The sequence below is a fragment of the Bos taurus genome, chromosome 29 (genome assembly GCF_002263795.3).
Source record: "Bos taurus isolate L1 Dominette 01449 registration number 42190680 breed Hereford chromosome 29, ARS-UCD2.0, whole genome shotgun sequence".
Classification (NCBI taxonomy): Eukaryota; Metazoa; Chordata; class Mammalia; order Artiodactyla; family Bovidae; genus Bos; species Bos taurus.
The window spans coordinates 27,207,956-27,352,134 of record NC_037356.1 but is presented as its reverse complement, the minus strand read 5'-3'; the positions used below and the strand labels follow the sequence as shown (position 1 = coordinate 27,352,134).

Here is a 144,179-nt window from a genome sequence, read left to right as displayed (position 1 = left end):
TAGTCCTGAAAATTTTATGGGGCATATCAGGCATTAAGTGTAGGCTGCATCCTCTTAGAAACAAAGGAAATAAAGCCTCAGAGCCTGAAGTTGCTCTTCCAATCATGGGGGCAAAAAATCAGGTTAAGGAAATAGCAAGGTTGATGGCCTAAGAAAGGTGAGTATCTGATCCCACTGATATTAATGCCCTCCTTTTGTGATGGATGTTCAGGGAGCTAAGATAGATGACTTTTATTTTTGTAGCTCTGGGATTCAGTGAAACTGGCAGAAGAATATGTTAAAGGAAGGGTGTCGGGAAAGTTTAAAGACATTATTTCATTCAGAGAATGTGTTATCTCAATTAGTTCCATCAAAGGACATCTCACTCTTCTATATTTGTGTTTTTTTATTTTGTGACATGGACCAGTAATTTAATCCCTCCTAGATTCTGGTCCCTTAGTTTTGGTTTAGAAAATCTACTTGATTCTTACTCCACCAAGTCTAATCTGTGTTGGTCAGTACCAGGTTGGTGGGGTTGCTGCCTCCAATTTTACTGTGAAGAAAAGAGTGATGTGAAAGAAGAATTGATGAAAGACAGAAGGGTGACTATGTCCTGGTCCAAACTTCTCCACAATCCTGTGGATTTTACAGCAGTCATGTTTGCATATGGAACCAAAGTGCTTCATGCTACAGGCTAAGTTCTGATAGTTCTTACTCATACAGTTTATAAAGACTAATGAAAGAATGCCCAAGTCACTCAGTTTCATGATAATGGTAAAATAGACTATGGTCCACATTGGTCAGGTCTCAGATCTTGCCAATGCATACACCATTCTTTGGAGAACAGATGTTGTGGGGAAGTTGAATTTTTCTCTGTATAATTCTTTCTCTTCTGTCCACAGATTCTCTTAGAGAAGAATGGCTTCTGGAAATGGTTCATTTGTGACTGAATTCCTTCTGTTGGGATTAACAGACTGACCAGATCTCCAACTCCCCTTGTTCTTCCTGTTTCTAGTAATATATACAGTCACTGTATTGGGAAACTTGGGCATGGCAACTTTAATTGGGATGAATTCACATCTACACACCCCCATGTACTTTTTCCTCTTTAACTTATCCTTTATAGATTTCTATTATTCTTCTGTGTTTACACCAAAAATGCTGGTTACCTTTATATCAAAGAGTAATATTATTTCTTACGTGGGGTGCATGACCCAGCTTTACTTTTTGTGCTTTTTTGCTATTTCTGAAATCTATGTGCTGACATCAATGGCCTATGATCACTATGTGGCCATCTGTAACCCACTTTTGTATAATGTTGTCATATCCCCTAAAGTGTGTTCTAGCCTTGTCCTTGGTTCTTACTTGATGGCATTTTCTGGTGCCATGGCTCACACTGGAAACATGTTGACACTGACTTTCTGTGATGCAAACATCATCAACCATTTTTTCTGTGACATGCTCCCTCTTCTCCAACTCTCTTGCACAAGTACCCACGTCAATGAACTGGTAATTTTCATGGTGGTGGGCATCAATATCATTGTGCCCAGTCTCACCATCTTTGTCTCTTATGGTCTCATCTTTTCCAGCATCCTTCACATCAAGTCAATGGAAGGAAGATCCAAAGCCCTTAGCACCTGCAGTTCCCACATAATTGCTGTTTCCTTGTTCTTTGGGTTAGGTGCATTTGTGTATCTCAAACCATCTTCTGCTGGGTCCAAGGATGAGGGGAAAATTTCTTCTGTCTTTTATACTAATACCGTTCCCTTGCTGAACCCTTTAATTTATAGCTTGAGGAACAATGATGTTAAGCTTGCTCTGAAAAAAACCCTGAATAAGAGATAGTTTTGATCAAGAGTATCTGTCCGTGCAGTGGGTTATATGACAATGAGATTCTGTGCTTCAATTATATATAATTTGTTGCACCTTTCTGATCCTATTTTTTCCTTAACCTGATAAAGGAAATTTGAGTCTTTCAGTTCAGTTCAGTTCATTCACTCAGTCGTATCTGACTCTTTGTGACCCCATGAATTGCAGCATGCCAGACATCCCTGTCCGTCACCAACTCCCGGAGTTCACCCAAACCAACATCCATCAAGTCGGTGATGCCATCCAGCCGTCTTATCCTCTGTCGTCCCCTTTTCCTCCTGTCCTCAATCCCTCCCAGCATCAGAGTCTTTTCCAATGAGTCTACTCTTCGCATGAGGTGGCCAAAGTACTGGAGTTTCAGCTTTAGCATCATTCCTTCGAAAGAAATCCCAGGGCTGATTTCTTTCAGAATGGACTGGTTGGATATCCTTGCAGTCCAAGGGACTCTCAAGAGTCTTCTCCAACACCACAGTTCAAAAGCATCAATTCTTTGGCACTCAGCTTTCTTCACAGTCCAACTCTCACATCCATACATAACCACAGGAAAAACCATAGCCTTGACTAGACGGACCTTTGTTGGCAAAGTAATACCTCTGCTTTTGAACATGCTATCTAGGTTGGTCATAACTTTCCTTTCAAGGAGTAAGCGTCTTTTAATTTCATGGCTGCAGTCACCATTTGCAGTGATTTTGGAGCCAAAAAAATAAATAAATTCTGACACTGTTTCCACTGTTTCCCCATAATTTCCCATGAAGTGATGGGACCAGATCCATGATCTTTGTTTTCTGAATGTTGAGCTTTAAGCCAACTTTTTCACTCTCCTCTTTCACTTTCATCAAGAGGCTTTTGAGTTCCTCTTCATTTTCTGCCATAAGTGTGGTGTCATCTGCGTATCTGAAATTATTGATATTTCTCCCGGCAATCTTGATTCCAGCTTGTGCTTCTTCCAGTCCAGCATTTCTCATGATGTATTCTGCATATAAGTTAAATATGCAGGGTGACAGTATACAGCCTTGACGTACTCCTTTTTCTATTTGGAACCAGTCTGTTGTTCCATGTTCAGTTCTAACTGTTGCTTCCTGGCTTGCATATAGGTTTCTCAAGAGGCAGGTCCGGTGGTCTGATATTCCCATCTCTTTCAGAATTTTCCAGTTTCTTGTGATCCACACAGTCAAAGGCTTTGGCATAGTCAATAAAGCAGAAATAGATGTTTTTCTGGAACTCTCTTGCTTTTTCCATGATCCAGTGGATGTTGGCAATTTGATCTCTGGTTCCTCTGCCTTTTCTAAAACCAGCTTGAACATCTGGAACTTCGCAGTTCACATATTGCTGAAGCCTGGCTTGGAGAATTTTGAGCATTACTTTACTAGCGTCTGAGATGAGTGCAATTGTGTGGTAGTTTGAGCATTCTTTGGCATTGCCTTTCTTTGGGATTGGAATGAAAACTGACCTTTTCCAGTCCGGTGGCCACTGCTGAGTTTTCCAAATTTGCTGGCATATTGAGTGCAGCCAATTTACAGCATCATCTTTCAGGATTTGAAATAGATCAACTGGATTTCCATCACCTCCACTAGCTTTGTTTGTAGTGATGCTTTCTAAGGCCCACTGGACTTCACATTCCAGGATGTCTGGCTCTAGGTGAGTGAGCATACCATAGTGATTATCTTGGTGGTGAAGTTCTTTTTTGTACAGTTCTTCTGTGTATTCTTGCCATCTCTTCTTAATATCTTCTGCTTCTGTTAGGTCCATACTATTTCTGTCCTTTATTGAGCCCTTCTTTGCATGAAATGTCCCCTTGGTATCTCTAATTTTCTTGAAGAGATCTCTAGTCTTTCCCATTCTGTTGTTTTCCTCTATTTCTTTGCATTGATCGCTGAGGAAGGCTGTCTTATCTCTTTTTGTTATTCTTTGGAACACTGCATTCAGATGCTCATATCTTTCCTTTTCTCCTTTTCTTTTTGCTTCTCTTCTTTTCACAGCTATTTGTAAGGCCTCCCCAGACAGCCATTTTGCTTTTTCGTATTTCTTTTCCATGGGGATGGTCTTGATCCCTGTCTCCTGTACAATGTCACAAACCTCAGTCCATAGTTCATCAGGCACTCTATCTATCAGATCTAGTCCCTTAAATCTATTTCTCACCTCCACTGTATAATCATAAAGGATTTGATTTAGGTCGTACCTGAATGGTCTAGTGGTTTTCCCTACTTTCTTCAATTTAAGTCTGAATTTGGCAATAAGGAACTCATGATCTGAGCCACAGTCAGCTCCCGGTCTGTATAGAGCTTCTCCATCTTTGGCTGCAAAGAATATAATCAATCTGATTTCGGTGTTAACCATTGGTGATTTCCATGTGTAGAATCTTCTCTTGTGCATTATATTACACTAAGTCTTCTGTGACTTACCAAGTGACGAAAATAATAATAATGAAGAATGTTTGTTTTTCTCTGCTGCTTGAGTGGACTGAAAGGCATAAAAAGAAATTGTGATCTGTATTTCTAAAAGATTTTGAAGTCAAATCAAATAATACATGTTGGCTGCATTCTCTTAGAATCAATGGAACCAAACTTCAGAACCTGTAATTGCCCTACTAAGACCAGAAGGTAAAACCAATGATAAGAAAGCCCTGAGGTTTTCTAGAGAAAGGAAGGTGAGTTTCTGAATTCTGTTTATTCGTGTCCTTCTTGTTTCAAATGGAAGTCCAAGGATCTAAGATATGACAATTTATTTCCCAATTTTCCTTCCTGAGGCTCACACAAAACTTATTCAATGCACGAATCAGTGAATGCTCAGAGATACTAGGGGCCTAAAAGTATTCATTAGACAGTCAGTAAGTCCCCTCTCCATGGATGGAAATCTCACTCATCTATAGTTACAACTTTTACTCCGTGATGTGGGGTGAAGAGTTAACCTCTCATAGACTCTGGCCATTTAGTGTTAGTGGAGCAATTTTCTTTGTTCTCACCCCACCAGGTCTAATATGCTTTAGAGACCAGCACCTAAGTGTTAGGTCTTTGCCTACAGTCTTACTGGTGAGGGGAGACTTCAAGTGACTAGAAAAAATTGAGATATGGGAAGAGTGAGTCAATCCTGGTCCAAAACCCTCTTTTATCCATTCCTTGTTTTTTTTTTCCCTATGCAGTCAAGTCTGCATTGGGCAGTGGTTTCCTTCCTTCTGTAAGCTAAGTTTTGATACTCTTTCTACTTAGTTTACAAAGACCCAGTTCAGTTCATTTCAGTCATTCTTTGTGACCCGATGGACTGCAGCATACCAGGCCTCCCTGTCCATCACCAACTCCCAGAGTTTACTCAAACTCATATCCATTGAGTCCATGATGCCATCCAGCCATCTCATCCTCTGTCGTTCCCTTCTCCTCCTGCCTTCAATCTTTCCCAGCATCAGGGTCTTTTCCAGTGAGTCGCTTCTTGGCATCAGGTGGCCAAAGTATTGGAGTATCAGCTTCAGCATCAATCCTTCCAATGAATATTCAGAACTGATCTCCTTTAGAATGGACTGGTTGGATCTCCTTGCAGTCCAAAGGACTCTCAAGAGTCTTCTCCAACACCACAGTTCAAAAGCATCAATTCTTCAGCGCTCAACTTTCTTTATAGTCCAACTCTCACATCCATACATGACTACTGGAAAAACGATAGCTTTGATTAGACAGACCTTTGTCAGTGATGTAATGTCTCTGCTTTTTAATATGTTGTCTAAGTAGGTCATAACTTTTCTTCCAAGGAGCAAGTGTCTTTTAATTTCATTACTGCGATCACCACCTGCAGTGATTTTGGAGAGTGAAGTAAGCCAGAAGGAAAAACATAAATACAGTATACTAACGCATATATATGGAATTTAGAAAGATGGTAACAATAACCCGGTGTACGAGACAGCAAAAGAGACACTGATGTATAGAACAGTCTTATGGACTCTGTGGGAGAGGGAGAGGGTGGGAAGATTTGGGAGAATGGCATTGAAACATGTAAAATATCATGTAAGAAACGAGTTGCCAGTCCAGGTTCGAGGCACGATACTGGATGCTTGGGGCTGGTGCACTGGGACGACCCAGGGGGATGGTATGGGGAGGGAGGAGGGGGGCGGGGTTCGGGATGGGGAACACATGTATACCTGTGGTGGATTCATTTTGATGTTTGGCAAAACTAATACAATTATGTAAAGTTTAAAAATAAAATAAAATTAGAAAAAAAAAAAGTCTCTCACTGTTTCCACTGTATCCCCATCTGTTTGCTGTGAAGTGATGGGACCAGATGCCATGATCTTAGTTTTCTGAATGTTGAGCCTCAAGCCAACTTTTTCACTCTCATCTTTCACTTTCATCAAGAGGCTCTTTAGCTCTTCTTCGCTTTCTGTCATAAGGATGGTGTCATGTGCATATCTGAAGGTTATTGAGATTTCTCCCAGCAATCTTGATTCCAGCTTGTGCTTCATCCATCCCAGCGTTTCTCATGATGTACTCTGCATATAAGTTAAATAAGCAGGGTGACAATATATAGCCTTGGTATACTTCTTTCTCTATTTAAAACCAGCCTGTCATCCCATGTCTAGTTCTAACTGTTGCTTCTGGACCTGCATACAGATTTCTTAAGAGGCAGGGCAAGTGGTGTGGTAGTACCGTCTTTTTCAGTATTTTTCCATGTTTGTTGTGATCCACCCAGTCAAAAGATTTGGCTTAGTCAATAAAGGAAAGTAGATGTTTTTCTGGAACTGTCTTGCTTTTATGATGATCCAGCAGATGTCGGCAATTTGATCTCTGCATCCTCTGACTTTTCTAAATTCAACTTGGACATCTGTAAGTTTGTGGTTCACGTACTGTTGAAGCCTGGCTTGGAGAATTTTAAGCATTACTTTGCTAACCTGTGAGATGAGTGCAATTGCACGGTAGTTTGAACATTGTTTGGCTTTGCCTTTCTTTGGGATTGGAATGAAAACTGACCTTTTCCAGTCCTGTGACCACTGCTGAGTTTTCCAAATTTGCTGGCATATTGAGTGCAGCACTTTCACAGCATCATCTTTTGGGATTTGAAATAGCTCAACTGGAATTCAATCACCTCTACTAGCTTTGTTCATAGTGATGCTTCCTAAGGCCCGCTTGACTTTGCATTTCAGGATGTCTTTCTCTAGGTTGGTGATCACATCAGAAGTGAAAAAAGCAAAAATTCCATTTCATGATAATGGTAACACAGTTCCATGAGATAGTAGGTAAGACAATTCTGTGAGTCCAGGGTGGGCTACTCTCAGATATTTCCAGCCCAAACACTACACTTGTGAGAGGAGATACTGTGTGAAAATTGAGTCATTGTTCTCTATGTAACCTTTTTCTTCTGTGCTCACAGACCACCTTAGAGAGGAATGGCTCCTAGAAATGGCTCTTTTGTGACCAAATTCATTCTGTTGGGATTAACAAACCAATCAGATCTCCAGCTCCCTCTATTCTTCCTGTTCCTAGGAATGTACATGGTCACTCTGCTGGGAAATTTGGGATTGATAATGCTAATTGCACTGAATTCACACCTACACGCCCTCATGTACATTTTCCTACTTAATTTGTCTTTCATAGACCTCTGTTATTCTTCTGTATTTATACCAAAAATGCTGATTAACTTTTTTTTTATCAAAGAAGAATATTATTTCTTATACGGGGTGCATGACACAGCTCTACTTCTTTGTTTTCTTGTCATCTCTGAATGTTATGTGGTGACATCAGTGGCCTATGACCACTATGTGGCCATCTGTAAGTCACTTTTGCATAATGTTGTTATGTCCCCTAAAGTATGTTCCAGCCTTATGCTTGGTTCCTACTTGATGGCATTCTCTGGTGCCATGGCTCACACTGGATGCATGCTGAGACTGACCTTCTATGATTGCAAACACCATCTACCATTATTTCTGTGAGATCCTCTCTGCTCAGGATCTCCTGTACAAGTACCTATGTCAGTGAGCTGGAAGTGTTCATTATGGGAGGCATCAATATCATTGTGCTGGGTCTCACCATCTTTGTTTCTTATGGTCTCATCCTCACCAACATCTTCTACATTGTCTCCACAGAGGGCAGGTCCAAAGCCTTCAGCACCTGCAGTTCGCACGTCTTTGCTGTTTCTCGCTTCTTTGGATCAGGGGTATTTATGTATCTCAAACCACCTTCTGCTGTGTCTGTGGATGAAGGGAAAATCTCTTCTGTCTTTTATACCAATATGATTCCCATGATGAACCCATTAATCGATAGCCTGAGGAACAAATATGTTAAAACTTACTCTGAGAAAAACCCTAAGTAGGAGACAGTTTTGATTAGAACTGTCTGTGTGCATGAATTATAGGACAGTGAGATGTTGAGTGTTTAATATTAGTGACAACCTTCTCGCCATATTTTTTATTATCTTTTTATATCTAGTATCTTAGAGAAATTTGAGCCAGGAGATGGAAACAATCTAGATGTCCATCAGCAGATCAATGGATAAGAAAGCTCTGGTACATATACACAATGGAGTATTACTCAGCCATTAAAAAGAATGCATTTGAATCAGTTCTAATGAGGTGGTGAAACTGGAGCTGATTATACAGAGTGAAGTAAGCCAGAAAGAAAAACACCAATACTGTATACTAAAACATATATATGGAATTTAGAAAGATGGTAACAATAACCCTGTATGTGAGACAGCAAAAGAGACACAGATGTATAGAACAGTCTTTTGGACTCTGTGGGAGAGGGAGAGGGTGGGATGATTTGGGAGAATGGCATTGAAACATGTATAATATATATGAAACAAATTGCCAATCCAGGTTAGATGAATGATACTGGATGTTTGGGGCTGGTGCACTGGGATGACCCAGAGGGATGGTACGGGGAGGGAGAAAGGAGGGGGGTTCAGGATGGGGAACACGTGTATACCTGTGGTGGATTCATGTTGATGTATGGCAAAACCAATACAATACTGTAAAGTAATTAACCTCCAGTTAAAATAATAAATTTATATTTAGAAAAAAAGAAATTTGAGTCCTGTTTGAATAATTTATTTCCATTTTTATATATTTCTCTCACTGTTTTCAAAATACATATCATCTCTTTTTCTTGAATAGTAATAATATTAAATAATGAATATATTATCTCTTTTCATTATCATTTTGAATTTATTTTTACACTGGGAAAAGATGAATATTCTCCACATAAGGAATTGCATAACACTAGGTTGAAAACATATCACTAGGGTTGTTTTTATTTATCAACTTGCAATAAGAATGATAAATAAGATACTCTCTCTACTCTTATCTTCCATATTTCACATGGCAATAATATACCCTCTTTAAATACCTTCTTTAGATTGTTGGTTCTAAGAGTCTCAAAGATATCCATTTCCCATCTGTAAACATTTAGTGTTAAGCTTCTTGTGGCAAAGAGTTTATTTTTCACCTTTGTAAGTCAAATTGACACATAGCCAATCATCAAAATTCATGTTTTGCATGGGTGGGAAAGTGAAGCCAAGACTGGATAATGATTTACTTAAAGTCACACAACTTTATTTTTTTTTTTAGGTGGGTTTTTTTTTTATTTTATTATTATTATTATTATTTTTTTTTTACTTTACAATATTGTATTGGTTTTGCCATACATCAACATGCATCCACCACGGGTGTAGGAAAAAAAATTGTAAACTAACTTGTTATCATTCTGACTTCAAGTGTATTATTCTTCAGTATACTCTACATACTCTTGATTATGTTATTCTATTTCAGTGAGCATGAAATATAAGAAAGCATTCCTGATTTAAAGTTGACTCTCCTCTGTCTCAGAATGACATATGAATCTTTCTCAAACTCGGTATTACTTTCTTTTCTTTTTAGCAAAACAGTTTGATTGTCTTTTGCCATTGTTGTCAGAAAGCCTTTTAAGCTCATATATTATAGAGATGATTTGCTCAAAAAGGGAAATTACTATTTTTGCAAAATTAAAAACATGAATTTGGAATGCTTGCAAGTGTTTGTACTTCAGAGAGCAGGACATGAGTAGTAAGGATGCTCAGAAACATGTAATTATGTCAGGACTCAAGGAGGCATATGGTCGATAAATAAGATGTCCCAGTGTGGGATGTGGTCATGAGATTTAGACACTCAGGCTTCTCTTGTGGCTGAGTTGGTAAAGAATCTGCCTGCAATGCAGGAGATCTGGGTTGATCCCTGGGTTGGGAAGATACCCTGGAGTAGGGAACCCACTCCACAGTTCTGGCCTGGAGAATTCCATGCATTGTATAGTCCCTGGGGTCACAAAGAATCAGACATGACTGAGTAACTTTCACTTTCACTCTGAAACTGTTTCCTGTTTTGCATATTTCACTATTCATAAATCTTTGATAAAACTATTTGCATAATGAGCACACTTGGTTAGTGTTTTGGAGAATGAAAGTGGAAGAGCTGCGATTTCATTTGGGGAAGTGAATAGAGAGAAGGCATCAGTTACAGGAGATAAATCGTGAGGAGTAATTGCATTAAGAAAGGAAGAAGTAATTTACCCAAAAAACTGTTGGATAATGAAAACCTTTACCTACAGACTCACTCCTTGTTCAAGAACCTAGATACTATTGAGATCATAGAATTTCTCTATATCAGATGAAAGCTTAAGTTATTTATGATTTAAAACGTTAAACCAACAGGACTAGATGACCTTTGAACAAGTAGATTATTTCTGTTTTTTTTGGCTTCTGTGTGCTACATTCATGTGGAATTTTAGGTACAGAAACATCAAATTACAGCTGGGAGAATAATGACAATGTGGAAGAAATATTTGGAGAATAAAGCAAGTTACAACAAGAATGTTAGATTATTTTTTGAAAGCAAAGATGTGCTACCTTAAAAATCTTCAATATGCTGTTATCAGTGATGCTGTAATCATTTCCTAAGATATTGTTAATAATATTCATCACTTCTTTTAAGTAGAGGGGGAATCAAGCCAGAATATCTAAATGCTCAGTTCAGTCACTCAGTAGTGTCTGACTCTTTGCAATCCCATGGGCTGCAGCACACCAAGCTTCCCTGCCCATCACCAACTCTGGGAGCTTGTTCAAAATCATGTGCATCTGTTCAGTGATGCCATCCAACCTCACATCCTCTGTCATCCCCTTCTGCTCCTGCCTTCAGTCTTTCCCAGAATCAGCGTCTTTTCTAATGACTAATTTCTTCTGATCAGGTGGCCAAAGTGTTGGTGCTTCAGCTTCAGCATCAGTCCTCCCAGTGAAAATTCAGGACTGAGTTCCTTTAGGATTGACTGGTTTGATATCCTTGTATTTCTTCCTTTCTTGAGTTATGTGATTTGCACCGACAGGTTTTGAGGAAAGTTACAGTTCTGCCGAAGGTGTTCAATCTTGGAGTCAAACTTGTAAGCCCTGGGTTTCTCCTATGCCCATCAACCAGGACAGAGCTCTTTCTAAATTGGTATGAAATTGGATTCTTTTCCAAAAGGTTACATCCTGAATATACATTTTCTTAAATAATTAGCCAGACTAGTGATTTTAAATATTATACAATATATTGGGAAGATTCTAAACAAGAGTTAGAGAGCTACGAAGATGTTTCAAAGAAGCCTACATTTTAAATTTCACATGGCACTATTTTAATTTTCATTCATCAGAAATTCAGTGTTTAGCAGTTTCTCCCATCTCCATTTTAAGTTTTACCCCACTACAAACAAACAAACAAATTATATAATTGTGGAAGCTGCACAAGTCATTATTTTGTTTGTGGATGACCTCTTTTTGGGGGGCATTTTGAAGGCATATTTTTGAGTATCTGATGCTTTTCTATCAATAAGAGAACACTCTATTATCATAGAATGATATTCTTCTCCCTCCTTCAACTCAATATAAGTAGTGTGTTTAAAGATAGACCCATGTAGGTTGATTTTTCACACAAAAACACAAATATTTCTAAAATGGGTTGAATCTCCCAAGACAATTGAGTGGTCTTTGAAAAGTAAACATTCTCTTACTTTCTTTTATATGTTTTTGAGAAAGTTAAAGTTTTGTACCATATATGAAACGAGTCACCAGTCCAGGTTTGATGCATGATACTGGATGCTTGGGGCTGGTGCACTGGGACGACCCAGAGGGATAGTACGGGGAGAGAGGTGGGAGGAGGGTTCAGGATGGGGAACACATGTATACCTGTGTTCAGGTATTGTAAACCAATACAATATTGTAAAGTTAAAAAAAAATTAAAACAACAAACAACAACAACAAAAGTGTGCCAGATACTTCAATCAATCAGAATGGTACTTTCATGGCTTCTCATCAAAGTTAACTCTGACTCAATTCCTTCTTTAATTTTAACTAAGCCTTAATCATAGCTTTGAGAATTATGTTTTTACTACATTGCTTCAATTTCCAAGTGGGTAATGGAGAAGCACTGAAAGTTCTTGAACTAGGGAGGGAGACAGCTGCAATTTCAGACTTTATTCTAGCACCATTATTCATGACCAAATAAGAGTGAATATGTGGCAAAATGTGAACATAATCGTTAGGAGCCTCAATAGCTCACCATTACACTGGTTCAGTTTAATCATAAAGCCAGAAGTTGTGTGGTGGCTGGGGACAGGTGGGTGCAGGTCATTGTGGTTGCAGATGTTGTGGTTTAGCACAAGAGAAGTTTTGAATGTATTCCAGAAGCTCTTAGATAGAAATGAGTTTCAGAAGTATTCTTTGAATTCTTTCTGTGTACTTGGCATTGTTTTTAGTTCCAGGATCCAAATAGTTAACAAGATAGAATAAATGTGTATCCTTATAGAATATACAGTTTATAGAAAAGCACAAAATAAAGAGGAAAAGTCTAATGAGTATTATGAAAGAGAATCTACTGAAATTTATGAGAAAGTAGTAATAACAGCTGACATTTATTGACTCTCATATGCCAATACTGGTCCAACCATTTTACTTAGTTTTTTTTTTTTTTCATTTGATTAACACAGCATCTTAATGAAAGAGAAGCTATTTTTACATTCCTTATTTTACATAGGAGAACCAAGAGATTCAATAACTTGTCCAAAGTGTTATAGTGTGTAAAAGTGGAAGAAGGAAGGTAGGATTCACAGCACTCTAACTCTATAACTATACACTTTTCTATGATGAGAAAAATTGACAATTTCAGTTACTGCAATGTTACAGAAAATTAGGCAGCAGGAGAGTCTGGTAGAAATTTCAGGAATATGTTAAAAGTATAAACTATAGAAGAGATATACTATATTGCATATTTTTTCACAGACATCTCAGAAAGAGAACAACTGTAATGAGTTGCTGCAACATTTGATGTATTCAAATAAAGAAATAAACCTGAAAGTAGGTCTTTTCTGGAAATATGTCCATTTAGTAAATGTGAATAAAGAGGGAATTTGACAATGTAGTAGCTTTCCCCTCAGAGGTGTAGATAATGAGGAGATGGGAATTCACTTTGATCTACCTGAGGGATGTACAGTCCCCAGAGTAAAGCAAAAATGACTAAGAATGAGTGCTTAAGGAGCTAAAGACAGATCAAGAACCAGGATCCATAATTTCATATTTTCATAATTTCCTTATTTCATATTGTACATATAATCTACACCCTGGGGAGAAGACCAAGCAAGCTTCTAACCTGTTTTTCACCAAGTGCATTACATCATTACACTCACATTAAATCTGTGTCTAATCAAGTAGCAGGGATGATAATAAAAGGATTATCTTTCTTCTGTCACATGAGAACACTGAAAATATCAGAAATTATAGAAGCTCAGAATGCTTCCAGGGCATAGGTGAATTAATGTCTAGCCCCTCTCCCCTGAAATCAATGGGATCGAGCCTGGAGAATGTGAAATAACATTTTCAGAATCAACAAGGTAAAGACATAGGGTAAGGGAGACAGTCCTGCAGTTTTAAGATAAGGTTGGGTGAGTTTCTGAATTTAATTTACAATACTTATTCCTTGTTTTGTGATCAAAGTCCAGGGACCTATATTATATGTCCATTCTTTCTCATTTTGTGCAGCTGAGACTCAAGTAAAACTATTGGAAGCATCTATTGGAGAGGGATCAGAGAATATTAGAGGGGCTCAGAGACATATCAGTCAGGAAGTTTCCTCTCTAAATAGGTAGATCTCTCAATCTTCTTCCTTTATGATTTTTACTCTGTGACAAGGTTGGTAACAATTCTCCTAGACTTGGGTCCCCTCATCTTGGTTTAGAAACAGTGTTCTTGGTTCCTGCCACATAAGGTCTATCTGCATTATAAGCCAGTGCTAGGTTGCTAGGGTCACTGCCTCCAGTTGTACTGGTGAGAGAAGAGTTCACAGGAATGAGGGAATGTTGAGAAGAGAGTAGAAGGGTTGCATCCTTGTCCATCCTTCTTTTCCCTGGGTTTTTCCAGAAGGTATATTTGCATATGGCAGCTCTTGCCTTCCCTCTCTAGTATGATTGGGGTATCCTTTGCTATATTTATCCTTTGTTTATAAAAACTCTAATTAGGAGTCCACATCACTCTATATCTTGATTATGGAAAAGGCAGATTGTATGGGACCAGGTCAGGATAGTGTCAGGCGTTCACAGTGTGTATTCTGTTTTGTAGAATGGGACGCTGAATGGACTGAGTTGTTCTCTAATGGACCCTTTCTTCTATCCACAGATTCCTTTAGAGAAGAATGGCTCCTGGAAATGGGTCTTTTGTGACTCAATTCATTTTGATGGGATTAACAGACCAACCAGGTCTCCAGCTCCCCTTGTTCTTCCTGTTCCTAGGAATGTATACAGTCACTGTGATGGGGAATTTGGGTTTGATAATCTTAATTTTGCTAAATTCACATCTATACACCCCCATGTACTTTTTCCTGTTTAACTTGTCCTTCATAGACCTCTATTATTCTTCTGTGTTTACACCCAAAATGCTGATTAACTTCTTATCAAATAAGAATATTATTTCTTACATGGGGTGCATGGCTCAGCTGTACTTTTTCTGTTTTTTTGTCATTTCTGAAATCTATGTGCTGACATCAATGGCCTATGACCACTATGTGGCCATCTGTAGCCCACTCTTGTATAATGTTGTCATGTCCCCTAAAGTTTGTTCCAGCCTTATGCTTGGTTCCTACTTGATGCCATGGCTGGTGCCATGGCTCACACTGGATCATGCTGAGACTGACCTTCTGTGATGCAAACACCATCAACCATTATTTCTGTGACATCCTCCCTCTGCTCCAGCTCTCCTGCACAAGTACCTTCATCAATGAGCTTGTAGTTTTCTTCATGGCAGGCATCAATATAATTGTGCCCAGTATTGCCATCTTTGTCTCTTATGGTCTCATTTTCTCCAACATCTTTCATATCAGCTCCACGGAAGGCAGGTCCAAAGCCCTAAGCACCTGCAGTTCTCACATAATTGCTGTTTCTCTGTTCTTTGGGTCAATGTCATTTATGTCTCTCAAACCATCTTCTGCTGGGTCTGTGGATGATAGAAGAATCTCTTCTGTATTTTACACCAATGTGGTTGCTATGATGAACCCCTTAATCTACAGCTTTAGAAATAAAGATGTGAAAACAGCTCTGAGAAAAACTGTAAGTGGAATTCAGTTTTGATTAGAAACAGTGTCTTTTTGTGCAGATATTCAATGTATAGGAAGATTCTCTTTTCAATTATAATCATTTTATTAGCATCTTTATGCTATTTCATTTTTATCATATTGAAGAAATTTGAGACTTAACTTATTTATACTTATCATACAGGAGCACTTCTCTCCTTATTCATCATTTGCATAATTTCCTTTTCTCACACATTTTGATTTATTAGTACTATTATAAAGAAATTTACTATCTTATTTGCTATTTATAACTGTGGTATTGGAGAAGACTCTTGAGAGTCCCTTGGACTGGCAAGGAGATCCAACCAGTCCATCCTAAAGGAGATCAGTCCTGAGTTTTCATTGGAAGGACTAATGTTGAAGCTGAAACTCCAATACTTTGGCCACCTGATGCAAAGAGCTGACTCATTCAAAAAGACCCTGATGTTGGGAAAGATTGAAAGCGGGAGAAGACGGGGACGACAGAGGATGAGATGGTTGGGTGGCATCACCGACTTAATGGACATGAGTTTGAGTAAACTCCAGGACTTGGTGATGGACAAGGAAGCCTGGTATGCTGCAGTCCCTGGGGTCGCAAAGAGTCCGACATGACTGAGTAACTAAACTGAACTGAACTTACTATTTATGGGCTTCCCAGTTGGCTCATTGGTAAAGAATATGCCTGAGATTGCAGGAGATGCATTTTCAATCCCTGGGTCAGGAAGATCCTCTGGAGGAGGAAACAGCAACCCACTCCTGCATTCCTGCTTGGGACATCCCATGGACAAAGGACCTTGGAGGGCTACTGTCTATGAGGTCACAAACACATATGACTTAGTGAATGAGCTTGCACATGTTACTATTTGTTATAATACATTTTATTTGTTTATTATATTGTTTTCTAGAAAACATTCTTCTCCATTAGTTTGAACTTCCCTTTCCCTCTGAAAATATAAGACTGGCCATCAAATGATCAAATCAGGGAACATTAATGTGATGTAATGTCACTGGGGATGTCTTATCTGCCAATTGCCATTGGAAGCATAAATCTCAGAATTTCTCCTCTTTCCATCTTTCCAGGCTTCATTTAGCAAGACTCAGTTCAGTTCGGGTCAGTCACTCAGTCTTGTCTGTTGCTTTGGGACCCCAGATTATAACACCTTTAATTCCTGAAGTAGAAGATCTCAGGAGACTGTTAAGTATAACACACTTTGCATCTTTAAACACTGCATTATACTTCCTTTGACAAAGTATTTTTTTTACCTGCACACAACAGTTTGTCAAAATATATTTATTATATGGACAGTGCAATAAAGCTCAGAGTAGTCAATGATTTATTTACATTCATATATGTTTTTAATGAAAAAGTCTAGAATAAATTTAGGGTTCAGATTTCAAGTTTCTAATCTCCTTAGTATCCTTTGCTTCTATTTTATTTCATTAATTTTGTTTAAATAAACATGGCACAGAAAAAACTATCTAGCTTGTAAGCTGACTGTGCTTTGTTTCACAGTGGTACATGAATTTCTCTCAGGGTGAGTATTGCTCTTTTATTTTATTTTTTTTAAGAAGAGTTTGTCAGGGTTTTTTCTTGTAGTTATTTATTGAAAGATAATACCTCTTGGGCCAGTATACTGGGGAGATGATTGGTCAAGTAAGAACGTTCTTTCTTTTACAAAATTTAAAAAAAACAAAATAGATTTGGAATGCTTGCAAGTGTTTGCAATTCAGAGAACAGGGCATGAGAGAGAAAGGAGCCCAGAAGCCTCTCCTGAGGCTGGGCATCAACAAACACAATAAATAAGACGTTCCCTGTGGAGCGTGGTTGTGGGGCTTGGGTCCTGCATTTTAGTTTGGAAGTTTATTCTCTTCCATTTGGTGAAATAAATATATCCAGTCCATAAAGTTTTTTCTAAACTTATAGTACACAGTGGCCATACAGTAGTAGAATTAGGTGAACAAAGTTGAATAAGCTATGATCAGAACTGGGGAAAAACAGGTACAAGTAAGACTATTTTTCATGACATAAAATGGTGAGTAGTAATTAAAGCTCAAATTAGAAGGAATCTAGAAAATATGATAGAAAACTAAATCTATATTTATTAGTCTCCTAACAATTAGTATTATTTAGTATATAGTATATAGACTAATAAAAATTAGTCTCCTTTTTCTGGACAGCCCTAGAAATATTATAGAGATCATGGGATTTATCTGGATAGGATAAAAACAGAAACTTTTGATATTAAAAAAAGCTAAACTCACAAATCTCCATTCCTTTGGTGTAAACTTGGCACAATAAAATCACTCCTGCTTTTGTTGGCTTCTATATGCTACTTCCTTATGAATTTTAAGGTATAAAACCATAAATCAATTTGCAGTTAGAACTATGATAATTTGAAAGAAATATTTGGTGGATAACTCAAGTTGTAATAATGTGTTTTCTAGAATAGGTTATTGTATTTCTTTTTTTTTTTTTTGAGGAAATATGGAAAATAGTATAAAATTCATAAACCTTAATTGTGACAATTTCAACACTTTTAAAGGTAATTTTAATAATCTTTTTGATTTTACACGCTTTCTAATCTTATTTCAAGAGTTAGATATTGTGAATTTAACAACACTGGTATGTTTGCTTGTTTGCATTTTTAGATGTTCAGCATTGACTTACATTTTTTTCCCTCCTTGCTATATTCTTGATTTATGGTTTTAAATGACCACTCATACCACAGCCCCTGATCTCAATACAAACATATATAATTTTCACATGCCAAGGTCTATAGGTATGCAAAATAGTTGGCCTAGTTAGATATTTTTCTCTTTTACATATTATCCCTTTTTATAAGCTTGTCTTCCTTATCGATAAAGAAGTGTATCTAAAGAAGTAAATAATAATTACACTATTTGGGAACTGTTACACGCACTGCAGAAGTGCATGCAATCTGTTCTGCATTTTACCACTATTTGAGGTGCCAAAATTGTGTTACAGCTGCTCACAAGTCTTCCATTTGAGAAACCTCAAAATAGAAGTTAAATTTATTTCAGTTTTTAGAAAAAGTAAATGCTCTTTCATATTAGATGTCATTCTGTCAGAATATTGCAGAAAAAATGACTGAGCAACTAAATAACACTAGTGTTATAGTTTGTAATGGTGGAATAAGGAAAGCAAGATTCACAACAGTCTTGCTCAATAGCTCCTACTATTTTCTATGATAAGAAAACTTCAGTTACTGAAATTTTCCAGAAATTGACCCAACAGGAGACACAGAAATTTCAGGTGTTTATTAAAGATATAAAATATAGAAGGGACATCTGTGCTGTAGGCTTAGTCGTGTCCGACTCTTGCAACGTTATAGACTGTAGCCCATGGCATTCTCCAGGCAAGAATACGGAAGTGAGTTGCCATTCCCTTCTCCAGAGTCTTCTGCATTGCAGGCAGACTCTTTACCGACTGAGCTATGAGGGAAGTCCCCATAGAAGGGACATAGAGTATTGGAAATTATTTCAGAGATACCCTACAGAGAGAACTGAAATGAGTTATTTCAACATTTGAAAAAAAATTAGATAAAGAAATAAGGAAACTTGAAAGCAGGACCTTGGAGAAAACACATTCACTTAAGAAATGGACAAAACAGGGAATGAGGAAATGTAGTAGCTTTCCCTTCGGATGTGAAGATAATGAGGGAGATGGGGTTTTACTTTGATCCACCTGAGGGATGTTCAGTCCCTAGAGTAAAGTGAAAATGGTTAGAAGAATGAGTCCCTAAGGAGCTAAAGGCAGATAATGAACCATGTATATACATTCCTTCTTTTTTTTTTTTCATACGATCTGCTCCCTGGGGAATTGTTGGAGCAAACCTCTAGTCTGTTTTAAACCATGTGCATTACATCACCACACTCATATTAAATCTTCTGTGTTTAATCAAGTTGTGAGTGTGATAACAAAATGCTTTATTTTCCTCTACTTGTTGAGGGGACTGAAAATAAACAGAAATTATGGTAGTTCATAAAGTTTTTGAGGGTATACGTCAATGCTGTCTCATTTTAGAGTCAAAGGAATCAAGCCTCAAGAACCTGACATTACATTTCCAGGACCAACAAGGTGAGGACTAATGACAAGGGAGCCAGCCCCGAGGTTTTCTGCCCTAAGGAGGCTGGGTTTCTGAATTCATCTTCCATGCCGAATTCCATTTACAATACTTATTGCTTGTTCTGAGATGAAAATCCAGGGTCCATTCTTTCTCCTTCTGTGTAGTTCTGGGAGCCAAGTGAAACTAGTGAATGAGTCTATTGGAGAGGGGTCAGAGACTGTTCAGAGACACGAGGGGGCTCAAAGGACATATCAGTCAGGAAGTTTCTTTTAAATAGGTGCAACTCTCACTCTTCTACCTTTATGGCTTTTTACTCTGTGACAAGTGGAGTAACTTAACTCATAGATTCTGGGCCCTTCATTTTGGATTAGAAAGCATGTTTTTGATTGGGATCACATCACAGCTAACTTGCATTAGAAGCCAGTGCCAGGTTGCTAGGATCACTGCCTCCAGTTATAGTGCTGAGGGAAGAGTTCAAATGAGGAAATGTAGAGATGACAATAGGACAATTGTATCCTACTCCATCTCTCTTCCCCTTGGATTTTCCAGCAGGAATGCTTGCATATGACAGGACTGGCTTTCCCTCTGTAGACTGTTTGTGATGTACTTTTCTATATTTAGCTTATAACAGCTCTAAGAAAGGGCACGCTCACATCACTCTGTATCGTGATAATGGTAAAGTCAGATTCTATGTGACAAGGCTGGTACAGTCTCAGACATTCCCAGTGTGTATATTCTTGTGCTGGGCTTCCCTGGGGCTCAGTGGTAAAGAACACTCCTGCTAATGCAGATGTGGTTCTATCCCTGGGTTGGGAAGAACATCTGGTAAATGAAATGGCAATCCACTCCAGTATTCTTGCCTGGGAAATTCCATGGACAGAGGAAACTTGTGGGCTACAGTCCATGGGTCCCAAAAGAGCTGGACACAACTTAGTGACTAAACAAGAAAAACAACTGAGCTCTTTTATAGGTGAGACACTGTGGAAGGGCTGGGTTGTTCTCTAATGGAACCCTTTTCTCTTCTATCCATAGATTCCCTTAGAGAAGAATGGCTCCTGGAAATAACTCTTTTGTGACTGAATTCATTCTGTTGGGATTAACAGACCGACCTGATCTCCAACTCCCTCTGTTCTTCCTGTTTCTAGGAATATATATGGTCACTGTGCTAGGAAATTTGGGATTGATAATCCTAATTGCACTGAATTCACATCTGCATACTCCCATGTACTTTTTCCTGTTTAACTTGTCCTTCATAGATCTATGTTATTCTTCTGTGTTTACACCCAAAATGCTGATTAACTTCACATCAAAGAAGAATATTATTTCTTACATGGGGTGCATGGCTCAGCTCTACTTCTTCTGTTTCTTTGTCATTTCTGAAATCTATGTGCTGACATCAATGGCCTATGACCGCTATGTGGCCATCTGTAAGCCACTCTTATATAATGCTACCATGTCCCCTAAAGTGTGTTCCAGCCTTATGCTTGGTTCCTACTTGATGGCATTTTCTGGTGCCATGGCTCACACTGGATGCATGCTGAGACTGACCTTCTGTGATGCAAACACCATCAACCATTATTTCTGTGATGTCCACCCTTTGCTCCAGCTCTCCTGCACAAGTACCTATGTCAATGAGCTTGTAGTTTTCATTGTGGTGGGCATCAACATCATTGTGCCCAGTTTCACAATCTTTGTCTCTTATTGTCTCATCCTTACCAACATCCTCCACATCAAGTCCACAGAAGGCAGGTCCAAAGCCCTCAGCACCTGCAGTTCCCACATCATTGCTATTTCTCTGTTCTTTGGATCAAGTGCATTTATGTATCTCAAACCATCTGCTGCTGGGTCTATGGATGAGGAAAAAATCTCTTCTGTCTTTTACACCAATGTGGTTTCTGTGATGAACCCTTTAATCTATAGTTTAAGAAACAAAGATGTGAAAACTGCTCTGAGAAAAACCCTGAGTAGGAGATAATTTTGAATAGATAGAGTATCTGCCCGTGCAGTTGGGCACAGGAAAGTTTCTGTGTTTAATCATAGTAACTTTATTGACAATCTTCTTATTTCTTTTTCACCATGTGGAAGGGTATCTGAATCATCTCACAATTTATTTCCACTTTTTAAGAATCGGTCTCTCAGTGCACCAGCCCCAAGCATCCAGTATCGTGCATCGAACCTGGACTGGAAAAAAAAAAAAAAGAACCCGTCTCTCTTTTCTTACCACTAGCACAATTTCCTTTCCTCACTTTCTCCCATTTATTAATACTCTTCAGAAAAATGTATTAAATCTGTTTTTTTTTTATCATCTTGAACTTTTTTCCCTGTTGAAATAGAAGACTGGTCTACTGATGATCAAATTGGGGAACAATAGGTTGATGTGGTGTCTTTACGGTTGTCTTATCTGACATCTGCCATTGGAAGCAGGAATCAGACAATGTTTTCTCTTCTCTTCCTTCCAGTCTTCCTTGGGCAAGAATATATTTCATTTAATCCCTGACATATAAGGTTACATAATGATTGTTCAATATAAACAATTTTGCTTTTGTTAGTAACGCACATTTTGCTTTCTTGACAAAGATTTTTCTTACTTTTTCACAGCTAGTCCTGCACATAACAGATTATAAACATACACTGCCTGGATGGGAAAGTATAACTCAGAGTAGTTGTTGCTTTATTTACAGTTGCATATCTTTTAATGAAAACTTCTAGACTAAATTCAGTATTATGATTTAAAGTCTGCTATTCTCGGTATACTTGCTTCTACTTTATCTCATTATTTTTGTTTCAGTAAACATGGAAAAGAAGAAAATATTCTAATATAAAATTTGACTGTGCTTTGTACCTGGGTGGTACATGAATTTTTCTCAGAGTGGGTATTTATTTTTAGTGTTGTTTTTAGTTTATGAAAATAATTATTTTGTTCTTGTCATTGTTGGGAAATCAGAGGCCTTATGGACCTGGATGCTAGGGAGATGACTGGCTTAAGTAAGGATATTATTTCTTCCAAAAAATTAAGAAAAAAAATTGAACATTTGCAGGTATTTTCACTTCAAGGAAAAGAGCTTGTCAGATTAGAGTCCAGAATCCTGGCATGAGGCCAAAGTTCAACAAGCCACATTGTCAATAAATAAGAGGTTTTTGTGGTGATTTCTCATGAGGCTTAGGAACTGCCTTTAAATATATTTTATTTTAACCTATTCCATCTAGAACATTAAATATTTAGTCCATAAAGTTTTCATAAACTTATGATACAAAGTGACTATACAATAGTACTGTTGTTTGAAATGAAGGTAGAGAAGTGGCTACATGTGAGGAGAAAATTAGAGAACTCTTTTTTTTTTTTTCTGAAGATAAAATAACTGTTAGTGATTAAAACAAATAGGGATAAAGAATCTAGGAAATAAATTTTTTAAAAATAAAAGCCTCTTTTTTTTTATGATTCTCCTCTTTTTTCTGGAAGACCTAGAACTATGAAGATCACAAGATTTCTATGGGTAGGATGAAAACTTATTTGATAATTAAAAAAAAAATGAACCAACCTCCAACACTGTGTTTAACCTGGACAAGACTAAATCACTTCTCCTTTTGTTGGCTACTTCCTCTTGGATTTTAAGGTATAAAATCTTCAAATTGCTGTTAGAGAACGATAGTTTGAAAAATATATTTGGTGACTAACTCAAGTTATGACTTTTCTCAAACAGGACATTGGATTACTTTCTTTTTGACAAAATATGGGGAAACGGATACTCTAAAATGCTTAAATGACTCCTTGTACACAGTCACTCAGTTGTGTCCTACTCTTTGTGACCCCATGGACTGTAGCCAACTAGACTCCTTTGCCCATGGAATTTTCCAGGCAAGGATACTGGAGTGGGTTGCCATAGGTTTGTTGTCAGTTCAGTTCAGTCACTCAGTCATGTCCTACTCTTTGAGACCCCATGAATCCCAGCACGCCAGGCTCCCTGTCCATCACCAACTCCCGGAGTTCACCCAGACTCACATCCATCGAGTCAGTGATGCCATCCAGCCATCTCATCCTCTGTCGTCCCCTTCTCCTCCTGCCCCCAATCCCTCCCAGCATCAGGGTCTTTTCCAATGAGTCAACTCTTCGCATGAGGTGGCCAAAGTACTGGAGTTTCAGCTTTAGCATCATTCCTTCCAAAGATATCCCAGGGCTGATCTCCTTCAGAATGGACTGGCTGGATCTCCTTGCAGTCCAAGGGACTCTCAAGAGTCTTCTCCAACACCACAGTTCAAAAGCATCAATTCTTCGGTGCTCAGCCTTCTTCACAGTCCAACTCTCACATCCATGCATGACCACAGGAAAAACCATAGCCTTGACTAGAAGAACCTTTGTTGGCAAAGTAATGTCTCTGCTTTTGAATATGCTATCTAGGTTGGTCATAACTTTCCTTCCAAGGAGTGAACGTCTTTTAATTTCATGGCTGAAGTCACCATCTGCAGTGATTTTGGAGCCCCAAAAAATAAAGTCTGACACTGTTTCCACTGTTTCCCCATCTATTTCCCATGAACTGATGAGACCAGATGCCATTATCTTCGTTTTCTGAGTGTTGAGCTTTAAGCCAACTTTTTCACTCTCCACTTTCACTTTCATGAAGAGGCTTTTTAGTTCCTCTTCACTTTCTGCCATAAGGGCGGTGTCATCTGCATATCTGAGGTGATTGATATTTTTCCCAGCAATCTTGATTCCAGCTTGTGTTTCTTCCAGTCCAGCATTTCTCATGATGTACTCTGCATATAAGTTAAATAAGCAGGGTGACAACATACAGCCTTGATATACTCCTTTTCCTATATGGATCCAGTCTGTTTTTCCATGTCCAGTTCTAACTGTTGCTTCCTGACCTGCATACAGATTTCTCAAGAGGCAGGTCAGGTGGTCTGGTATTCCCATCTCTTTCAGAATTTTCCACAGTTTCTTGTGATCCATACAGTCAAAGGCTTTGGCATAGTCAATAAAGCAGAAATAGATGTTTTTCTGGAATTCTCTTGCTTTTTCCGTGATCCAGCGGATGTTGGCAATTTGATCTCTGGTTCCTCTGCCTTTTCTAAAACCAGCTTGAACATGCCCTTTATTATATTGAGATATACTCTCTAGCCCTTGTTTCTATAGTGTAGTAGTTATCACTTTCGCCTCACATGCCAAAGGTCCCTGGTTCAAAACCAGGCATAAACAGACTTTCAGAAGCCTAAGGGTCTCTGTTAGTCGCTAATTACTATGTGCTTCCCTGGTGGCACAGTGGTAAAGAATCTGTCTGCAATGCAGGAAACCCAATTTTGACCCTTGGGTTGGGAATATCCCCTGGGGAAGGAAATGGCAGCCCACTCCAGGATTCTTGCCTGGAGAATCACCTGGACCAAGAAGCCCGGTGGGCTACAGTTCATAGTGTCACAAAGAGTTGGACGTGCCTGGAGACTTAGCACACATGCACATACACCCTCTATGCTCACTTTCTAGAGAGTTATTATCATAAATTGGTGCTGAATTTTGTCAAAAGTTTATTGTACATCTATTTAGATGATCATATTGTTTTTAGTCTTCAGTTTTATGTGGTGTATCATATTTACTGATTTGCAACTATTGAAAAATCCTTGCATTTCTGGGGTTAATCCCACTTGATCATGGTGTATGATCTTCTTAAAGTATTGTTGGATTCAGATTGCTAGGATTTTGTTGAGGATTTTTGCATCAGTTTTTCATCAATGCTATTGGTCTATAATTTTCTTTTTTGTGCTATCTTTGTCTGGCTTTGGTATCAGGTCCTGGTGGCCTCATAGAATAAGTTTGAACGTTTTCCTTCCTCTGCAATTTTTGGAACAGTCTCAGGAGGACATGTATTAACTCTTCTCTAAATGTTTGATAGAATTTGCCTGTGAAGTCATCAGGTCCTGGGCTTTTGTTTATTGGGAGTTTTAAAATCACAACTTCAATTTCAGTGCTTGTGATTTGTCTGATCATACTTATATTTTTTCCTGGCTCAGTATTGGAAGACTGTGCCTTTCTAAGAATTTATCCACTTCTTCAGGTTGTCCATTCTGTTGGCATACAGTTGCTCATAGTAGTCTCTTTTGATCCTTTGTATTTCTGTGGAGTCTTTTGTAACTTTTTATTTTTTGTTTTTAATTTTTAATTTGAGTCCCCTCCCTTTTTTCTAGATAAGTTTGGCTAAAGGTTTATCAATTTTGTTTACCTTTTCAAAGAACAATCTTTTTCTTTCATTGATTTTGCAATTGTTTTATTTGTCTACTGCATTTATTTTTGCTCTGATCTTTATGATTTCTTTACTTCTACTCACTTTAGGTTGAGTATTACTTCACACCTGCCAGAATGGCTATCATCAAAAATTCCACTAAGAATAAATTCTGGAGAGGGTGTTGAGAGAAGGGAAACCTCCTACACTGCTGGTGGGAATGTAAATTTATAAATCTACTATGGAGAACAGTATGGTGGTTCTTTAAAAGACTAAAAATAGAAGTACCTTATGACCCTGCAATCCCACCCCAGAGCATATATCTGGAGAAAAACATGATTCAAAAGGATAAACAAGCATCCCAATGTTCATTGCAGAACTGTAGCCAGCATAGTAGCCAAGACATGGAAGCAATCTAAATGTCCATTGACAGAGGAATGGATGAAGAAGTTGTGGTGCCTATGTACAGTGGAATATTACTCAGCCACTAAAAAGAATGAAATAATATGATTTACAGCAATACAGATGGACCTAGAGATTGTCATACTGAGTGAAATATGTCAGACAGAGAAGGGAAGATATCTTTTGACATCCCTTATATTTGGATTCTAAAAGGTAATAATACAAATGAACTTACTTACAAAATATAAAGAGACTCACAGAGTTAGAGAATGAACTTATGGTTGCCAGGGGGAAGGATGGGAAGAAGAAATTATTAGGGAGTTTGGGAATGGACATAAACACACTGCTATATTTATTTTTCTATTTATTTATTTATTTTAGTTGGAGGCTAATTACTTTACAATATTGTAGTGGCTTTTGCCATACATGGAGATGAATCACCCATGGGTGCACATGCATTCCCCATCCTGAACCCCCCTCCCACCTCCCTCCCCACTCCATCCCTCAGGGTCATCCCAGTGCACCAGCCCTGAGCACCCTGTCTCATGCATCAAACCTGGATTGACAATCTATTTCACATATGGTAATATACATGTTTCAACGCTATTCTCTCAAATCATCCCACCCTCGCCTTCTCCCACAGAGTCCAAAATCTGATCTTTATTTCTGTGTCTCTTTTGCTGTCTCATATATACGGTTAAAAATGGATAACCAACAAGGTTGTATGGTATACCACAGGGAACTCTACTTAATGTTATGTGACAGCTTGGATGGGTGAGGAGTTTGGGGATGGATATGTGTATGTATGTGGCCGAGTCATTTCACATTTCATATGTATGTGGCCGTGTCAACTGAAACTATCACACTATTGTTAATGAGCTATACCCCCATAGAAAATAAAAAGTTTAAAATTTAAAAAAGAACTGCTTTCCTTACCTATTAAAATTCCTCCAAAGGACTCAAAGTCTCAGAGCAAGAAAAGAGGAGGTAAAAGTATATTGCAAAATAATTACCAATTTGTTCTCCCATAGGATTATAAAGTTTTCTGCAATTAAAAATATTAGACATATATTTCAAGGATCTTAATCTGATTTTTAAAGTTTTTCATAATAGCCATAATTTGGGAAATTCCCTAAAGCATCTTTTTGCTTTTAATTATTTCAAATCTTACCCAAGACTTAAAATTCCCACCAATGGGAGCTGATTACTCAGATTATCTTGAAAACATTTTAAAGTGTTTCCTAAACATTACCAAATGATAAAATCCACATTATCTGACAAAGACCTACTCAGAGACAAATAGCATTCTTCCTTAATAACAGGGAGAGTTATCAGAGATTGATTTTTCACACTGTGGTAGTTTTGATTCAGAAGAATATTATTACTTTCAGGATGAAATTTCAGATGGAATTTATAAGAAGGCTTTCTTTTCCCCTTTAGGAAAAAGACCTTTAGACCCAATGTTCTTTTTTCTCATCTATCATCTATTATGTTGTAGACTGTATGGAAAATTTATGAACTAATAAATCTCAGAGGCAAGAATTTTTTCCTATAAGTAGTTCATTGATAGGATAGCTGGTACCATAAATAGAGTAAACCACAGATTACTGCACATCTCTTCAAATAACGCATGAAATGTTACACTGTGGGATTTGTTAAGACACATTTCTGCATCCTACTTTTCATTCTTTCATTTTTATGAAATTTCTGGTTAAGGAAGTTTTTGAGGAAATGAAAGCACACTCAAATATGGCCACTTGATTCTGAAGAGGACATGAAAACTGAGTACTGATCACATGAATCATGGATTGGCAGCTCCTCTTTCTGCTTCATTGTCTTTACTTAGGGACTTTACTTTTCATTATCTTTAATTAGGTCTTAGGAAGAATAACTATCAACAAAGTTAGTGGAGGTGATGGAATTCCAGTTGAGCTATTTCAAATCCTAAAAGATGATGCTGTGAAAGAGCTGCACTCAATATGCCAGCAAATTTGGAAAACTCGTCAGTGGCCACAGGGCTGGAAAAGGTCAGGTTTCATTACAATCCCAAAGAAAGGCAATGCCAAAGAATGTTCAAACTACTGCACAATTGCACTCATTTCACACACTAGCAAAGTAATTCTCAAAGTTCTCCAAGCCAGGCTTCAACAGTACATGAACTGTGAACTTCCAGATGTTTATCTGGATTTAGAAAAGGCAGAGGAACCAGAGATCAAATTGCTGACATCCATTCGATCATTGAAAAAGCAAGAGAGTTCCAGAAAAACATCTGCTTCTGCTTTATTGACAATGCCAAAGCCTTTGACTGTATGGATCAAAACAAACTGTGGAAAATTCTGAAAGAGATGGAAGTATCAGACCTGCCTCTTGAGAAACGTGTATGCAGGTCAGGAAGCAACAGTTAGAACTGGACATGGAACAACAGACTGGTTCCAAATATGAAAAAGGGTACATCAAAACTCTATATTGTCACCCTGCCAATTTAACTTATATGCAGAGTACATCATGCAAAATGCCAGGCTGGATGAAACACAAGCTGGAATCAAGATTGTCAGGAAAAATATCAATAACCTCAGATATACAGATGACACCACCCTAATGGCAGAAAGAGAAGAAGAACTAAAGAACCTCTGGATGAAAGTGAAAGAGGAGAGTGAAAAAGTTGTCTTAAAACTCAACATTCAACAAACTAAGATCATGGCATCCGGTCCCATCACTTCATGGCAAATAGATGGGGAAACAATGGAAACAGTGTGAGACTTTATTTTCTTGGGCTCCAAAATCACTGCAGATAGTGACTGCAGACATGAAATTAAAAGACACTTGCTCCTTGGAAGAAAAGCTATGACTAACCTAGATAGCATATTGAAAAGCAGAGACATTACTTTGCCAACAAATGTCTGTCTAGTCAAATCTATGGTTTTTCCAGTAGTCATGTATGGATATGAGAGTTGGACTATAAAGAAAGTGAAGCGCTGAAGAATTGATGCTTTTGAACTGTGGTGTTGGAGAAGACTCTTGAGAGTCCCTTGGACTGAAAGGAGATCGAACCATTTAATTCTAAAAGAAAGCAGTCCTGAATATTCACTGAAGGACTGATGCTGCGGCTGAAATTCCAATACTTTGGCCACCTGATGTGAAGAAGTGACTCATTGGAAAAGACCCTGATGCTGGGAAAGATTGAAGGCAGAAGGAGAAGGGGACAGCAGAAGATGAGATGATTGGATGGCATCCCTGACTCAATGGACATGAGTTTGAGCAAACTCCAGGAGTTGGTGACAGACAGGGAAGCCTGGTGTGCTGCAGTCCATGTGGTCACAAAGAGTTGGACACGTCTGAACATCTGAAATGAACTGAAGGGTCTCAGAAACGCAGTCAGCTTAGTCACTTTTAATACATCATAACTTCCACTTGAATCTTTATTGTGTATAATCAGACTTACTTGAGATCGAGAGCCAGGACTGATTCAAGGATTTCCCAAAAGAGAGCCTGCTGCTGCTGCTGCTAAGTCTCTTCAGTCGTGTCCGACTCTGTGCGACCCCATAGACGGCAGCCCACCAGGCTCCCCCATCCCTGGGATTCTCCAGGCAAGAACACTGGAGTGGGTTGCCATTTCCTTCTCCAATGCATGAAAGTGAAAAGTGAAAGTGAAGTCGCTCAGTCGTGTCCAACTCTTAGCAACCCCATGGACTGTAGCCTACCAGGCTCCTCCGTCCATGGGATTTTCCAGGCAAGAGTACTGGAGTGTGTTGCCATTGCCTTCTGCGAGAAGAGAGCCTAGTGTCTCATATTTAATATCAATATCATAAGCATTTATGAAATTTCCTGGGGTATTTTTAACCTTTGTTCATAGAATTATTAATTTTTCTTTACACTGAATTATTTTCCAAAATGCTGTATCATACCTTCTTTTATCTATTTTAGTTAGACTAGTAGATTTAAATATTATGCAGTATATTAGAATGATTCTAAGCAAGAGATAGGGAACTATGAAAAAGTTTCAAAAACCCCAATAATCATTACCATCTTCTAAATATATTAAAAAACAAAAAAACAAAAGAAAGAAAAAAAACAATAATTTAAAATGGCATAAATTTAATTTTGATTCATTAGAAATTCAGGGCCTGTTGGTCTTTTCCATCTCTCTTTCTTAGGAGTTGTTATGTAAAAAATAAATAAATCACCTAACTTTGGTAGCACAAGTTACCATTTTGTGTGTGGAAAACTATTTTTTTTAGCACATTAAAAACTGTTTTTGACAGCTTGATGCTTTTCTACTAATCATAGAAGCCTCTTACATTGCAAAGTGATAATCTTCCCCTCATTCCACTAAATATAAGCAATATGTGTATAAATATACTTATATATGTTTATTTTTCATCTACAAACACATATATATTTCTAAAATAAGTTGAACTTTCCAAGGCAATTTCATTCTCCCAGAAAAGTAAACATTCTCCAATTTTCTTTTTTAGGTTTTTGAGAAGGTTAAAAGTTTGTACAATAGTTAATCTGCACAAAATGCTTCATAAATCAAACTGGTCCTTTCATGGTTTCTCATCAAAGATAACTCTGACTCAATTTATTATTTAGTTTTAAGCAAGACATAATTTTGAGAAGCATATTTTTATTATATTGCTTGAATTTTCAAATGAGTAATGGAGACACACTGAAGTACTTGAACTAGGGTGGGATAGAGCAATGACCATATTTCAGTGTCTATTGCTAAATAAGAGTGAGTTTAACAATGTTTATGGCTAAATAAGAGTGAGTATGTTGGGAAATGCTAAAATAATCTTTAGAAGCTGCTAAAAGTTCAATATTACAGTAGTTCAGCTTAAACATCAAAAGCCATAAGTTGTGTGGTGGTTGACAGACATGGGTTGAGGTCACTGTGGTTGTAGAGGTTGTGTTTGGGGTAAGAGAAATGTTGAATATATTCTGAATGCTCTTTGAGAAAAATAACATGATTTTCAGAAATATTTATTGAGTTCCTTCTATGTACTCTACACTGTTCTTAGATCCAGAAGCCAAACAGCAAACAAAATAGGAAGAGATGTTTTTCTTTATAGAGCTTATAATTTATAGAAGAATACAGGTAATCAGGGGGAAAAAGCTCTGATGAGTGTTATGGTGGAGAGTCTAGTTTAATTTATGAGAACATAAATGACAGCTGACAATTTTTAACTATTTACCATATGAAAGGCACTTTCTCAACCAGTTTACTTAGGATTTTTTCATTTGATTAACACAGTAGCCCAAAGAAAGAGATGCTATTTTACCACCCCTATTTTCCCACATTGAACAGAAAAATTAAGTAACTTGTCCATAGAATTATAGTTTGTAAGTAGGAAATTAATATTCACAATACTCTAACTCCATAGCTTCTACTCTTTTCTATGACAAGAATAAATTGATAACCTCAGTTACTGAAATGTTACAGAAAATGGCTCAGCAGGAGAATCAAGCGGAAATTTCAAGTAAATTTTTTAAAAGTATAAATTAAAGAAGGAACATGTTGTTGCTTAGTCGCTAAGTCTGTAACTCTTTGCAACACCATGGACTCTCCCCACCAGCTCCTCTGTCCATGAAATTTCCAGGCAAAAAATACTGAAGTGGTTTGCCATTCCTTCTCCAGGGTATCATCCCAACCAAGGGATCTGTATCTCTTGCATTGGCAGGTGAATTCTTTACCATGAGCCACTGGGAAAGCCTCATAGAAGGAATATGCTATGCTATGCTAAGTCACTTCAGTCGTGTCCGACTCTGTGTGACCCCATAGACAGTAGGCTACCAGGCTCCCCCGTCCCTGGGGTTCTCCAGGCAAGAACACTGGAGTGGGTTGCCATTTCCTTCTCCAATGCATGGAAGTGAAAAGTGAAAGTGAAGTCTCTCAGTTGTGTCCGACTCTTAGCGACCCCATGGACTGCAGCCTACCAGGCTCCTCCATCCATGGGATTTTCCGGGCAAGAGTACTGGAGTGGGGTGCCGTTGCCTTCTCGGTGAAGGAATATATCACATTGCAATTTTTTTTTTAGAGATATTTAAGAGAGAGAAGAACACTCTTGAAAAATTTCAGATAAAGAAATAAGGAAACCTAGAAATAGGAACCTTACACAAAGTATATCCATTTGGGAAATGAAAGGGAATAAAACAATGTAGTAGCTTTCCCTTCAGAGGTAGATGTAATGAGGAGATGGGAATTTACTTTGGATCTGCATTGAGGGATGTATAATACCTAAAATGAAAAGGAGTGAAAGATTGAGTCCCTAAGGAACTAAAGACTGATCACAATCCAAGATATATAATTTCCTTATTCCCTTTTATACAAATCTATACCCTGGGGAAAAGAGTCAGCAAGCTTCTAGCCTGTTTTTAACCAAGTGTATTACATCAGGACTCTCACATTAAATTTTCTGTGTCTAATCAAGTAGCAAGTATGATAATAAAAGGCTTTATTTTCTCTGCTGCTTGAAAGGATTGAAATAATTATCAGAAGTTATAATAGTTCAAAAAGGCTTCTCAGACATATGTCTTGGCCAGCTTCTCTCAGAATCAAAGAACTCAAGGCTCAGGAACCTGAAATTGCATTTCCAATCCCAACTGGGTAAAAACCAAGGATAAGGGAGCCAGCCCTGAGGTTTTCTGAACTAAGGAGGGTGAGTTTCTGAATTTAATTTATAAACTTATTCCCTGCTTAGATGAAAGTATAAGGACCGAATATATGCCCATTCTTTCTCATTTTGTGCAGATCTGAGACACAGGTGAAATTGGCAGAGAAATCTGTTAGAGGGTCATCACAGAATGCTTATAGACATGAGGTGGTTCTGTCTTGATCTATCCTTCTTGCCCTTTGTTTTTCCAGCAGTTATATTTGCGTGTAACAGCACTGGCCTTAACTCTGATGTTTGTGATTTCCTTTGCTATGTTTAGCTTATACAAGTCCGCAAAACTCTATCCTGATAAAGGTAAAGGCAGATTCTGTGGGACCAGGTAGGACTAGTCTCTGACATTCCCAGTGTTTACCCTCCCTTGTAGATGAGACACTGTGGCAAGGGCTGAGTTGTTCTCTAATGGAACCCTTTCTCTTGTGTCCACAGATTCCCTTAGAGAAGAATGGCTCCTGGAAATGACTCTTTTGTGACTGATTTCATTCTGTTGGGATTAACAGACCAACCAGATCTCCATCTCCCCCTGTTCATCTTCTTTCTAGGAATGTACATGGTGACTGTGATGGGAAATTTGGGATTGCTAAATCTAATTGTTCTAAATTCACATCTACATTCCCCCATGTATTTTTTCCTCTTTAACTTGTCTTTCGTAGATCTATGTTATTCTTCTGTGTTTACACCCAAAATGCTGATTAACTTCACATCAAAGAAGAATATTATTTCTTACATGGGGTGCATGACCCAGCTCTACTTTTTCTGTTTTTTTGTCATTTCTTAATGCTATGTGCTGACATCAATGGCCTATGACCGCTATGTGGCCATCTGTAACCCACTTTTGTATAATGTGGCCATGTCCCCTAAAGTGTGTTCCAGCCTTATGTTTGGTTCCTATTTGATGGCATTTTCTGGTGCCATGGCTCACACTGGATGCATGCTGAGACTGACCTTCTGTGATGCAAACACCATCAACCATTATTTCTGTGACATCCTCCCTCTGCTTGAGCTTTCCTGCACAAGTACCTACATCAATGAGCTGGTAGTTTACATAGTGGGAGGCATCAACATCATTGTGCCCAGTCTCACCATATTTGTCTCTTATGGCTTCATCCTCTCTAGTATCCTCCACATCAAGTCCACAGAGGGCAGGTCCAAGGCCTTTAGCACCTGCAGTTCCCACATCATTGCTATTTCTCTTTTCTTTGGATCATGTGCATTTATGTATCTCAAACCATCTTCTGTTGGGTCTCTGGATGAGAGAAAAATTTCCTCTGTCTTTTATACCAATGTGGTTGCCATGATGAACCCTTTAATCTATAGCTTGAGAAATAAAGATGTGAAATTCGCTGTGAGAAAAATTCTGAGTTGTAGGTAGCTTTGATTAGAAATACTGTCTCTGTAGTTAATCACAAAGTAGGAAGGTTCTGGTTTTAATAATAATAATTTTATTGACAATCTTCTTATCTTATTTCTTTCTCCCCATGTTGAAAGAATTTGAATCTCCTCTTAATTTGTTTCCACGTTTTGTAGAGTAGATCTTCTATCTTTCCTTACTATTTGCATAATTTCCTTTCCTCACGGTCTCTTACTATGACTTTTATGAAATTTTTTTAAATCTCTTGGTGTTTTTCTTTAGCATTTAAACTTTTTCCCCCTCTGGAAATAGGAGACTGGTTTACAGATGATGAAATCAGGGAATATGAGGGTGACATAGTGTCACTGAAAGTGAAAGTTAAAGTCACTCAGTCATGTCCAACTCTTTGCGACACCATGGACTATACAGTCCATGGAATTCTCCAGGCCAGGATAGTGGAGTGGTTAGACTTTCCCTTATCCGGGGCATCTTCCCAACCCAGGGATCAAACCCAGGTCTCCCGCATTGCAGGTGGATTCTTTACCAGCTGGGCTACATAGTATCACTGCTGCTGCTGCTGCTAAGTCGCTTCAGTCGTGTCCAACTCTGTGTGACCCCATAGACGGTAGCCCATTCAGCTCCCTCGTCCCTGGGATTCTCCAGGCAAGAACACTGGAGGGGTTGCCATTTCCTTCTCCAATGCATGAAAGTGAAAAATGAAAGTGAAGTCTCTCAGTTGTGTCCGACTCTTAGCGACTTCGTGGACTGTAGCCTACTTTGCCAACAAAGGTTCGTCTAGTCAAGGCTACGGTTTTTCCTGTGGTCATGTATAGATGTGAGAGTTGGACTGTGAAGAAGGCTGAGCGCCGAAGAATTGATGCTTTTGAACTGTGATGTTGGAGAAGACTCTTGAGAGTCCCTTGAACTGCAAGGAGATCCAACTAGTCCATTCTGAAGGAGATCAGCCCTGGGATTTCTTTGGAAGGAGAGATGCTAAAGCTGAAACTCCAGTACTTTGGCCACCTCATGCGAAGAGTTGACTCATTGGAAAAAACTCTGATGCTGGGAGGGATTGGGGGCAGGAGGAGAAGGGGATGACAGAGGATGAGATGGCTGGATGGCAACACTGACTCAATGGACCTGAGTCTGGGTGAGCTCCAGGAGTTGGTGATGGACAGGGAGGCCTGGCATGCTGCGATTCATGGGGTCGCAAAGAGTCAGACACGACTGAGCGACTGAACTGAACTGAACTGAAGGTGTCCTTAGTGTTGTATTCCACAGTAATCCCTATGCTGAACCCTTTAATATACAGTCTCAGGAACAAGGATGTGAAGAAAGCATTTTGGAAGGTTTTGGTGAAGAAGTGATTCTTGGCTTTGGGGTTTTATAAATGGGAAAAATAAATGGTTCCAAGGAAAATATGCTGTTTTGTTCATTTTCCCTTGTTATTCTGTTGAGTTTGTTTAACCAGGTCCTGGACTTTTTTCACTGCTGTGCCTACCTGTCCTTTAAATATATCTTTTCTTCTCCATATATTTCTTTTTTATGTTTTCTCAGGGTCTAGGTAATAATAACTGCCTTCTCAGGCAATACCATTCCTTAAGCTTTTTCCATCTTTAAGGAGAATGTATACTGCTTACTCTTTTTCAGTGACTTTAATATTTCAGTGAATAGTTTCCTGGAACTGGTTCCTGGCCTTCAAATTACCATTGTCTAATACACAGATTTATAATTGACCTCCATTCTCTCATTCTCTTTCTCATTCCAGTTTAATTAACTTGTTTTACTTTAGTTTGCTTTCCTTTTTCTACTGCTGTTATTATAAGACTGAGGCAACATTTCTAAATCACTTGATTTCCTAAGCAGCCTTAATTCCTAGAAACAGAGTGCTCCAAATCAAGATTTCTAATCTACCTTCTCAGTTGTTAGGTTAGAAATAATTTCTCTGAGCTGTTTCTCTTTCTCAATATAAAAGATACTATTCTTTTTATGGTAAGCCCTCTTCCCATTTTTATTGGTTCATTAATGAAATCTACCATCCATGTAAGTGAAGCACCTTACCTTATTAGAAGATCACTTTACCAACAAAGGTCCATCTAGTCAAAGCTATAGTTTTTCCAGTAGTCATGTATGGATGTGAGAGTTGGACCATAAATAAGGCTGAGCACTGAAGAATTGATGCTTTTGAACTATGGTATTGGAGAAGACTCTTGAGAGTCCCTTGGACTGCAAGGAGATCAAACCTGTCAATCCTAAAGGAAATCAGTCCTGAGTATTCACTGGAAGGAACTGACGCTGAAGCTGAAGCTCCAACACTTTGGCTGCCTGATGAGAAGAGTTGACTCATTAGAAAAGACCCTGATCCTGGGAAAGATTGAAGCCCGGAGGAGAAGGGGATGACAGAGGATGAGATATTTGAATGGCATCACTGAATCAATGAACATGAATTTGAGGAAGCTCCAGGAGATTGTGAAGGACAGGGAAGCCTGGCAAGCTGCAGTCCACAGGATCTCTAAGAGTCAGACATGACTGACTTGTCGAACAACAACATATGTTGAACAACAACATATTAGAAGATGGAAATTCAAAGCCCTGTAAGCTCTGAGCTTACTTATCTAACAAATCAAGGGACAAGTGGTGTCCACTGGGCAGGAGCTACTTCTTGAGCCTGTGCACAACCCATAGTAATTCAGTTAGGCTCTCCACAGTCCCATGTATGGGTCACAAAGGCAATTTAAAACGAAAAACCAATGTCACAATGTACAGCAGCCCAAACCACCCTGCTCTACTAGTCTTATAATTCATATTTCTTGAAAACAGGGCTGAAAACTGACTGGAAACAACAAATGATTATTCTACCCCCTATTTTCAGAACAATACTTATATGAACGTTTCTCTTTTCATTATAATCAAATCGCTGCTTGGGAAAAGCTTTGTCTCTATGTTCAGGTTTAAGCTGCAGCAATACTTGCTTGTGCAATTGCTAAGATTGGCTCAGTTTACCCAACCCACATTTATCATGGACCATAGACACATGACTGTGTGGACGCTTACTTAGTTCACGTGTTTCAAAGAGTAGAGCCTTTATTGAGACATTTGCCTTTTTTTAAGAGCCAGCACTAGTGGTACAACCTCTGGATAAAAATGAATGTGTGCCCATATAAAATTATTCACTCAGCTTTAAACAAATCTGCACTACGAGGCACCTGTGAAGGTGAAAATCCCACACTGTCAGAAGTTTAGACTCATAGCCACCTGCAGAGATATGGTTAGTGAAAAGTTATGCATAAGCCATAAAGAATAAAAATATCAAAATAAGTATCAATTCATGCCACTGAAGTAAAATTCCCATCTCCCCATCAAAAGCCCAAAACCCTTAGCTACCTTTTTGTTTCCAAATCTTCTCTTTTTAACTTCTTTATAACCCTGATCCAATGCACAAGGTACTTTTGAGGAAGTCAAATACAGAGCCTTTGTTCTAGACCAATAGAAAAGTAAATAAACAATCTGTCAAGTGAAGACCAAATATCTTTATTACATCTTTATTGTTGGACAACATATACTTAAATCCAAGCCCTGAGTTAGGCAACCCACTACTCTAATCACAGGAAGTACTAGATTCCTGCCAGTCTCTACTAGAACAGGGAGAAATGCACGGGAAATATATGAGAATATGTTCTTTCTGAAAACATGCTTACTCTCAGAAAGAAAATGAACAATAAAAGAATAGCTTCTTATTTGAAGCTCACCTACCAGATAAGTCATTCCACCTTCCCAGGTGTGAATAAGGGTGTAAAACAGGGTCCAGAGTGAAGTAATTAATGTTCCTCTACATGAAAGGAATATTGGGGATGAGAAAGAGCTGTTTCATTCATCTTTCATGCACACATAGAATTTAGAAAAGACAGATTTCAATCAATCTAGAAAAAAAGCAAGTCTATGATGGATAAAAATAGAATTAAGAAATAGAAAAGACTCAAAATTGAAATTATAACTGAGAAATCCTAAGTAAGATTTAGGCAAAGTGACACAAAACCCTCTTTATGGTTAAAACACTTATTAGTAAACTTATCAGGATTATTCTGTTTTGATTTCCAGAAAAAAAAGTCAGAATGATGTTAGAAGAACAAGAGGACTTTCATTGACCAGAATAAAAATATGTAAAGATCCTTATAAATTAACACAAAAATGGATGGCCCATAGAAAATTAAGCCAAAATCACTCAATATACAAATATCAAAAATAATATAAGTGCAAATTAGCACATTAAACATTTCCAGCTCTGTTAGAAACACAAATTTAAATAAAACAATAGTGATATACATACTCAAATATCTATATTAATTTCTGTAAGACAGTTTAACAACATATATTAAATACATTGTATTGTAAATTCTATATGAACTTTTCCAAGTTATTCAATTTCCAGTCATTCATATTTAATAAATAAAATAATACTGGCAAAGATAAAGCTGCAAACATAAAGTGCTACTGATAATTGAAAAAAATAATTTAAATAAATGTCCCTCAAAAATATAAGCTTAAGTAAAATGTGGTAGAGATATATAATAGAATAAAAAGTAGTCATTAAAATAATTTTATAAAATTATACTTCGTGACAGTGAATATATTCAAGGTAAATAGAAATTTTAAAAGATCTGCTTGCAAATGGCACTCATATACATGATTCAACAGGATGAAAATTTCAAAGTGCACTAACATTTTTTTTCCTCTTTTCCAGCTGCAATAATTAAATAGCCTGCATATAAATGAGAACATTGTTATAGAGATGATTTTAAAGTAATTTTCTATGTGTCTATGTTGAGTGCGGGGGAATTGAAGGAGTTTTACCTTCTATTCCAAGCATCTTTCAAGACATACTTCCACGGTATCTCAATGAATTTTTACATATCTATGTATACAAAATGTACTAAGAATACAGCTCTTTGAATTTTTTTATTGTGCTCATACCCATTTCATGACTAATCAGATAAAAATATAAATAGAACATTAGCATCACATCATAAGGCTTTATCATGTTCCAAGGAGAAGTAGTGTACATTTGGGAAGTTTTACCTTTTCTGGACTGCATATAAGTGGAATCACACAGTATATACTCTTCTGTGCGTAGCTTGTATCACTCAAAAATTTGTCCGTAAGACATTTTTGTGTCGTGACATGCTTGTGTACTCTCCATTGTATAAATATGACACACTTAATTATTCATTCTCCTGTTTGATCAATGCTTAAGAACGTGTTCAGTTTGGAACTGTTATATCTTTTATGTATGTTATTTTACCAATCTTTTAATTGATGTACATCCTCATTTCTCTAGGTTATATACCCATTCTTAAATATATGCCTGCTGGATTATAAAGATTAATATTTAGTATTAGAAAATAATGCCAAACTGTATTACAACTCAGTTGGTAATGCTGTACTGCCACTAGTGATGCCTGAGAGTTCCAGCTACTGCAGATTCTTGCCAACACCTAGTACTGTGAGTCTCTTAAATTGTAACCTTTTTGCTGTAATGTCATAGTGTCTCATTGTATGCAATCCCTTGATATCCAACCATGTAGACTAATTGTTTATTATTCGGCTATTTGGTTGTACTTTTAAAAATTTCAAATATTTTGTTGAGAACTTTGGAGGTAACTGAGGTGATGGCACCTGTGCAAATTGAAATCTCTCCATACATTCTCCTGAAAGTTGTATAGATCAACTAGAAGAAAAAATGAAACTGCATAATCACTGCACCTTCAGCACAGCTATATAAAGAGAGCACTACTAAGTTCAATCTACCTATATGTAGAAATATGACTCTATGTTCTAGCAGAAGTATTGAACTCGTGTTCCCCTTCCTGAACCCCCCAATTAGCTTCCAATTAAAATAAATAAATTTAAATTAAAAAAAGAAGTATTGAACTCTTAGAATTAAATGATATGACTTAAATGCAATAAATACCAAAAAAAAATGTATTGGTAGACTAGAATATTGACTATAGGAAAGAAGTAAAGAGAGTTCACATAAGACTCAAAGATGCAACCTTAGAAAGGCAACACTTTAGGGAAAGAGAATTAAGTGAAGGAAGAGGAAACTTTTTGAATCTGTATTGAAAGAGGAAAAGAAAAGTGAGTGGGTAAATGTAAAAGCTTGAGAAGAAAGATAAGGAGAAGAAGGAGCAGGAGGGGAAAGGGAGAGGAATTGGAGGGGAGGGGGAAGGGAGGAAAGGGTGCAAAGGAGGAAGATGGGGGAGGAGACACAAGGTCCTAAAAAAAAAAAGATATCCACTAAAGAGCCAGTATGCTTTTGTACTGGGCTTCCAAGGTGGCTCAGTGGTAAAGAATCTGCCTGCCAATGCAGGAGATGAAAGAGACATGGGTTTGATCCCTGAGTCAGGAAGATTCCTTGAAGAAGAAAATGGCAACCCATCCAGTATTCTTGCCAGGAAAATTATATGGACACAGGAGCCTTGTAGGCTACAGACCATGGTGCACAGAGAGTCAGACACGACTGAGCACATAATATATTATATTTCATGCTTTTATACCAACAGAAGGGAGCATGGATGAGCTAAGATTACTGGAAATTATCTCAGAGAGAAAAACTTGTCACCAAAATTCATATGAAGATCAACCACAGGCAAAACTCATCTATGGTTAAAAAATAAAAAATAGTAGTGATTTGGAGGTGTGGATGTTGATTAGCAATGGGCAAGAAGGAACATTCTCAGTTATGGAAGTATTTTACATTTTTGGGGGGTATAGGCTACACAGGGTGTTCATTTTTTAAACTGATCCATCTGCTTACTTGATATCTACTCATTTCACTGCATGGAAATAATATTTCACGCCAGTCAGAATGGCTGTGATCCAAAAGTCTACAAGCAATAAACACTGGAGAGGGTGTGGAGAAAAGGGAACCCTCTTACACTGTTGGTGGGAATGCAAACTAGTACAGCCACTATGGAGAACAGTGTGGAGATTCCTTAAAAAACTGGAAATAGAACTGCCTTATGATCCAGCAATCCCACTGCTGGGCATACACACTGAGGAAACCAGAAGGGAAAGAGACATGTGTACCCCAATGTTCATCGCAGCACTGTTTATAATAGCCAGGACATGGAAGCCACCTAGATGTCCATCAGCAGATGAATGGATAAGAAAGCTGTGGTACATATACACAATGGAGTATTACTCAGCCATTAAAAAGAATACATTTGAATCAGTTCTAAGGAGGTGGATGAAACTGGAGCCTATTATACAGAGTGAAGTAAGCCAGAAAGAAAAACACCAATATAGTATACTAATGCATATATATGGAATTTAGAAAGATGGTAACAATAACCCTGTATACGAGACAGCACAAGAGACACTGATGTATAGAACAGTCTTTTGGACTCGGCAGGAGAGGGAGAGGGTGGGGTGATTTGGGAGAATGGCATTGAAACATGTATAATATCATATATGAAACGAGTCGCCAGTCCAGGTTCGATGCACGATACTGGATGCTTGGGGCTGGTGCACTGGGATGACCCAGAGGGAAGGTATGGGGAGGGAGGAGGGAGGAGGGTTCAGGATGGAGAGCACATGTACACCTGTGGCAGATTCATTTTGATATATGGCAAAACCAATACAGTATTGTAAAGTTTAAAAATAAAAAAAAATAAATAAAATGGAAAAAAAATAAACACTAGAATATAAATTAAGTTCTTAATTCCAAAATTGAGAAAGAAATTAATAAAGCAGAAAAAGCACCAGAGAAAATATATAAAGAAACAAATCATAGAGTAGAAAAACAGACATAATTAGAAATCAAAATTCTATTTTGATTTTAGACAGGTTTATTCCCAGAGGAGAGAAATATCTGCATCTAGGAGTTTGACTGCATGCATTACCTCTACTTATTTTTCATTTATGTAATTCCTGCTTATCACTTTTATTCACAGAGATTCATTGAGTCATTCAGTGAATTTTGTTTGAACAACTGTGTGTCATTTGTTACCCTAGGTATTAGAGATACAAAGTCACACAAGAAAAACATGGCCATTGTCACCATAAAACTGAATTGTGTTTAATTTGGGAACACACACACACACAAACACAATGCCATCTCATTTGAGAGATTACTATCCACAACCTATCATGACACTTTATCCTTAAACAGTTTGGCATAAGTCCCCTAGGAAAGGAGATGTCCTCCTATACAACCACAATGCAACTATTACACTCAGAAAACTTAACATTGATTCACTTTTACTGATGAACATATAACCCACATTTAATTCTCAGTTGTCCCCAATAATGTGTGTTACAGATTATTTTTGTTTTATTTTTTATCAAAGAGCTAACTAAGCATAATATTTAATTGACATTTCTCTTTAGTATACATAATTTAAAGTCTTTTCCCCAGCCTTTTTCAGTCTTTTATGACATTGGCATTTAAAAAGAACATGGTAAAAAAAAAAAATAAAAGATAAATAAAAAAAATAAAAAGAACACGGTTCATTATGTTTGATGATCTTTCAGTTTTCACTTGTCTAATTCCTTGTGATTAAATTCAGGTTAAACATCTTTGGCTCAGATGGCTACTTTAGGTGACATTGTGTTATTTCTTTCAGAAAATCACAGAAGGAATGAGACATCAATTTGTTCCATTATTGCTAATGTTAAATTTAATCATTGGGTTAAAAAAGGTTTCCATTAAAATTTACTATTGTAGAGGTATTCCCTTTACTTTATTATGAATGAGGAATCTGTGACATGACACCTTAAGATTGTATGTCTGTCTTTTTCTTATTCCCTTAAAAGGGAGGTACTTTCAACCTATTGATTTTAGTTTCGATTGATGATTCTTAGCTAATTCAATTATTAGTATGGTTATTGCAACTTGATAAGTTTCTAATTATATAATTCATATATAGATTTATATCTGAATTTATATTTATAAACATATATATAATTATGATTATGTAAATTAATAAATATGTTTTATATAATGTTTATATATAAATTTATATCAGATACAGATTTATTTAGATATAGAATGATATCATTCTGTCATTAGTTGACAGCATTCTGTAAAGAAGTACTTTCCCTTTTCTATTATTTTAATTTTATTATTGTCATTGTTATTATTTTTATATCAGGAAGGACTCATAGAATCTCATAAGCCATCCATTCTGATATTTAAATTGCTCTAAATTTGTCCAGTATGGGCTCCTTCTTTTTGATACATCTCCATAATTATTGGGCACTTTCTTCCTCTATGAAATACTGAGATGCTCTAGACTCATCCTGAATTTTAGATATCCTACCTTGGAATCTGCCACTTCTCCATTAAGTCTTGGTTTCTTTTAGTGGAGTGTCATAGTTAGAATCCAAATATTATTAGATGATAGGTATGATCTTTGTTACTTGGATTTCATTGCTTTTAGGCCCATTCAGCAGAAAGAACAAGAGTCACCTGTATATCAGATCAGGTCTTTTTCTGTTCACACCCTCAGTGACTTCCCATTTCACTTAGAAGGACAGTCAAAACTTTCAAACCTTCCCATAAAGCCCTACAGATATTTGTCTTCCTTCCCCACCATCCCTTTGTCACCTACCATTACTCTGACACTTGTTTTCCCTGTTTAAAGCACACTTTTAAAATTTCTCCTCCTTATATGCAAAGTGTAAGTTTTCTTTTTCATTATTTGTTCCCTAAAAGGGTAGGGATTTTGCCTGTCTGGCACATGGTTGTCCATCAAAAACTGATTGACTGACTGGAAGAGTGAAATATAATGCTATGGTGGGGCACAGGAATTACTATGAACAGTGAGAAAATAAGTAGGGAATAACTAAAGAAGTCATCCAGAAGAAAGTCTTATTAAGATCCAATTTAAAATACATAATAAGTTGGAAAGAAAATATGTAAGTTAAAATTAGAGTGAAAATTTAAAATAATTTTGTTCTTTTATTCCATGCTCATCCCAATCTCCACCCTGCTTGAGACTGCCACAAGACAGATCTTATTTTTGATGGTTATAACAATGGCTAGAAATCTTAGGAAAATACTATTTCTTCTTATTTACTAGAAACTACATAGGGTTGCAAAGAGCCAGACATGACTGCAGCAACTTAGCAACTTAGCATTCACAGATTTCCTTAAAAAGTTTTACCAAAAAAAATGTATGTTGCCTCTATAACTCTGTTGTGTATTAAAAATGCAAATACCTAAGGGGATTTACATATTTAGTCATCATTTGATATTACAACTTTAAAAACTTTGGTCAGGAGTTTTCAGTTTAGCAAGAAAAATTACAAAAAGAGAGTTCTGAGGTACCTATAAGCTTATACCAAAGGGTGAAATGTAGGTAAGGGTTTGTTTCTTGAGTAGGTAGGAAACTAAGGACAGTTAGGATGAGATGACTGGATGGCATCACCAACTCGATGGACGTGAGTCTGAGTGAACTCCGGGAGTTGGTGATGGACAGGGAGGCCTGGCGTGCTGCAATTCATGGGGTTGCAAGGAGTCGGAAACGACTGAGCGACTGAACTGAACTGAACCGAAAAGACACTTGGGAATAGGGGCACCTAAAGAGTAATTGAAAATATGTTATTCAGACCTTTTAATTTAAAATGGCTCTTGATGTGAAAATAATTAGTGCTAAAAACAAGCTAAAAGAAAACACAAGGTCTATTTGTGCTATTTCTTTTCAAAAGTACTGTTTTCTACACAGACCTGGGAACTATCCCACCCTTCAGAACTTTTTTAATGGATTCTTTGACATCCTTGTTCCTAAGGCTGTAGATAAGGGGGTTAAGCATGGGAATCACTGTGGTATAAAACACAGAGGCCACTTTCTCCTGCTCTGTGTCACTGGTAGATGGTTTAAAATACATGAAGATGATGGAGCCATAGAAAACCCCAACAGCTGCAAGGTGGGAGCTGCAGGTACTGAAAGCCTTAGATCTGTCTTCAGCTGAGTGGATGCGCAAGATGCTGGGAAGGATAAAAGCATAAGAGATGAAGATGGCTACAGCACATGCAAAGACATTGAATCCAACCAAAATCATCACAGAAAGTTCCTTGGTGTAGTCTCTTGAGCAAGATATATTCAGAAGAGGAAGGATGTCACAGAAGTAATGGTGGATAACATTAGTGCCACAGAAGGAGCGACTAGATATGAAGCTGGTGTGAATCGAGGCTCCAACAGCCCCCATTATATACACACCAGTGACCAGTAGGAAACAGACTCTGTGGGACATGGTAACAGTGTAGAGCAAGGGGTTACAGATGGCAACATAACGATCATATGCCATGGCTGTCAACATGTAGGAGTCATTAATACCGAAGAAGCAGAAGAAAAAGAGCTGGACCATGCACTCAGGGAAAGAAGTGAAGTTCTTCTCTGACATGAAGTTCACCAGCATCTTTGGAATTATGACTGAAGAGTAGCAGAGACCTATGAAGGACAAATTACTGAGAAAATAATACATGGGCACGTGAAGCTGAGAACTGATCCTGATTAAAATTACCAAGCCCAGGTTGTTCACCATGGAGACCATGTAGATCATTAGAAACAGGAAGAAGAGAGGGAGCTGGAGTCCTGGCTGGTCTGTTAACCCCTCAAGGATGAACTCAGTTACTGAAGAATGATTTCCTGTATCCATTCTTCTCCCAATTGGTTTGGGGAAGAGAGTCTCATTGGCCAAATATTGTCATCTGATAGGATTTAACAATCCAAGATCTGATGAATGGCATGTTTTCTAACTGACCCAGAATTTCAGGAAACAAGAGACTAAAATCTATTCTTGATTGAAGACTTTATCAAGATGTTGGTGCTTTATTTGGTTTCAGTTTTTACTACTCTCAAGTGACATTTAGGGGTGAAAACCATTTTGTCTTTACAAATGGAATTTTAGATTCCCCTATTAATGGATGGATGGATGGCATCACTGATGCAATGGACATGAACTTGGGAAAATTTGGGGAGATGGTGAGGGGCAGGAAGGCCTGGCATGCTGCAGTCCATGGGGTCACAAAGAAACAGTCACGACTGGGTGACTGAACAACAACAATTAATGGAAAACTACCTTTCTGTAATTCAGACACCTTTAGAGAAACAGTACAGTGTTACCGCCCTGTTTTGTTGATGTCCAGTCTGCAACAATCTATTCTCTCTTCCAATGTCTCAAGGCCGAGTATAACTGGTCTCTTGCTGGTATCTCTTGCATTTCTCCTCTTGGCTTTGTCATCTTTAACATCTTTAATTTGGTCTTCTCTGACTCCAATTGCAAAGTGCTTATTTCCTCCAAGATATTTTGACTTTTTCTTTGTTTTTGCTTGACTGAGAGACTGAGAAAGAGGTTAAGGAAACATTTGCATTAAATCACACAATTTGAAAGCAATAATATTTTCACTGCTTATTTCATTAAATAAACCTTTAAGATTCTGGGGGGCAGGTGTGGAGCTCTACTGCCATATGGCCACCAGAGACAAACCTCACAAGTTCCTTCATTTATTAAACCTGCCACCTGCAAATCCAGTGACCTGACTCTTTTTTCAGTCTTTCTTGCCCTCTATGAATGGGATCCAAAGTGGGGCAGCCATGTCAGTATTTGGATAACAGCTAAGAGGGGTGGGATAGGTTGGGATGGAGTGGGAGGTGGGAGGTAGGGAGAGGAGGGAGGGGACATATGTATACTTATGGCTGCTTCATGTTGATGTATGGCAGAAACCAATACAATTTTGTAAAGCAATAACCCTTCAGCTAAAAATAAATTAAAATTTTAAAGACAAATTATCCTGAGTGAAATGAATTAAAGGCATCAAAAGATACAAACTTCCAATTATAAGATAAAAACCCTGAGGATATGATATACAGCACGGTGGACTACAGTTCACAATACTATATTGTATATTTGAAAGTTGCTAATAGACTGGATCTTAAAGTTCTCATTACAAGAAAAAATTGTAACTAGGTGAAATGGTAGATGTTAACTAACTTAGTGTGATAATTTTGTAGTATATACATATATTGAATCATCATATTGTACACCTAAAACTTATACAGTGTTATATGTCAAGTATGTCTAGATAAATCTGGAAGCCAAACATTGTTCTGTGCGGAGAGAATACCCAGAGTAAAGACATTGACAGAGAGCATGCTTGGGGTGTTGGAGGAACGCTAGGAGGCCAGTGAGGCTGGACTATACAGAGCCTGAAAGACAAGTGGAGGCTGTAAATGGAACTATGCTCCGGCTGTAGGTATTGGTAAAACCTGTGAATCTCATCTCATCTATGATGGGGCAATGCTGGAGAGTTTGCAGAAGGCAGAGTGTTCTGTGCTCTGATGTATTTTTAAAAGGATCCTTCAGGCTCTGGTTGCTCTGTCAAGAATGGTCACTGAAGAGTGAACAAGGTGATTCAAGGAAATCAGATAGGAGACAAAATGTGCTCCTGTTGAGAGATGATAGCTTGGGCCAGACTAGTAATGATGGGGATATCGAGAAGTAGTCAGAAAAATTGCGACTGGATTACAAGTTGGATACGGGCGTCTGAGAAAGAGTGGCAGAGATAGGATGGAGGATATGGGCCTGAGATTGGATCAATGGTCATGGTAGAGAGCAGGTTTAAGAGGCAGTTTTCTATTTTCAATATTTTAATTGGATGTCATCTTATATGACCAAATGGATAATATTGAGTAGGAAACTGAAGGTATGAGATTGGAGTTCAGAGGCAAGGTCTGCCTAGGACATTATTTGCTGAATCATCAGTGCATGTATGGCATTAAAAGCCAAGGGACTGGATGAGATCAATCAGGTATGATGCATACAAACACCTTAAAGGAGTTCCTGGTATGTGAAAAGTTATCAATAAAGTTTGGTTTGGTCATTTTTATTGTTATATCTGATATTTTGAACTAGACATTAAGAATTTTTAGTGCCTTTTCTCCATTCTTTTTCTATTCCTTATCACCTCCTCTTGACTACTCCCTATAGCAATTCACCCAGAGCAGTATTCCAACAGAGCAATAGTGTTGCTCTGTGGACATTCAACACAGACCCTAGGACCTAGCAGAGATCTGCACTTAACTGTTCACTTTTCTCTCTTCCTTCAAATTCTACCAACACGGTGACCTTGGCAAGCTTTCTACCCCTAATTTTTTTTCAGTCTTCAAATAAAGCAATACTCTCAGACAGTAGCCTATATTTACATGAAAGTTACCTAGGTTTTCTTTCTTTTTTAAAAAATTTCTTTGGTTACATTTACATTCTTTGCATTACTCTCTTTTCTTAGAAAAATCTGAATAAGGAGTACCAAGACTGGTATAAGATTTAATTCAGTGCTGTTGTTAGAAACTGGATACATTTCAGATAAATATTAAAAACATATATACCTGTATGGATTGTGACATTAATAAAAGATAGTTCAAAATTTCTTTCCTTGACAAAGTATTAGATACAAAAGTCCTTTAACATCTTCTAATGCAATAGGAACTCTTGGGTGATTCTGTCCCTGAGGCATAGGGTTGTTTGAAAATTTTTGAAGATTGGGATGTTTAAGCCTTGAAAGAGCCTTTTTTTTAAATTAGAAACATCTAACTTAATTTAAGTTCTGGGATATGTTTCTCATTTTAGTATTGCAACCAGGAGAGATAAGCAGACAGAATAAATAAATAGAGGTGTCAGAAACAAAGCTAGGATTTCCTGTCTTTCATTTTGAAGGTTAGCTTTGTGAATCCACTGTTGGAAAGCAGAGAGTGGAGAATGGCATGATTTTTCACCCTTAATGTAGCAGTCTATGAATTAGACTGAGTGTCAGGAGCTTGAATTTTTATTTATCAATTGACCCATTGCTAACTCAGAGATGTTGGATAATATCAATTGGTTAATGTCAGTGTCCTTCTAGTAAAAGGAATTCCTGACCTGACTAAATCTTGTGATGTTACATTATTAATGCATATGAAAATTATCTATAAATTTCAAAGTTGCATATAAATGAGAGATATTATTAATATGACAGCACTCGGGAAGTCAAGAGTTTGAAGTCAGAAGAATAGGTATGAAACTAGTAAGAGGAGAAATGGTCTCTATGTGTTACACGCTTTATGCCTACCTGTCAAGAAGCAGACAACAACCCATTAGCATCAGTGATAAGAACTTTTAACTGCCTTCCAAAATTTGATTTCAACTACAGTATCTTATTTTTTATAATTATTTTTATTATTATTATTATTTAGTTTTCAACTACAATATCTTATTAAAGAAAGAAAGTGAAAGAAAGGTAGATAGAATTTCATGACTTACCTGAATATTACCAATAGGTAAAGTGTTGTTGGTCCCATATGATACGTTTTAACTTTGGTCTCACATAGTACATGCATGTGCACACTCACTCATACACACACACACACAAGATAATTTTACAACCAAACATTTATGGTTCCAAATCTTGCTGAATCTGGAAAAGCCATGGAGTTGGTGTTACATAAGGATTCAAGAAATGTTATCGACGAGTAACAGCTTAAAACCAATTAAGCAGAGCAAGAAAAGTAATCCTACTGACTCTCAGTCCTCTGTTATTGAAGAAAAATTTTATTTGCATCTACGTGGACCTTAAGGAGATGATGTAAGCGTAAATTCCCCTTAGGGCATTGTCATCCCAGTAGTTGCACTCTATAGGGAAGAAGCAATGAAAAAGTATCCGTCTGTTGGCAGTATAGTGGCATTCCTATTCCTGGAGTGTTTAAAACGAACATCAAACTTTTTTTCCCTGAGTGGTAAGAAAATTAGTAATGATTCCATAGCAAATATAGTGTGGTTGGATGGCATCGCTAACTCAATGGACATGAGTTTGAGCAAGCTCTGGGAGATGGTGAAGGATAGGGAAGCCTGGAGTGCTGCAGTCGATGGAGTTGCAAAGAGTCGGACACAGTGGAGTGACTGAACAACAACAGATAGCAAATATCAAACTTTGGAAATCATGTTAAAATTACATTGCTTTATTAAAACCACACAATATCAAATCTTTCCTTATCATTTAAAACTTTCTATAATCCAGTCAAACTCATTCCATTATCTCTGAACATAGAAAAATGTTACTGTTCTTAACTCTTCTAGATGTTTTCAAAGATAACACATGGAGAAAAAGAATAGGTGAATTTTTTTTTCTATAATTTAAAAAGGTCTGGTCTCCAAGGCCTTTCCTTATATATCACATGTCTGTGGAAAGCATATGTACATACACTTTCCTAGGTCAGTCCTGATTTCAAATATGTGTCTTTTAGCCAATAGAAGCTCTCATAAATTGTCTGTTGATTTCATTTTCAAAATGTTAGCAGCTTTATCAAGGTAAAATTGACATACAATAAATTGCACATTTAAAGTGTATAATTAGCTAAACTTGACATGTTTACCCATGAGATCATCACCAAAATTAAGAGAATGAACATATTCACCCCATCCTTTGTAATCTCTCCCCCTCAACCTTCATCCGTTCATTGCCAGGTAACCATGGATCCACTTTCTGTTACTGTAGATTAGTTTGCCTTTTCAAGAACTTTAAACCTATAGAACTATTTAGTATACACTCTTACCTTGACTTCTTTTATTCAGCATAATTATTTTGAGATTCACTCATGGTTTCTTTGTGTGTATCCATAGTTTCTTTTCTTCTCTTTTCATTTTTTATTTGTTTTGAATCATATGTCCAGCTTTTCTAGCACCATTCGATGGCCTTGTCTTTTTTTTTTATATACATCATTTTATTTATTATTTTTTATTTTTTTATTTTTTTGATGTTCAAGCTGGTTTTATTTTTATTTTTTATTTATTTTAAATTTTTAAAAGAAAATCCATCCTGAACCCTCCTCCCTCCTCCCTCCCCATACCATCCCTCTGGGTCGTCCCAGTGCACCAGTCCCAAGCATCCAGCATCGTGCATTGAACCTGGACTGGCATCTCGTTTCATACATAACATTTCACATGTTTCAATGCCATTCTCCCAAATCTTCCCACCCTCTCCCTCTCCCACAGAGTCCATAAGACTGTTCTATACATCAGTGTCTCTTTTGCTGTCTCGTATACAGGGTTATCGTTACCATCTTTCTAAATTCCATATATATGCGTTAGTATACTGTATTGGTGTTTGTCCTTCTGGCTTACTTCACTCTGTATAATAGGCTCCAGTTTCATCCACCTCATTAGAACTGATTCAAATGTATTCTTTTTAATGGCTGAGTAATACTCCATTGTGTATATGTACCACTGCTTTCTTATCCATTCATCTGCTGATGGACATCTAGGTTGCTTCCATGTCCTGGCTATTATAAACAGTGCTGCAATGAACATTGGGGTACACGTGTCTCTTTCCCTTCTGGTTTCCTCAGTGTGTATGCCCAGCAGTGGGATTGCTGGATCATAAGGCAGTTCTATTTCGAGTTTTTTAAGGAATCTCCACACTGTTCTCCATAGTGGCTGTACTAGTTTGCATTCCCACCAACAGTGTAAGAGGGTTCCCTTTTCTCCACACCCTCTCCAGCATTTATTATTTGTAGACTCGATGGCCTTGTCTTATAAATTTATTGAGATCAATTGGCCAACTATGTGTGAGTCTATTTTTGAATTTTTTATTCTTCTTCATTGATCTGTTTATCTATCTTGATGCCTGTATCACACTGTCTTGTTACTTGTAACTTCATAATGCATTTTGAAGTTTATAATAAATCCTCTAGCATCATTCTTTATCAAAGTTTTTTTTTTTTCTAGGACTTTTGCATTTTCTTATGAAGTTTATAAATAGCTTATTATTCTTCACAAAATGCCTGCTGGGGTTTTGAATGAGATTATATTGAATCTGTAAATAAACTTGAGAAAAACTGACATCTTAATAATGTGTCTCCTGCTACAGGAACATGGTATATTCAGGTCTCCCTTAATTTCTCTCAACAAGGTTTTGCTTATAAAGATCTTACATATACTTTGCCAACTTTATCACTAAGGATTTGATAAGATTTGTGCTTTTGCAAATGGTAGTTTTGAAATTTAGTTTTCTATTGTTTTTTGAGAGTGTATTGAAAATAATAAATTTCTGTTTGTTGATTTTTTTCCTACAATCTGACTAAAGTCGATTGCTATTTATAGTAGTTCTTCTTATACATTCCGTTGGGTTTTCTACATAGACTATCACATGCTATTAAGAAGTTTTATTTCTTCCTTTCTGGGATAGATGAACTTTATTAGTTTGTTGTTGATACTTTGCCTAATGCTTGGAAGTCTATTTGGTCCTGATATTAATAAATCCACTCCTTATTTTTAATAGAATGTTTCCATGGCATATAATTTTTATCTTTCTACTTTCACCTGCTTATGTCACTCTGTTTGAAAAGATTTCTTGCAGACATAGTTGCTCTTTTAGTGATTCAGTAGATGATTCATGAATTAGACCATTTGTAATTAAATTGATTATTGGCATGTAAAGGACTAAGTCTGACACTTTATTATGTTTTATTTTTTCCTATTTCCTCTGATTCCCTTTCTTGACCTCCTATGATTTACTTGATATTTTTTGGAATTTCATTTTAGTTTATTTATAGTGAATGACGTGAGAATGGATGTGAGAGCTGGACTCAAGTTGAGCACCGAAGAATTGATGCTTTTGAACTGTGGTGTTGGAGAAGACTCTTGAGAGTCCCTTGGACTGCAAGGAGATCCAACCAGTCCATCCTAAAGGAGATCAGTCCTGAATATTCATTGGAAGGACTGATGCTGAAGCTGAAACCCCAATACTTTGGCCACCTGATGTGAAGAACTGACTCATTGGAAAAGACCCTGATGCTGGGAAAGATTGAAGGTGAGTGGTCAAGTGGAATACAGAGGATGAGATGGTTGGATGGCATGACTGACTCTATGGACATGAGTTGAATAAGCTCCAGGAGTTGATGATGGACAGGAAAGCCTGGCCTGCTGCAGTCTATGGGGTCGTAAATAGTCCACCATGACTGAGCGACTGAACTGAACTGAGGTGCATAGGTCTATTTCTGGGCTTTCTATCTTGTTCCATTGGTCTATAATTTTTTCTTTCTTTTTTTTTTTTTGTGCAAGTACGATACTGTCTTAAAGACTGAAGCTTTGAAGTACAATCTGAAGTCAGAAGGGTTTATTCCTCCAGCTCCATTCTTCTTTCTCAAGACTGCATTGGCTATTTGGGGTCTTTTATGTTTCAAGTTTTTGTTCTAGTTCTGTGAAAATTGTCTTTGGTAATTTGATAGGGATCACATTGAATCTGTAGATTGTGTTTGGTAGTAGAGTCATTTTCACAATATTAATGCTTCCTACCCAGGAACATGGAATATCTCTCCATTTGTTTATGTCATCTCTGATTTCTTGCATTAGTATCTTATAATTTTCTGTGTACAGTTCTTTTATCTCCTTAGGTAAGTTTATTCTTAGATACTTAATTCTTTTTGTTGCAATGGTGAATGGGATTGATTCCTTAATTTCACTTTCAGATTTTCATTCTTACTATATAGAAATGCAAGTGATTTCTGTGTGTTGATTTTTGTATCCTGTAACTTTGCTAAATTCACTGATTAGCTCTAATATTTTTCTGATACTATCTTTCAGGTTTTCTCTGTACAATATCATGTCAACTGCAAACAGTGAGGATCTTATTTCTTCTTTTCCAATCTGGATTCTTTTTTTTTTTCTTTTTCTTCTCTGATTCCTGTAGCTAGGACTTCCAGAACTATGCTGAATAATGGGGGGGGGGGGGGGGGGCAGGGTGGGGAGTGGACACCATTGCCTTGTTCCTGATCTTAGTGGGAATGCTTTCTGTTTTTTGCCATTCAGAATAATATTTACTGTAGGCCAATCAGATATGGCCTTTATTATATTGACATAAGTTTCCTTCTATGCCTATTTTTTATTATTATTATTTTTACTTTACAATATTGTATTGGTTTTGCCATACATCAACATGCATCCGCCACGGGTGTACACGTGTTCCCCATCCTGAACACCCCCTGATACTTCCCTCCCCATACCATCTTTTTCAAGAGTTTTAATCATAAATGGGTGCTGAATTTTGTCAAAGGCTTTTTCTTCACCTATTGAGATGATCATATTGTTTTTATCTTTCAATTTGTTAATATGCTTTATCACATTGATCGACTTTCCTTTATTGGGGAATCCTTGCATCCTTGGAATAAACCCAACTTGATCATGGTGTATAAGCCTTGTGATGTGTTGCTGAATTCTGTTTGCTAAAATTTTGTTGAGATTTTTGCATCTATGATCATCAGTTATATTTGCCTATAGTTGTCTTTTTTTGTGTTGTCTTTGCCTGGTTTTGGTATCATGGTAATGGTGGCCTCATAGAATGAGTTTGGAAGTGTTCCTTCCTCTGCAATTTTTTGGAAGAGTTTTAGAAGGATACGCATTAGCTCTTCTCTAAATGTTCGATAGAATTCTCCTGTGAAGCCATCTGATTCTGGGCTTTTGATTTTTGGCAGATTTTTGAACAGAGCTTCAATTTCAGTGCTTATAATTGGGTTGTTCATGATTTCCATTTCTTCCTGGTTCAGTTTTGGAAGATTGGACTTTTCTAAGAATTTGTCTATTTCTTCCAGTTTATCCATTTATTGCCATATAGTCATTCATAATAGTCTCTTATAACCCTTTGTATTTCTCCACTGTCTATTGTAACACCTCCTTTTTCATTTATAATTTTGTTGATCTGATTCTTCTATGTTTTTTTCTTGATGAGACTGGCTAAAGGTTTGTCAACTTTATTTATCTTCTCAAAGAACTAGCTTTTATTTTTATTAATCTTTACTACTGTTGATTTCATTTCTTTTTCATTTATTTCTGCTCATATCTTTATAATTTCTTTTCTTCTACAAATTTTGGGGGTTTTTTGTTTTTCTTTTCTTTGGGGTCTTTTTGTTCTTGTTTTAGATGTAAATTTAGGTTGTCTAGTCAATGTTTTCTTGTTTCTTGGGTAGGATTGTATGGCTATAAACTTCTGTCTTAGAACTGATGTTGCTGCTTCCCATAGGTTTTGAGTTGTCATGTTGTCACTGTCATTTGTTTCTAGAAATTTCCCTTTTGATTCCTTCAGTAACCTGTTGGTTATTTAGGAACATGTTGCTTAATCACCATGTGTTTGTGTTTTTTTACAGTTTTCTTCTTGTAGTTGATATCTAGTCTCATGAGTTGTGGTCTGAGAAGATGCTTGATACTATTTCAATTTTCTTAAATTTATTGAGGTTTGATTTCTGACCCAAGATGTGGTCTATCCTGGAGAATGTTTCATGTGCACTTTAGAAGAAGGTGTATTCTTCTACATTTGGATGAAATGTCCTAAAGATACCAATGAGATCCATCTCATTTAATGTATCATTTAAGACTTATGTTTCCTTATTAATTTTCTGTTTTGATGATTGGTCCATTGGTGTGAGTGGGGTGTCAAGGGCTCCAAACATTTTTCTATCACTGCCAGTTTCTCCCCTTATATCTGTTAGTGTTTGTCCTATGTATTGAGGTTCTCCTGTGTTGAGTGCATAGATATTTACAATTGCTATGTCTTCCTCTTGGATTTATCCCTTGATCATTATGCAGTGTCCTTCCTTATCTCTTGCAATCTTCTTTATTTTAAAGTCTATTTTGTCTGATATGAGGATTGCTACTCCAGCTTTCCTTTACTTCCCATTTGCATGGAATATGTTTTCACATTCTCTTACTTTCAGTTTATATGTGTCTTTAGGTCTGAAGTGGGTCTCTTGTAGACAGCATAAATATGGTTCTTGTTTTTGTATCTATACAGCCAGTCTGTGTCTTGTGGTTGGAGCATTTAATCCAATTACCTTTAAAATAATTATTGATATATTATTGACTATGCCAAAGCCTTTAACTGTGTGGATCACAATAAACTGTGGAAAATTCTGAAAGAGATGGGAATACCAGACCACCTGACCTGCCTCTTGACAAACCTATATGCAGGTCAGGAAGCAACAGTTAGAACTGGACATAGAATAACAGACTGGTTCCAAATAGGAAAAGTACGTCAAGGCTGTATATTGTCACCCTGCTTATTTAACTTATATGCAGAGTACATCATGAGAAACGCTGAACTGGAAGAAACACAAGCTGGAATCAAGATTGCGGGGAGAAATATCAGTAACCTCAGATAAGCAGATGACACCACCCTTCTGGCAGAAAGTGAAGAGGAACTAAAAAGCCTCTTGATGAAAGTGAAAGTGGAGAGTGAAAAAGTTGGCTTAAAGCTCAACATTTAGAAAACTAAGATCATGGCATCTGGTCCCATCACTTCATTGGAAATAGATAGGGAAACAGTGGAAACAGTGTCAGACTTTATTTTTTGGGGCTCCAAAATCACTGCAGATGGTGACTGCAGCCATGAAATTAAAAGATGCTTACTCCTTGGAAGGAGGGTTATGACCAACCTAGATAGCATATTCAAAACCAGAGACATTAATTTGCCAACAAAGGTCCGTCTAGTCAAGGCTATGGTTTTTCCAGTGGTCATGTATGGATTTGAGAGTTGGACTGTGAAGAAAGCTGAGTGCCGAAGAATTGATGCTTTTGAACTGTGGTGCTGGAGAAGACTCTTCAGAGTCCCTTGGACTGCAAGGAGATCCAACCTGTCCATTCTAAAGGAGATCAGTCCTGGGTGTTCATTGGAAGGACTGATGCTGAAGCTGAAGCTCCAATACTTTGGCCACCTCATGTGAAGAGTTTACTCGTTGGAAAAGACTCTGATGCTGGGAGGGATTAGGGGCGGGAGGAGAAGGGGACGACAGAGGATGAGATGGCTGGATGGCATCACCGACTCGATGGACATCAGTTTGAGTGAACTCCGGGAGTTGGAGATGGCAGGGAGGTCTGGCGTGCTGCAATTCATGGGGTCGCAAAGAGTCAGACATGACTGAGCGACTGAACTGAACTGACTGATGCTCATATTGCTATTTTCTGAATTGTTTGGGATTGATTTTGTAGATCTTTTCCTCCCTTGTATTCCTTGACTATATAATTCCCTTTAACATTTCTTGTAAAGCTTGTTTAGTAGTACTGAATCTCTTAAATTTTGTTTGTCTGAAAAACCAATACAATATTGTAAAGTAAAAAAAAAAAAAAAGAAAGAAAGAAAGAAAAAAATGTTGATTTCTCCATCAATTTTGAATGAGATACTTGCTGTGTACAGTAATCTTGGTTGTAGATTTTTCCCTTTCAGTACTTTAAATATATCCTGCCATTCCCTTCTGGCCTGTAAAGTTTTGACTAAAAGACCAGCTGTTAAAAGTATGGGACTTCCTTGTATGTTACTTGTTGCTTTTCCCTGTCTGCTTTTAATATTATTTCTTTGTGTTTAGTCTTTGTTAGTTTGATTTGTATGTGTCTTGACATGTTTCTCCTTGGATTTATCATGTATGGGACTCTTTGTGCCTCTTGGACTTGATTGACTGTTGCCTTTTTCATTTTGGGCAAATTTTCAACTATAATCTTTTCAAAAAGTTTTCTCGTACCCTTTCTTTTCCTCTTCTTATTCTGGGACCTTTATAATTCGAATGTTGGTGTGTTTGATATTGTCCCAGAGGTTCTTGAGACTATTCTCAGTTCTTTTCATTCTTTTTACTTTATTCTAATCTTCAGAAATTATTTCCACCATTTAATCTTCCAGCTCACTGATTCATTCTTCTTCTACAGATATTCTGCTATTGATTCCTTCTAGAGTATTTTTAATCAGTAACTGTGTTGTTTGACTCTGTGTGTTTATTCTTTAGTTGTTCTAGGTCTTTGTTAATTTTTATTGCAATTTTCTCCATTTTATTTGCAATTTTTTAAAAATAATCTTTACTATCATTATTCTGAAATTTTTTTTTCAAGTAGTTGACTATTTCCTCCTCATTTGTTAGGGCTTCTGTGTTTCTACTTTGTCCCTTCATTTGTGTAGTATTTTCTGCCTTTTCATTATTTATATAACATTTTTTTTGAGGTGTCCTTTTCCCGGGCTTCTAGGTAGAATTCTTTCTTCCTTTTCCTTTCTGCTCTCCTAAGATTTGTCCAGTGGTTTCTGTAAGCTTGGTGAGATTTGCTTAGTGAGTTTTTGTTTGTTTGTTTTTCCTCTGATGTACAAGGCTGAGGGAGATGGTAATCCTATCTGCTGATGATTGGGCTGTATTTTTCTTTTGTTTCTTGTTTAGATGAGGCATTCTGCTCAGGGTGCTACTGGTGGTTGGGTGATACCATGTCTTGTATTCAAGTGGTTTCCTTTGTGTGAGTTCTCACTATTTCATACTCCCGAGGGTTAATTCTCTGGTATTCTAGGATGTTGGAACCAAAGCTACCACAAAGGCTCAGGGTTTGGTCTCTGGTCAGGAATGAAGATTCCACAAGGGGTTTGTTGTGGCATTAGGTTAGATTAAAGAAAACTTCATAAATGAGAAACCAAAGATGAACCCAAGTAAAATGGCAGTTACAAAATCAGGCAACTAATACTTAAAATATTGCATGTGCTTACTTAACTTATATGCAGAGTACATCATGAGAAATGCTGGGCTGGAGGATACACAAGCTTGGAATCAAGATTGCCAGGAGAAATATCAATAACCTCAGATATGCAGATGGCACCACCCTTATGGCAGAAAGCAAAGAACTAAAGAGCCTCTTAATGAAAGTGAAAGAGGAGAGTGAAAAAGTTGGCTTAAAATTAAACATTCAGAAAACTAAGATCATGGCATCCGGTCCCATCACTTCATGGCAAATAGATGTGAAAAAAGTGGAAACAGAGGCTGACTCTATTTTTCTGGGCTCCAAAATCACTGCAGATGGTGATTTCAGCCATGAAATTAAAGATGCTTACCCCTTGGAAGGAAAGTTATGACCAATCTAGACAGCATATTAAAAAGCAGAGACATTACTTTGTCAACAAAGGTCCATCTAGTCAAGGCTACAGTTTTTCTAGTGGTCGTGTGTAGATGTGAGAGTTGGAGTATAAAAAAAGCTGAGCACCAAAGAATTGATGCTTTTGAACTGTGGTGTTGGAGAAGACTCTTGAGAGTCCCTTGGACTGCAAGGAGATCCAACCAGTCCATTCTAAAGGAGATCAGTCCTGGGTGTTCTTTAGAAGGACTGATGTTGAAGCTGAAACTCCAATACTTTGGCCACCTCATGTGAAGAGCTGACTCATTGGAAAAGACCCTGATGCTGGGAAAGATTGAGGGCAGGAGGAGAAGGGGACGACAGAGGATAAGATGGTTGGATGGTATCACCAACTCAATGGACATGGGTTTGGGTGGACTCCGAGTGCTGGTGATGGACAGGGAGGCCTGGCCTGCTGCTATGGTTCATGGGGTCGCAAAGAGTTGGACACGACTGAGTAGTGAACTGAACTGAACTGAACTGATACACATATACATATACACCCATGAGCAAAGTAAAAAGAGTCCAACAAAAATAAAGTACAGTAGGTTGACCCAGTGAACAAAGGAAACAGAAAATTATATTTACCAGTTAAGAATAAAACTAACTTAAAGCATAAACTGGAAGACAAAACTAAAGCAAGTTGCCGAGTTGGAAATAAAACAATGAAAACAAAAGTAACAAATATGTTGAGAGGAAAGGAAAGAAAGAAGAAAGAAAGACCAGATATGCAAAGTTAAATGGAGGTAGATGAAGAAGATCTATATACATTAAATGTTAACTGCTTGGAGAAGGCAATAGCAACCCACTCCAGTACTCTTGCCTGGAAAATCCCATGGATGGAGGAGCCTGGTAGGCTGCAGTCCATGGGGTCTCTAAGAGTCGGACACGACTGAGTAACTGAACTGAACTTAACTGAACACAGGGGGAGAAAATGGGGGGAAAAATTCAAAACAATCTACAGAACAATTCAAAACATAAGACTAATAAATATTTTGTTGAGTAACTGCTGTTAGAGTCCTTTGCCTTGCTGGGAATCACAGTCCACCTTACCTCCCTAGAATGCCTTCTAACATTGTCCTGATCTTTGGACCTTTGAGGGCAGCTCAGCTTCTAAACTTGTCCTAAACCTGTGTGTTCTTGTCTCAAATATCCACAGTTATCAGAACTAGTGCATTTTCTTTTGTGGGAGCTCTCAATGACCTTTTGTATATTCCATAGACACAGAGTTTGCTTAGTTGATCATGTGGATTTAATCTGCAGCTTGTACAGCTGGCGGGAAGGTTTTGGGTCATCTTTCTTAGCCACACTGCCCGCTGGCTTTCAATTGTGGCTTTATTTCCACCTCTGTAAGTGGGTTGATCTCCCAGATTTGCACCTGAGTCTGCCCTGGAGGATGTGAGCTTGCCCCTGTGAGGGCCTGGTGCGGAGGTAGTGCAGCTGTTTGGGTTACAGGGGTTATGACAACACCAGGTACTCAGGGGAGTCAGTGGCTAGGGCAGCAGGGAATATAGTGCTCTAGAAGGATATGACAATCAATATTGGCCAATGCACTCCAGTATTCTTACCCGGAGAAACTTCCTCCCTGCCAGAGAAGCCTGGCAGGCCACAGTCTACAGGGTCACAAGGAGTCAGACATTGCCAAAATGACCCTGCGTGCATAGACACAAGACTTTCTGGCCTGCAGCAGCTCTGCCCCAGTGAGATTTGAACGTGAAGGTGGCACAGCTGCTTGGCTTGCAGGGACCCTGGCAGTGCCAAGTTTGCAGGGACATGCACTGCCTCCACTGCAGGAGTTATGGCCATATCAAAGTCTTTTTTCCAGCCTCTTATAGCTGGCAATCAGAAGGCCTCTTTGGCCAGTCTTTCTCCACAGCTCCGCTTATGCAGGTTCTTAGAGGGCTCCCTTCGGTGGATTCCTTCTCTGCTGTTTGGTGGGTCAGGCACTTAGAGGGTCCCTCCTGACTGGGGTCCTACACTGTAGATCAGCACATCAGGCATTTAAAGGGGCACCCTGGGTGGAGCCCTACTCTCTAGTTTGCCTCATCAGTCACTTAAAGGAGCACCTTGGGTGTGTTCCTGTTCTGTAATTCAGTGCATCAGGAGTTTAATGTGCCAGCCTCGCTATTGTTCAGCTGCCGATGCTGGCCTGTTGGGGGAGAGAGGCTATGGTGATGGCTCTACCCGCTATGTGTTACTCAGCAGTATCACCTTGCTTCCATGGCTGCCCAGCTCTCCTCCACATGTATTTCCCACCACAGTCTCCTCCCTCACATCCCCTCGATCAGTCTTTCCACAGTAAAGAGCAGCCCTCGCCCTGGGATTGTTCCACAATCCCTAAACTTCACCTCCCAGCCACTGCGCCTTCTAGGCAACCTGCATCTCTGTCCGGGGCATGTATGTATGTATGTGTCCAACAAGGACTGTCTGATTCTCATTCTATTTAGGCTGCCACAGATCAGCTGTTTCACTCTCAGCCTTAAATGTTTCCCTTCTGACTCAGACAATTGCCCCAAAGTGGGGATCGGACCCCAGCTTCAGTTCCCCCACCCGCAAGGGAAGGTCCAGTCTTACTAACACTCCTATTTTTCCCCCTAGTGCCTTCATCCTACCGAAGTTTTTTGTGATTCTATATATTCTTTTCCTCTGGTCAGGACCTCCTGTCCACTCTCAGATGGTGTTCTGCATGCACTTCTGTGTCTGAAGGTGTATTCCTCTTGCATCTGTGAAGAGAGATGTGCTCTACATCCACCTACTCCTCCAGCATTTTGTACTTCCATTTGGTCTTTTTGTTTGATCAACACAGCTTTGAAATATTTTTATTTTCATTATATCAAATGAAATAAAAGTGAAAATAGCATTGGAGATATCTAACAGAAAGGAATAGAATCTCAAGGAAAGGTAGAAGCTTAATGTGTAGGAGAAAATTACTGGAAAGGCCTTACACTTACACACAATTACCTGGGGGCAATATATAACTTTGAGTAAAATCACAGTTCCTGAAGTCAGACATTCTAGCCTCTGTCTTTATTAGGTTTGGGACTGTGTGAATTTCCTCTATGTAAACTAACTTCAATTTATTCATCTTTCAAATGGAAAAAATACAAAGGCTTATCTAGAAAGAACACCATAAATATAAAAGTTATCTAATATAAAGCACTGGGCACAGTGTTTGATACTTTATACTATCTCAATAATAATATGTTATTATTTTATGATGATCATTATAGTTATTCTTATTGTCATTTGTATTTCTTTGTACCTCACTGGAGCTTCTTTAATTCTTAAAATCTTTGACTTTACCCTTGATATTTCTCCATAAATAGTTAATATAACACAAACTCAAAGGAATTAGCCTGGAGGCAACTTGGGAAAAGTATTGTATGGGAAAATGATCCTTAATTTCCAAAACTTTGAACAGTAAAACTGAAAGATTATGTATCTCAGCAAACATATATAATGTATATATATGTTATATACGTATATAACACCATGGCATTGAGTCTATTCATCTACATTTTCCACTGTCCAGAATTTTCCTCAGGGTCAATTTGACATCCTTATTCCACAAACTATAGATCACAGGATTCATCATGGGCACAGTGCAGGTATAAAACACAGAGGACACTTTCCCTTGGTCCATGGGGCTCACAGATGATGGCTGCAGGTACATGAATGCTGCAGATCCATAGAAAACAGCAACAGCTGAGATGTGGGAACTGCAGGTGCTGGAAGGCTTTGGACCTGCCCTCTGTGGAGTGGATGTGGAAGATTTTGTGGAGGATGAAGACATAGGAGGTAAGAGTAGGTAAGGCAGGAATCAGGACATTGAAAGAACTTCAGACTAGAGCCAATAATTCGTTGAAATAAATGCTAGGACATGATGGCTCCATAAGTGGAAAAATATCACAGAAATAATGGTTAATCACATTGGCCTTGCAGAAATAGAGTCTCAGCATAAGGCAAGTATGGGATGTTGATTAAATGATTCACAAGATGTAAACTGCTGCTCTGACCTGGAAGCACCTATAATAAGACATGATGGCATTATAAAGCAAGGGGTTAGAGATGGCAACATAGCGGTCATATGTCATTTCAGCAAACATATAACTCTTTGCAATAATAAAAAGAAGAAAGAAGTAGAACTGAGTCATGCATTCAGGGTAGGAGATGATATTTTTTTCTCTCACAAAGCTCACCAGCATTTGGGGGTAATGACAGTGGACTGACAGAGATCAAAAAGTACACATTGCTGAGGAAATAGTACACGGGGGTGTGCAGGTGAGAACTGACGCCATGAGTGTGATCATGCCCTGGTTCCCCATCATGATGACCATATAGATTCTTAGGAAGAGAAGGAAAAATGGGCAGCTGGAATTGTGGTTGTTCTGTGAGCCCAGTGAGGATGAACTCAGTCAGTGAGGAGTGATTTCCAGAGTCCATTTTCTTCTCAGCAGGTTTTAAGTTTAAAAAACAGAAAATGAATGTACTTGTGTGTGTGTGTGTGTGTGTGTGAGAGAGAGAGAGAAAGATTTATGCACATATGTATGTGTGTGTGTGTGTGCTTGTCTGTATGAGAGGCAGAGAGTAATTCTGCAGAGATTATTCTTAATATCACATCAGAGGACATATATAATGAAGTGAAATTTCCAGTATATCCTGCTACTGTAGGCAAACAATTATTCTGATTGAACTAGGACAGAAACTATAAACTTCAAGAACGTTATAATTAAGTTACTTCATGAAGTTTAAGAGAAGCAACAATTTATGAATTTTTAAAGCCAGTCCAAAGGAATACTTCTAGTATTGTTTCTGTGTACTCATCTTTTCTCCAAGTTTCTATGTTTTTATATTAATATCATGCATGTTGAATGGCATAGAATTTTCCTTTCATTTATAATAAGTAATAGCAGTGCATTCTTTCTATAATTAATGCATAGAGGATTCACAAGTCTGTGGAAAGTAGTTATATTAGTCAGGGCTGTCTTTTTTAATAATATCTCAACTGAAAATATCTGAAGACCAGTATCATTTCACCTGAGATCTGATGTTTTCATGTTCCAACTTCCTTCTCCCTGGACTTTGACCACACAGGGCAGAGATGTAACTGCTTGGCACACACTATGTTTATACCTCAATAGGTTTTCCCACTCCAGGAACCATTCTTTCTTATTCTAATTTGAATAATCTTAGGGGTGAGAGTATAGTGGCCAAAATGCAAGTTATGTACTCCACCACTGTGAACAGGGCATAAGTGTACTAAGACAGATCTATGCAAAGCATTAAGCATTTGGTAGGCCAACATGGAAAAAGCAAGAGAGTTCCAGAAAAACATCTATTTCTGCTTTATTGACTATGCCAAAGCCTTTGACTGTGTGGATCACAATAAACTGTGGAAAATTCTGAAAGAGATGGGAATACCAGACCACCTGATCTGCCTCTTGAGAAATTTGTATGCAGGTCAGGAAGCAACAGTTAAAACTGGACATAGAACAACAGACTGTTTCCAAATAGGAAAAGGAGTATGTCAAGGCTGTATATTGTCACCCTGTTTATTTAACTTATATGCAGAGTACATCATGAGAAACGCTGGACTGGAAGAAACACAAGCTGGAATCAGGATTGCCGGGAGAAATATCAGTAACCTCAGATATGCAGATGACACCACCCTTATGGCAGAAAATGAAGAGGAACTAAAAATCCTCTTGATGAAAGTGAAAGTGGAGAGTGAAAAAGTTGGCTTAAAGCTCAACATTCAGAAAACGAAGATCATGGCATCCGGTCCCATCACTTCATGGGAAATAGATGGGGAAACAGTGGAAACAGTGTCAGACTTTCTTTTTCTGGGCTCCAAAATCACTACAGATGGTAACTGCAGCCATGAAATTAAAAGACGCTTACTCCTTGGAAGGAAAGTTATGACCAACCTAGATAGCATATTCAAAACCAGAGACATTACTTTGCCAACAAAGGTTCGTCTAGTCAAGGCTATGGTTTTTCCTGTGGTCATGTATGGATGTGAGAGTTGGACTATGAAGAAGGCTGAGCGCTGAAGAATTGATGCCTTTGAACTGTGGTGTTGGAGAAGACTCTTGAGAGTCCCTTGGACTGCAAGGAGATCCAGCCAGTCCATTCTGAAGGAGATCAGCCCTGGGATTTCTTTGGAGGGAATGATGCTGAAGCTGAAACTCCGGTACTTTGGCCACCTCATGTGAAGAGTTGACTCATTGGAAAAGACTCTGATGCTGGGAGGGATTCAGGGCAGGAGGAGAAGGGGACGGCAGAGGATGAGATGGCTGGATGGCATCACTGACTCAGTGGATGTGAGTCTGAGTGAACTCTGGAATTGGTGATGGACAGGGAGCCCTGGCGTGCTGCGATTCATACGGTCGCAAAGAGTTGGACACGACTGAGTGACTGAACTGAACTTAATGGATAAAGACTGTATGAGATATATATGATTTCTTATCAGTTCAGTTCAGTCGCTCAGTTGTGCCTGACTCTTTGTGACCCCATGAACCTAAATATTTTTTAAATGAAATAAGAAAATTATCCAGGTCTTTCTAGTGCCAGAAACTATCTTAGGTCCTGCAGATATGGCAATAAAATACATGCCTGGGGATAACCTTTATGAACATTACAGTTCAGAGCATTGTGGACAATAAGTAGGTAACTACATACCCAAAATAATAAATGGCATTGTAAGAGGCATACTGGTTTGAGCAGTGTTGCAAAGCATGAAGGAGTTCTTAACTCAGATTTTAAGCTCTGGTAAGGATTTTGAAATAAGAGAACTGAAAGGTTGTTGCTGAACCATGAAAGACACCAGGATACTTGGTCCCCAGAGGAGAATTCAATCCAGGGCCAGAGATGTGGCTTGATTGCTCAGAGCTTTTGGGCAATAAAGTTTTATTAAAGTATAAAAGAGAGAAAACTTCTGACACAGACTTCAGAAGGGGGAAGGGGAATGTCCCCTTGCTAGTGTTAGCAATGGAGTTATATACTTTTAATTAGTTATTGTCTGGTCACAAAAATATTCTCTTAAGCATTTTCTTCACGGCAACATTGACATCTTTATTCCTGAGGCTGTAGATCAAGGGATTCAGCATGGGCATAACAATAGTATAAAACACAGAGGAAACTTACCCTTGGTCCATGGAGCTCACAGATGTTGGCCGCAGGTACATAAATGCTGTAGATCCATACAAAATAGTGACAGCTGAGATGTGGGAGCTGCATGTGCTGAAGGCTTTGGACCTGCCCTCCGTGGAATGAATATGGAGGATGCTGGAAGTGATGAAGATGTAGGAGCTAAGGATGGTCAGGATGGGGGCAAAGATGTTAAGTGCACCAAAGCATAGAACCAGTAATTTGTTGACATAGGTACTAGACCAGGAGAGCTTTAGGAGGGGCAGAAAATCACAGAAATAATGGTTGATCACATCTGATTTGCAGAAATGAACCCTAAGCATGCAGCCTGTGTGAGAGAATGCACATACCAATCTCATCATATACACTCAAAAATGAGGGAGAAACAGGCCTGATGGGACATGGTAATATTATACAGCAAGGGGCTACAGATGGCAACATAGCGGTCATATGTCATTGCAGCCAACAGGTAACCATCTGCAATAATAAAAAGAAGAAAGAAAAAGAGCTGAGTCATGCATTCAGGGTAGGAGATGATGTTCTTCTCTGTCATAAAGTTCCCCAGCATTCTGGGGGTAATGACAGTAGACTGACAGAGGTCAATAAAAGACAAGTTACTGAGGAAATAGTACATGGGGGTGTGCAGGTGAGAACTGAGCCCGATCAGTGTGATCATGCCCAGATTCCCCACCACTGTGACCACATAGATTACCAGGAAGAGAAGGAAAAGGGGCAGGTGGATTCATGGCTGTTCTGTGAGCCCAGCAAGGATGAACTCAGTCACTGAGGAGTGATTTTCTGCTGCCATTTCCATCTGCATAGTCTCTGGAGGGGAAAGAGAAAAACATGGTCATTGGAGAGAATTCTTTTTTTTTTTTTTCATTTGGAGTAGAGTGTTCCATATAAATGATTCACTGTTTAGGCATCCTTTTGACCTATATAATCACTTAACTCTGGGTCTATTTATGGAAGCACAGTACATCTAAATCCAATATTTATAAAGCCTCATTTTCAAATATAATAAATATATTTTCTATTAAAATATTTAGCCATGTTTATCATCATTAAAATGTGCATGGCAGCTGTATGCATAACAATTAAAATTGTAAATAATTTAAATTTATGTTCAGCAACGGATGAATAGATGAGTGAGTCATAGTATAATACATACATACATAAAATATGCAGATCCATATATGTACATATGTATGTGTACATATAAATATAGATAAACATATACAGATGGCATCTATATATGGGATTTAAAGTGACATTCAGAGTCTCTTAATTCTTCACCTTCAGCCACAAACTGCCTCATCTGTCTACCCCATGATGCCATATCATTTTTTACCATTTTCTATGTGTGCCATAAAAATCAACCCTGAATATCCATTGGACAGTGTTGTTGGTGAGGCTGAAGCCCCAATGCTTTCGCCACCTGATGTGAAGAGCTGACTGATTGAAAAAGACCCTGATGCTGGGGAATATTGAAGGCTAAAGGAGAAGCAGGTAGCAGCTGTCTGTCTTTGTATATATTTTTTTTCACATGAAATAATCCTACCAACTCTCTTTTCTCAGTTGTATGCTAAATAAGTTCTCTTTTCTTTTCAATCTTATTTAAGTTAGAAATCATCATGAAAACATTCTCCAACACCTTGTAATTGTTTTAACCTTCCTACTTAAAGTTCAGAAAACTGTCATTTCTAAACAGCACATTTTTAGTCTTGAGATATGCTGTAAGTCAGATGATACACCGAATCAGACTTATTCTCCTCTGTGTAACAAGTAATTGCATAGTGTTCAGGATATAAATGGGATTTTATACATAATTCCATGCATGAATATATGAGGAATATTTGCCTGAATTTTCACATTAGTATTTCCAGACTTAATAGTCTCAAGTCACAGATGTGAGATGAATATACTCACCTTTCTTCTTGCTGGAAATCTCAACACCAAATTTAATTTGCAACATGCTTCCTTTGACTCAGAAGATAGCTCTGTATTGGTGTCAGGAATGATAGGTACCCAGCTTTCTGCTGTCTTTAGTGTCGAGAGGGCCAGCACAGCCCAGGTCTCAGAGCCCCTTTTGAAACCAATCTGCATCACAGGTCAGCATCTCTAACTCTGTCTTAGTGTATGTTTCTTCAGCTTTAAGGTAGCAAACATCTGCACCTTTCTCAGTTCTCCCCTGAGTGGTTGTGATCACTGTGCTATGAAGGTGTGTCCTGGATTTCATATATGCCAGGCAATAAATATGTTATGTATGTTAGTTGCTCAGTCATGTCCGACTCTTTGCAACCCCACAGATTGCAGCCCACCAGGCCCCTCTGTCTAGGAGGTTCTCCGGGCAAGAACACCGGAGTGGGTTGCCATTTCCTTCTCCAAAAGGAACTATAGAAGAAAGAAAGTGAAGTCACTCAGTCGTGTCCGACCCTTTGAGACCTCATTGTAGCCCACCAGGCTTCTCCGTCCGTGGAATTTCCCAGGCAAGAGTACTGGAGTGGGTTGCCAGTTCAAATACTCTCCAGGGATTTCCATTTCTCAAGAGGCAAGCTCTTGAGAAAAGAAGCAGTTGCAGTTGACATGTCCACAGTTGTCTAATTTTTCACTTCAAGAGGGATTCTCTGTCAATCCTAAACTCATCAATTAGTGATTAAGATTTCTTCACAGATTCACCTGGATATTTTTTCAAAATCAGATCTTCATCCAGCAGTTCTGAGGAGCATTTGAGGTTTTGAGATTCTGCATCTCATACAATCTCCTAGCCAGAGCTACTAATTCCCAGTCCACTCTGTGAATAAAAGGTTTTAAAGGATTGGGCAACATTCTGACAAGTTATCTTAATATTAACATGGCAACAAATTTTAATATGATGAGGTAAATCATTTATCCTTGTACAAAAATGTATTTAATCAATTTTATATGTAAATACAAAATATACATATTAATTCAAAGTCCAATCTATATGCTATTGGATTTAAAGTTATGGGGTAAGAATTCAGAATATTAACTTAATTTTTTACTTTTTTAGGTGCTCACTATTAATGATTCTAGTTGCTAAGTTACATATATAAAATATTTTATTAGGCACTTATGTTTCATGTTACTTCTATTCTTATATATTATATTTTCACTTTTTGTTCTAAAATAGGAAAATTGGAACCATACTTAGAAATGATTGTATCAAGATAATTGCACACTCAAGTCAGGAGAGATCTTATAGTTAAATATAAGAAGAGTCAGTTACTTTTACCAGTTTATACTTGTGTTACATTGAAAATGAAAGTCACTCAGTTGTATCCAATTCTTTGCGACCCCATGGACTATGGGTTCATAGAATTCTTACAGGCCAGAATACTGGAGTGGGTAGCCTTTCCCTTCTCCATGGGATCTTCCCAACCCAGAGATCAAACCCAGGTCTCCTGCATTACAGGCGGATTCTTTACCATCTGAGCCACAAGGGAACCTAGTGTTTCTCAATTTTATACTCATTTAAACTCATTAAAAAATTATCAGGGGAGTTTTTTCTCTTTTTTTTAATTTCAATACTGAGGGTGAACTCTATGCCAATCAAGTCAAAATTTTAGGGTGTGAGGTCAGATATCAATATTTATCAAAAACTTCTCAACTTTTAATGTGCATGGAAATAACCTAAGGATCTTGATCAAAAGCAGATTCTGATAGTAAGTCTCGTGTATGGTTTGAGACTATACATTTTAAATAAAATTTCTCAGATTTTTGCCACTATTTCTCATCCGTAGACCACTCTGAGGAACAAGGTTCTAGAGGACCTTTTGTTTTGAATACCTCCCACTAGAGTTCTTTCAGATTCAAGGAAAATCCACCATGCCCATGCATCAAAAATCTTTTAGCTTTGGATTTTCTGTGGCTGCAGGATTCTGACATGTTTGGAGAAAAATACTGTGTTGGGAATGCCACCTTATAAGTGAACAGACTACAACTGAAGTTGCTTCAGTGTGCCAAATAAAAGAAGTGAGAGAGAGAGTTGGAGTTTGGTAATGGTCAGATATAGAAAGAATGTAAACAAGAAGTAAACAGATCATTTCTATAATTATTCAGAAATTAAACATATGAAGATACCCATAGAGCCATTCTTTCAGTTCTGACACGGTTTATGTATGATTTAGCTGATTTATATATATATATATATATATATATATATATATATATATATATACATATTCTGACTATATATAACAGACTAGGAATCATGCCTAAGATAGAAGTTGTAATTGTAACCATTTTAACCTTCTTTTATAGTACTGATGTAAATTAAGTCAAATAATATGAAAATAATAAGACAAATAATATGAAAATTAAGTCAAATAATATGAAATAATTGAAAATGAATGTTTGACATTGATGAATGAGTGGATAATGAACTACATGGGTGGTAAATAAAATTATGTTATATATATACATATATATATAGCCATATATTTGGACACTACAGGTGAATAAGGCAGCACACTACCCAAAGAACTTTGATCTGTCAGTAATGAGTAAGACGCTTTGAACTGAGAAGAGGCAGAAGACAACTGAGTATCTAGAGTTTCATGTGAATTTATAGCTACCAGATGTTAATGACCAGAAGTTAAAAAGGAGCAATATGAGGGGAGAGAAGTGATGTTTCTAAGATAAAACTGACAAGAAATGGCAATTGTTTATAATTTATGTGGCAAAAGGGTGTGAACCTCATGAAAGTAATACAACTTACATAATTTGGGGTTATTATGAGTAGTTGTTTTTGTTTTTTTTTTTTTAGTAGAATGTTATATATTTTTATTTTTTTCCTTTTTTTTTAATTTTTATTTAATTAGTATACATGTGTTCCCCATCCTGAACCCTCCTCCCTCCTCCCTCCCCATACCATCCCTCTGGGTCGTCCCAGTGCACCAGCCCCAAGCATCCAGCATCGTGCATTGAACCTGGACTGGCATCTCGTTTCATACATGACATTTCACATGTTTCAATGCCATTCTCCCAAATCTTCCCACCCTCTCCCTCTCCCACAGAGTCCATAAGACTGTTCTATACATCAGTGTCTCTTTTGCTGTCTCGTATACAGGGTTATCGTTACCATCTTTCTAAATTCCATATATATGCGTTAGTATACTTTATTGGTGTTTTTCCTTCTGGCTTACTTCACTCTGTATAATAGGAGTAGTTGTTAACGTAAATTTATTGTTGTAGTTTAATGGCAAGATTGTGTTGGATGGACGCTTTGCAACCCTGTGGACTGTATCCCACAAGACTCCTCTCTCTGTGAGATTTCCCAGGCAAGAATACTGGAGGGGTTGCCATTTCCTTCTCCAGGGAATCTTCCCCACCCAAGGACTGAACTCACGTCTCCTGCATTGGCAGCTGTATTCTTTACCATTGAGCTACCAGGGAAGCCCCTAGAGATAATAATGTGTTGGGCTACTTGTGTAAAATTGTTGGCATTAAACATGATAATTTGAATCTCTTTGATTAGTCTTACTATAAGTTTCTGCAGTCACTCTGCATTTGATCTTTTTGCTTGATCAACACAAGTTTGAAATATTTTGATTACTTTCATTAAATCAAATGAAATAAAAGCAAAAATCACATTGGAGAGATCTAGTGAAAAGCAATACAATCTCACAGGAGATAGAAACTTAATGTGTAGAAAGAAATTACCTGGAAGGCCTTACACTTACCCACAGTAACCTGGGGCCAATAGATTACTTTGGGTATAATCACAGTTCTTGGAGCCAGACATTCTAGTCTCTGTCTTTATTATGTTTGAGACTATGGCTATTTACTCAAATTAAACAAGCTTCAATTTATTCATCTTTCAAACAAAAACAATACTAGGGCTTGCCTTGAAAGAATATCATAAATATTAAAGAAAGTTGTCTAATATAAAGTGTTGGGCACAGAGTTTGATATTTTATACTATCTCAATAGTAATATGTTATTACATTATGATGATCATCATAGTGATTCTTGTTGTTTGTATTCTTTTTATAGTACACTGAAACTTCTTTAATTCTCAAGAGTCTGTGACTTTATTCTTGATATTTCTCCTTATATAGTCAATATAACACAAACTCAAAGGAATTAGCCTGGAGGGAATTTGGGGAAAGTATTGTATGGGAAAATGATCCTGAATTTCAAAAATTTGAACAACAAAGTGAAAACATTACATATCTCAGAAAAGGTATTTTTGATATGACACCAACGTTGAGTCTATTCATCTACATTTTCCACTGTCCAGAATTTTCTTCAGGGCCAATTTGACATCCTTATTCCACAGACTGTAGGTCCGAGGATTCAGCATGGGCACAATGCAGGTATAAAACACAGAGGACACTTTCCCTTGGTCCATGGGACTCACAGATGAAGGCTGCAGGTACATGAATGCTGCAGATCCATAGAAAACAGCAACAGCCAAGATGTAGGAACTTCAGGTGCTGAAGGCTTTGGACCTGGCCTCCATGGAGTGGATGTGGAAGATTTTGTAGAGGATGAAGATATAGGAGATAAGAATAGTTAAGGCAGGAATCAGGATTTTTAAAGAGCTGCAGACTAGAGCCAATGATTCTTTGAAATAGATGCTAGAGCAGGATAGCTCCATGAGTGGAAAAACATCACAGAAATAATGGTTAATCACATTGGCCTTGCAGAAATAAAGTCTCAACATAAGGCAAGTATGGAATGTCAACTGAATGATGCAAAAGATGTAAACTGCTGCTGTGAGCTGGAAGAACCTATAATAAGACATGATGGCATTATAAAGCAAGCACTTAACAGATGCAGCATAGCAGTCATATACCATTTCAGTCAACATACAACTCTCTGAAATAAAAAAAAAGAAGAAAGAAGTAGAGCTGAGTCATTCACTCAGGGTAGGAGATGATATTTTTCTCTGTCACAAAGCTCACCAGCATTTTAGGGGTATTGACAGTGGACTGATAGAGATCAATAAAGGACAAATTTCTGAAGAAATAGTACATGGGGATGTGCAGGTGAAAACTGATCCCAATCAGTGTGATCATCCCCTGGTTCCCCATCACCATGACCACATACATTCCTAGGAAGAGGAGGAAAAGGGGCAGCTGGAGTTGTGCCTGTTCTGTGATCCCAGCAAGGATGAACTCAGTCACTGAGGAGTGATTTCCAGGATCCATTTTCATCTCAGCAGGTTCTAATTAAAAAAGCAGAAAATGAGTGTACTTATGTGTGTGTCTGTATGTGTGAGAGAGAGAGATTTATGCATGTGTGTGTGAGAGAGAGGAAGAGAGGTTTATGCACATGTGTGCATGTGTGTATGAAAGAGAGAGAGACAGAGAGTAAATCTGTAATCATTCTTTATCCTTCATCAGAGGAAATACATAATGCAGGGAAATTTCAAGCATCTCCTACTACTCTAGGACAAACAATGAATCTGGTTGAACTAGAATAGAAATTATAAACTTCAAGAACTTTATAATTAAGAAATTTCATAAAGTTTAAGATAAACAATTTATGTATTTTTAAAATCCATCAGCATGAACATTTCTAGTATTATTTATGAGTACTCTTCTTTCCTCCAAGTTTCTATGTTCATAAATTAATATGCATGATGAATGGCATAGTATTTTCCTTCCATTTATAATAAGTAGTAGTCTTATATGCTTTCTATAATTAATGCAGAGATGATTCACAAGTCAGTGGAAAGTAGCTATATCAGTTGAGGCTATCTTCTTTAGCAACATCTCAGCTGAAAATATCTGAAATGTGACAACCAGTATCATTTCAGCTGAGATCTGATGATTTAATATTCCAGCTTTCTTCTCCCTGGACTTTGAACCCAGAGGACAGAAATGTAACTGCTTGGCAGACATCATGCTTATACCTCAGTAGGTTTTCCCCCTCCAGGAACCATTAGAAAAAGACTTTTTCTAATTTGGATAATCTTAGAGGTGAGAGTACAATGGCCTAAATACAAGTCAGGTACTCCACCACTGTGATCAGGGCATCAGGGTACCAAGATTGATCTATGCAATTTGACTTCATTATTTAAATGGTGGAGGTGAGAAAATGATTCTATTCTCCAAATCATAAAATGCTTTTGAACACAAACACTAGGTGTCTGCTATGCCAACCTTTTTAAAATATAATCATATATTTTGCATGTGCTCTTAATAGAATTCAAAGATGGTAGAGATGTGGGTGAGTAAAGTAAATGCAAAATAAAATAAGTAATTTTAGAGTTAATTCAATACTAGTCAACCAGTGTGATGCTTTTTTTGTGTGTGTGTGTGTATCAAAGTTTTATTTGATTAAACCATTTAAGTGCCTAATCTGGGCATAAATTAGCTGTTATATATTAACTGAATAACTGTTATACCCATAAAAGCATGGTTATCTTATGGCTTTTTTTTTTAACTAATTCATTTATTTTAATTGGAGGCTAATTACTTTACAATATTGTAGTGGTTTTTGCCATACATTGACGTGAATCAGCCATAGATATAAATTTGTCCCCCATCCTGAACTCCCCTCCTTCCTCCCTCCCCATCCCATCCCTCATGGTCATCCCAGCGTACAGGCCTTTAGTGCCCTGTCTCATGCATTAAACCTGGACTGGCAATCTATTTCACACATGGTAATATATATGTTTTAATGCTATTCTCTCATATCATCCCACCCTCGCCTTCTCCTGCAGAGTCCAAAAGTCTGATATTTATATCCGTGTCTCTTTTGCTATCTCGCATATAGGATCAGAGTTACCATCTTTCTAAATTCCATATATATGCGTTAATATACTGTATTGGTGTTTTACTTTCTGACTTACTTCACTCTGTATAATAGGCTTCAGTTTCATACACCTCATTAGAACTGATTCAAATGCATTCTTTTTAATATCTGAGTAATATTCCATGGTGTATATGTACCACAGCTTTTTTCTCCATTCATCTGCAAATGGACATCTAGGTTGCTTCCATGTCCTGGCTATTGTAAACAGTGCTGCGATGAATGTTGGGGTACATGTGTCTCTTTCAATTCTGGTTTCCTCGGTATGTATGCCCAGTGGTGGGATTGCTGGGTTGTATGGCAGCTCTATTTCCAGTTTTTTAACTTTTTCTGTTTTCTCATTGTTAGTGTATAGGAATGCAAGGGATTTCTGTGTGCTAATTTTATATCCTGCAACTTTACTATATTCATTGAGTAGCTCTAGTAATTTTCTGGTGGTGTCTTTAGGGTTTTCTATGTAGAGGATCATGCCACACTATTCTCTATAGTGACTGTACTAGTTTGCATTCCCACCAGCAGTGTAAGAGGGTTCCCTTTTCTCTGCACCCTCTCCAGCATTTATTGTTTGTAGACTTTTTGATAGCAGCCATTCTGACTGGCATGACATGGTACATCACTGTGGGATGCTGAAGCTGAAGCTCCAATAGTTTGGCCTCCTGATGCGAAGAGCTGAATCACTGGAAAAGACCATGATGCTGGGAAAGATTGAAGGCAGTAGAAAAATGAAGGGACAACAGAGGATGAGATGGTTGGATGGCCATCACTGACTCAGTGAACATGACTTTGAGTAAGCTCTGGGAGATGGAGTGCTGCAGTTCCTGAGGTCACAAAGTGTCAAACACGACTGAGTGATTGAACAACAACAATAATGAAAGGTCAGACACAGAAAGAATGTAAACAAAAGTATAAGCATATTTTCCTATGACTCTAAGTCCTAAAAAATATTCAGATACCCATAGAAGCCATTCTTTCGGTTCTGACAGGATACATTTTCTGATTTAGGTGAATACATATATTGTTTTTGTTCAGTCACTCAGTCATGTATGACTCTTTGTGACCCTATGAACTGAAGCACACCAGGCTTCCCTGTCCTTCACCATCTCTCAGAGCTTGCTCAAATTCATGTCCATTGAGTCAATGATGCCATCCAACCATCTCATCCTCTGCCATCCACTTCTCCTTCAGGCTTCAATCTTTCCTGGCATTAGGGTCTATTCTAATGAGTCAGGTGGCCAAAGTACTGGAGATTCAGTTTCAGCGTCAGTCCTTCCAATGAATATTCAGGGTCAATTTCTTTTAGGACTGACTGATTTGATCTCCTTGCAGTCCAGGGGACTCTGAAGAGTCTTCTCCAATACCACATTTTAAAAGCATCAATTCTTAAGCTTGTACTTCCAGTTTATGGAATCAAGATTGTACAAGCTGAAACAATCTAACAGAGTAAGAATCATGCCTGAGATGAGTGCTTTTATAAATCTTTTTTTTTTGGGAGGATAGGAGTTTTAATTGTAGCTGTTTTCCTTCTTTTATATTACTGATGAGAATTAAGTCAAATAATACAAGAGCACTTGGAAAATGAATGTCTGACATTGATAAATGAATGGGTAATGGAATACAAGGGTTCAGTTCAGTTCAATTCAATCTCTCAATTATGTCTGACTCTGTGTGACTCCATAGACTGCAGTAGGCCAAGCCTCCCTGTCCATCACCAACTCCCAGAGTTTACTCAAACTCATGTCCATTGAGTCAGTGATGCCATCCAACCATCTCATCCTCAACTTCAGCATCAGTCCTTCCAATAAATATTCAGGACTGATTTCTTTAGGATGGACTAGTTGAATCTTCTTGCATTCCAAGGGACTCTCCTGAGTCTTCTCCAACACCACAGTTCAAAAGCATCAATTCTTTGGTGCTCAGCTTTCTTTACATTCCAACTCTCACATCCATACATGACTACTAGAAAAACCATAGCTCTGACTAGATGGACCTTTGTTAGTATAGTAATGTCTCTGCTTTTTAATATGCAATCTAGGTTGGCCATAACTTTTCTTCCAAGGAGCAAGTGTCTTTTAATTTCATGGGTGCAATCACCATCTGCAGTGGTTTTGGAGCCCAAGAAAATAAAGTCTGTCACTGTTTCCATTGTTTCAGCATCTATTTGCCATGAAGTGATGGAACTCGATGCCATGATCTTAGTTTTCTGAATGTTGAGTTTTAAGCCAACATTTTCACTCTTCTCTTTCACCTTCATCAAGAGGCTCTTTAGTTCTTCTTCACTTTCTGCCTGTAAGGGTGGTATCATCTGCATATCTGAAGCTACTGATATTTCTCCTGACAATCTCAATTCCAGCTTTTGCTTCATCCAGCCCAGCATTTCACATGATGTACTCCACATGTAAGTTAAATAAGCAGTAAGGAAGAAAGTGCAATTGAAAATGAAGTTGTGTCCAACTTTTTGCGACCCCATGGACTGTACTCTACCAGGCTCCTCCATCCATGGGATTTTTCAGGCAAGAATACTGGAGTGGGTTGCCATTTCCTTCTCCAGGAGATCTTCCTGACCTAGGGATTGAACCCAGGCTCCCACAGTGAAGGCAGATGCTTTACTGGGTGAGCCACCAGGAAGTCCATACTAAAGTTGGTAGCTATTCCCTTCTCCAGGGAATCTTCCCAACCAAGGGATTCAACCCGGGTCTCCCACATTGCAAATAGATTCTTTACCAGCTAAGCCACAAGAGAAGCCCTAAATAAGCACAGTGACAATATACATCCTTGCTGTACTCCTTTCCTGATTTGTAACCAGTCTATTGCTCCATGTCCAGTTCTAACTGTTGCTTCTCGACCTGCATATAGATTTCTCAGGAAGCAGGTCAGGTGGCCTGGTATTCCCATCTCTTTAAGAGTTTTCCAGGTTTTGTGATCCACAGAGTCAAAGGCTTTGGCATAGTCAATAAAGTAAAAGCAGATTTTTTTTGGAACTCTTGCTATTTTGATGATCCAATGGATGTTGGCAATTTGATCTCTTTGACTTTTCTAAGTTCAGCTTGAACTCTAAATTCAGCTTGAACATCTGGTAAGTTCATGGTTCTCATAGCATTGGAGCCTCAGATGAATAAGGCCACACACTATCCAAAGAGCATGATCTTAATGAGTAAGATGGTTTATTTGGGAAAAGACTGAAGACAATTGAGTATCTAAAATATCATGTGAATTCATAGTTACAAGACAAATGTCCAGAAGCAGAAAAGCAATATTTCAAGTGGCAGAGAAGAGAAATTTCAAACACAAACCAACATGAAATAGCAATTAGTTGTGGTTACCCGGTGTACGAGACAGTAAAAGAGACACTGATGTATAGAACAGTCTTATGGACTCTGTGGGAGAGGGAGAGGGTGGGAAGATTTGGGAGAATGACATTGAAACATGTAAAATATCATGTAAGAAACGAGATGCCAGTCCAGGTTCAATGCACGATACTGGATGCTTGGGGTTAGTGCACTGGGACGACCCAGAGGGATGGTAGGGGAGGGAGGAGGGAGGAGGGTTCAGGATGGGAAATACATGTATACCTGTGGCGGATTCATTTTGATATTTGGCAAAACTAATACAATTATGTAAAGTTTAAAAACAAAATTAAATTAAATTTTAAAAAAAGGAAAAAAAAGAGAAATCTTGAAAAAAAATGAAATAGCAATTATTTGTAAATTATGGGGCAAAACAGCCTTAATCATACCACAGTGATAAAAATTAGCATATCAGCAGTTGCTCTGTAAGTAGCTATAGCATTGCAGTAAGATGTCAAGGTTGTTGAGGTTGCTTTTATAAAAACTTTTTTCTATCAAATATAGTAATTTAAGTCTCTAATATGAGACTATAGTAAGTATCCTTTGTTCTTGTTTTGATTAGGTAGGTTAGATATATCTTGATTATTTTTATGATACTAGATGAAATAAAAGTAAAAATAGCATTAAGGAGATCTAGAGGAAAGCAACACAGTCTTATAGAGAACTGAAGTTGCTTGATGTGTAGAAGAAAATTCCTAGGGAAACCTTAGTTCATGCATATTCAGTCATGTCTGACTCTTTGCGCACACCATGGACTGTATCTAACCAGGCTCTTCTGTCCATGGGATTTTTTCAGACAAGAATAGTGGAATGGGTTGCCATTTCTGCCTTCAGGGAATCTTCCCAGCCCCGGCATCAAACACTTGTCTCATGCATTGGTAAATGGGTTCTTTACTACTAGCACTACCTCCCACAATTACATGGGGCCAAAGAATCATCTTGAGAAAAATCATAGGTCTTGGAAACAAACAAGCTAGGCTTTACCACTTGTTATATTTAGGACTGTGGGCAAATAATCAAACTAAATTCGACTAGGGTTTACTCTGATATAGGCTGTGAATATAAATAAAGTTATCCATTTCAAATGCTGGAAATAGTGCATAATATTTAATAAAATTTTGATAACATAGTTACTAGGATTGTTTTCAAAATCTTCATTCCCTCCTCTATGTTGTTCTTGGCATTATCATTGCAAATAAAACTAAGACTCCTTTAACCCTCAAGGGTTTTTAGAATATTATTCATAATCACAGTTTCTGATTTTATATATAATGACTTTAATATATGTTGAAGAAGAGGCCTGAGGTAGAATTTTGGATATATATTTTTTATATGTCACTAAGTTTCCCAAATCAATAAACTCAATACATATTATATGTCAGGGAGCAAAAGGACTTCTGTGTCATCATGATAGTGATTCTATTCATACACATTTTTCAATCTCCAGAATTTTTTCAGGGCAAGTTTGACATCCTTGTTATGCAGACTGTAAATCAGAGGATTCAGCATAGGTACAATGCAGGTATAAAACACAGAGGACACTTTACCTTGATCCATGGAGCTCACAGATGATGGCTGTAGGTATGTAAATGTCGCAGATCCAGAAAAAACAGCAACAGCTGAAATGTGAGAGCTACATGTGCTGAAGGCTTTGGACCTGCCCTCAATGGAGTGGATTTGGAGGATGCTGGAGAGAATGAAGATGTAGGAAGCAAGGATGGTTAAGGAAGGTATCACAATGTTAAATGCACTCAAGACTAGAACCAATAATTTGTTGATGTAGGTGCTAGAACAAGATAGCTCCAAGAGTGGAAAAAGATCACAGAAATAATGGTTAACCATCTTGTTCTTGCAGAAAAAGACTCTCAACATAAAGCCTGTATGGATTGTAGACCCGATGAAGCCCAAAATATAAACTCCCACTGTGAGGCGGAAGCAGATGTGGTAAGACATGATGACATTATAAAGCAAGGGGTTACAGATGGCAACATAGCGGTCAAATGCCATTACAGCCAACATGTAACCCTCTGCAATGATAAAAATGATGAAGAAATAGAGCTGAGTCATGCATTCAGTGTAGGAGATAATATTCTTCTCTGTCACAAAACTCACCAGCATTTTGGGGGTTATGACAGTGGAATGACAGAAGTCGATAAAGGACAGGTTGATGAGGAAGTAATACATTGGGGTGTGCAGGTGAGAACTGAGCCCAATCAGTGTGATCATGCCCAAGTTCCCCACCACCGTGACCACATAGATTCCTAGGAAGAGGAAGAAAAAGAGCAGCTGGAGTTGTGGCTGTTCTGTGAGACCAGCAAGGATGAACTCAGTCACTAAGGAGTGATTTCCAGGGTCCATTATCTTCTCAGTCCGTTCTAAGTCTATAAAAGAAAATCACCATACTTTAGTGTGGGTATGTTCATGCATGTGTATGCACATGTGTATGTGTTATAGGGGAGAGTAATTCTATGGAGATCACTATTTGATCCCTTCTCAGAAGAGATTCACAATCTCTTCTGGGATTTCTCAAGTCTCTCTTGTTTCTCTGGGACAAAAATAAAATGATCCTGGTTGAATCAGAGAAGGAAATATAAACTCTACAAACTTTATAATTCAAGCACTTCATAACTTTATCAGAGGCAACCCCAATTTCTGAATTTTGAAAATCATCAGAATGGGCTTCTGTGGTAGCTCAAGTGAGTCTGCCTGCAATGCATGAGATGTGTGTTCAATTCCTGGGTTGGGATGATCTCCTGGAGAAGGGAATGGCAACCACTCCAGTATTCTGGTCTGTAGAATCCCATGGACTGAGGAGCCTGGAAGCTACAGCTCATGGGATCACAAAGAGTCGGACACAACTGAGTGACTAAGCACTAAGCACACACTTCCATTTCTGAGTACTTTTCTTTCCTTCCATATTCTATATGTGTATATTAACATATGCATGTCAAATGGCATAATATTCATTTCACTCACAATAAGTGATAGGAGTACACGTCTTCTGTAGTTAATACAGAAGATTCATAAATCTTTGAAAAGTAACTTTATTACTTTTAATTGTATTAGTCTCAGCTGCTTTCCTTACTAGAATCCCACTTCAAAATATCTGAAGCACTGGAAGACTACCACCTGAGGGTTGCTGTTTAATATGGCAGCTTCCTTCTCCCCAGAACATGACTCCAGAGAGCAGAAACATAATTTATTGGCAGACATCATGCTTATATCTCAATAGCTTTTCAAACTCCAGAAGTCATCTTCTCTTGTTCTAATTTAGATAATCTTTTGCATGTGTGTGTGCAAGCTAAGTTGCTTCAATCGTGTCTTTGCAACCCTATGGACCGTAGCCCACCAGGCTCCTCTGTCCATGGGATTCTACAGGCAAGAATACTGGAGTGGGTTGTCTGCCTTCCTGCAGGGGATCTTCCCAACCCAGGGATCAAACCCTCTACTCTCTTATGTCTACCTGCATTAGCAAGCTGGTTATTTACCACTAGCAATATCTGGGAAGCCCTAGATAATCTCAGGAACCAGGACAGGTTCCTAAAAGTAGGGCAGGTATTCCATCACTGTGACCAGGGTGGCAGTATAGTCAGATTGATCAATGCAATTTGAACTTCATGGCAATGGTAGAGGTGAGAAAAATATTCATATTCCAAAAATATAAGAAAGGTTTTTAAAGGAAAACAGAAGATTCTATGCTGGTCTTTGTGTGTGTGTGTGTGTGTGTGTGTGTGTGTGCAATCATGTATTTTGCGTGTGCTCTGTATAGAATTCAAAGATGGTAGAGATGTAGGTAAGTAGAGTGCATGCAAAATACAATTAAGAATTTTAGTTTAAATGCAATTTTGGGTAATATTGGTCAATTGTGTGATTTTTTTAAGAGACCAATATATGTTTAGTTTACATTTGCAAAGAAGATGAGCAGATTCTAGGAAATGGAAATTTATATTCTTACTTAAAACTGAAACAGTAGTTGGATTACTATGTTCAGTCTGACGTACAATACTTAATGTAACAGGAAAACTAGACAGTTTCAGAAAAATGATCTAGAAATCTGTCATTTTAGAATGTCTGAAAAAAACTGAAGATAGTTTTGGAGTGAAGCAAAAATTCATGTAGCATAGGATAGTTAACTCATGGCCCAAAATATTGCTTTACTTAAGACATATTGGTGTCATTGTATATACCATCAAGAGACTGAAGTAAAACTAACTGCTTGAAATTACAGGTGAAATATTTGGGTTCAGACTGAAATGAGTATTCCAACTCTCAGACATAACTAAGTCTTAGTCAAAGTTTTGCTTTCAGCCTGAATAACTAGTTACTTAGCAGATATATTGTTAATGACATAAGGACTTGATGGCTGGTTGGATTAAATAGTCTATTACATCTCTTCCAATTTCAATGTTTAACGAATTTATAATTATTATAGGTTCTGATACTAAGATAGTAATGGATTAAAACTTCATATCAATTCCATACTTGCTCTATGACCTTGGGTTAATTACATCTACTGTCCAGTTCTCTGAAAAAACAAAAATACTAATATCTCTTTCATGTGAAAATTAAGTGGATCTTAGTAAGAAAATATTGTTATTTTACTTTTGATATATTGTTTCTTTCCAATATATCTTTTGTTTAACCAACATTTTCATTCCTGAATGATGGCCAATGTTTTAAATTTTCTTCTCCTTAGCACACCTTCTTCTTGCCTCTTTTACATTAACACATATGGTAATACATATTTGAAGATTTTTACTGAATATTAGCTTCCTAAACTATCAATATTTTCCATAGTGACTAAATAAGTTCACATCAATTTCTTTGTCATTCAAAGATTTATATTGTCTGACAGCTAAAGAAATATTTTCTTATTAATGTTGGAACAGCTATCATAATTTATTTCACAAAAAGCATAGTAGGCTCTCATTTTTAATTCATCAAATTCCTTTAGCTTTTCTCAGTCTACCCCCTTATCCTGTGAAACCTATTTAATAGTAAAGGCACTGTAATCAAGGTCCTTAAAAAGTGCAAGACACAGTTAATAAGAACATTTTCTATGTGCCCAAGAATACATTTCTTATGTCACATTTAGCATGTACTTTAATCTCTATTAATTTAGTTATCTACTAGTTTTTCTTCTGTACCTGATGAGTAACTCAAAACAGTGCCTTCCATACAGAAAGTACTGATAAATATGATATTTTAATAAAATGATTGAAAATTTTGTGAAAAGTTAACATAGACTCCACAAAAATGAATGAAGCTCTCAGACGTGCCAGAGTTGAAGTGAGTAAACAAAGTGTGTTGAATTTCTTCAACAGGGGAAAGGTAGGTGGTAAAATATTACTTGTTTGGGAGTTGACTATTCGAGTGAGGACAGGAAGAGATAGAAAAAATAGCTACCTGTATCTGTTAGTACACGAGGAGGGAGCTAGAGATCTAACATTTAAAAAGTTAGGACTGGGTTTAAGACACTTCCTCCTTAAAAATTCTGAATTGTGATTTTCTCCTATACTTATATGAAGGCAAAAATGATTCTGATGATGCCAGCGGATAGTTATGAGTACCAACCTTGCAGGACTCTTTGGTGTTGAGGGTCATAGCCTAAAAGCGTCTGTGATAATAATTCTGTGTCACTAGTCGATCTCTGATGAAGCTGATGGCCCTCTGCAAAAGTTAGTTGATAGATGAGGATTTTATACTCTGGATATCAATGCTAAGTGTCTGATGATGAGGAACAAACAATGATTAATTATCTCCCACTAGAATCTTACCCCACAACTGTGGCTCCTGGGAAAACAAATAATTAGAATTTCCCTCTTTCCCTATTGGCTCTCAAATGTTGAACAGTGTCACATAGCTTTGGTTATTTTTTCTTGTTAGGTTATTTATCGTAAACAAGGATGTAATAGATCTTGTTAGAGCCCACTAAATTTCATGTCAAACTAATTAAAAGTTCAAAATTTCATGAAATTATAAAGACATACACTAAAGTAATGTCTTAAAGTGGTTTTTCACAAGGGGAAAATAGAAAATTGAGGGAAACAAACTTTATATGTAAGATTTGAAATTTCTGTTTTCATATATAATACTAACTGTATTTATATATGATGCTGCTGCTGCTGCTAAATCGCTTCAATCGTGTCTGACTCTGTGCGACCCCATAGACGGCAGCCCATGAGGCTCCGCCATCCCTGGGATTCTCCAGGCAAGAACACTGGAGTGGGTTGCCATTTCCTTCTCCAATGCATGAAAGTGAAAAGTGAAAGTGAAGTCGCTCAGTCGTGTCAGACTGGTAGCAACCCCATGGACTGCAGCCCACCAGTCTCCTCCATCCATGGGATTTTCCAGGCAAGAGTAGTGGAGTGGGGTGCCAATATATGATGATACATTACTAAAACAAAAGTACTTGGATATTTTAACTTGGGACTAACTAAAAGCATCTTATAGCTATTGCCATAACCCTGTGAGAAGTTCCTAACAAATCTAAAATCAAAGGATGATGACTAATAATTTTATAATTTCCCCAATAATTATAAAAGATATGTTGAAGAACAAGATACAGATACATGTGTTCTAAAGATTATTTTAGTTTTATAATATTAAATAGTTTTATTTATTAGGAAATAAAAAGTATATTTAATATCTTTATTCAAAAGACTCATGCAAATGTGGTACCTGAATTGACACACTATTCACCAATTTGGAGATATTTTGCTTGAGGGACTAGGTATAAATAATGCTTCACTGAATATGCTTAAAGTCCAAGTGCTTTTGTACATCTCCTGATCCACCATTTACTGCTGGTAAACTTGGACCAGCAACCTCATTATCTATTTAGCAGAGATATAGCACCTGAAGGGCTTCTCTGATGGCTCAGATGGTAAAGAATCTGCCTGCAATGTGGGAGGCCCAGGTTCGATCCCTGGTCAGGAAGATCCCCTGGAGGAGGGCATGGCAATCCACTCCAGTATTCTTGCCTGGAGAATCCCTGTGGACAGAGGATCCTGGAAAGCTACAGGCCATAGGGTTGCAAAGAGTGAGATATGACTAAGCAACTAAGCACAGTATAGAGCACCCTGAAGAATAGTAGTAACAATAATAATAATTGTTTAGTTATAGTTGTTACAATATGCTATTAATTAGAAAGTAAGTGGTAATTACACACCTCAAAATACAATCATCAATTATAATGTTTAAAATATTCATCTCTTTTGTTTTTAAGAGGCTATAAAAAGTCATCAAATTAAGGGATATAGAATCATATATGCAGTCTCCTATTCTGTTAGTATATAGATTATTTTATGATTACATGCCTCAATGTAAAATTTAAAAAGAATTTCACTTGATTAAAAATAAGAAAAGTAGAAACAGAAAATCTGAAATGTCTACTTAACGGCTAAATAAAGATGAACTTAGGGGGAAAAAAAGATGAACTTGAAATGAATTTTACAAATAAGCATGAAGGCTGAACTATTCAACTTCTGGAGAAAAGACTAAAGAAAATAAAAAATATTGGAGTAGCTTGATAATTCTTAGAACACAGATTAACCATATAGCTTTGACAAACTCTGTTTTGTCCAACTTAAAAACTATTCTTTAAAAGACTCTAATTAAAATAAATAAATTTAAATTCAAAAAAAAGAAAAAGACAAAAGAAAATGTTCTAAAATATTAGCAATATAAAGACAGTAAAAAGAAAATTCAATCAACATTGCTGGAAGAAAAACAGAATTACATTTTTATTCTCTCTACAGAAAATGATTACACATTGTCCTATGAAGAGATACTTCAAAATTTGTACTTCCTTGTGATTTCTTTTCCTTATGGAAATTAAAAATTAATTTTACTTAGTAAAAAGAAAAAATAAAAAAATAAAAGACATCATTAGAAAATTAAAACAAGCCACCATGGCATGTTATTGAAAATGTGTAAACAATACAGATAAGACAATAACATGAAGATTATCAAGCCAATGAAAAATAGAAAAACTGTCTGAACAGATATATTATAGAAGACGATAAAGGAATAGTTAACAAGTTCATAAAAAACAATAAAATCAGTACTCATTAGGATATGAAAGCTAAAGGTAAACCATAGGGACAAACCACCATATACCTATACTGAATTAGCATTAAATACATAAGTAAATAACAGACAAACAAAAACCTACAATTGCAAAACTTTGAGACAATATGAACCTTCTAGAGAGGATATAGAGCTACCACTTTGGAAAACTGTACAGCAATTTTAGAAAGTCAGGTATACACTTATGTTATAACCTAGCACCTCTACTCCTTGGTAATTTACCCAAGAGAAATGTACACATATGTATACACTAAAACTTGTACAAAAATGAGCATAGAAGATTTGGTTCTAACAACCCAATGGAAACAGCCCAAATATTTAACTAATGAATAGGTAAATGAATTGTGATATGTACTTGTATGCACAGGGTGGAATACCATTTATTAATAAAAGTAGTAAATCACAAATGCAAGCAGAAATATGGACTAATCTTAAAAATGGCAAGTTGTCTAAAATGAGCAAAACATAAAAGAGTACCTACTGTATAATTCCATTTATATGGGAGTCTAGAAATCTAGAAAAGTAGAACTAATAATCTGCAGAGTAGAAATGAGGTCATTTCCAGACTGCAGTGGAGTGTGGGAGAATATCTGGTAAAGGCCTTGAGAGAACCTTTTTAGAATGATAAAAATATTTCATATCATTACTGAGGTGTTTATTTCACCAGTGCACAGCATATGCAATTTTCAAAACTTTTGATAGGAGGACTTTATTTTTAGAATGAGTATATATGTTCTTGATGTAATCTTGACAAAACTGTATTTTGATATAGTCTTGATAAAATCTCAATATAGTAAAAATAGAATGAAATGAATTAATAATGTTAATTATAAGACAAAAAAATCTAATAAAAAATCAGCAAGGATAAGGACGATCTCATCAAGATTTATAAATTTGAATAGACTTCCCTGGTGGCTCAGACAGTAAAGTGTCTGCCTACAATGTGGGAGGCCCGGTTTCAATCCCTGGGGGGGAAGATGCCCTGGAGAAGGAAATGGCAACCCACTCCAGTATTCTTGCCTGGAAAATCCCATGGACGGGGGAGCCTGGTAGGCTACAGTCCATGGGGTTGAAAAGAGTGAGCAACTTCACACGACTGAGCAACTTCACTTTCACTTTCTATATTTTCATAGCTTGCAGGAACATTAAATGAAACACATTCTTTTTAAAGGCAGATTTGGGGCTTCCCAGGTGTCACATGAAAAGAGGGCAACATATGATTAGATGGCTGGATGGCATGAGTTTGAGCAAACTCTGGGAGATAGTAAAGGACAGGGAAGTCTGTTATACTGCAGTCCTTTGGGTCACAAAGAGTCTTCTGACGACTTAGCAACTGGGCAACAACAATGCTGCTAAGTCACTTCAAAGTCATGTCGACTCTGTGCGACCCCATAGATGGCAGCCCACCAGGCTCCCCCGTCCCTGGGATTCTCCAGGCAAGAACACTGGAGTGGGTTGCCATTTCCTTCTCCAACGCGTGAAAGGGAAAAGTGAAAGTGAAGTCGCTCAGTCATGTCCGACTCTTTGCAACCCCATGGACTGCAGCCCACCAGGCTCCTCCACCCATGGATTTTCCAGGCAACAGTACCTGAGTTGCCTGTTGTTCCAGGCAACAGTACCTGAGTTGCCTGTTGTTCCAGGCAACAACAATAAGGTGGCTCTAATGGTAAAGAATCTGCCTGCCAATGCAAGAGACATAAGAGACATGGGTTTGATCCCTGTGTCTGGAATATTCCTGAAGGAAGGCATAGCAACCCATTCCAGTATTCTTGCTTGTAGAATTCCATGAACAGAGAAGCCTGGCAGGCTACAGTTGAAAGGGTGTCAGAGTCCAACATGACAGAAGCAAGTGAGCATGCACCCATGAAGAATCTTTATAACATTATTTGTATGGTGGTTCATAATGTAAACTATAGTACATTTTCAAATGCTTTCATTGATCTTTACATTTAAGAAATAACAACACAATTCTTACAGGTTTTCTCAAAAAATATTTAAAAAAGAGGCAAAATACATGCCATGTAGTGGCATGTTTCAGGGAAAGAAATTTGAAATTTCTTTTTTTTTTTTCTTTTATCTTCTCATTTCTTTTCTTTCCTTACAATCAGCCACTCAATTTGGTTGTTCTCTTGTTCTCTGTACATCCCCTGCCTGACCACACCTACTCCTTACTCACATGACTGACCTTCTGGTGTCCTCGCCCCAGGCCCAAGCTATTAGTTGTTTCTTTTTGCCTAGGAGCAGTGAGAGATGTGTCCCTCTGCTGGTTTCTGTGGTAACTAATGAGGCTATCTGAGGTCAATTCCCCTATAACCTGTAATCTCCCCCACTCCAGCCCTCTCTCCCCAGAGTGAAGACAGTCACCATGCCCTGCCCATCCATTAGCTGCACATGGTGGGGTGTCCCTTCAGGATCTTGCTTCAGAAGTGTAAAATCCATTGAACCATTGATGTCTTTAATACTGACTTTGAGCTCTTTCTTTGATCTTCAAGCTGGGAAAGAACAGGCCTGTAGGCCTGTGGGGTTGCAGCCCAACACCTCCATTCTTCTCTTTCTTCATTTTCAACCTCTTTTCCATCCTTCCTCCTTCTTTCTCTAAGCCATTATTTAGAAAAATTACTTATAAGGCATTTTTACCACTTAATGAGGTCTGTTGTTGTTCAGTCCCTAAGTCAAAGTAAAGTGAAAATCTCTCAGTGAAAGTCCGACTCTTCACGACCCCATGGACTATACACTCCATGAAATTCTCCAGGCCAGAATACTGGAGCAAGTAGCCTTTCCCTTCTCCAGGGGATCTTCCCAATCCAGGGGTCAAACCTAGGTCTCCCGCATTTCAGGCAGATTCTTTACCAGCTGAGCCACCAGGGAAGCCCAAGAATACTGTAGTATGTAGCCTATCCCTTCTCCAGAGGATCTTCCAGACCCAGAATCAAACCAGGGTCTCTTGCACTGTAGGCAAATTGTTTACCACCTGAGTTAACAGAGAAAAACCTGTTCAGTCCCTAAGTGGTGTCCATTTCTTTGTGACCCCATGGACTATAGCATGATAGGCTTCTCTGTCCTACACTATCTCCTGGAGTTTGCTCACTCATGTTCCTTGAGTTAGTAGTATTATGTAACCATTTGATCCTCTGCCACCCCCTTTTCCTCTTACCCTCAATCTTTCCCAGCATCTGGATCTTTTCCAGTGAGTCAGATCTTCACAACAGGAGACCAAAGTATTGGAGCTTCAGCTTCAGCACCAGTCCTTCCAATGAATATTCAGGACTGATTTCTTTTAGGATTGACTGGTTTGATCTCCTTGCTGTCCAAGAGACTCTCAAAAGTCTGCTCCAGCACCACAATTTGAAAGCATCAATTCTTCAGTGAACAGCCTTCTTGATGGTCCAACTCTCACATTGAAACATGACCACTGGAAAAACTAGTTTGGCTATATGGACCTCTGTCAGCAAAGTGATGTCTTTGCTTTTTAATATGCTGTCTAGGTTGGTCATAGCTTTTCTTCCAAGGAGCAAGCATCTATTAATTTTGTGGCTAAAGTCACTGCGGGATTTTGGTGCCCAAGAAATAAAATCTGTCACTGTTTCCACTTGTTCCCCATCTAACTGCCAGGAAGCAATGGCACCAGATGCCAAGATCTTAGTTTTTTGAATGTTGAGTTTAGAAAACATTATACCACTCAATGAAATTTAAACTAGAATATAAAAATTACAAAACCCATCCAATTAAAATAAATAAATTTAAATTTAAAAAAAAGTAAACAAAAAATATTACAAAATCACAGTTATAGACCTTGTGAAATTTTAAACTTCATACTAAGGTGGTCTAATATTTAATGTAATGAAACATAATATGAAAATAAAACAGGAGTAAACTCAGGGAGACATATTTTGGCCACATGAGGCAAACAGCCAACTCATTGGAAAAGACCCTGATGCTGGGAAAGATTGAAGTAAGGAGGAAAAGGGGACGACAGAGGACGAGATGGTCAACAGTCGGATGGCATCGCTGACTCTATGGACATGAGTTTGAACTAACTCCAGGAGTTGGTGAAGGACAGGTAAGCTTGGTGTGCTGCGGTCCTTGGGGTTACAAAGAGTCAGACATGACTGAGTGACTGAACAACAACAGAGACATACAAATTTGAATGGGTCTCCTAATGGATTCATAGCTGGGGAACATTAGCTGCAACATCTTAGAATTTTTATTAATTTAAAATACTCTCCTCTATTACTTATTAGTTCTGACCTGATCTCCAAAGTATTTACCTCTCAGAGTCCAAATAATATATTAACTGGAAAACAAGTTACTAATACCTATTACAAAAGGATAAATTAAGGACAGAGGTTTCTCTATTAAATATATTCTATATAATTAAGAATTGGTATTCCTCAGCAGTCTACATGACTGATATGGATCATGATATTGGCTCTGTTCCTACATGTTTTGCACAGTCTAGAATTTTTTTCAGCGCAAATTTGACATCCCTATTCCGTAGGCTATAGATCAGGGGGTTTAGCATGGGCACAATGATGGTATAAAACACAGAGGACACTTTCCCTTGGTCCATGGAGCTGACTGATGATGGCTGCAGGTACATGAATGCAGTAGATCCATAGAAAATAGCAACAGCTGAGATGTGAGAGCTGCAGGTGCTGAAGGCTTTGGACCTGCCCTCCTTGGAGTGGATTTGGAGGATGCTGGAGATGATGAAGATGTAGGAAGAAAGAATAACTAAGGCAGGAATCAAAATGTTAAATGCACTTAAGAATATAACCAATAATTCATTGACATAGATGCTGGAACAGGATAGCTCCAAGAGTGGAAAGAGATCACAGAAATAATGGTTAATAATATTGGTGTTGCAGAAAAAGAGTCTCAACATAAATCCTGTATGGACTGTGGATCCAGTGATGCCCAAAATATAAACTCCCACTGTGAGGCAGAAGCAGATGTAATAAGACATGGTGATGTTGTAAAGCAAGGGGTTGCAGATGGCAACATAGCGGTCATATGCCATCACAGCCAGCATGTGACTTTCTGAAATAGCAAAAATGATGAAGAAATAAAGTTGAGTCATGCATTCAGGATAGGAGATAATATTCTTCTCTGTCACGAAGCTCACCAGCATTTTGGGGGTAATGACAGTCGACTGACAGAGATCAATAAAGGACAAGTTGGTGAGGAAATAGTACATGGGGGTGTGCAGGTGAGAACTGAGCCCAGTCAGTGTGATCATGCCCAGGTTCCCCACCATCGTGACCACATAGATTCCTAGGAAGAGGAGGAAAAGGGGCAGCTGGAGTTGTGGCTGTTCTGTGAGTCCAGCAAGGATGAACTCAGTCACTGAGGAATGATTTCCAGGGTCCATTATGTTCTCAATCAGTTCTAAGTTGAAAGAGAAAATGAGATTTTATGTCCATGTGTGCATGTGTGTGAGTGTCTGTGTGTACATGTGAGTGGGTGCTGGGGAGAGTAATTTGGGAAGGTCATTATTTGATGTCTCATCAAAAGAGACTCATGATGCAGAGGTCTCCTAATTCTCTCCTGCTTCTCTGAGACAATGATCGTAGTTGAACCAGAAAAAAAAAAAAAATCAAACTTCTTCATGAAATTTATAATTAAGATACTTCATAAGATTTTAAGAGAAAATACTGATTGTAGATTGTTAAAATCAGGGTGAACATTACTATTGAGACCTCTGAAGACTTTTTCTTTATTCCCATAATCTGTACATATGTCTTAATGATATTCATGTAAAATGGCATGGTATTTTTATTTCACTCAGAATATGTAAGAATAGTGTGTGCTTTCTCTAATAAATTAACAGAGGATTCATAAATCTATGAAAAACAATTGTATTAATTTCAGCTATTTTCCTTACTAGAATCATAACCCAAAATATTTGAAGGAATGGGAAACTATCATTTCACCTGATGTCTACAGCTTTAATGTCCCAACTTCCTTCTCCCTGGACTTTGATCCCAGAGGGCAGATACATAACTGTGTGGCAGACATCATCCTTATACCTCAGCAGCTTTTCCAGACTCAGGAACCTTCCTCCTTTATTCTAATTTTGATAATCTTGGGGGTCAGAATATAATGACCTCAGTATAGGTTATGTATTCCACCACTGTGACCAGGGGATCAGTGTGCAAAGTTTATTGCATGCAATTTGCACTTCAAGGTTGATGGAAGAGGTGAGAAAACTATTTATATTCCCCCTAAATATGAGATCCATTTTTGAGGACAAATACTATGTCTCATTTATTTTGGTCTTTTTTATTAATATTATCCTGTATTTTGCAGATGTTCTTTATGGAATTCAAAGATGATAGAGATGTGGATTAGTAGAACACAAACAAAATACAAATAGAAATTTTAATTTAAATTTAGTATTGGTTAACTTTGGGATGTGTTTTTTGTTTAAAGATCAACTCACTTTCAGTTTACATTTGTACAGATAATGATTAGATTCTATAAAATGGAAAATCATAATCTTAGTTAAAACTCAATTGTTGGATTAATCTGTTCAGTTCAAGATGCAATACTTTATGTGAGAGAAAAAAATTGGAAAATTTCAGAACTATGATAAAAATTTTTCCGTATTAGAATGGATGAAATAACTGAGGATATTTTTCTAGAAAAATAAAAACTCATATGACACCTGACAGGTATCTCATAGCTCAACATATTGCTTTATTTAAGAGTTATTGGGCTTGTTTTATATGTCATCAATAGAGTGGAGAAAAATAACTGCTTGAAACTGTTGGAGAAATATTTCATTTCACAATAAAACACTCCAACCATCAAAATATTCAGATCTTACAATCAAAATGTTGATTTCATTCTGAATAACTACTTACTTAGCAGGCATTGTTAATAACAAGAAATGCTTGATGCTTGACGTTTAATCTTTAACATCTCAGTTTCACTGTTTCATGGTTTTATAATTTTTATAAGAATCTGCTTGTGATACAGGACACACAGGAGACTTGGGTTTGATCCCTGTGTTGGGAAGATCCCCTAAAGTAGGAAATGGCAACCCACTCCAATATTCTTGCCTGGAGAATCCCATGGACAGAGGAGTCTGGCGGGCTATTGTCTATGAGGTCGCAAAGAGTTGGACATGACTTAGTGACTAAACACACACACATAATCCCTGATACTAAGTTAGAATTAGTGCATTGAAACCTCCCTGAACCCCATACTTGCCACATGATCTTGAGATAATCAGGTGTGCTCTCCAACTCTGAAAAAGCAAAAATCTGTTTTATGTGAAAATTAAGTAAAATGATTCTTACAAGGAGCTTAGCCCTGTCCCTGGCTCTTGTTAAGAAAATGTCAATGTTATTTTATTGTTAATCTATTCAGCTTCTCTCTATAAGATGCTTTATTTGACCAACATTTTTATTCTTTAATCATGGCCAGAGTTTTAAGTTTTCTTTTCTTTAGCACATCTTCTTGTTGCTCCTTTCTGCATTAACACATATGGTAATATAGAGCTTGAAATTTTTTTACTGAATATTAACTTCTTAAATTATGAATATTTTCCATGGTTTTCAAATAAAGTCAAGACAAATTCTTTGCCATTCCAAGATTCACATCATCTGACAAGAAAAGTTTTCTTTTTAATGCTTCAACAGGTATGACATGATTTAATTATTTCACAAAAGAGCATAATAGGCTCTCATTTTTGACTCAACAAATTTCTTTAGCTCTTCTCACTCTATTCCCTTTATCTTATAAAATGTACTTGATTTTAAAGACCCTTTAGTTAAGGAACTTTAACCATGGAAGACCCAGTTGATGAGAAAATTTTCTATGTGCCCATAAATATATTTCTTATGTTATATTTAGTGCATAAATAAACCTGTATCAATTATTATGGATTATTTACTGATTTTTCTTCTGCACTACAGTGTTTACTCAATACAATGTTTGGCATGGTGCCTTACATACAGCAAGTATCAATAAACATGAGTTTTTAATAAAATCATTTGAAAGATGCTCAGCAATACATTAACATAGACTCCCCATAAATGAACAAAATTCTCACACTACCTCCACTGAAGTGAGTAGAGAAGAAAGTATTGGTCATAATTTTATTCAGTCAGGTACAGCTAAGTATCCTTGCTCATAAAGTAGTCCTTGCTCATTTGGTGTTGTTCAGTTGCTCAGTTGTGTCTGATTCTATGCGGCCCCGTGGACTGCAGCAAGCCAGGCTTCCCTGTCCTTCACCATATTCCAGAGCTTGCTCAAACTCATGTCCATTGAGTCAGTGATGCCATCCAACCACCTCTCCTTGCTCATAATGTAGTGTGAATATTAGAGTGAGGACAGATAGTGATTAAAAAAAAAAAAAAGCTAGCTGCATTTGTAATTGCACTTGGGGGCAGCCACAGAGGGCTTCCAGGTGGTGCTAGTAGTAAAGAACCTGCCTGCCAATGCAAGTAGATGTAAGAGATGCAGGTTCTATCCCTGGGTTAGGAAGGTCCCCTGGAGAAGGGCATAGCCACCCACTCCAGTATTCTTGTCTGGAGAATCACCATGGGCAGAGGAGCCTGGCAGGCTACAGTCCATGAGGTCACAAAGAGCTGGACACAACTGAAGTGACTTAGCACTTAGCGCAGAGCCACAGCAGATGATTTGAAATCATAAAAGTCAGGACTGGGATTCAGACACACACTCCTTGTTCCCCGAAATTTCAGACCTATGTGTTTCTCCCCAATTTCTCTGAAGGGAAAAAGAAAATCTGATTATGCTGGTGGATAGTTCTGAATACTAACCTTGCAGGGCTGTTAGGTGTTGAGGTGTCATAGCCTAATAGCCTCCATGGTAATGATATGTCCTGACCTCTGATGAAAGTAATGGCTCTTGGTAAAGATTGGTTGATATGAATGGCAATTTTATACTCTGGATATTGATTCAGAGTCTAATTAGGAAAAATGAGAGTGAACTCCCACTAGGTTCATATCTCACAAGTATCAACTCTTGGGAAAAGAAGCAATTAGAATTTTGCTTTCCCCTCTTTGGCTCTCATGTGTTTAATAGCATCACATAGGTGTGTCAGTGCTCTTGTTGGATTCTGTATTGTAAAGAAGGATGTGACACATTTTGTTAAAGCGTCAGTGAATTTCATGTCAAACTATCAATAAAGTGATTTCCTACTAGGTGAAAAGTAGAAAACTGAGGGAAATAAACTTTATATGTAAGACACGAACTTTTTTTTTTTCATGTATAATACTAATTGTGGTTAGATATTGTGATATACTCAGGAAACAACAAAAAAATATATTTGGATTATTTTAGTATCCGTGAGGAACTGGAAGTGTGCCTGAAAATAGAGTGATCAGAAATGCATGGAGAATTAAATACTGGTATTTGGTTTTGAAAGATGTGTAGAACTGAAAGGTGTATAAATCTGAAAAAGAAGAATGGAGTCAAGAAGTTATTTCAGGATGGAAAAGCAGCTTGCCGAGGTTATAGGGATGAACCCAGCAATGTTGAAATCTTACAGAAACTACCTGGAACAACTTAAGAGCTTTGTATCAGCTACTAACAGTTATGAAAATAGTAGTATGTTTTATTTATGCCCTAAACATTTTGTTTTCATCAATTTCATATTGCCATTCTCCTCAGATGAACCGGTAAATTCAAATGTTGACTCTAGATGAAACAACATACAGATGTCTAAGACTAAATGTAAATATTGAAAGAGTGGAGGAGATTGTTAGTTATTCCTAATTTTCATTCTCCCATTTTTCCTCAATAATAAATGCCCTGAATCTTAGTTGGACATGTGGCTATCTAGACACCTTGGTATTTTCTTAACCTCTCTTCCAGCCGAGTTTGATCGCCTGGCCAAATTGCACCAAAGGGAAATAGGAGGAGGTAAAGTCTGTCTCTTCAAGAGGTGGTCTTCAAGTTAGGGGAACGTTTCCTCTCCTTCCACATCTTTTCTTCTGATGGCTGAGGGATGAAGATGCAAGATCGATCTGGAGCTACTGTCTGTGACCAAGAGATGGATGGAAACTAGATGTTGTAGCAGATCACAATTTAAAAGAAGTTTATATGCCGCAGTGAGCCACTGAACCAGTCCTGAAGATCTTTAAGGCACCATGGTGCGTGTGTGTGTGTGGGGGGGTGTGTGTGATACACACTGAAACCTAATTGCAACTAAGCCTAATTGCAATTAAATTTGAAAATAAAGAAGAATTGTCTAAAACCCACTCCTGTGAAATGCAAACTAAAGATGCTAGAGCATGCTAATTGTACACCAGGAACAGTTTTTTTTTTTTCTTTTTTAAAATTTTTTAAAGAAATTAATATAAGGTTGAATCTGAGTTAATGAGAGCAAATTCTGCATGGGAACATTATCCAAGTCCATCAGAGTGCCTACTTTAGAATGCATTTACCTAGTCATGCTGTTTCCAATTACTGAAACATCTGAAAACATCTCCCTCCAAAATAATGTTTAACAAATCCTAGTATTCATTAAATTTTTTCTCATTTGTAGTAAGTCTCCTTCTACAAGTCCTTGATTTCTATTTTTTGTGTTTTGGAAACTCTGACATCTATTCTAATGTTTTAATACCACATCTTCCACTAGTTCTCAGATAGAGATCCATAGAAAATCCCTAAAGTGAAAAGTGAAGTCGCTCAGTCGTGTCCGACTCTCAGCGACCCCATGGACTGCAGCCTACCAGGCTCCTCCATCCATAGGATTTTCCAGGCAAGAGTACTGGAGTGGGGTGCCATTGCCTTCTTCGAGAAAATTCCTAAGGAGGCTTTAAATTTTTATCTTTCTTAGTACTTTTAAAATTTGTATATGTGTGTTAGGCCTTCCCTGGTGACTCAGACAGTAAAGAATCTCCTGCAAAGCAGGAAACCCAGGTTCAATCCCTGGGTCAGGAACATCCCCTGGAGAAGGAAATGGCAACCCACTCCAGTATTCTTGCCTGGAGAATTATATGGACAGAAGAGCCTAGTGGGCTACAGTCCATGGGTTCACAAAGAGTCGGACATGACTGAGCAACTAACACACACACATTCACATTTTTACCTTTCGTAACACTTTTTAAGCTTTAAATATGCATAAATGCTTGAAAACACAAAAAATGTCCATATATCAAACCTCAGTGTAAAAAAATTACTAGCTGTTGTTTGATTAATGAGTAGTGTACTAAAAGAAAAACGCACATGGGTGATCTGTTTCAAAGTAGTAACATACAGAACTCACCTTCACCCATGGATACAGTGAATCTACAGCTATATATAAAGTTATTTCTTGTGTGGTGCTTTTTAGGGGAAGGAGAACTAGCTGATTAATTCTTATCCATTGGGGAAACAAGAAAAGGCCACACTGAAGTGGATATGAGAGGCTGAGACACAATCTTGTCATAAACCACAGCTTGCTGCAGCAACCCACAGTCAGCATACCTCTGAGCCTTGAGTTTCTGCTTAAGGAGCTAACAGCTTGAACCCCATCTGGCACCCCAAATGGTAAGACCTGAACCCAAGAGAGAAACCCACAAAACAGTTATCTGTAAAGTCAGCATGGTTTGTGATCATGAGACCCACAATGCTATAATGAATCGAGAGCCAGTTCTTTAAAAAACATCTTTTTTTTTTTGACTGCTGAATCTTCATTGTGGTATGCAAGTTCAGCAGTTTTGGTGCACAGGTCTCTCTAGTTGCAACATGTGGGCTTTGTTGCCCCATGCATGTGGGACTCTTAGTTCCCAGAGGAAAGATCAACCCATGTCCCCTGCATTGGAAGACAGATCGTGAACCATTGGGCCACCAGGGAAGTCCCTGAGACACAGTTCTTAAAACTTATAAACAGATAGGCTAACCGACCCCAGAGCTCAGCTTAAGGCACATGACTTTTAGAAAAGCACCTGGGCTTCTTGTGAAAGAGTTTCTTTTGCTTATTTTTAAGCATAGGCAAGAGGAATAGGCATCTAAGGAGACACACATTGAGGGCTTATTGAAATACTCTTTGGGATATAGGTAACAGGGCAGCAGGTCTGCACTCTCCCTGTCCCTAACTCCAGCTTCCAAGTATTTCCTGGAAGGGAGATCATACTTTTGTCTGGAACCCTGACTTTTGTGGCTGCTGCTGAGAGAACTGCTCATTGGAAGGACTAATGCTGAAGCTGAAGCTCTAATACTCTGGCCACCTGCTGTGAAGAACCTACTCATTGGAAAAGACCCTGATGCTGGGAAAGATTGAAGGTGGGAGAAGAAGGGGACGATAGAGGATGAGATGGTTGGATGGCATTACCGACTCAATGGACATGAATTTGAGCAAATTCAGGGAGATAATGAAGGACAGGGAAGCCTGGCATGCTGCAGTCCATGGGGTCACAAAGAGTCAGACATGACTTAGCTCTGAACAACAACAATTCACAGGACGCTGCTAGATCATATGGCTGTGATCATCAGCTAGGCTTGTACAGTTGAATCTCAGAGAAAGAGTTCAGAAATGGGAAGTATTTAACCAGGTCTTTAATAAATGATTTTACAATTATAAAAAAATTATTAAGACGTCATAGCCATTGTTTTAATTCTGTCATTGCATCTGTACTTGTTATATCAGATAAGATGGCACACTAGGCAAAGAACATCCATCTGGCAAATAATAAGATGATTTGAAGGAAAGAGACAGAAAACAACTGAGTACTTAGAATATCATGCAAATTGATAGATATAAGATGTTAGATGCTTAGAAGCAGAAATACAATAAAACAGGATAGGAGAAAAGATATTTCAAAGATACAATTGACATTAAATGGTGATTATTTGTAAGCTATGGGAGGAAAGAGCATGAACCATATGACAGTAATACAGCTTAGCTGGAATGTTGGCTTTCATGAGCATCTGCTTTCATAAATAGCTATTCCACGTCTAAAGATAAGACAATAATGTTAAGGATGTTTTATAAAAATTGTTGCTATGTATTGCTTTATTATATCAAGTATAACAATTAGGTCTCTAACGTGTGCTCAGTTGCTCAGTCATGTCCAGCTCTTTGGGGACCCATGACTGTATCCTGTCAGGCTCCTCTCTCCATGGAATTTTCCAAGCAAGAATATTGGAGTGGGTTACCATTACCTACTCCAGGGGATCTTTCCAACCCAGGGATTGAACCTGCATCTCTTGTGTCTCCTGCATTTAAAGGCAGATTCTTTACCACTAGTGTCACCTGGGAAGCCCCAGGTCTCTGACACTGTAATGAATCTTTTGCTTTGATGAAGTCAAGTTTGAATGTTTTTTTATTATTTTAATGATATCAGAAGAAATAAAGAGGAAAAAGCATGGAAGAGATCTGGAGGAAAGAAACTCAGTCTTATAGGGAACTGAGTTTACTTGATGTGTAGATCATGTTTGGGACCATGGCATTTACTCAAACTAAATGCCATTCAATTTCATCCTCCTCCTAACAAAAACAATATGATCACTTGCTTATATAATACTGTGAATATCAAATAAAGTTATCCATTTAAATGCTGGACTTTGTGTTTTATCATTCATAAAATTAACTATATAGATTACTATGATTAACTTCAAAATCTTCATCTTCTTCCTGTATGGATTATCATTAAAATAAAAAACTAAGACTCCTTTATCTTCAGGAGCTTTTTAACTTTATTCATAATCACAGCTTGTGTTTTATATATAAATATTGCAATATAGGTTCAAGAAGTGCCCTGGATAAAATCTTGGAAGTGTGTTATATAGGCAAGTATGATTGATTTTTCATAAAAAATAATCATAATACATAACATATCTTAGGAAAACCAAGTAACTGATATGTTATCATTATGTTGTTTCTACTCATCTACACTTTCTACTGTCTACTGTTTTTTTCAGGGCAAATTTGATATCCCTATTTTGCAGACTATAGATCAGAGGGTTTAGCATGGGAACAATGATGGAATAAAACACAGAGGACACTTTCCGTTGGTCCATGGAGCTCACAGATGATGACTGCAGGTATATGGATGCTGCAGATACATAGAAGACAGCAACAGCTGAGATGTGGGAACTGCAGGTGCTGAAGGCATTGGTCCTGCCCTCAGTGGAACAAATGTGCAGGATGCTGGAGAGTATGAAGATATATGAGGCAAGAATAGCTAAGGCAGGAGTCAAGATGTTAAATAAACTGAAGAATGTAACCGATAATTCATTGACATAGACACTGGAACAGGAGAGCTCCAAGAGTGGGAAGAGATCACAGAAATAATGGTTAAACACATGGTTCTTGCAGAAAAGAAGTCTCAACAAAAATCCTGTGTGGATTGTGGATTCAATTGTTCTTAAATATAAACTCCCATTATAAGGCAGAAGCAGAAGTGATAAGACAATGTGACATTCTAAAGCAAGGGTTTGCAGATGGCACCATAGCAGTCATATGCCATTACAGCCAACACATGACACTCTGCAAAAGCAAAAATCAGGAAGAAATAGAGCTGAGCCACGCATTCAGGGTAAAATATGATATTCTTCTCTATTACAAGGTTCCTCAGCATTTTGGGGGTAATGATAGTGGAATGAGAGAGATCAATAAAGACAAGTTGATAAAGAAATAGTACATGGGGGTGTGCAGGTGAGAACTGAGCCCAAAGAATGTGATCTTCCTCAGGTTCCCCACCACTATGACCCTTAGATTCCTAAGAAGAGGAGGAAAAGTCAGCTGGAGTTGTGACTGTTCTGTGAACCCAGCAAGGAGGAAATCAGTCACTTAGGAGTGATTTCCAGGGTCCGTTATCCTCTCCAAGGTTTTAAGTTTAAAATGAGAAAATGAGTGTACATGTGTGAGCAGACATGGTCATGTGAGTGTATGTTATGAGGGGGAGGGACAGATTCTGTTCAGTTCACTTCAGTTCAGTTGCTCAGTCGTGTCCAACTCTTTGTGACCCCATGAACCACAGCACGGCAGGCATCCCTGTCCATCACCAACTCCTGGGTATCACCCAAAATCATATCCATTGAGTCAATGATGCCATCCAACCATCTCATCCTATAGTTTTCCCTTCTCCTCCTGCCCTCAATCTTTCCCAGCATCAGGGTCTTTTCCAACGAGTCAGCTTTTCATATCAGGTGTTCAAAGTATTGGAGTTTCATCTTCAACATCAGAACTTCCAATGAACACGAAGGACTGATCTCTTTTAGGATGGACTGGTTAGATCTCCTTGCAGTCCAAGGGAATCTCAAGAGTCTTCTCCAAAAACACAGTTCAAAAGCATCAACTCTTTAGTGCTCAGCTTTCTTTGTAGTCCAACTCTCACATCCATATATGACTACTGGAAAAACCACAGCCTTGACTAGATGGACCTTTGTGGACAAAGTAATATCTCTGTTTTTTAATAAGCTATCTAGGTTTGTCATAACTTTGCTTCCAAGGAGTAAGCGTCTTTTAATTTCATGGCTGCAGTCACCATCTGCAGTGATTTTGGAGCCCAGAAAAAATAAAGTCAGCCACTGTTTCCATTGTTTCCCCATTTATTTGCCATGAAGTGATGGGACCAGATGCCGTGATCTTAGTTTTCTGAATATTGAGCTTTAAGACCACTTTTTCACTTTCCTCTTTGACTTTCATCAAGAGGCTCTTTAGTTCTTCCTCACTTTCTGCCAGAAGGGTGGTGTCATCTACATATCTGAGGTTATTGATATTTCTCCTGGCAATCTTGATTCCAGCTTGTGCTTCCTCCAGCCCAGCGTTTCTCATGATGTACTCTGCATATAAGATAAATAAGCAGGGTAACAATATACAGCCTTGATGTACTACTTTTCCTATTTGGAACCAGTCTGCTGTTCCATGTCCACTTCTAACTGTTGCTTCCTGACCTGCATATAAGTTTCTCAAGAGGCAGGTCAGGTGGTCTGGTATTCCCATCTCTTTCAGAATTATCCAAGTTTATTGTGATCCACACAGTCAAAGGTTTTGGCATAGTCAATAAAGCAGAAATAGATGTTTTTCTGGAACTCTCTTGCTTTTTGGGTGCTCCAACAGATGTTGGCAATTTGATCTCTGGCTCCTCTGCCTTTTCTAACACCAACTTGAACATCTGGAAGTTCACGGTTCACGTATTGCTGGAGCCTGGCTTGGAGACTTTTGAGCACTACTGTACTAGAGTGTGAGATGAGTGCAATTGTGCAGTAGTTTGAGCATTCTTTGGCATTGCCTTTCTTTGGGATGGAATGAAAACTGACCTTTTCCAGTCCTGTGGCCACTGCTGAGTTTTCCAAATTCGCTGACATACTGAGTGCAGCACTTTCACAGAATCATCTTTTAGGATTTGAAATAGCTCAACTGTAATTCCATCACCTCCATTAGCTTTCTTCGTAGTGATGCTTCCTACGGCCCACTTGACTTCATATTCCAGGATGCCTGGCTTTAGATGAGTGATCACACCATCATGATTATCTGGGTCATGAAGATTTTCTTTATACAGTTCTTCTATGTATTCTTGCCACCTCTTCTTAATATCTTCTGCTTCTGTTAGGTCCATACAACTTCTGTCCTTTATTGAGCCCATCTTTGCATGAAATGTTCCCTTGGTATCTCCAATTTTCTTGAAGAGATCTCTAGTCTTTCCCATTCTATCGTTTTCCTCTATTTCTTTGCATTAATTACTGAGGAAAGCTTTCTCATCTCTTCTTGCTATTCTTTCGAACTCTGCATTCAGATGCTTATATCTTTCCTTTTCTCCTTTGCTTTTCACTTCTCTTCTTTTCACAGCTATTTTACCATCCTCCTCAGGCAGCCACTTTGCCTTTTTGCATTTCTTCTTCTTGGGATGGTCTTGATCCCTGTCTCCTGTACAATGTCACAAACCTCTGTCCATAGTTCATTTGGCACTCTGTCTATCAGATCTAGTCCATTAAATCTATTTCTCACTTCTACTGTATAATCATAAGGGATTTGATTTAGGTCATACTTGGAACGAAAGTTATGAGCAACCTAGACAGCATATTAAAAATCAGATATATTACTTTGCCAACAAAAGTCCGTCTAGTCAAGGCTATGGTTTTTCCAGTGGTCATATATGGATGTGAGAGTTGGACTGTGAAGAAAGCTGAGTGCCAAAGAATTGATGCTTTTGAACTGTGGTGTTGGAGAAGACTCCTGAGAGTCCCTTGAACTGCAAGGAGATCCAACCAGTCCATCCTAAAGGCGACCAGTTCTGGGTGTTCATTGGAAGGACTGATCCTAAAGCTGAAACTCCAGTACTTTGGCCACCTCATGCGAAGAGTTGACTCATTGAAAAAGACTCTGATGCTGGGAGGGATTGGGGGCAGGAGGAGAAGGGGACGACAGAGGATGAGATGGTTGAATGGCATCACTGACTTGATGCATATGAGTTTGGGTGAACTCCAGGAGTTGGTGATGGACAGGGAGGCCTGGCATACTGCGATTCATGGGGTCACAAAGAGTTGGACATGACTGAGCAACTGAACTGAACTGAACTGAATGGTCTAGTAGTTTTCTCCACTTTTTTCAATTTAAGTCTGAATTTGGCAATGAGGAGTTCATGATCTGAGCCACAGTCAGCTCCCGGTCTTGTTTTTGCTGACTGTGTGGAGTTTCTCCATCTTGGTTGCAAAGAATATAATCAATCTGATTTCTGTGTTGACCATCTGGTGATGTTCATGTGTAGAGTCTTCTCTTGTGTTGCTGGAAGAGGGTGTTTGGTATGACCAGTGCATGCTTTTGGCAAAACTCTATTAGCCTTTGCCCTGCTTCATTCTGTACTCCAAGGCCAAATTTGCCTGCTACTCCAGGTGTTTCCTGACTTCCTACTTTTGCATTCCAGTCCCCTATAATGAAAAGAACATTTTTTGGGGGTGTTAGTTCTAGAAGGTCTTGTAGGTCTTCATAGAATCATTCAGCTTCCTCAGCATTACTGGTCGGAACATAGACTTTGGATTACCATGATATTGAGTGGTTTGCCTTGGAAATGAACAGAAATCATTCTTTTGTTTTTGCTATGCATCCAAGTACTGCATTTCAGACTCTTTTGTTGACTATGATGGCTACTCCATTTCTTCTAAGGGATTCCTGCCCACAGTAGTAGATATAATGGTGGAGATCATTATTTGATCGCTCATCAGACAACATACATAAAGCAGAAATCTCTTGAGTCTCTCCTGCTTCTTGGAGACAAATGATGATTCTGGTTGAACCAGAGATGGACATACAAACTTCACAATACTTAGAATTCAAAGACTTCCTCACTTTTTAAGAGAAAACATCCATTTATGCGTTTTTAAAATCAGTCAGAATGAACATTGTTATTTTTATTTCTGAGGACCTTTTCTTTCCTCCCATATTCTAGATGTGTATGTTATTCATAGTCATATAAATTTGCAAAAGATTTAAGTAATAATGGTGTAAACTTTCTATAATTAATTAACAGAAGTTTCACTCCCCATGTGATATTGTGTTAATTACATGTACTCTCCAACACTCTAAAAAACCAAAAACATCAATGTGCATTTCATGTGAAAATTAAGTTAAATGATTCCCACAGGGAGCTTAGTGCAGTCACTGGATCTTTGTAAGAAATATTAATGTTTTTTCCACCTATTGAGTTTGTCTCTGTTATATCTTTCATTTGACCAATATTTTCATTTCTAAATCATGACCAGAATTTAAAATTATTGCTCCTTTCTACATACATTAGCACATATGGTAAAAATGGAAATTTTAATTATTTTATTTGCTATTAGCTTTCTAAATTATTAATATTATTTATCAATTGACAGTATTTTCCATGGTCTCTAAATAAAGTCAAGTCAATTTCTTTGTTATTTACAGATGTATGTCATCTGACAATAAGCTTTTTTTTAATGTCCCAATAGCTGTCACATGATTTAATTATTTCACAAAAAAGCATGGTGCACTGTCATTCTTGACTCATCAGATTCCTTTAGATTTTTTCTCTCTATCCCCTTTATCTTGTGAACTAACAGTCAATAAACTTCAATTAAGGACTTAAATAATGGAAGCTCCAGTTAATAAGACCATTTTCTATGTGTCCAGAAATGCACTTTTTATCTGGTAAAAATTTTGCCTGCCAATGCCAGAACACGGGTTCAATTTCTGGTTGGGAAGACTCCCAGGAGATGGAAATGCCAACCCACTTCAGTATTCTTGCCTGGGAAATCCCAAGGACAGAAGAGCCTGGCAGGCTACAGTCCATGGAATTACAAAGAGTCGGACACAACTGAGCAACTAGACAACAACCACATGTTACATATAATGCATACCTAAATCTGTATTAATTATTGTTTTTTATGGTTATTCTTCTGTACTAGGTAGTGTTTGGGATCATGCCTCACATACAGAAATTATCAATAAATATGATATTTTAATAAAATTATTGAAAGAAGTTTAGTGAGGAGTTAACATAGACTCCCTGGAGAAGGAAGTGGCAACCCACTCCAGTATTCTTGCCTGGAGAATCCCATGGACAGAGGAGTCTGGCAGGCTACAGTCCATGGGGTCACAAGAGTCAGACATGACCAAGTGACTAAACCACCACCATACCACACAAGTGAACAAGGCTCTCACAATGCCTGAGCTGAAGTGACTAAATAAAGAAATGTTGGCCATAATTGTATCCAGTGGAGACAGGTATGATAAGGGAAACTTTATTGCTCAGGGAGTGTGACTATTAGACTGAAGACAGATAGAGACAGAAAAATAACTACCCACATCTGTCAGTGAACCTGGGGGCTGGGGGACAGGGGTTGCTGTTGTAGAAGACCTAAAATTTTTAAATTCAAGACTGGGATAAATCCTCCTCCCCACACTTTCTCTGGTGGCTCAGTTGATAAAGAATCGACCTGCAATGCAGGAGACTCAGTTTCAGTCCCTGGGTGAGGAAGATCCCCTGGATAAGGAAATGGAAACCCACTCCAGTATTCTTGCCTAGGAAATCCCATGGACAGAGGAATCTGGCATGCTGCAGCCCATGGGTCACAAAGAGTTGGACATGACTTAGTGACTAACCACTACCACCACCACCTCCTCCCCAAAACTTCAAAGGTAAGTGTGTCTCCCTCAAACTCTGAAGGTAAAAATTATTCTGATGGTGGTGGTGGGTAGTTCTGAGTACTAACCTTGCAGGATTTCTTGGTGCTGAGGGTCATAGTCTAAAAGTCTCTGTTTTTGTGATTTTGAATCACTGGTCCTGACCTCTGTTGGAGCTGATGATCCTTAGCAAAGATGGTTGATATTAATGGTGATTTTATACTCTAGGTGTTGATGCCAAGAATCTCATGTGGAACAATTAATGATTCTTACTTCCCTTTGGAAACATCCCACAAGTATCAACTATTGGGAAAATAAACAATTAGAATTTCTCTCTTTTCTCCATTGGATCTCAAGTGATTAATATGGTCCCATGGATGTGGTTCATTGCTCTTGTTAGATTATACATTGCAAGCAAGGATGTGATAGATTTTTCACAGCTCCAGTGAATTTCATGTCAAATCAATTGAAAGTTCAACATTTCAGGAAATTACAAAGACATACATTAAAAGAGTTTTCTAATGTGATTTTCCACAATGAGAATAATAGATAATCAGAGAACAATGTTCACATGTGAGCTTTAAAAGCTTCTGTTTTCATTTCCTCTGCTAACTGTATTTAGCTGTCATGATACACCCATAAAAAAAATATATTTTTAATATTTTAACTTGTGGACTGAATGAAAGCATCTGTTAGATTAGTGCCATAATCGAGTCCTAACAAATCTATCAAGGAAAAATAATGACCTAATTTCCTCTAATATTATAAGAAGTATGTTGAGAAACAATACAGAGATACATGTGTTATTGAGATTATTTTAATTCTATATAAATTCTGAATTGTATTTGCTAGGAAATAAAAATTGTATTTAATGTTTTTAAATGTTATATCATTTTGAGGAAAAAATACTATGAAATTTGTTAATAAAATTTACTTTTTTCAGCTTTGAGATATAATTGACATATAACATTGTACAAGCTTCAGTTCAGTTCAGTTCAGTTGCTCAGTCATGTCCGACTCTGCGATTCCATGAATAGCAGCATGCCAGGCCTCCCTGTCCATCACCAACTCCCGGAGTTTACTCACTATATACAATTGATTTAATACAGTTTAATATTGCAAATTGGTTTCCACTATGGCTTTAGCTAACACCTCCATCATGTCACACAGTTACCATTTCCTTTTTATGGTAAAAACATTTAAGATTTACTTTCTTAGAAACATATGAAATAGACTTCCCTGGCAGTCCAGTGGTTAAGACTCTGCACTTCCACTTCAGGGGTCTCAGGTTCAATCCCTAGTTAGGGTACTAAGATCCACATGGCATGTGGTAAAAAAAAAAAAAAAAAGAATTGAATTAAAAAAAAGAAACATCTAATACAATATTATTAACCTCAGTCATTATTCTGTATATTAGATCCCCAGAGCTATTTATCTTACAACTGGAAATGTGTACTCTTTGACTTGCATCTCCTTATGCCCTACTTGACCATCTGGTGGAAATCATTCTACTTTCAGTTTCTATGAGTTCATATTTGTCAGATTCACATATAACTGATACTATACAGTATTTGTCTTTGTTTAACTTATTTCACTTAACCTAATGTCTCTGGGTCATTCCATGTTGTCCAAAATGACAGGATTGATTTCTTTCCCATGGCTCAAAAATATTCCATTGTGTATATATCCCACATGCCTTAGGCTGTTTCTGTATATTGGCTAATCAAATTTTGAAAGGCTTTAAGTTATTGTTGGGTATCAGATTTTAATCTGATTTTTAAGGTTTTTTTTTTTTTTTTGCACATTGCTACAAAAAAGTGTAAAATCTAGAATAGAATAATCCATAAACACATAGAAAACTGTTGCTCATCAATAATTATCAGATCTAAGGACAATAAATATGGTACAATGTAACACAAAGCAAGTGTTCTCAACATTCTGATAACTTTGATAGAATATCCACAAGCATTCTTTAATGATAAGGAGTACCATAAAAGACATCATTATATAATATGTATGATGAGCCAGAAATGTGTTTGATAATCGTGTGGAGTGGTCAGAAATGAATGGAGAATTAAAAACTTGCATTTGTTCTTCAAAGGTGTTTATAACTGAAAGGTGTGAAAAACTGGAAAGGGAGAATGGAATCAAGAAGCTATGTCAGGACCAAAAAGCAGCAAGAATGAAGTGACAGGAATAAACCACATTGTTGAGATGTTGCAGAAAATATCCCACTCAGTGGGACAAATAGCTTTCGGGAAAACACTAATAGTTATGAAATATTAATATATTTTACATGTTATGTATATCATTTTAATCACATTTCACATTATTATTATTTTGGATACCGAGCCAAATTCAAATATTAACTCTAGAGAGAACAATACACAGCTGTTTAGGGCTAAATTCAAATACTGAAAAGAGTGGAAGACACTGTTAGTTATTCCCAATTCTCCCTTTCTTCCTCAATAATAAATGCCCTGATTCATAGTTGGGTAGGTAGCTATATAGATACCATGGTTTTTCTTAGCCCCACTTATTGCCACCTTGGACCATATGACTGGGTCGCAAAAAGGGAAATAGGAGGAGGTGATGTCTGTCACTTCCAGGCAGTTGTCTTCAAGTTAGGGGACATTCTCTCTCCTTCCCTATCTTTAGTTCTGATGGCTGAGGGGTAGAGATGAAGGATGAATCTGGAACTACTCTCTGAGACCAAAAAGTGGGTGGAAGCTAGATGTTGTAGCAGAGTCACAATTGAAAAGCAGCTTATGTCCCCAGTAAGCCACTGAACCTGTCCTGATTCACATTCAGACTTACAGACCACGGTATGCATGTACTTCTGTATGTGTGATGCACAGTCACACCTAATTGTGACTAAAACAGAATATAAGTAATTTTCTGATATCCACTCCTGTGACATATTGAAAATTCTAATTGTACATGAGGAACTGTATATTTTTTAGAAATTAATATATATTTATATGAGAATTAATGAAAGACAAACTCTGTATGAGATTGTTCCAAGCTGATCATCAGTTCAGTTCAGTCGCTCAGTCGTGTCTGACTCTTTGCGACCCCATGAATCACAGCACGTCAGGCCTCCCTGTCCATCACCAACTTCAGGAGTTCACTCAAGCTCATGTCCATAGAGTCAGTGATGCCATCCAGCAATTTCATCCTCTGTTGTCCCCTTCTCCTCCTGCCCCCAATCCCTCCCAGCATCAGAGTCTTTTCCAATTCTTTGCATGAGGTGGCCAAAGTATTGAGTTTGAGCTTCAGCATCAGTCCTTCCAAAGAACACCAAGGACTAATCTCCTTTAGAATGGACTGGTTGGATCTCCTTGCAGTCCAAGGGACTCTCAAGAGTCTTATCCAACACCATAATTAAAAAGCATCAATTCTTCGGCACTCAGCTTTCTTCACATTCCAACTCACACATCCATACATGACCACTGGAAAAATCATAGCCTTGACTAGACGGACCTTTGTTGGCAAAGTAATGTCTCTGTTTTTTAATATGTTATCTAGGTTGGTCATAGCTTTCCTTCCAAGGAGTAATAAGTGAAAGTCGCTCAGTTATGTCTGACTCTTTGAGACCCCATGAACTTTACAGTCCATGGCATTCTGCAGGCCAGAATACTGGAGTGAGTAGCCTTTCCCTTCTCCAAAGGGTCTTCCCAACCCAGGGATTGAACCCAGGTCTCCCACATTGCAGGCAGATTCTTTACCAGCTGAGCTACAAGGGAAGCCCTCCAAGGAGTAAGTGTCTTTTAATTTCATGGCTGCAATCACCATCTGCAGTGATTTTGGAGCCCCAAAAATAAAGTCTATCACTGCTTCCACTGTTTCCCCATCTACTTCCCATGAAGTGATGGGATCAGATGCCATGATCTTCATTTTCTGAATGTTGAGCTTTAAGCCAACTTTTTCACTATCCTCTTTGACTTTCATCAAGAGGCTCTTTAGCCCCTCTTCACTTTCTGCCATAAGGGTGGTGTCATCTGCATAACTGAGGTTATTTATATTTCTCCTAGCAATCTTGATTCCAGCTTATGCTTCCTCCAGCCCAGCGTTTCTCATAATGTACTCTGCATAGAAGTTAAATGAGCAGGGTGACAATATACAGCCTTGACGTATTCCTTTTCCTGTTTGGAACCAGTCTGTTGTCCCATGTCCAGTTCTAACTGTTGTTTCCTGACCTGCATATAGGTTTCTCAAGAAGCAGGTCAGGTGGTCTAGTATTCCCATCGCTTTCAGAATTTTCCACAATTTATTGTGATCCATACAATCAAAGGCTTTGCCATAGTCAATAAAGCAGAAATAGATGTTTTTCTGGAACTCTCTTGCTTTTCCCACAATCCAGCAGATGTTGGCAATTTGATCTCTGGTTCCTCTCCCTTTTCTAAAACCAGACTGAATATCTGGAAGTTCACAATTTACGTATTGCTGAAGCCTGGCTTGGAGAATTTTGAGTATTACTTTACTAGCATGTGAGATGATTGCAATTGTGTGGTAGTTTGAGCATTCTTTGGCATTGCCTTTCTTTGGGACTGGAATGAAAACTGACCTTTTCGAGTCCTGTGGCTACTGCTGAGTTTTCCAAATTTTGGCGATTAATCAGAAAATATTTTTTCAATTTTAAACTTTGTGAGTGAACTATCTATTGGTTGTAATAATAAAAGAATGTCACTTCTAAATCTAAGATTCTATAATATGAATGGCAAAAAAAATAAGATTTTTTTAGAGACAAGAGAAAATGGGTACAGGATTGTCAGGGAAATGGAGATGGTAGAATTATCTCAGAACAGTGGAGTAAGGAATCCTGCATAAAGATATAAGTCAAAATACACATAATTCTTATCATTCATCTGCTGATGAACCTAGATGAACCTAGGTTGCTTCCATGTCCTGGCTATTATAAACAGTGCTGTGATGAACATTGGGGTACACGTCTCTTTCAGTTCTGGTTTCCTCAGTGTGTATTATATATGGAATTTAGAAATATGGTAATGACAACCCTGTATGTGAGACAGCAAAAGAGACACAAATGTATAGAACAGTCTTTTGGACTCTGTGGGAGAGGTAGGGGGGGATGATTTGGGAGAATGGCATTAAAACATGAATAATATCATATAAGAAATGAGTCGCCAGTGCAGGTTCGATGCAGGATACAGGAAGCTTGGGGCTGGTGCACTGGGATGACCCAGAGGGATAGTATGGGGAGGGAGGTGGGCGGGGGGTTCAGGATGGGGAACACGTGTATACCCGTGGTGGATGCATGTTGATGTATGGCAAAACCAGTACAATATTGTAAAGTAAAAAAAAATAATAATAAAAATAAAATAAAATAAAAAATGCACATAATTCTTCAGGGCTGTTTATTACTGTCAATCTCTTCCACAATAGTGTGGAACATATGTGTGTCCCATGACATAAGAATTATGTCTTATCACCCATCATATGCTTTTGTACCTCCTAATACATTTATGTGTACAAACTAAGAATTAAAGATTGAATTTTATATATTGCAAATGGTTAAACATTGTTTACTTTAAAGACCATATTTTGGAGATATTTGTCTTATTAGTAAATAGCACCAGGGACACAAGATATTGAGAAGGTCAAAGGATACAGATAAAATGGATTTATTCCTTGAATTAAGATAAATAAATCTTGGGATTTCCCTGGCAGTCCAGTGTTTAGGAGTCAGCAGTTTCACTGCAGTAGACCCAGGTTTAGTTCTTCGTTGGGGGAACTAAGATCTTGCAAGTCACACAGTGCAGCCAAAAAATAAAAAATTTAATCTTAAAACAATAATTTTAAAAGATGAATAAGTCTTGACTAAAAGAGTTCCATGTTCCATACATGAAATAATCCACATGAAGGTCTTTGGATATTGTTTAATGTTTAGATCCAATACAGAACTTTATGGACATGTCGACCCTGGCACATCCTCAAACAGCACTGCTCTCCATATCATACCACTATGAGTCCAGTCCTCTCCCTGCCACTTTCATCCCACATAATCAAGTATTAATAGAAGCAATGATCTCATTATTTGTGGACATACATTCCTGGGTCTGGACTGTTTCCTTACCAAACTTTCTCAAGAAATAATAAATTTTTGCCAAGGCAAAATATTCATTTTCGCAGTAAACTTTTTTTTTCAAGGATTTTATTGAAGGCAATTTTGACATCTTTATTCCTCAGGCTGTAGATTAGGGCATTCAGCATGGGCACAATAATGGTGTAAAACACAGAGGACACTTTCCCGTGATCCATGGAGCTGACTGATGATGGCTGCAGGTACATGAATGCTGCAGATCCATAGAAAATAGCAACAGCTGAGATGTGGGAACTGCATGTGCTGAAGGCTTTGGGCCTGCCCTCCTTGGAGTGGATTTGGAGGATGCTGGAGATGATGAAGATGTAGGAGCTGAGGATGGTCAGGATTGGGATGAAGATATTAAATGCACTGAAACACAAAACAACCACCTCATTGATGTAAGTACTGGAACAGGAGAGCTCCAGTAGAGGAAAAAGATCACAGAGGTAATGGTTGATCACATTAGCCTTGCAGAAAAGCACTCTTAGCATGCAGCCTGTGTGAGCTGTGGCACCAGTTAAGCCCATGATATAAACCCCGACTACCATGCAAGAACAGAGCTGATAAGACATGGTGACATTGTAAAGCAAGGGGTTACAGATGGCAACATAGCGATCATATGCCATTACAGCCAACATATGACATTCTGATATAACAAAAACAAGGAAGAAGAAGAGTTGAGTCACACATGCTGGGGAGGAGATAGCATTCCTCTCTGTCACAAAGCTCACCAGCATTTGGGGTAATTACAGTGGACTGACAGAGGTCAATGAAGGACAAGCTGCTGAGGAAATAGTACATGGGGGTGTGCAGGCGAGAACTGAGCCCAGTCAGTGTGATCATGACCAGGTTTCCCACCACCGTGACCACATAGATTCCTAGGAAGAGGAGGAAAAGGGGCAGCTGGAGTCCTGGATGCTCTGTTAGCCCAGCAAGGATGAACTCAGTCACTGAGGAGTTATTTCCTGCTGCCATTTTCCTCTGGGAATTTTATGGAAGAAACGAAGAATTGAAGTGGATATTTATTGTCTTATAACACAATGATGTGTAATATAAAAACCAAGACTTTTCAAGCAGATAGCTCCAGTTCTCTGTCTGTTCCTGATCTACATTAGTGGTCAAAGTGCATCTCAGTAACATATGATGTGTAAATAATGAATATAAGATAGAATGTTCCTTTGTTTGTTCTATACTATCAAAGCAAAGCACTCTCCCATTAGGTATCCATATTGTCCAGTCCCTAGACAGCCAAAGAAATTTTCTGTTAACTTTATTATAAGAACTTTCCATGATTTGCTTTTATTACTCTCAGCTCTTCTACAGAGAAAATATTATGCCTATTTTACATGTTGGATAACTAATATAGTGGTTGGATATTTTCCCACAGTTAGGCATATAATAAGTATGTGATCAAGAATACAAAATAAGGCCTTTCTGTCTCACTTTCCATCTCTTCTTTTAGCTACTCATATCTGCCCTTGTATCTCTATCTCTTTGTCATATCAGAGCAACCATTCACAGTAATTAATGTAAGTAGAAAAATTAATATAAAGTACTGACAGTAGTATATTAATAACTGATCCTCTGCAGTGAAATACCTTCACTACAGTCACCTTTTCAAAAAGTCCTATGAAGAGCTCAAGAAAGCAACTAGGATGGCTAACAATAAGTCTGTCATTCAACTTGAACTCCACATCCAGGAAAGACATGAGTTTCTTAATGAGGAGAATGCAGAAGTGTGAAATACTAAAGCCTAAATTCATTCATCCTAAAATCTCTTATGGAATACTCACCATGTGCTAAGTACTTTGTATGACCTGTTATTATCCTGGGCTCAGGTTCTGGGAAACCAGGGCTACAGCATGTTGATCTTGCATGATCCTGGGGCTATAACAACAGCATGGGTGTGGTCTCAGTGTGTACTCACCTTCAAACTCCCCTTCAAACCAAAGCACTCTCCCATAGGCACAAGAGATAAAAGCAGAAAGAATATTTGCATCTTTCTATCTCTGGGATATGGGTTTGGAAGAAAGCTGATGATTCCACGCACAGAACAGCGTGATGACTTCAAAAGAAAGAGACCCAAGAAGTATCATCAGAGGTTATCAGTGTGTCAAAAATGGTTATTATTTATTCAGTGCATACCATGTGCTGTCCAAGGGCTTTATAAATGGTGTCCCAACAACCTTGCTGCTGCTGCTGCTAAGTCGCTTCAGTCATGTCCTACTCTGTGCAACCCCATAGATGGCAGCCCACCAGGCTCCCCCGTCCCTGGGATTCTCCAGGCAAGAACACTGGAGTGGGTTGCCATTTCCTTCTCCAATGCATAAAAGTGAAAAGTGAAAGTGAAGCCGCTCAGTCGTGTCTGACTCCTAGTGACCCCATGGACTGCAACCTACCAGGCTCCTCTGTCCATGGGATTCTCCAGGCAAGAGTACTGGAGTGGGGTGCCATTGCCTTCTCCGCCCAACAACCTTATGAGTGTATTATTCCCATTATATAGATGAAAACGCTATTAATAAATTCAGAGACTTAAGTGACTTGTTAGCCATGACTGGTTTTTCAGTATAAATATGGATAATGATTTCCTAATAGTACAGATAAAAACAATTGACATATCCACAAGAAATAAAAGTGGTAATTAAGGACTTGAGCTAACACTGATGTCTTCTGGAAATACTATCTCAAAATCAAAACATGCATAAAACATATGCTACATGCAATGAGCATAAGAGCTGGAAAAATTTATAATTATGATACCAACATTTATTTCCTGCCACCCTCTTGTTATTGACACTTTTCATCCATAGGCATAAATTTCAGTTGTGATTATGAATATTATCATTTCAAAGTAAGGTCCTCTTAGTCTTTAGCTGTCAGGACATTGCAAAATTGTGAATTTTAAAAAAGTTATTTTTGTAGAGTTTAGTGATAACAGCAGGTAAAACTGTTCACCTTTTTAAATACAAATTTACTTTTAAAAAAATTTGAACTTGCACTTTGAGATATTATTTTGAGAATTATTCCATGGTACTATATACTTAATCTTGTACTAAAAAATATGCTAATAACTCTGATGATATCATAAAAGAAATCATTATGAAATTTGTAGATGATGTTAATGTAGAGAAGAGTAACAGACACTTTTATAATGATAATGATTCTAGAAGATACTATTAACCTGTGGATCTGATAGCCTTTGATATTATAAAGAATTTAACAGTCTGTAAAAGACTCTGATGCCTGGAGGGATTGGGGGCAGGAGGAGAAGGGGACAACAGAGGATGAGATGGCTGGATGGCATCACTGACTCGATGGATGTGGGTCTGAGTGAACTCCGGGAGTTGGTGATGGACAGGGAGGCCTGGCGTGCTACGATTCACGGGGTCGCGAAGAGTGGACACGACTGAGCGACCGAACTGAACTGAACTGAACTGCAGTACAGTTTGCTGTGGACACTTAGGATAGAGAGATGAATAAGATAGAATCCCTACTCTTCAGAATTTTACAGTCTAGAGAGAGTGGAGGGGGCAGATTAGACAATGTGATAAATGATTGAACAGATCCTCCAGAACATGGTGACTATGGTGCTAACCCAGAGTAGGGGTCAATGAAAGCTTCCAAAAGAAACCTGAATCTGGAAGGATATAAGTAGGAATAAGCCTGGTCTGCAAAAAACATTCAAAATTGGGACGCACTGGCCTAACGAATCTGTGTTCAACACATGTGGATCAAGAGAAAACACATCAAACTCCCAATGATTTCATTAAAAAGAACATAATATCCAAAATTAAGGGAGTGATAATCACACAAGAAAAAAATACATCTGGTGAATTGTGCTTAGTTCTGGTGGCTATAATTTATGATGGAGGATTTCAAATCATAATTATCCAAGGCAACAATATTTGGATCAAAATAATTTCCTCCAAATACCTACACAACTAATAACATGAATTAAAATTAGATTTATTATATGTTACCTCAAAGGACAGAGCTACAGCCTGTAAAATACCTGTTTCAATAGCAAGGCTGTCTAACCATTAAATAGGTCTGAATATAATATGGGCTGAATTATGAAAAAGATAGTTTTCTGACTTCAGAGGTGTTACATTAAGAAGTGAATAACCATTTTTAGATAGCAACCATTTTTAGGAAATCTCTGTAATGGTGTTTGCAGAGGTTGCTGCTGCTGCTGCTAAGTCGCTTCAGTCGTGTATAACTCTGTGTGACCCCATAGATGGCAACCCACCAGGCTCTCCCTTCCCTGAGATTCTCCAGGCAAGAACACTTGAGTGGGTTGCCATTTCCTTCTCCAAGGCATGCAAGTGAAAAGTGAAAGTGATGTCACTCGGTCATGTCCAATTCTTCCCGACCCCATGGACTGTAGCCTCCCAGGTTCCTCTGTCCATGGGATTTTCCAGGCAAGAACACTGGAGTGGGTTTCCATTTCTTTCTCCTTGCAGAGGTTAGACTCCCTTAATATACTGAGATTAAAAAATTCTGGAACAGATGGACTTCAGATACTCACCCTTTACTTGGAAACCTTAGACTGGGTTGTATGTCTGCTTTAGAGCAAGTACTCTCTAAAGGAAATCCTGATGGTGATATTCAAGATAGAAATTCCTATGCTCTCTTTTACTTGGTGTTTAAATTCAGATCTTGATTCAAGTTGTTCGTAGAAATACTATGAATCAAGAGTCATGACTCCTTATTGTAGTTTCCTCATAATTCTACCAGAGTCACTTGCCAAAGTGACATGATTTTATCTAAGGTTTCAATATATAAGAGGTATCAATAATATAAAAACCATGTTGGAAGCTATTGGAAACTCCCTCAAGATTTCCTTTAACAAGGAATGAGCTATGGGAGTATAGGAGCGATTAAAATTTTCTTTTCTCATACTTTGTTTTGATAATATCATTAGCTCTCTTGTGTACAATATTCTCAGTACTGAGACAGCAGACAGTCATTAATTTAAGGGCTAGAAATTAAAGCCTGTGAACATCACTCTAGACAGTCTTTGAAAAAAACTTCCTATATGAATATACCTTCTGAAATATTTGAAGCCATAATTTCAATCTTTTTCTCTTTCTTGAGGTTTGGGGAAATACTTAATTGTATATAATTATTAGTAGTAAATGTCTTGTTAGCACAGTAAGTAATATGTCAGTCTTATTAGTTGTAGCTGCTTTATATAGTTTTCAAATATTTTATTTTTATGTACATAAGTCCATTTTTTATAGCCAGGATTTACTGAGAACTTACTATGCACTACATTTAATATTAATCCTGTTTTACTTGCTAACTCATTCAATTGTCACTATAGCTCAGTGTGGAAGATAATATTAGGTTGAAAAGTGAAGTGTTAGTTGTTCAGTCATGTCCAACTCTTTGCGACCCCATGGACTGTAGCCTGACAGACTCTTCTGACCATGGGATTCTCCAGGTAAGAATACTGGAGTGGGCAGCCATTACCTTCTGCAAGGGATCTTCCTGACCCAGGGATTGAACCTGAGTCTCCTGCATCACAGGCAGATTCTTTACCGTATGAGCCACCAGGGAAACCTTGAATATTAGGTTGAATCAGGCTATAATTTGATATAATTAAACCTAAAAAATGTGAAATACTTAAAAAATAAAGAAGCTGAGGCACTGAAAGATTAGTTAATTTTCCCAAGTTTATCTGGATAGTAACTTGTAGGTGAGTTCATTCATTAAAAAAATTACATTTGATGTATTACATATATTTTAAAGCAGCTGGTAATTTATTCATTCAGCTGACATACAACACACGATAGTAGGTGTTGGGACAAACACTCAAAAATGCAAACTGTATGCTTTTAAATGTGTCTACAATAGATCTTCATGTATATATATAGCAATTATATAGCGCTTGTGCTGTGCTTAGTCACTTAGTCCTGTCCAACTCTTTGCTAACCAATGAACTGTAGCCCACCAGGCTTCTCTGTCCATCGGGATTCTCCATGCAAGAATACTGGACTGTCTTTTCACCTTGCTTATAGTTTCTTTTGTTGTGCAGAAGCTTTTAATTTTAATTAGATCCCATTTATTTTTGCTTCTATTTCCAATATTCTGGGGGGTGGGTCATAGAGGATCCTGCTGTGATTTATGTCGGAGAGTGTTTTGCCTATGTTCTCCTCTAAGAGTTGTATAGTTTCTGGTCTTATGTTTAGATCTTTAATCCATTTTGAGTTTATTTTTGTGTATGGTATTAGAAAGTGTTCTAGTTTCATTCTTTTACAAGTGGTTGACCAGTTTTCCCAGCACCACTTGTTAAAGAGATTGTCTTTTCTCCATTTTATATTCTTGCCTCCTTTGTCAAAGATAAGGTGTCCATAGGTGCATGGATTTATCTCTGGGCTTTCTATTTTGTTCCATTGATCTATATTTCTGTCTTTGTGCCAGTACCATACTGTCTTGATGACTGTGGCTTTGTGGTAGAGCCTGAAGTCAGGCAGGTTGATTCCTCCAGTTCCATTCTTCTTTCTCAAGATTGCTTGGGCTATTTGAGGTTTTTTGTATTTCCATACAAATTGTGAAATTATTTGTTCTAGCTTTGTAAAAAATACCATTGGTAGCTTGATAGGGATTGCATTGAATCTATAGATTGCTTTGGGTAGTATACTCATTTTCACTATATTGATTCTTCCAATCCATGAACATGGTATATTTCTCCATCTATTAGTGTCCTCTTTGATTTCCCTGTGGTAAATATACACAAGGGAGTATTACTCAGCCATTAAAAAGAATACATTTGAATCAGTTCTAATGAGGTGGGTGAAACTGGAGCTGATTATACAGAGTGAAGTAAGCCAGAAAGAAAAACACCAATACAGTATACTAATGCATATATATGGAATTTAGAAAGATGGTAATGATAACCCTGTATGCAAGACAGCAAAAGAGACACAGATGTATAGAACAGTCTTTTGGACTCGGGGCGGTGGGGGGGGGGGCAGGGAATGATTTGGGAGAATGGCATTGAAACATGTATAATATCATATAAGAAACGAATCTCCAGTCCAGGTTCAATGCAGGATACAGGATGCTTGGGGCTGGTGCACTGGGATGACCCAGAGGGATGGTATGGGGAAGGAAGTGGGAGGGGGGTTCAGGATTGGGAACATGTGTACACCCGTGGCAGATGCATGTTGAAGTATAGCAAAACCAATACAATATTGTAAAGTAATTAGCCTCTAATTAAAATAAATAAATTAAAAAAAAAAAGAATTCTGGAGTGGGTTGCCTTGCTCACCTCTACAGGATCTTCCCAAACCAGGGATCAAACCCAGGTCTCCCACATTGAAGATGGATTCTTTACCATCTGAGCCACAAGGGAAGCTCAAGAATACTGGAGTGGGTAGCTATCTGTTTTACAGAGGACTCCCTGACTAAGGAATCAAACTGGGGTCTCCTACATTGCAGGCATATTCTTCACCAGCTGAGCTAACTGGGAAGCCCATATCACTTACTTTGCGTATCATATGTGAAACGAATCACCAGTCCAGGTTTGATGTATGATACAGGATGCTTGGGACTGGTACACTGGGATGACCCAGAGGGATGGTATGGGGAGATAGGTGGGAGGGGTGCTCAGGATGGGGAACACGTGTACACCTGTGGTGGATTCATGTTGATGTATGGCAAAACCAATACAATATTGTAAAGTAATTAGCCTCCAATTAAAATAAATAAATTTATATAAAAAACTGAAAAAATAGCATTTTAAGTACTCTTCTGCTTTATCCTCATTTGTTTTATATATACTGGAATTATTCTCATTTTATCAATGGGGAAACTGAATAAAAAGTTTTATGAAGACATTATAAATAACTTGGGGTCAGGATTATAATGGTGAGCAAATTAAATATATAAGGATTGCTGTCGAGTACTCTTCTGAGCTCCCCAATGTGGTAGCCACTATTCTTGTGAGCCATTCAAAATGTAACTAAAGTACATCAAATTTAAAATCCATTTGTTTTCTGTTATACTGACACATTTTAAGTACTCAATAGTCACATGTAGCCAATGCTTACTGTGTTGGAAAAGGCAAATATTGTACATCAGATTATTCCCAAAAATTCTATTGGATAGTGCTGGTTCAGTAAAAGAGGGAGAAATTGACAAAATGATTTATCAAATGTAAAACCATAAAAACAACAGGAAGATAAGTCCATGGTGCTATGAGTCTGTCATTGACAGCCTCAAGCATCTAAGCATTTGCCTTCATATAAGTGACCACTCAGATGATAGTCTTGGACTGAGAAGGGGTTCCAAGGGCAAGTTATATTCATCTTGACAGTGAAGTGGGAAAAATGTGGAGGAGTTCTGATACAACATATGAAACTAAAATGTCTTCTTGACTAGATGCAATGGACTGACTGATGGTTTCTGTTTTGTGCTTCTAAGGGATTTTGTTACATTTGTACATTGGGAACTTTCCAGCCTTCCTGCTCTACAGTCTTTGCCACATGGATTCAACATTCCACTTGACCCTTGCACAATGGCAAAGGTTAGGAATACTGACTCACAAGCAGTTGAAAATCCAGGTGTGACTTTACAATCAGTCTTCCGTTCTCATAAACCAGCCTCGGGTCGTATAGTACCTTAGTAAGTGATTCAGTTCAGTTCAGTTCAGTCTCTCAGTCATGTCCAACTCTTTGCAACCCCATGGACTGCAGCATGCCAGGCCTCCCTGCCAATCACCAACTCTTGGAGTTTACTCAAACTCGTGTCCATCGAATCGGTGATGCCATTCAACCATCTCATCCTCTGTCTTCCCATTCTCCTTCTGCCTTCAATCTTTCCCAGCATCAGGGTCTTTTCAAATGAGTCAAGTCTTCACAACAGGTGGCCAAGATATTGGAGTTTCAACTTTAACATCAGTCCTTCCAATGAACACTTAGGACTGATCTCCTTTAGGATGGACTGGTTGGATCTCCTTGCAGTTCAAGGGACCATCAAGAGTCTTCTCCAACACCACAGTTCAAAGGCATCAATTCTTCGGCACTCAGCTTTTTATGGTCCAACTCTCACATCCATTCATGACTACTGGAAAAACCATAGCCTTGACTAGACAGACCTTTGTTGGCAAAGTAATGTCTCTGCTTTTTAATATGCTGTCTAGGTTGTCATAACTTTCCTTCCAAGGAGTAAGCATCTTTTAATTTCATGGCTGCAGTCACCATCTGCAGTGATTTTGGAGCCCCCCCAAAATTAAGCCTTTCACTCTTTCCACTGTTTCCCCATCTATTGGAAGGGAAAACACACACACACACACATATAAGTGGACATAGGCAGTTTGAACTTGTGTTTTTTAAGAGCCAACTATAAAGGAACATATTTTTCTTGATTTGTATAATAAAATTGCATTTCCAGGGGATGCAAAAATGTCTTAAGCCAATATGTTTAGTCCTTGAATAAATCGAGCTGCTATATCTACACCTCTGTGCTTTTCCTAATTCTACTCTCTTAATCCCTTAACAATTTTGGTTTCAGAGCTAATTCTTATTTCTCTGCTTAACATTTCATTTAATGCTGCTTTCTGAAATGGAAATTTATCCTGACATATTCTCCATTTTGCAACAAATATTCCTCTTCAGTTCAGTTCAGTCAGTTCAGTTGCTCAGTCATATCTGACTCTTTGTGACCCCACGGACTACAGCAGGCCAGGCTTCCCTGTCCATTACCAACTCCCAGAGCTTGCTCAAACTCATGTCCATTGAGTCAGTTATGCATTCCAACCATCTCATCCTCTGTCGTCCCCTTCTCCTCCCACCTTCAATTCTTCCCATCATCGGGGTCTTTTCCAATGAGTCAGTTCTTTGCATCAGGTGGCCGAAGTATTGGAGTTCCAGCTTTAGAATATTCAAGATTGATTCCTTTAGGATTGACTGGTTGGATCTCCTTCCAGTCCAAGGGACTCTCAAGAGTCTTCTCTAACACAGTTCAAAAGCATCAATTCTTTGGCACTCAACTTTCTTTATAGTCCAACTCTCACATCCATACATGACTATTGGAAAAATCATAGCTTTGGCTAGACAGGCCTTTGTTGGCTTTGGTACTTTCTTAAAATCCTGTGTATTTGTGTGTCATTGCAATAAACTTCTTTGGGGCAGGATCAATGTCTTATCTGACTCATAAGCCTGGCTCCTGTCACTATGAAGAATATAGAATTGATACTCAAAAAAGCATGTAATGAATGAATCAATAAAGTCTACCTGTATATGAACTGATAAACATTACTTACCAAAAGCAGTAGAGTTAATATGTAGCTTGTTAATATGTAGTTTAATTATTTAATATTATTTTGTTAATTGACAAATGTAAATTTGTTAATTGATAGATGTAAAATCTATCAATTTGTTAATTGACAAATGTAAATTTTGTTAATTGATAGATGTAAAACAGTATCATAAAGCTGCCACATTGCTAGATTAAAAAATGAATAGGTTAACCATCTATGTTTATTAATTTGGTTTGTTCTTGTGTGAACTTTAAGGTATTTCATTATATATTTGAAATGATCACGTTTGTGTGGTATTTAGTATTCTACTCAGTTTTACCCTGTCTGTAATCTTTAATTTAACCATGTGAAAAATTTGAAATACACTGATTCATGTCAATATCTATAGTATTTGATCACGTGGGTGCAATTCTTCTCCCTTCAAATGCTGAATTCCTTTTGTGAATCCAGCACATATGAAATATACACAGAAGTCAGAAACATAGCCACAGAGCCCAAGGAGCTTAGAGGACACAATATAATGTAACCTGTGTAACATTAGGGCATTTATGATCTAAAGTTAGAGAACAAAGGAAGCATAATTTAAGTCGTCTTGTGGGAATCAGGTCAGACTTTTGCAGAGGGATTTTAGCAGATGAAATAGAAATTAATTGCATTTCAAAGACTTGGAATAGTATCTCCAAAGACACCAAATTTTGACAGCATTTTTTCGGGGAGGGGAAAGGGACAAATATCTTGGTAATTTTGGACTGAAGTTGAAAATAGAGACTGGACATTTAGATATAGCTGGGAGAAGACTCTTGAGAGTCCCTTGGACTGCAAGGAGATCCAATCAGTCCATTCTAAAGGAGATCAGTTCTGGGTGTTCTTTGGAAGGAATGATGCTAAAGCTGAAACTCCAGTACTTTGGCTACCTCATGCGAAGAGTTGACTCATTGGAAAAGACTCTGATGCTGGGAGGGATTGGGGGCAAGAGGAGAAGGGGACAACAGAGGATGAGATGTTTGGATGGCATCACTGACTCCATGGACATGAGTTTGAATGAACTCCGGGAGTTGGTGATGGACAGGGAGGCCTGGCATGCTGCCGTTCATGGGGTCGCAAAGAGTCGAATATGACTGAGCGACTGAACTGAACTGAATGCAAATTATTATACATGTATTAAAAATTTTGTTGTATTCTAAAGTTAATGGATAGACACAAAAAAATTTTAAAGCATGAGAGTAATGTTATCAGAGGTAATTCCACATTGTTAAACTTAAATATAAAATGGAGAATGGACTTGAGAATTTTCTGAAAAGCCAAAACTATTTAATCCATGTAAGTAAGTAAAACTAATTCTAGCTTATTTCATGAACTTAAGCGAGACTAAATTTAAGCTATATCTTGTAAATTCCTCTGATAATCATGAAAGAAGGCTTCTAGGTGGTGTGGTAGTAAAGAATCTGCCTGCCAGTACAGGAGATGCAAAAGACTTGGGTTGGATCCCTGGTTTAGGACAATCCCCTGGAGTAGGAAATGGCAACCCACTCCAGTATCCTTGCCTGAGAAATCCATGGGCAGAGGAGCCTGGTGGACTATAGTGCATGGGGTAGCAAAGAGTCAGACATGACTGAGGGACACACAAAACCATGAGAACAGCTTAAGTCATCTTCTTAAAAATGAAATGAGTGCTAATGACTGTTAATGACTGTTCGTGTGCACAGTGAGGCTAAGTCAACTGAAATGTTAGGAGTTCGTAGCAGATAAAGTTTTATTGTAGTATCATGCAAGAAGATAGTTGATTCATGACCTTAAAAGCCCCTAACTCCCCCAAAAGAGCTCAGCAAAGCACTCTTAAAAAGCAGATGGGGGAGATGGGTCACAGGGTATGTGATCAGCTCCTGCACAGTTCTCTGGCTGAAAGTGAAGGAACAGCATGGTGTCACAGAGGTTAATTTAAATCAGTCTTTAGTCTGCAAGAGATCTAGGGCTGTGTGCTCTTGGTAATCAAGTAGTAAACATCTTCCACTTCTAATTTATCTTGATTCATGGACCTAATATTCCAAGTTGCTATGCAATATTGTTCTTTACAGCATGGGACTTTACTTCCATCACCAGTCACATCCACAACTGGGTGGCATTTTTGCTTTGACTCCATCTCTTCATGCGTTCTGGAGAAACACATTATTCTCCAGTAGCATATTGGACACCTACAAACCTCGGAAGTTCATCTTTCAGAGTCCTATCTCTTTGCCTTTTCAAACTGTTCATGGGGTTCTCAAGGAAAAAATAGTGAAATGGCTTGCCATGACCTTCTCCAGTGGACCATGTTTTGTCAGAATTATCCACCATGACCTGTCCATCTTGGGTGGCCCAACATGGCATAGCTCATAGTTTCATTGAGTTAGAAAAGCTGTGGTCCATGGATCAGTTTGATTAGTTTTCTGTAATTGTGGTTTTCATTCTCTATGCCCTCTGATGGATAAGGATAAGAGGCTTATGGAAGCTTCCTGATGGGAGAAACTGACTGAGGGGGAAACTGGGTCTTATTCTGATGGGCAGGGTCATGCTCAGTTCAGTTCAGTTCAGTCTCTCGTCGTGTCCAACTCTCTGCGACCCCATGAATTGCAGCACTCCAGGCCTCCCTGTCAATCACCAACTCCCAGAGTTCACCCAAACGCATGTCCATGGAGTCGGAGATGCCATCCAGCCATCTCATCCTCTGTTGTCCCCTTCTCCTTCTGCCCCGAATCCCTCCCAGAATCAGAGTCTTTTCCAATGAGTCAACTTTTCTCATCAGGTAGCCAAAGTATTGGAGTTTCAGCTTTAGCATCATTCCTTCCAAAGAACACCCAGGACTGATCTCCTTTAGAATGGACTAATTGGATCTCCTTGCAGTCCAAGGGACTCTCAAGAGTCTTCTCCAACACCACAATTCCAAAGCATCAGTTCTTTGGTGCTCAGTTTTCTTCACAGTCCAACTCTCACATCCATGCATGACCACTGGGAAAACCATAGCCTTGACTAGATGAACCTTTGTTGGCAAAGTAATGTCTCTGCTTTTGAATATGCTATCTAGGTTGGTCATAACTTTTCTTCCAAGGAGTAAGCGTCTTTTAATTTCATGGCTGCAATCACCATGTGCAGTGATTTCGGAGCCCCCCAAAAATAAAGTCTGACACTGTTTCCACTGTTTCCCCATTTATTTGCCATGAAGTGATGGGACCAGATGCCATGATCTTAGTTTTCTGAATGTTGAGCTTTAAGCCAATTTTTTCACCCTCCCCTTTCACTATCATCAAGAGGCTATTTAGTTCCTCTTCACTTTCTGTCATAAGGTGGTGTCATCTGCATATCTGAGGTTATTGATATTTCTCCCAGCAATCTTGATTCCAGCTTATGCTTCCTCCAGCTCAGCGTTTCTCATGATGTACTCTGCATATAAGCTAAATAAGCAAGGTGACAATATACAGCCTTGATGAGCTCCTTTTCCTATTTGGAACCAGTCTGTTGTTCCATGTCCAGTTCTAACTGTTGCTTCCTGACCTGCATATAGGTTTCTCAAGAGGCAGGTCAGGTGGTCTGGTATTACCATCTCTTTCCAGAATTTTCCACAGTTTATTGTGATCCACACAGTCAAAGGCTTTGGCATAGTCAATAAAGCAGAAGTAGATGTTTTTATGGAACTCCCTTGCTTTTCCCACGATTCCAGCGGATGGTGAAAATTTGATCTCTGGTTCCTCTGCCTTTTCTAAAACCAGCTTGAACATCAGGAAGTTCACGGTTCACATATTGCTGAAGCCTGGCTTGGAGAATTTTGAGCATTACTTTACTAGCTTGTGAGATGAGTGCAATTGTGCGGTAGTTTGAGCATTCTTTGGCATTGCCTTTCTTTGGGATTGGAATGAAACTGACCTTTTCCAGTCCTGTGGCCACTGCTGAGTTTTCCAAATTTGCTGGCATATCGAGTGCAGCATTTTCACAGCATCATCTTCCAGGATTTGAAAGAGCTCAACTGGAATTCCATTACCTCCACTAGCTTTGTTCATACTGATGCTTTCTAAGGCCCACTTGACTTCACATTCCAGGATGTCTGGCTCTAGGTGAGGGATCACAACATCGTGATTATCTTGGTCATGAAGATCTTTTTTGTACAGGTCTCTTGTGTATTCTTGCCACCTCTTCTTGATATCTTCTGCTTCTGTTAGGTCCATACCATTTCTGTCCTTTATCCAGCCCATCTTTGCATGAAATGTTCCCTTGCTATCTCTAATTTTCTTGAAGATATCTCTAGTCTTTCCCATTCTGTTGTTTTCCTCTATTTCTTTGCATTGATCACTGAAGAAGACTTTCTTATCTTTCCTTGCCATTCTTTGGAACTCTGCATTCAGATGCTTATATCTTTCCTTTTCTCCTTTGATTTTCAGTTCTCCTCTTTTCACAGCTATTTGTAAGGCCTCCTCAGACAGCAATTTTGCTTTTTTTCATTTCTATCCATAGGGGTGGTCTTGATCCCTGTCTCTGGTACAATGTCATGAACCTTGATCCATAGTTCATCAGGCACTCTGTCTAATCAGATCTAGTCCCTTAAATCTATTTCTCATTTCCACTGTATAATCATAAAGAATTTTATTTAGGTCATGTCTGAATTATTTAACTTATATGCAGAGTACATCATGAGAAACGCTGGACTGGAAGAAACACAAGCTGGAATCAAGATTACTGGGAGCAATATCAATAATCTCAGATATGCAGATGACACCACTCTTATGGCAGAAAGTGAAGAGGAACTAAAAAACCTCTTGATGAAAGTGAAAGAGGAGAGTGAAAAAGTTGGCTTAAAGCTCAACATTCAGAAAACGAAGATCATGGCATCTGGTCCCATCACTTCATGGCAAATAGATGGGGAAACAGTGGAAACAGTGTCAGAGTTTATTTTGGGGGGCTCCAAAGTCACTGCAGATGGTGATGCAGCCATGAAATTAAAAGACGCTTACTCCTTGGAAGGAAAATTATGACCAACCTAGATAGCATATTCAAAAGCAGAGACATTACTTTGCCAACAAAAGGTCCCTGTAGTCAAGGCTATGGTTTTTCCTGTGGTCATGTATGGATGTGAGAGTTGGACTGTGAAGAAGGCTGAGCGCCGAAGAATTGATGCTTTTTGAACTGTGGTGTTAGAGAAGACTCTTGAGAGTCCCTTGGACTGCAAGGAGATCCAACCAGTCCATTCTGAAGGAGATCAGCCCTGGGATTTCTTTGGAAGGAATGATGCTAAAGCTGAAACTCCAGTACTTTGGCCACCTCATGCAAAGAGTTGACTCATTGGAAAAGATTCTGATCTGGGAGGGATTGGGGGCAGGAGGAGAAGGGGACAACAGAGGATGAGATGGTTGGATGGCATCACTGACTCCATGGACATGAGTTTGAGTGAATTCCTGGAGTTGGTGATGGACAGGGAGGCCTGCCGTGCTGCAATTCATGGGGTCGCAAAGAGTCGGACATGACTGAGCAACTGAACTGAACTGAACTGAATGGTCTAGTGGTTTTCCCTACTTTCTTCAGTTTAAGTCTGAATTTGGCAATAAGGAGTTGATGATCTGACCCACAGTCAGCTCCCGGTCTTGTTTTTGCTGACTGTATAGAGCTTCCTCCATCTTTGGCTGCAAAGAATATAATCAATCTGATTTTGGTGTTGACCATCTGGTGATGTCCATGTATAGAGTCTTCTCTTGTGTTGTTGAAAGAGGGTGTTTGCTATGACCAGTGAGTTCTCTTGACAAAACTCTATTAGCCTTTGCCCTGCTTCATTCTGTATTCCAAGGCCAAATTTGCCTGCTACTCCAGGTGTTACTTGAGTTCCTACTTTTGCATTGCAGTCCCCTATAATGAAAAGGACATCTTTTTGGGTGCTATAAAAGGTCTTGTAGGTCTTCATAGAACCGTTCAACTTCAGCTTTTTCAGTGTTACTAGTTGGGGCATAGACTTGGATTACTGTGATATTGAATTGTTTGCCTTGGAAACGAACCGAGATCATTCTGTCATTTTTAAAATTGCATCCTAGTACTGCATTTTAGACTCTTATGTTTACCATCATGGCTACTCCATTTCTTCTGAGGGATTCCTGACTGCAGTAGTAGATATAATGGCCATTTGAGTTAAATTCACCCATTCCAGTCCATTTTAGTTCTCTGATTCCATTATATCTACTACTGTGGGCAGGAATCCCTTAGAAGAAATGGAGTAGCCGTAATGGGGTCATGTTCAGTAAATCTTTAATCCAACTTTCTGTTGATGGGCAGGGCTGTGTTCCATCCCTGTTGTTTAACCTGAGGCCAAACTATGGTGAGGTAATTTAGATAATGTTCCTCCTTCAAAAGGTCCTATGCACTGCTGCATTCAGTGCCCCCAACCCCGAAGCCGACCTCTACTAACTATGCTTCCACCAGAGACTCCTGACACTCACGAGTAAGTCTGGATCAGTCTCTTGTGGGGTGACTACTTCTTTCTCCTGGGTCCTGGGGCACACAAAGTTTTGTTTGTGTCTTCTAAGATTCTGTTCCCCCAGTCCTGCATAAATCTGGCAGCTCTATGATGAGGTTAATTGTGACCTCCTCCAAGAAGGCTTATGCCATACACAGGTCTGATGCACCCAGAGCCCCTGCCCCTGCAGCAGGCCACTTCAGGCCCATACCTCAGCAGGAGATACTTAAAGTCAGTCTCTATGGGGTCCAGGTGTGGACAAGATTTTGTTTGAGCCCTCCAAGCATCTCTGGTGGGTATGGGATTTGATTCTAAATATGATTTCACCCGTCCTACCATCTTGCTGGTGCTTCTCCTTTGCCCTTGGATGTGGGGTATCTTTTTTTTGGATCCAATATCCTGTCAATAGTTGCTCAGCAGCGAGTTGTAATTTTGGAGTTCTTGCAGGAGAAGATGAGTGCACATCCTACTACTCTGCCATCTTGTTCCCAACAAACAGGTCAAACAGGAGATGGCAAGAGTGAACATCAACATTTTAGGAAGTCAGTGAAGTAAAATGGCCTGGAGTGGGTGAATTTAACCCAGATGACCATTTTATCCAGTATTGTGGGAAAGAATCCAAAAGAAACAATGGAGTATCCATCATAGTAAACAAAAGAGTCTGAAATACAGTACTTGGATGAAACCTCAAAACAACAGAATGATCTCTGTTTGTTTTCAAGGCAGACCATTCAATATCATAGTAATCCAAGCCTATGCCCCAACCAGTAATGCTAAAGAAGCTGAAGTTGAATGGTTCTATGAAGACCTGTAAGACCTTCTAAAACTAACACCAAAAAAAACATCCTTTACATTATAGGGGACCGGAATGCAAAAGTAGGACATCAAGACATACCTGGAGTAACAGGTAAATTTGGCCTTGGGGTACAAAATGAAGTAGGGAAAAGTCCAGCAGAGCTTTGCCAAGAGAACACACTGGTCATAGCAAATACCCTCTTGCAACAACACAAGAGAAGACTCTACACATGGACATTACCAGATGGTCAATACTGAAATCAGATTGATTATATTCTATGCAGCCAAAGATGGAGCAGCTCTATACAGTCAGCAAAAATAAGACTGGGAGCTGACTGTGGCTCAGATTATGAACTCCTTATTACTAAATTCAGTCTTAAAATCGAAGAAAGTAGGGATAGCCATGAGACCATTCAGGTATGGCCTAAATCAAATCTCTTAGCATTATACAGTGAAAGTGACAAATAGGTTCAAGGGATTAAATTTGATACTCAGAGTTCCTGAAGAACTATGGATGGAGGTTCATGGCATTGTACGGGAGGCTGTGATAAAGACCATCCCCAGGAAAAAGAAATGTAAAAAGGAAACATGGTTGTCTAAGGAGGCCTTAAAAATAGCTGAAAAAAGAAGAGAAGAGAAAGGCAAAGGAGAAAAGGAAAAATATACCCATTTGAATGCAGAGTTCCAAAGAATAGCAGGGAGAGCTAATAAAGCCTTCCTCAGTGATCAGTGCAAAGAAATAAAGGAAAGCAATAGAATGGGAAAGACTAGAGATCCCTTCAAGAAAATTAGAGATACCAAGGGAAAATGTCATGCAAAGATGGGCACAATAAAGGATAGAAATGGCATGGATCTAACAGAAGATATTAAGAAGAGGTGGCAAGAATACACAGAAGAACTACACAAAAAAGATAATCATGACCCAGATAACCAAGAGTGTGTGACCACTCACATAGAGCCAGACATCCTGGAATGTAAAGTCAAGTGGGTCTTAGGAAGCATCACTATGAACAAAGCTAGTGGAGGTGAAGGAATTCCAGTTGAGCTATTTCAAATCCTAAAAGATGATGCTGTGAAAAGGTTGCATTCAATTTGTCAGCAAATTTGGAAAACTCAGCAGTAGCCACAGGACTGGAAATGGTCACTTTTCATTACAATCCCAAAGAAACGCAATGTTAAAGAATGCTCAAACTACCACACAATTGCACTCATCTCACATGCTAACAAGGTAGTGCTCAAAATTCTCCAAGCCAGATCTCAACAGTGCATGAACCGTGAACTTCCAGATGTTCAAGCTGGATTTAGAAAAGGCAAGAGGAACCAGAGGTCAAATTGCCAACATCTTCTGGATCATCAAAAAAGCAAGAGAGTTCCAGAAAAACATTTACTTTTGCTTTATTGACTACACCAAAGCCTTTGACTGTGTGGAACACAACAATCTGTGATCCAAAAAAATTCTTCAAGAGACTGGAATACCAGACAACCTGACCTGCCTCCTGAGAAATCTGTATGCAGTTCAAGAAGTAACAGTTAAAGCTGGACATGGAACAACAGACTGGTTCCAAATTGGGAAAGGAGTACGTCAAGGCTGTGTATTGTCATCCTACTTATTTCACTTATATGAGGAACACATCATGTGAAATGCCCGGTTGGATGAAGCACAAGCTGGAATCAAGATTGCTGGGAAAATATCAATGATCTCAGATACGCAGATGACAACACCTTTATGGCAGAAAGTGAAGAAGAACTAAAGAGCTTCTTGATGAAACTGAAACAGGGGAGTGAAAAATTTGGCTTAAAACTCAACAATTTGGAAAACTAAGATCATGGCATCAAGTCCCATCCCTTCATGGCAAATAGATGGGAAAACAATGGAAGCAACAAAAAGCTTTATTTTGGAGGGATCTAAAATCACTGCAGATGGTGACTGCAGCCATGAAATTAAAAGATTCTTGCTCCTTGGAAGAAAAGCTATGGCCAACATAGATAGCATATTAGAAAGCAGAAACATTACTTTACCAACAAAGATCCATCTAGTCAAAGCTTTGGTTTTTCCAGTAGTCATGTATGTGAAAGGTTGTTGTTGAATCACACAAAGACACCAGGATTCTTGGCCCCCGAAGGAGATGAAATCAATCCGGGGCCAGAGACAAGGCCTGATCGCTCAGAGCTTTTGTGTAATAAAGTTTTATTAAAGTATAAAGGAGATAGAGAAAGCTTCTGAGTAGGCATCAGAAGCGGGCAGAAGAGTACCCCCTCCCCGCCGCTGGTCTTCAGCTGGATGTTATATAGTCAGTGCTGCTAAGTCACTTCAGCCGTGTCCGACTCTGTGCGACCCCATAGACGGCAGCCCAGCAGGCTCCCCCATCCCTGGGATTCTCCAGGCAAGAACACTGGAGTGGGTTGCCATTTCCTTCTCCAATGCATGAAAGTGAAAAGTCAAAGTGAAGCTGCTCAGTCCTGTCTGACTCCTAGCAACCCCATGGACAGCAGCCTACCAGGCTCCTCCATCCGTGGGATTTTCCAGGCAAGAGTACCTTCTAGCAGTCTGTTAATGAAAGAAAGGAATGTCTTAAAATTCAGAATGGCACCAGGCCCCTCGCCCATAAGATGCATTTTAGGATAATCTTGGCACCAAATGGTTTATCCTGGGCCATAAAATGATTAACTTGAATCTTAAAGAAGGGCAGACCACCATACAAATAGTTTCATTTACATAGGTTAGGGGAACAATATCTGAGTATAACATACTGGTTCGTCAAGTAGGTTCCAAGTCAAGAGGCAGAACCGACTTGAAGACAGAGTTTGGGATAAATGTATAGTACATTAGCATAGCTTAAGACAAACATTTCCATAAGAAAAAGGCATTGGTTATCTTTAGGTTTGAGAATAGTTAACTTCAGGCTAAACCAGGTGTCATTATGGCAACACAATATTTTAAGAGAAACCTCCTTTTAAATTTGTATAGAGATGGAAAAAATATCACTAGTTTGTTTCCTCCTGCCGCTTAAGAGAGATAAAAATGTCTGACACTTGCAGGCTATTTCCTCCTGTTTGGAGACCCCTGGCCTACCTGCCTGTTACCCTCTCATATGGATGTGAAGAGTTGGACTATAAAGAAAGCTGAGCACTGAATAATTGATGCTTTTGAGCTGCGGTGCTGGAGAAGACTCTTGAGAGTCCCTTGGACTGCAAGGAGATCCAACCAGTCCATCCTAAAGGAAATCAGTCCTGAATATTCATTGGAAGGATTGATGATGAAGCTTAAACTCTAATACTTTGGCCACGTGATGCAAAGAACTGACCTCATTGGAAAAGACCCTGATGCTGGGGAAAATTGAAGGCAGGAGGAGAAGGGGGCAACAGAGGATGATATGGTTGGATGGCATCATCGACTCAATGGACATGAGTTTGAGTAAGCTCCAGGAGTTGGTGATGGACAAGAAAGCCTGGCCTGCTGTAGTCTATGCGGTCACAAAGAGTCAGACACGAACTGAACTGCGACTGAACTGCCTGAACTGAACTAACATCTTCCATTTGGGATGTAGTGGGTGTTCACATGTGAAAAGCAACTCAGGAAATCTGCATCAAATACTATTATCTACATAGTCCAAAGAGGAGCTCAGGCAGAGCTCAGGAGCTCTGGGGTAAGGGCTGTTCCAGGAGCATCCCACAGGATCCTGCTCAGACACTTGAGATGTTCCTTGTGACCAATCCCCTGCCATACGGCTTTCCAGGTGGCTCAGTGGAAAAGAATTTCCCTGTCAATGCAAGAGACACGGGTTCAATCCCTTGTTTGGCAAGATCCCTTGGAGGAGGAAATGGCAACCCACTCCAGTATTCTTGTGCAGGAAATACCGTGGACAGAGGTGTCTGCTGGGCTACAGACCACGGGGTCACAAAGAGTCACACACACGGCTGACATGCTTGTAGACTAGGACTGCCATTTAGAAACCGAGTGGTAATAACTAATCATTGGAACGATTGCATAGCTTCCTCATTTCCATTTCACCAGCAATCCTATAAATTCATGACCATATCAGTCTTTGCATTTAAAAGTTCCCACCTTGTGAACCATTCTCATATACAAAACAAACTCTCATAAGTACAGTTCACTGATTTTTAGGGGTTTAATTTCGCTATTTCTGGATTTTTGACAACATAGAGAGGTAAAACTGTTTTTTTTTTTTTAATACCTATTTTATGAAGCAGTCATTATTTAAAGGAAATGTTTTACCACACTGTTGGTAGGGCCTATATGGGGTTTCCATTGTTAAGATGGCTCGTTATGTTGACCTCGTAAACAAAGGATAAAATCACAGTGATCCTTGAGAGTAACCAAATTGCCCATATGACATTCTGTTTTCTCCCTGGTGCCTGCTGCTGCTGCTGCGTCACTTCAGTCGTGTCCGACTCTGTGCGACCCCATAGACGGCAGCCCAGCTGGGTCCCCTGTCCCTGGGATTCTCCAGGCAAGAACACTGGAGTGGGTTGCCATTTCCTTCTCCAATGCATGAAAGTGAAAAGTGAAAGTCAAGTCGCTTAGTCATGTCCGACTATTTGCGACCCCATGGACTGCAGCCTACCAGGCTCCTCCATCTGTGGGATTTTCCAGGCAAGAGTACTGGAGTGGGGTGCCATCGCCTACCTACTCAAAACTAGGAGACCACAAGATTCTAGATCTCCAGCTATGTGACCACAGGACTCAACTACAGGCTAAAAATTAACCATCCTTTCAGAGAATTTTTCATTGGTGAAGTATAAGAAAGACTCTGTCAGAAAGAGAGGATACTGGTTCTCCTTAAGAGCCAGTTACCCTCTCATTTTCCTCTAATAAATTTCCCTGTTCTTTCTGGACTGCCTGGCTTGCTCTCTTGGAAGATCCACCAAAACTGGGTGCGTTCCTCTCATGAGCCCACCTCTCAATGTCCACTTCCCTTGGACATTGCTGAGAAACTGAGAGGAGCTCCAGGATGGGACTCTCCACTTGCCTTGCTGGACTGACATCCACACACCGGCCCAGATTTCATCCATTGGCTACAAGGGTGAGTGAAATCCCATCCTCTCAGATCCTCTCTTTCTTGCCTTGTTTCCAACTCCTAGCACTGGGTCGAAGGATCCCCACAGCCCTCAGGCCCTAGGCCTTGTACCTCGGCTGACTTTGAAATAGGGGATGCCTATTTCAAAGCAGACTATTTTTACTCTCTGAGAAAGTCCTGAGAATGAGAATGTATGTTCTCTTAGACCGTTCTCCTCAATTTCTGTCACCCTTGTCTAACTGACCTATTTGTCCCCAATGGGAAATTCTCAGTCCCAGCCCTCAAAATCTACTCCTCTAGGATGCCATCTCTGAAGCCTAAAAGCCTTAGGCTTCCAAGGGGAGATAAGACCAAAAAGACTTATTTACTCTTCTAACACTATCTGGCCTGCAATAAAGACTTGATAGAAGATCCCAATGGCCAGAAAATGGAACTCTCGATTATGATACCTTATGGGACCTCCATAACTTCTGCCACCACAATGGCAAGTGGTTAGAAACCCCTCATGTCCAAGCTTTCTTCACTCTTCACTCTCGACCCTCTCTCTGGGAATCTTGTTCTACTTCTCAAATACTCTTAGCCCACTCTGGGCCACATCCTTCAAATACAGTGTCTCCTGATCCCTGTTCAGAGTTTTCTTCTTCCTTCAACCCTTCCAAACACAGCCCACCCCTTATCACTCCCAATCCCCTTGCAAACTCTCCAGATCCAGTTCCACAACCTCCACCTTATGCCCCCTCCTCCCTCCCTCCTTCTCAAGCCCAGGCCACTGCTCCCAGCCTTTCTCCTCTGCCTGTGTAGGAGGCAAGTTCTGAGACTTCAGCCCCACCCTCTACCCAGAGGGTCCCAAGGCTTTACCCTGACCTCCCTAAATCCGCTCACCATACCAGTCCCAAACAACTTTAAAACAGAAAATTTTCACTGCAGGACCCCGCTCCTTTCCCTGCTCCACTCCTCCCTTTACTGGAAGTAGCTGGAGCAGAAGGCATTGTTTGGGTTCAAGTCCCATTCTCCCTCACCGATCTATCTCAAATTGAAAAGCATCTTGGCTCCTTCTCCTCAGACCCAGATAATTATCTAAAAGCATTCAAATATCTCACCCAGTCTTATGACTTAACCTGGCATGATATTTATATCATACTTTCCTCCACTCTTCTTCCAGAAGAGAAGAACGATTGTGGCAAGCCTCTCAGGCGCATGCTGATGAGATACACAGAACAGACAACACTAAACCTGTGGAGGCCACAGCTGTCTCCTGAGAAGATCGCAACTGGGATTATCAGATAGGGAGACCTGGATGAGCAGCCTGTAATCATATGGTTGTGTGCCTCATTGTGGACCTTCAAAAGGCCATCAACTCTGATAAGCTCCAGGAAATAACTCAAAGACTAGATGAAAACCTGGCATAATTTCTAGCTAGGTTACTTAAGAGGGCCCTATAAAATATACAACATTAGACCCCACTTTCGCAGAGGGCCCTTAATCAGTCAGTTCAGTTGCTCAGTCATGTCCGACTCTTTGCAACCCCATGGTCTGCAGCACACCAGACCTTCCTGTCCATCACCAACTCCCAGAGATTACTCAAACTCATGTCCATTGAGTCAGTGATATCATCCAACCATCTCATACTCTGTCATCCCCTTCTCCTCCCACCTTCAATCTTACCCAGCATCAGGGTCTTTTCAAATGAGTCAGTTCTTTGCATCAGGTGGCCAAAGTATTGGAGTTTCAGCTTCAGCATCAGTCCTTCCAGTGAATATTCAGGACTGATTTCCTTTAGGATGGACTGGTTGGATCTCATTGCAGTCCAAGGGACTCTCAAGAGTCTTCTCCAACAAAACAGTTCAAAAGCATCAATTCTTTGGTGCTCAGTTTTCTTTATAATCCAATTCTCACATCCATACATGACTATTGGAAAAACCATAGCTTTGACTAGATGGACCTTTGTTGACAAAGTAATGTCTCTGCTTTTTAATAGGCTGTCTAGGTTGGTTATAACTTTTCTTTCAAGGAGCAAGCATCTTTTAATTTCATGACTGCAGTCAACTTCTACAGTGATTTTGGAGCCAAAAAAAGAAAAAATGAAGCTTGTCACTGTTTCCATTGTTTCCCCATCTATTTGCCATGAAGCAATGGGACCAGATGCCATGATCTTAGTTTTCTGAATGCTGAGTTTTAAGCCAAGTTTTTCACTCTCCTCTTTTACTTTCATCGAGAGGCTATTTTGTTCTTCTTCACTATCTGCCATAATGGGTAGGGCCATCTGCATATCTGAGGTTATTGATATTTCTCACAGCAGTCTTGATTCTAGCTTGTGCTTCATCTAGCCCAGCAATTCTCATGATGTACTCTGCATATAAGTTAAATAAGCAGGGTGACAATATATACCCTTGACATACTCCTTTCCCTTTCTGGAACCAGTCTGTTGTTTCATGTCCAGTTCTAACTGTTGCTTCCTGAGCTGCATACAGATTTCTCAGGAGGCAGGTGAGATGGCCTGGTATTCCCATCTCTTGAAGAATTTTCCACAGTTTGTTGTGATCCACACAGTCAAAGGCTTTGGCATAGTCAATAAAGCAGAAGTAGATGTCATTCTGGAACTGTCTTTCTTTTTCGATGATCCAACGGATGTTGACAATTTGATCTCTGGTTCCTCTGCCTTTTCTAAATCCAGCTTGAACATCTGGAAGTTCATGGTTCACCGTTGTCCTTAACAACCATTTTATCTTACAGTCATCCCCAGATATCTGAAAGAACTAAAAAAGGCAGAAGGCCCTCAAACCCCTCAATGAGACCTTTTAAATTTAACCTTTAAAAATTTCAGTAACTGGGAAGAGCTGGCAATGCTAGAGAAGGCCCAACGAGATCAGGCCAAATACCACCTTTTAGCCAGTGCCCTACATGGCGCTGGGCTTCCCTGGTAGCTCAGTTGGTAAAGAATCTCCCTGTAGTGTAGGAGAACTGGGTGTGATCCCTGAGTTGGGAAGATTCCTCTGGAGAAGGGCATGACAACCCACTCTCATATTCTTGCCTGGAGAATCCCAAGGGACAGAGGAGCCTGGTGGGCTACTGTCCATGAGGTTGTAAAGAGTAAGACACGACTGAGTGACTAAGTACAGTAGAGCACTACATGGCTCCAAGCCTCCATCAACCAACAAAGAAAGGAAGCCACCTGGGCCCTGCTTCAAATTTGGCAAAGAAGGGCACTGGGCCCACTCATGCCTAAAGCCAAGATCTATGTCCCAGCTGTGCCATAAAGAGACATTGTAAGGTCAACTCCCCAAATCCCCCTCTAGGGATCCAGACATCCCCTCCTGATCCCCAGTAGGAGTCCTCTGATCTAGCTCTGCCCAGACTCCTTGGACTCACTGCTGAAGACTGAAGGTGCCCAGAGTCCCAGGACCTGACTCTCATCACCTCTACAGAGCCCAGGGTAAATCTTACAGTGCCAGGTAAGCCAATCTTATTTCTCATTGATGGGTGGCCACTTACTCTGCTATGCTTGCCTGCTCTGGAAAAAAACAAGGTATCACAGATCTCTGTTTTGGGGATTGACAGTTTAATATCTATGCCACAAATAACTGAGCCTCTACCTTGCATACTTCAAGATACCCCATTTTCCAATTCTTTTCTCATACTCCCGAAATGCCCCACTTCTATCCTTGGGAGAGAACATGTCTCAAAACTTAGAGCCTCTATTACTATCCCAAGCCCACCCTCTGATCTAGCCTGGCTACTGCTCCTCAGCCCCACCTCCTCTTCCCCTGCCCCACTGCCCTCCTAATCTGTGAACTCCATAGCTGGGGATACATGTAATCCATCTGTTGCCTCTCACCATGCTCCAATTCATACCCGTCTCAAAGAATCCTCTAAGTCCCCCAGTCAACCACAATACCCTATCCCCCAAGAACATCAACAAGGGTTAAAACCTATCATCACTAAACTCCTATGCCAGGGCTTCTTATGCCCAACTCACTCTCCCCAAAACACCCTTATCCTACCCATCAAAAAGCCAAATGGCCCCTATCAGCTGGTCCAGGACCTGAGAATTATCAATGTGGCTGTTATTCCCATACACCCAGTAGTTCCAAATCACTATACTCTTTTCTCTCTCATTCCCTCTTCCACTACCCATGTCACTGTTCTAGACCTCAATGCCTTCTTTACTATCCCTTTACACCCAAACTCTCAAAACCTCTTTGCCTTTACCTGGTCTGATCCAGACAACCATCACTCCCAACAGTTGACATGGACAGTTCTCCCAAAAGGCTTTTGTGATAACCCTCATTTCTTTGACCAACCTCTAGCATCAGACCTAACCTCTCTTGGCCTTGCTCTGAGTACTGTCCTCCAATATGTGGATGATCTCCTCCTTTGTAGTCATTTGCTTACACACTCTCAACAAAACACTATAGAACTCCTCAATTTTCTAGTTGATCGAGGCTATAGAGTACCTCCCACCAAGGTTCAGCTCTCTCTTCCTAGAGTCACCCATCTCAGAGTCCTTTTAACACCAACAAAAAGATATACTACTACCGGATAGAAAGTCCCTTATATCCACCCTACCACTCCCTACATCAAAAACAGAGATCCTGTCCTTCTTGGGGTTAGCTGGATATCTACACCTCTACATTCCTAATTTCACCCTCTAGGCACAACCCCTATATCAAGCCTTCCGAGGAGGTCTTTCAGAACCCCTCGAGCTAAAATCAAATATCCGTTCAGCCTTTAACACCCTTAAGCAAGCCATTCTCTCAGCCCCAGCTCTAACACTGCCTAACCTTTCTTGCCCCTTTGTACTCTTCACTACTGAGAGACAAAACATTGCCCTAGGATTTTGGGACAAAATCAGGGTCCCACCTTCACCCTTGTTGCTTATCTATCAAAGCAATTATATACCACAGTTCAAGGATGGCCAGCCTGCCTACATGCTCTGGCAGCAGCTACATTGCTCGCTCAAGAAAGTGAAAAAATTACTTTTGGAGCACCCACTGTCATTTTTCACCACATGACTTTAAGGACTTACCTTCTCACAAATCCATGATCCTTCTATCTCCTTCGTGCATTCAACTAATTCATGTCATCCCTCTTGAATCTCCTGAGTTCTCCTTTGAACGCTGTCCTATTCTCAACCCTGCCACCCTTATCCCTAATTCTTCTGAGCGCTCCCATCCATACTTGCAAAGAGCATTAGAAGATCTGATGCCCCATTTCTCCCACATTTCCTCAACCCCTTTAAATAACCATGACTTTACCTGGTATATTGATGGCAGCTCTTCTATGACATCAGAAGGAAAAAAAGTAGCTGGATATGCAATTGTCTCTAACACCAAAATTATTGAATCCCAACGTCTCCCCTCGGGAAACTCTTCCCAAAATGCAGAACTTATTGCACTAACTAGAGCCCTTACTCTCTCAGCCAACAAGAGAGTAAACATATACACTGATTTTAAATATACTTTCCACGTCATACACTCACATGCTGCCATCTGGAAAGAACGAGGGCGCCTACCTACTAAAGGCTTTCCCATAACTAACACCCTGCTTATACTCCAACTTTTAAAAGTAGCTAACATGCCAACTGAAGTAGGCATCATACACTGCTGAGGTCACCAGTTGGCCTCAGACCTCTTTTCATGAGGCAACTAAGCCACAGACAGAGAAACAAAACAGGCCTCACTCCAATCACTAGCTCAACAACATATAGTAATTCCCAACATAAAGCCCCTTTACCTCCCCAAAGAAAAACCATGATTATTACAAGAGGGAGCACAACCACAAGGAGACTGGTTAAAAAAACAGGGTTGCTATGTCCTTCCCCAGTCTCAGACCACAGGGATTCATCAGGCCCTACACATAGCACTAAATCTCTTTATCATCTCTTAACCTCTTTTCACCTTTCCTAACCTTCTTTCACTCCTACAACAAATCACTCACTCTTGCATTATCTGCTCTTCAGTCTCACCACAAGGAGCCCTAGGGAACAAGCCTGCTCCCTCATGCCCAACACATGAGGCTCCAGGACATATTCCCAGGAGAGGACTGGCAAATTGACTTCACTCATGTGCCGCCAAAATGAAAAATGAAAACTCATGCTCACTCTAGTAGACACTTTTTCAGGGTGGATTGAGGCTTTTCCTATGAGATCAGAAACTGCCTCAGAGGTGACAGTTTCTCATACAAGAAATCATCCCTCGCTTTGGCCGCCCACTCTCTCTCCAATCTGATAATGAGCCAGCTTTTATCTCCCAAATCATTCAACAGTAGACCAATCCCTTGACATAACTTGGAAATTACATATTCCTTACAGATCCCAATCCTTGGGAAAAGTAGAAAAGGCAAATTCTATTCTTAAATGTACCTAACCAAAATCTCTCTAGAACTGCAAAGGCCATGGACCAAACTCCTTCCCATGGCTTAGGCTCACATTAGGGCTACTCCACAAGCCCCATCTTTCCACAGTCCTTTTGAGCTCATGTATGGATGCCCTTTGGAGAAGGCAATGGCACCCCACCCCAGTACTCTTGCCTGGCAAATCCCATGGATGGAGGAGCCTGGTGGGCTGCAGTCCATGGGGTAGCTTAGAGTCGGACACGACTGAACGACTTCACTTTCACTTTTCACTTTCATGCATTGGAGAAGGAAATGGCAACCCACTCCAGTGTTCTTGCCTGGAGAATCCCAAGGATGGGGGAGCTTGGTGGGCTGCCGTCTATGGGGTCGCACAGAGTCAGACACGACTGAAGCGACTTAGCAGCAGCATGGATGCCCTTTCTCTTAGGTCAGTTTCCTACTGCCAGTCCCTTGTTGGGAGATTATCCTCCCACCCTTAACCTTATTAGACACGTCATGAGAGAACATGCAGATTGCTCTCTCCTAAAGCCTCATCAAATGAATTCAGCTGACTTAACAATCATACCTGGGGATCGAGTCCTGCTTAAAATCTTACACCATAATAATGTCCCTTTGAGGTCGTTCTAACCACACTAACAGCTGCTAAATTATCAGGTCATTCCTCTCAGTTTCATATCTCTAGATTAAAGCTGGCCCCAGGAGACTCTCCATCTCTGCCAAGAAACATTCCCCACTCAGACGTTCCTTGCTACACCAGCACTGTTCTGGGACCCACCGGGTCTTCGACTGGATCAAATTCCTGAACAGAACAGCCAAAAACAAATATCGATAAGTAAAACAAAAACAGATGTATTGGTTACGAATTGGACTAGGATTACCCCTACTTATCCTATTCACAATAGGAGTTTACTCTTTGTCTCCCCTTGATAGTGGACTATCAGTCAAAAGATTTCCTTCTGTTTTGCCTACTTCTTCATTCAGTTCAGTTCAGTTGCTCAGTTGTGTCCAACTCTTTGTGACCCCAGGGACTTCAGCACACCAGGCTTCCCTTTCCATTACCGACTCCAAGAGCTTGCTCAAACTCATGTGCATTGAGTCGGTGATGCCATCCAACCATCTCATCCTCTGTTGTCCCCCTCTCCTCCCACCTTCAATCTTTCCCAGAATCAGGGTCTTTTCCATCAGATCTTTTCCAGTCAGTTCTTCGAATCAGGTGACCAAAGTATTGGAGTTTCAGCTTCAGCATTGTTCCTTCATAGTTCTTGTTTTTTGGGTCATGGTTCTCTTCTTACTGTGATCAGCCTAGATGAATTCATTATCCACTTTCCTTCACATAATAACACAAGCCCTTACCTTTCCTGGAAACACTACTGTTATTGATCTCCCTTTATTCCTTGACATCATAAACAATCTTTGTCTTCAGGGAGATTTCATAGAGCTCACCACACCAACCCAAATTGATTCCTACACCTGGATTCTTATTTTTATCACTTTCTGCTCTTAAGCATGGGACGTCACATTATGATTTTACTTTTACCCCCTCTTCTTTTACAGTCCAAACTTCACATTAATACCCTCCCTATAACTCACCCTGCCCCAAACCTTGCTACCTATTCAGAACTCTAAATCTGACCCATTGTTTATGCAGTACCTCAAACTCAACCCTGCCAATCATTGCTGGATTTGCTTATCCATCTTCTCACCCAGAGGATGGGCACTCCCCATTTCCACAGGTAAATGGACTCACATAAGCACTTCTCTTTATCATACATATGGAGGAGAATCTCTCTGTATATCATATATGTGCTATTTATATTCAACTGATCAAATTCATAATCCTGACAAGATACTAAACTCCCTTCTTACAGATCTCACTTCTACTCATAAAGAACCAGCTAGAGGAGGACCCACCATCTCTGATGTTCGTCCACAACAACAGGCTCCTTCCCGCTTTTCCAGACAGAATTCTACAAACAATTCTTACCTCCAACTAGGAACTCTACCACCACACCTCTGTAATCAAATTTCATACCTCTCCTTCCCTTCAGGATGATCCATCTACCATGTCTCAGGAACTGCAGGACATTCTCTTACTTTCTCAGGGAGCCTCCCTTCTGCTTGTGGCATAAATACTCCTCTTGCAGAGGCTACACTGTGTAGTTCACTGTCATTTTCAGAGGCTATACACAAGTTCCCAGAAAGGCTCCTATTTGCTATTGATTTCAGCTTTTGTCTTGTTACCCCTGGAATATTTTTCTTATGTGGAATCACTAATAATTTATGTCTTCTCACTAACTGGACAGGAAACATGCACCCTGGTATATCTGGCCCCAGATCTTCCTATTGCTCTTAAGATTCAGACACTCCCTGTCTCATTAACTCAAAACCTGCAGGGGTTAATAGTCACCTATTGCTCTGGCTAAGCCATGAGAAAATCACCATGGGAAAAGAATAAAAGCAAAATACAACAATACAGCATAACCCAAATAAAAGTACATTAGGTTGATTAGTTGGGGTCATCATGCCCTGCTAAACTAAGGAAAAACATAGTGTGGACCTGGGTCAGCTCAAGTTCAGAACGCTGCTTGTGCACACACCAGGATGTTTTCCCAAGGCATATGCAGGTCTATGACCTCAAGCCAGGTGATATCCTTTGTAC

The 144,179-nt window shown here is 38.7% G+C and overlaps 4 protein-coding genes and 9 pseudogenes across 5 annotated transcripts; 5 read left to right on the top strand and 8 right to left on the bottom strand.

Moving 5' to 3' along the window:
* On the top strand, positions 898-1,824 carry OR8B1AQP (olfactory receptor family 8 subfamily B member 1AQ, pseudogene; annotated as a pseudogene).
* OR8B81BP (olfactory receptor family 8 subfamily B member 81B, pseudogene) lies at positions 7,214-8,112 on the top strand (annotated as a pseudogene).
* Positions 14,510-15,440, top strand: OR8B1VP (olfactory receptor family 8 subfamily B member 1V, pseudogene; annotated as a pseudogene).
* OR8B1R (olfactory receptor family 8 subfamily B member 1R) lies at positions 19,531-21,484 on the top strand. Of its 2 annotated transcripts, XM_002699139.2 has the most exons (2): positions 19,531-19,541; positions 20,554-21,484. In XM_002699139.2, exons 1-2 carry the CDS (start codon positions 19,531-19,533, stop codon positions 21,482-21,484), a joined length of 942 nt encoding a protein of 313 aa, XP_002699185.2. The 2 variants fall into 2 exon arrangements, with proteins under 2 accessions (XP_002699185.2, NP_001376921.1); NM_001389992.1 differs by lacking the exon at positions 19,531-19,541 and having other exon boundaries at positions 20,558-21,484.
* On the top strand, positions 33,237-34,163 carry OR8B1ATP (olfactory receptor family 8 subfamily B member 1AT, pseudogene; annotated as a pseudogene).
* On the bottom strand, positions 44,862-45,803 carry OR8D6 (olfactory receptor family 8 subfamily D member 6). The gene has a single exon (NM_001390035.1). The coding sequence runs from the start codon at positions 45,801-45,803 to the stop codon at positions 44,862-44,864; it is 942 nt and encodes a 313-aa protein (NP_001376964.1).
* OR8G45P (olfactory receptor family 8 subfamily G member 45, pseudogene) lies at positions 62,584-63,518 on the bottom strand (annotated as a pseudogene).
* Positions 66,101-67,038, bottom strand: OR8G49P (olfactory receptor family 8 subfamily G member 49, pseudogene; annotated as a pseudogene).
* OR8G3NP (olfactory receptor family 8 subfamily G member 3N, pseudogene) lies at positions 72,466-73,402 on the bottom strand (annotated as a pseudogene).
* Positions 79,775-80,713, bottom strand: OR8G3E (olfactory receptor family 8 subfamily G member 3E). Its single transcript, NM_001389833.1, has one exon. It carries the CDS (start codon positions 80,711-80,713, stop codon positions 79,775-79,777), a length of 939 nt encoding a protein of 312 aa, NP_001376762.1.
* Positions 80,714-90,863: 10,150 nt separating this feature from the next.
* Positions 90,864-91,817, bottom strand: OR8G3F (olfactory receptor family 8 subfamily G member 3F). The gene has a single exon (NM_001390284.1). It carries the CDS (start codon positions 91,815-91,817, stop codon positions 90,864-90,866), a length of 954 nt encoding a protein of 317 aa, NP_001377213.1.
* Positions 100,289-101,231, bottom strand: OR8G51P (olfactory receptor family 8 subfamily G member 51, pseudogene; annotated as a pseudogene).
* Positions 112,635-113,574, bottom strand: OR8G4BP (olfactory receptor family 8 subfamily G member 4B, pseudogene; annotated as a pseudogene).

Coding starts and splice junctions, on each gene's coding strand:
- OR8G3E (NM_001389833.1), bottom strand. CDS start 80,713: ATGGACCCTGGAAATCACTCCTTAGTGACTGAGTTCATCCTTGCTGGT.
- OR8G3F (NM_001390284.1), bottom strand. CDS start 91,817: ATGGACCCTGGAAATCATTCCTCAGTGACTGAGTTCATCCTTGCTGGA.
- OR8D6 (NM_001390035.1), bottom strand. CDS start 45,803: ATGGATACAGGAAATCATTCTTCAGTAACTGAGTTCATCCTTGAGGGG.